The sequence below is a fragment of the Olea europaea genome, chromosome 4 (assembly GCF_002742605.1).
Source record: "Olea europaea var. sylvestris chromosome 4, O_europaea_v1, whole genome shotgun sequence".
Taxonomy (NCBI): domain Eukaryota; kingdom Viridiplantae; phylum Streptophyta; class Magnoliopsida; order Lamiales; family Oleaceae; genus Olea; species Olea europaea.
The window spans coordinates 9,652,999-9,793,779 of record NC_036240.1 but is presented as its reverse complement, the minus strand read 5'-3'; the positions used below and the strand labels follow the sequence as shown (position 1 = coordinate 9,793,779).

Sequence of the window (140,781 nt, the reverse complement as noted above, 5' to 3'; positions counted from 1 at the left end):
AGCATTGATTGAATGGCTATTCTCTGTCTAATCGTACTTTTTAAAATAAGGACGGGATTCCATTGAAATGCAATATATGTAATTTTTTAAACAAGTTAGAGTACATGTATTGTTTTTATGAATTTTTGTAAATTAAATGTTTTAATCATGTTATATTGTATGTAATTTTACAAAAATGTAAAATATACCCTATGCTATATTACGTACTATGATAAATCTTGTTTACCCCTTGCTACAATTTATGTATCTTTTGCAAATCTAAACACTTCACAAAATCACCGTCTTCCAGACTTCTATCCACAAATATTAATTATCTATAGCATCGAAATAATCCATGCAATACCATCAGTTCAGTGGCAAATCCAATAAATCGAGTGAAACGGAGAATGCAAATGAGCGCAAGCGATCGCAAAATATATGGATGGAAATTTTTTTTGACGAAGCTAGCACGGACAACTGCCATGGCTCCACCCCTGAACACCACCATGACCAGAAACAGCCTCCAACTTATTGGGAACCAAATTCTTTTGTCATCAGTTCGCAAAATCTGAAATTCCAAACACAATTGGATAAACTCAGTGTAGAATGCCTTTTAAAAATAGAATTTTGCCATAATAATCCAACTTGCTATGCCCACAAAGGTATCGAGGAAAGTCAACTACTGTCTTTGTTAGACCAAACAGCAAGGAAGACCTAACCCACCCGCAACCCATTCATATTTAGTAACTGCAGTTTAACATATTCTGAACCGGATTTTTCAAAATTTGTACAAGTTTAAATGGAAAGATTTGAAATTAATGAAGCAAACGCACTTAGTAGTCAAATTTGAAATTTACGTGTCAAATGTCAAGAAATCCAACATATGGATAACAAGTTGAATTAATATTAAGAATTAATCAACTCAATGAGTCAGTAGCTTTCATTACACACACGGTTTACTAGGATTTTGACGAGTTCTTGACCAATTTAGCTACATATTGGTCGAACATACTCACTCGAACCGATTTATAGAGTGGCCTATGTTTTTCAAGTTGAACTAGTCAATCCATTATGAATTTGAAAGCTACATACATTATTCGAGGTTCTTAACTATTACATGAGGAACTGCTTAGCCCTCGTTTGGCCCCCATTAAATTTTATTTTTCTTTATCTTATTTTCAATCATACAATCTTTCATAAAATAATATTACACATAAACCAAAAATTTTTCATTCTTTTTCAACCACTTATTTTTCAGAAAAAACACTATTCCACCCATTTTCATTTCTAAAAAATGGGGACCAAACAGGGGCTTAGATTCCAACCAACTTTCTAATGTTCCGATCTCCAACCGTCTATTTATGTAGCATTTGAATCTCTATATATGAATTTCATGTAATTTAAGCTCTCTCATTCGGACATATATGCTATTTCAAAGATGGTTGAGTAGTTCACAAAATGGAAAATTTATAAAATGCACCTTTTAATATGGTGTATTTACATTTTATATACCGTGTTTTCTAAATTTAGACTTTACATACTAAATTTTATAATATGGTAACAAAAAAAGGCCACCCTCATAAAATTCGAATGAAATTACCCTAGAAGGCTAGTTTTTATGCTATTCACAACACGATTTTTAATAACTAAATTACATTTTAATTATATTTTATGTGTCTTTTTCTCATCGCATTCTTATTCTCAAATTAACATAAATTGTTACCCATTATGGTTTCTCTCCAAAATTTCTTCAAAATAGAATTAAAAAAACTCATATGCAATGCCAAAATACGAATTTGATCCTCTTTTTAAAGCACGTTAACAATTTTTTATTTTTTTATTTTTTTTTGGATGAAAATCATCATTAAAGACATCATTTTGGAGGCAAACAATCCAACTATGTAATACGAGGTTTTCAAGGAGAATTAAGACAATGAGCAGCTATTTGAATTAATTGGGACATCATAACGACCTTATACCACTTTGTTTGCGATGCTGGTGGTGTAGACTTTGCATTGATTGTCTAACGTCGTTATTGATGGCCAACCTAGAAATATTTTTAAGACTTACTGAGTTTTGAAAAGTGAATTTCACTCATACAGTAGTGAAAGATAGGTGTTCGTTAAAATTACAAATCTTAAGAACACGAGTAACATTCAAGTAGTAAAGTGAACTATGAGTTCGAGTCAATCGCTTGAGAAATGTTTATTTTAATTTACACAATAATTAATTTAATTATAACAATGTAACAGGCAATAATATTTGATTTTGAAAATAATAAAAATAACTTAAAAGTTTACAAAAATGACAAATTTGTAATTACCAACAATTGGAAGGATAAAGTGGTTGGGAATCATGTTTGACTTAACCATCACCTAATTAATGTCTTAACAAGCAATTTAACAAAATACCCATTAAATATGTTAAACTCGATTTTCCTATTTTAACTAATAACCACTCTCAAGCGAAATTAGTCCTAATCGGTTGGTTTAACCTACTAGGAGTATATCATTATTTCCTATAAGAACCTAAAGTATTTACTACTTGGTAAAATGCACGGTATTCTTTCAAGCATTATACAGAATCACTAAACACAATCATTTATTGGCTAAATAAATAATAAGCATGAAGTACAATAATAAATACACATAAAAATATGATTTAATTTAAGGAGCAAATATTAAAATTAATCAATAAGGATTCTCAATCATCTTAACATCAAAGAACTTAGCTCATTTCTTATAAATGGTAAAACGGAGAAGATCCATAACAATATATTATACATTGGAGAAAATAACGGATGAAATACAAGATTAAAGATAAAACCCATCTTTTCCTGGATTCTTGGAGGTTGCTGAGGCTTGATCTTGATTTTTATTTGAAAATTCTCCTCCTCCTTGGAAAAGAAAAATAACTTGGTGCTTGTTTGTACCCCATTATTTGTGAATAATGTGGGTAAATGGCTCGCGCGCACTGCTGCCTTCTCTGGTGCGGTAAAAGGGAGGACACACGTCAGCTTCTGCCGCGAGCATGCGGCACTTGCTCTTTTCTTCAAATATCACACGCCAAGTCCCTCAACTTTGATCTTATGCATTTTGATTCTCATAATTTGACTTTTATTTAGATTATGCCCTTTATAATTTGGAGCCACAGACCTCCAAATTCCAACACTCTACACATTGGTCACTAAATTCATGTTTTTGTATACTTTTAGTCATATTTCTCTTCCTTTTTGCGTTGTTCTTCTTCAATTGGGGGTTTTGTCCTGTAAAAGTAATAATTACACAACTATGAGCAAAAATTCTCTCCTTTAATCCATATTAAACTTATATAGGTATCCAATAAGTGTGTAAAAACAACTTATCAAGAGGCACACAATATTGATTTTAATCATTAATAGTTATTTTCACAGTATACGTGAAACCACTTAATGTAAAAAATGTCAACTTTTCCATCATAATACACGATAAATGTGTTTTTGCAAACTTATTTAATAAAATAAAACTTAAATATTAATTAAATGAGCTAATTTTTACTTACAATCATGTAATCATTGCTTTTGTATGTTAAAATCATCCAAGAAAATAGAATAAGACAAAAAGAAGAAGAAAATGACTAAAAGTGTGCAAAATTGTAAAGTTCGAGATCAAAATGTATAATTCAAAAAGTTGGAGGAGTTGGGATGCAAATTATTAAGGGAAAAGTTGATATAATGTCAAATGTTGAGGATCAAATTGTACAAATTCAAAGTTAAGGAACCTGTCTTGCAATTATCTGAGGGACTTAGCTGCAAAATGAACCAATTTTTTATTTTAGCATAGAAGTGGCGCCATAAGCTTAGGCGCTACTTTTAAAAATGAAAGGACCATTTTAAATATTTGTTATTATTTTGGGGACCATGTCTGCAATTTCTTGACAACCCTAAGGTTTTGAAAGAGAAAAAATGTGGTCCGTGGGTATTCTTATTCTTCTTCCTCTTTTCTTTTCTTTCCTTTCCTTCCATTTTCATTTTCTTGGCATTTTGAGAGTAAAATTTAGAACACAAGAAGGATCAATCAAATGATTTGGCAAAGGTTTGGGGAAATCAAGAGTAAGCAATTTCCTGTTCAAAAATTTAACCAAAAGGAGTTTTATCCATAACCTTGTAATTTCTCCATTATTTTGTCAAACTTGTAATGTAATTTTATAAACATTCTCTTTTTTATCGTTTGTATAAAATTGGCTATTTATTTATATTGAGATTTATGGTTGAAGTTTAACCTAGCTTTAACTAATTTCAATATTTGCTATTTAATATTAAAATTATTTATATTCATGCGTTTTTACTATTGTTATTATTGTATTTTCATTTATATGCTCAATAGAAGATTGTGTTTAGTGATTTGTATATCGTTTGAGAAAAGATTGTACATTTTAAATCAAATAGTAGAAATCCTAAATTCTTGTAGAGGATAGAGATATAGTCCTAACCTATTGAGCTATTTTCACAGAGATATAATCCGGTTGTTTGGTTTTAATCGACATGAAGATATAGTAAGTTAAACCAATCAATTAAGGTTAATTTAACTCAAGAGAAGTAATTAATTAAAATTGAAAAATCGGGTCTAACAAAATGAGCAATTTGTTAATTGGTTTGTGGAGAAATTAATCAGGCGACGATACAACAAAATCATGATCCCAACTACATTTTCCTCAAAAATTTCCAAGTGATTTTATTTTCTTACTTTGTAGAATTTTAGTTATTTTCCAAAACCATAATTTTGTGTGTTTGTTTTTATTATTAGAATTAAATTAATTAAAATTGTATAATCCAAAGTAAATATTTGTCGAGGATCGACAATTCAGACTAAAAAGTCCACTTTATTACTCGAACGCGTTCCGTTTACTTATGGTTTACACTTTCATATCGAACACTTCATTAATATGATCGTTAAAAACAATTTTTATAGCATATAATGTTGTCTCGAGAAATGAAAATTGCAAAAAAAAATGCCAGTAATGATAGTAAAGAATCCATTATCATTTCAATACTACGATAAAAACAGTTGTGTCATTACGATTCAAAATGCCGGTAAAGACTTATTATTTGTCCAGTGCATATTCTGCGAAACATTGTAAAGAAACTCAATGAATGTGCTATTGAATATGACGAGCACATTCATACTCTTAAAATCGTGAAAAATAGGCAAACAATCTAGATTCATTCAATGATAGTTATATTCATGTTGTTTACAATAGTGAGACCACTTAACAAACATAATGTCATCTTTTTATTCAAACCAAATTAATGTATGATTATTAAAAATATTATTTATAGCAAATAATGTTGTCCGAGATGTGAAAAGTGCAAAACGTACAGGAGATTATCATATCAACTCTATTTCCGTTTCGACACTACAATAACCGTTTCGACACTGCAATAACTATACTCTTGTCTTTACGACTCAAAATGCTTATTAGACCAATACACATATTTGAAAAATGATTTAGAGAGACTTAGTGAGTTCAAACCCATAGAAGGATGAAAGATGGACAAATGATCTTGATTCATTCATCGATATTGTTTTCATGTTGTTTACTCTAGTAAAACTACTTGACATATATATATATATGTATTTATAAACTTTTCCATCGTACCAAATTAAAATATGATCATTAAAATGTTATTAGCATCAAATAATAGAAGTGAAAAGTACGATACACAATTAATGATAGTACTACAACAATGACAATTATATCGTTACGAGTCAAAATGCTTGCAAAATTTAATTAGACAAATTTGCATACATAGAAATGTTACTAGGGTGCATTTGATTGCGAACATGAATTTTTCATGAAAATAAAATAAATTTTCGGCAATTTAATTGCCTCGAACTTATTTGTATGAAAATTATTAATTAAATATGTTTAATTAATTTAGTTTTCAATATAAAGAATATTATCCTTGTCCATTTCTTATTAACAAGTAGATGAGAGAGAGGGGATCGATAAGAGAGAGAAATAAAGAGTGAATTATCTGAAAATAAAAATCACTCCTTCCTAAAAGACAATGTTTTCCTTGCTTTTGAGGAAAATATAGTTATATGACAAAAATTGAAAAATAGTTTTTCATAAAAAAAATTGTCAATCAAACACTCCAAAAATAAGAATTTGAGTAGGCAATGACATTTTTCATGAAAATAAAACCAATCAAACACTTTCTTAATTTAGAAGGCTTTAGTTTTCAATATAAAGAATATTATCCTTGTCCATTTCTTATTAACAAGTAGATGAGAGAGAGGGGATCGATAAGAGAGAGAAATAAAGAGTGAATTATCTGAAAATAAAAATCACTCCTTCCTAAAAGACAATGTTTTCCTTGCTTTCGAGGAAAATATGGTCATATGACAAAAATTAAAAAATATTTTTTCATAAAAAAAATTGTCAATCAAACGCTCCAAAAATAAGAATTTGAGTAGGCAAGATTACCCTTTCATGAAAATAAAACCAATCAAACACTTTCTTAATTCAGAAGGCAAGATTACCCTCAAGGAATGGGGAAAGACAGGCAAATGATCTTGATTCATTTATTGAAAGTTATTTCGACGTTGTTTGCTATAGTTAAACTACATAATGTGCACGATGTTAACTTTTCTATATATTAAATTATTTTAAGATCGTTAAAAATGTTATTTATAGAAAATAATGTTGCCTCAAGATGTAAAAATAAAAAAAGTGCATGTAATAATTGTAATGCTATCATCATCATTTCATTATTACGATAACCATACTTGCGTTGTTACAACTCAAAATTCTTCGTAGGGCTTATTGGCAGGTTTACGTACCCGAAAAATATTGTAAAGAGGCTCACATAATTCGAATTTGAGTTCACAATCCTAAAATGGTGAAAGATATGCAAACCACCTTGATCATTCATTATTTTCATGTAATTTCTTATAGATAAATCAATTAATTTATATAATAACTTCTCCACCACATCATATCAAATTAAATTATGCTCGTGAAAAAACTTCTAACTAACAAATAATTCTGTCTTGAAATGTGTAAAGTACAAAATGTGCAGATAATGTTCATAACAACTCTATTATAGTGTCAGTACTGCTGTAATACCCGTGTTGTTACGTGCTTATTTGACCCATGCACAAACCTAAGAGTATCATATAGAGACTTGTTGAGTTTGAGAAGAGAGTTCAAATGGCGAATCACTTGATGTATATAATTTCAACTTTTCCATCATAACAAATTAACTTGTGAGCATTGAAAATGATACTTATAGCAGAAAATGTTAAGAGTATGACTCAAATAGGAGTCTTTTGAATAGGGGTATTCGATTTGAACTAGGAGAATATTAACCTAGGGCTTAAAGAAACTAAGTTGAATAAAGAAACAAAATCCTGTTGAAATTGGATCTCCTAATTGTAATATATTTTCTTGCCTTTTAGTACTATTTTAGGGTTGGTCTATAAATACGAAGCTACTCTAGTCAGGTTGTAGAGAGAGAATAATATAGAAGCAGTATTACTAATCTGTATTGTATTCTCCATACTGTTGAATTAATAAATATCGTTCCCTGCGTTTACCCTTTGTGTTCTTTTTTTACAAATTCAATCTTGTGTTTTCGTGGTGTGATCTAGTATACTTCAATATTGTCATTAAATCTCGTTCTTTATAATTCGGTTTGGAATCAACACGTGTTATTGGAGCTTCCGCGCACGACAAGTGGTACCAAAGCAAGGTTGTTGATTTTCTATGGTTTAGTTGAGATTCTTTCGAGATGGCTGGGTTGAAGTATGATGTTCCACTGTTAGATCGCAATACAAAGTTTTTGTTGTGGCAAGTAAAGATGAGGACTATTTTGACGCAGTTGAATTTGGATGATACATTGCTGGGTATTGAGAGGATGCTAGCTTGTTGGACAACGGAGGAGAAATAACGAAAGGATCGGAAGGCTGTTTCATTGATTCATCTTCATCTGTTCAACAATATTCTGCAGGATGTCTTTAAGGAGAAAACAACGGCTACTTTATGGTTTAAGTTGGAGTAGTTGTGTATGACTAAGAGTCTTACAAATAAATTGGCTTTCAAGCAGAAGCTGTATTCACATCGCATGGCGGAAGGAGAGTCGTTGGAAGACCATGTTGTCGTGTTCAAGGAAATAGTTGCAGATCTGGAGACGTTGGAGGTTAAGTACGATGAAGATGATCTTGCCTTGATCCTGTTGTGTTCGCTGCCTGGATCTTATGCATCGTTTCGGGATACTATCTTGTATAGTCGAGATACTTTGACTATAGAAAATGTCTATAATGCTTTGCACCTAAAGGAGAAAATGAATCATTTGGTTGGAGCTACATCAAGGGATGAGAAAGCTCTTGCATCTCAAGGTGGTCGACAAAGAGGCAGATCGAGAGTTAGATTTAGCAATGTGACCTGTTACTACTGCAAAAGGAAGGGACCTATTTGGAAGGATTGCAATATGTTGCAAGCTAAAAGTAATTTAGTTGCAAATCGTGGGGTGCAACCTTTGAATTCAGACGAAACCAATGTAGTTGAGAATTGTTCAGATAGTGAAGATGTGATGTTGACCGTGGTATCTGATGTGGAATCTAGGCCTGACGAGGAGTGAATTCTTGATTCAGCATGTTCGCACCATATGTGTTCTACTAGGAATTTATTTCAGATATATGAGGCTATTCAATAAAGTGGAGTTGTAATGGGAAATAACCAATCTTATCGTTTTGCAGGGATCGATTGAGTCAGCTTGAGGCCGAGGGATGGAACATTTAGAACAATTGATCAGATTCGACATGTTCATGACCTGAAAATGAATCTCATTTTGCTAAGTACCCTGAATGCAAAAGGGTATAAATTTTCTGGAGGAGGTGGAATCTTGAAGGTCCAAAAGGGAGTCCGAGTTGTACTGGAGGGACGGAAAAGATCACAGTTGTACATTTTGCAGGAATTGCAGAAAACAGTTAAGAGGAGACATTTGGACAAATTTAGTACCGTGGTGGAAGTTTAGTTTGGTGCAGTACCTCTTGGGTTGGGCTCTGAGTCGGTTCAAAATACTACTATGGAAAGCGTTTGTGATCCCGCTTTGCCACCAATTTCAGCGAGTACACTGTGTTCGGTTGTTGGGGTAGGACTCATCAAGCGTAGGTGCTATGGTGTCAACAATGTCTGGGATGCTTCTATGGACGTTGAAGGCGACAATTCCAACAATGGGCCTTCTGATCAAGCATCTGGTTTGGTTATTGCTACAGGGTGTGCTTCGCCCCTGTGTGATCAACATTAATTCCTTGGTGGAATTGGGAACCCTGGGGATTGGGTTCGGATGTCGATTGTAGACGTCGGGCAAATGACGAGTATTTGGTTTATATGGAGTGGTTATTGTATTGAGGAGATTCGGCCAGTTAATTTCAATGCAAATGAATTTGAAATTTAGGAGTTTCGTTCGTGACACCAGAATTTGAGTCAAGATGGAGATGGTTAGGAATATGACTCAAATAGGAGTCTTTTGAAGAGACATATTCGACTTAGACTAGGAGAATATTAACCTATGGTTTAAGGAAACTAAGTTGAATAAGGAAATACAATCCTGTTGAAATTGAGTCTCCTAATTGTAATATATATATTTTTTTTTTGCCTTTTAAGACTCTTCTAGAGTTAACCAATAAATACGAAACTCATTTGGTTAGTTTGGAGAGAGAGAGTAACATAGAAGTATTGCTAGTCTGTCTAGTATTCTCCATATTGTTGAATTAATAAATATCGTTCATCTGCGTTTACCCTTTGTGTTCTTTCTTTACAAATTCAATCTTGTGTTTTCGTGGTGTGATCTAATATATTTCAATATTGTCATTAAATCTCTTTCTTTATGATCCAATTTGAAATCAACGTATATTATTGGAGTTTCCGCACCCAACAGAAGATATAGTCACAAGACATGAAAAGTGCAAAACATACGTGTAATGATTTTAATGACTTCTTGCAGTGCTTCGACAATGACATGAGTGCCGTTACGACTCAAAATAGACCTCCATTAACATAGTTACTATCATTAATGGCAGGTCATTAACTTCTTTTCGAAATTGAACATAATTTTGTCATTTTCATCGCCATTCAATTCATGATTGAGAAAAATATTTTAAAAGGTCCCAATATTCATTGCATTCCGCTCGACAAGATTATTTAGTAAAAAGCACTATTGTAATCAAAATTATCTCAAAAATCAATTTATTACATAATGTCATTATCCCCACTTATATAACATTAACAAGTAATTAACTGATTATCAAAATTAATACTCATTCAGTGCCTTCCAATCTTTACGGTACCATCTTGAAATTAGAATCCATTAACTCCAGATTATAGCTTTGGACAGCACAATTCAGATAATTCTTTGTTTAACTTTTCCCTACAACGTCGTCTTTAGAAAAACGTATTGACAAAACGCCAATGTAGTGAATTGAAAAATTTTAATCTATTTATCTTTTATTAATAAAGTTTATACGTTGGACATTCATTATGCTTAAGTTTAGTGGAGATTAAAATCCGATTTTTAGTAGAATTTAATAAAGTTAATAAAATGTCTAGTTCAAAAGTTGTGGATTTCATAAAATATGTGGTTAAAATTAATTGTTACTTGATTTAGATTAAAATTTAGATTTAATATGGGGACCAAATAGTGGCTATATCTATTGTGTATTAGAGTATCTACAAGAGATTCTATTCTTAAAGAGTATATTCTATTATTCAGAGAGCATCTATAAAGTTAGAGAGTTAAAATTTTAAACTACTTTGACAAATTCTTTATATTTAATACTTAATTTTATTACTCCAAAAAAATATTTATTATTTTTCTCTATTTATTTTAACTGTTTTTCTCTAAATTATTTTATTTTTTTCTATATTAAAATTGAAATATTTTTAATACATTTAATTATAGAGAGCGAATTTGGCTCTCCAAATTCCAATATCACTCTCTAAATTAAAATAATAATTTAAATACTATTTTGGAGCATGATTTTAAGGGTTGATTTTTTAAAATAAAGAGCATCTCACGTTTAAATAATTTTTTTAGAAATGCTATTAAAAGATTAAAAAAAAAATTATTGAGATTCGTGCACTTTTGATTACTATGTTATTTGAATGGGCTAATTAGACTTAATTATCTAAAAAAATTAACTATATTGCAGCCCACCAGCCCAATAATTCAGAGAATTTTATAAAACTTCAATTATTGCAAGTTTTATCAATGAAAAGATGAATACTCTTCATAAACGAACCAACACAATTTATGGATGGTTTGACATTGAAAATCTCTATCTTTCTTGGTTAAGTCGAGTTAAAGTTTTTCTATGGAATTATGAGTTTTGACTTTGATTGAGAACTTCAGTGACATTCTTCACTAGATTTCATAAAATATATTTTACTTTACTAGATTAAGAGTATTGATTTTCCTTTTATACATTGAAATTGACCATATCTGACTAAAGGTACGTTACTAAACCTTGATCAAGAACACTATTTTTCAAATTCTATTTTTTTTTGTTTGACCAGATTTTCCTTTTATACATTGAAATTGACCATATCTGACTAAAGGTACGTTACTAAACCTTGATCAAGAACACTATTTTTCAAATTCTATTTTTTTTTGTTTGACCAACACTCAACCAAGGTCAAAAATGGTTTTATACTCATCTAAGTGCAATAACTATATTGTTTATTTTTCATTTTTCACTTTATTTAAATTCTTTATTTATTTTTCGTTTAATCAAGTACAATTGTGCTTGATTAAAATTTAAAATTTAGTAAGAATATAAGTTTATATGAGACATTTGTTGCACTCTCCATTCCCTTTAATAGATATTTATATCTATCTTTAAATTTGTCAATAGCATTTAAGACTTGAGAGGTCGTATTTTCTTAACAAATAAATGTAGGCCATAAAGTTAAAAAGTTTGAAAAAACTGAAGGAAAACTAAGTTGAACTAATCAAACGTTTACTTCCACTAGGCTTGGTAGTAGATTAGATGACTTAACGTGTTCTAGATAACTTATTTCGCCCTTCTTTCAAATTTGGGATTGCTTGGTCCTTGGGACATCTTAAGTTAGAAACGTCTACAACAAATTGGCACAACGTTCATATGAATAAAAAAAAAAAAAAAAAGGGTCATGGATCAAAGTGTGAATTGATGGTATTGGTTTTCAAAATGAAATATCACTTTTCGAGTGAAATGGATGTTTTATCCAATTTTAATAATAGATCAAATAACCTGATTACAACTCGAAATAGGGATGAGAAATATGGTCCTTCCATGAATCTTATCTTTTTTTCATTCTTTAAATATCTTTAATGCCAATGTATAGATAGACTAGGGTAGGAATGCTCTTTTATCACGTATGTGAAGTACTTGATCGATTAATGATTGTACAGTTACCATCTCAAAACAACGTCAAACTTAATGTATATGTAGTAAGATTGTAACATCAAATGCTTTGGTGTCATCATGAAAGATGTCCAATGAAACCTTGGCTACTTGGCACATATGTTGTACTATAAAAATGACAACGGGCTGTGCTACTTGAACAAGGCCACGTTAGGGCATAATAATCGTAGACCATTCTTGTTGGCCAATAAAATGGTGCCTCATGTCCAATTGTTGGGTTAACCTACAATTTCAATTGGGGTAGCCAGTTTGAACACCAAACAAATTATTTGCTACCAACTTTGATAATCTAGAAATTCAGACCTTGAGAGAATTTGTAAAGTAGAAGAAAGTTTTGAATTTTTTTTTAGAGTTTCTAGTTAGTTCAAAGATCATATCATAGATTTGGGGAAAAAAATCAAATTGAAGACTTAGAATTAAGATTCAAACTTTACAGTTGTTATAAAATTACGGTAAATTCAAGAATCTCGCAAAATTGAATTTGGAAGTTTAAGATTTAAAAGCGTGACCAAAAAATTATAGACTCAAGTGCTCGTATGCCCAAATATGTGAAGATATTGAGCCGCTCAATTGGCATTTCTCTAGAAGATAACAATATTTCATATATTATGAGGTTTAAATTAACCAAAATATTATGTGGTGAATTGAAATTTCATGTTGAATCTTGATATACGTAAGTCAATCAATAAAAGCACTACAAAAGAAAAAATGAATAAAACTAACAAGGTTTATTATGGTTTATAAACAGATGTAACATGGCAAATAGAATGACGAAAAAGAACTCACATAATTGATTTTTGATTTATTGAATTTTATAAAAAAAAAGGTTTGTTCTTCATTTTAATTGTTATTGTAAAGTTTGTGGTTAAATGTATAATTTTCTCATTTCTATTATTTCAAATCATTGATTAAGAAAAAAAAAGTATATAGTAAAAGTTACCTTATCCCTCGTTCAGGCTCCCTTTTAGAAAACGTATTTTTCTCTTTTTTATTTTCGATTGCATATTTTTTTAAAAAAATAATATTACATGAAAAATAAAAAATTTCCTTATTTATTAACCACACATTTGAAAAAAAAAATCTCCTTTTTAAAATACTTTTTTTTTTTCAAAATTTATTTTAATAGAGTAGAGTTATTATTAATATTTCTTACAGGCGAGGAGTTAAAAACAGAAAAAATGGCAATTGACATCATTTATTGGATCCACATTTTACAAAGGGAAAATTTCATAACTAAGAAATTAATTATGGCACAGTTCAAAAACAAGAAAACAAGTTTCAAATTTCAAATTTCTAAAATCAGATTTTTATTAAAAATTATTTATAATTTAATTAGTTAATTAATTATTTTATTAATTAAATATATTTAGGTCACGGATCTATACAATTTGGTCACAAATTAACAATATAATTAGTTACTTATTATTTTTTGATCGCAAATCAAAAATTTTATGTCACAAATTTTTTTACAATCACAATTCAAAAATTTTGTAAGTCACAGTTTGTTTATTGGTCACAAATCCAAAAATAATTAGTCACGGACTAATTTTTAGTCACGACTTATCATATTATTGGTCACAACTTATTTTTCAGTCACAAATTAAAAATTTTATAGGTCACATATTATTTTTCAATCAAGAATAAAAAATTTTATAGGTCACAGATTAATTTTTCAATCACAGCTCAATAAATTATAAATCACAAACACAAATTTTATAAGTCACATATTATTTTTCGATCACGAATCAAAAATTTCATAGGTCATAAATTAATTTTTCGGTCACAACTCAATAAATTATAAGTCACAAACACAATTTTTATGTCATGTATTATTTATTAATTTTAGTCACGAATTAATTTTTAGTCACACTTATCAATTTATTGGTCACAAATGAAAATTTTTATAAGTCACAAATTATTTTTCGATCGCAAATGAAGATTTTTTAAGGTCACAATTCAAAAATTTTGTAGGTTACGATTTGTTTGTTGGTCACATAAGTCACAGATTACAAATATTATAAGTCACATATTATTTTTTTTAGGTCACACACTATTTTCGGTCATAATTTATCATTTTTAGTGGTCACATATTGTTTTTTGATCACAAGTTAACCAATTTAATGGTCACGATCAATCAAATAATACGTGACCACCACCAAACCACCACTCCCTTCAACAATACCATCGCCTGAACCACCAGCACCATCACCATCGACAACAACGCTATAGTCTCGAACAAAATTATCAGCGCCACAACCAACTATGACTTCATGTATCCAATTACTTCGATACAATTAACCAAACCGATATAACCACCACAACCACCGCTAATCCACCACTGTCAACACAACCCATCGCCATCGCACACACTGGTTCGTAGCCTCACGCCATCGCCGTCGCCGCCAATCTACAACCAAAACAACCACCACCCAAAATGGTCACAGACCCTACCACCCGCAGTTACCACACCACAGCCACGACCACCACTGCCATCACCACCACCTCACTGCTAGCTTTGCAATCTGTAACAAAACAGAAAACCTTTGTCACCGCCACCATAACCTTTGATTATAGTCTCTGCTGCAGATCGCGGCCAGATCCCGTCATTCACTGCCAAATCGCTGCAGCTACAGGTCGCCGTCAGATCTCGTCGTTCACAGCTAGATCACTGCCAAATTCGACACCAGAAACCCTCGCCACCAGTTCATCAACGTGCAACGGAGCAGCTCCTCTATTGGCGGATTTGCTTCGCAAATGCACTTATTTCACTGCCACATACTCGCTGTGATTCTCTGCTTCTTCTGGCCGGCGTTCCTTCTAAGGTGAAATGCATTGAGGATTGATGATGGGGTGGGCGACGACGACGGTAAGGTGAGGAGATACTGTCAATCGTTTGAGGTGATTGCTGGGTGTAGAGAGAGAGAGGGAAGGAGAGAGGCGATCGTTGTTCTGGGTGTAGAGAGAGAGAGGGACGGAGAGAGGCGATCGTTGTTGGGGAAATATGGATTGGGAACTGATTAGGTTTTCTAGTGTATAGGAGTATATATATATATATTTATTTATAAAAATTTTAAATTAAAATAGAATATCTGATTTTTGAAAGATGAAACTACCGCTCTGATTTTGGAATTCGTAATTTTAATCTTAGGGTTTTGTGTAATTACCACTTTTACAAAAGTCAATTATTCGCAATATTTACTTATAATTAGGTTGCATGCACCAGTGGCAGATTCAGGAGTTTGAGCCAGTTAGGACGGTTGGTGACCGTTGACCGACGCATTAGCGAGATCGTTTATTAATATTTAATTAAATAATATTACAAAATTAATTAATACATAAATGCATTAAAACGTGAATCACATATTAACAATCATGAAGTTTCCATTTCCAAAATCCCCGACCTTCAAAAATATTAATAGATTCCATAAGTCCACAGATACTAACAGTTTCCATTTCCAAAATGCCCAATTTTCACAAAATCGTCAATTTTCACGAATTCTTAGTCCACATATATGATATCACATATTCTCAAATTCACAAAGTCCATAATTTTCGTAAATACTATCAATAGGCTCACAACTCACCAAGTCAGACTCATAGTAAAACATAAAATCATATATTCATAATTCATAAATCATAACTAATTATTTTAACTGATAACTCATAATTTCATAAATAATAGATCAATAAATGAACTAGACAAACAAAAACCAAAATTAATAATTAAATAAATAATGAAGAGAGGCAGGAGGCTCACTGCTTACATCTCGCCATCATGAGTAGAATCAATTACCAGCAATGTGGTGGTGGTGTAGTGCTACAGCGGTCGATGACTCAACGTTGGCAACTCCACGGTAGCTCAATGTGAGTGTCGACAGTGAAGAATAGGGTTTGGAAATTGGATTGGATGGAATTGTTTGATTTTGGGTTTGAAGTGTCGAGTGCATTAATGGCTTTGTGTGTGTGATTTGTGAATTGAATTAAACCAGCAAGCCAAATAGGTTTTGTGTCTTGGATTGAGTAATTGAGCTTAATCCTTTTTTTTTTTGAAACAACAACCCCAAAAGGAAAAGGCCCACAACCTAAATTTTTTTTGGCCCAAATCACTTTTGTTCATCTTCAATATCACTCACACTTTTCCCGCTTGATTGCACCTGCGTTTCAACCTTCAAGCTTTGTCCATGGCGGCGCAATGATTGTAGGATCCAGCGGAGCCAGTACGTGCAGTCGCGCCCCCTCGTCGAGTGCTGGCTCTGTCACTAGCGTGCATGCATTGGCTTTTTATTACCACAAGATTCACAAAGATGAAGAAAGGGGTGTGTTTTGAAAATTTTCACTTTTAGTGTTGCTCTAAACTTTGTCTCTTTCAGGTAACACTTCTGGCAAAATTTTATGATGAATATAATTTAGTATATTTTGACGAATATAAATTTGTAAACTTTGCAAGGGGCGAGTAATGTCTTCATCAATTAAAATTTACGATGAAAATAAAAATAAATTTTGTAATATATAATTTTTTATGCAATTAGCAAAAGAAACAACAGTCTTTACAATTTTTATTATATTTTTAGCGAGTAAGTTAAGATATTACATTCTAAAATGGTAATGGTTAATATGTAAAAAGTAATTTTTAAAAATTTGGTATCTTTAAAGGAAATTTATCTTAGGTCCCGTTTGGTATCATTTTTTTTAAAAAGTATTTTTCTCTCTCTTCTTTTCAACCACACATTCTTTATTAAAATAATATTACATGTAAACAAAAAAAATTTCTTTATTTTTCAACCACACATTTTCCATCAATTAACTATTTCAAAATGCATTTTTACATAAAAATGGCTCACAAACACCTCCTCAGTAAATTGATGGGAAATGTGTGGTTGAAATAAGGATTTTTTTTATTTACGTGTAATATTATTTTAATATAGAATGTGTTGTTGAAAAGAAGAGGGAGAAAAATGCATTTTGAAAAAAATTGATACCAAATGGGGCCTTAGTGTGTGTTTGAGTCACATTATTCTAAAGAATATATTTTAGAATAGTAGATTGATGAACAATGTGTCGTTAAAAAATAAGAAAAAGATTAAATTGTAATATTATTTTATTAAAGAATACGTGGTTGAAATGACGTCAAATCACTATTTAATAATGTATTTTTTCAAATAATGCGTCTCAAACATGGTCAATATTCTTGCAATATAATAGTACACTTTACGAGATTTATTTTTTTGAATATGCTACTTGTACATAAAAATAATACATAAGAGATTATATAAAATGATGTGGAAGAAAAAAATTGAATAAAAAATTTGATCGTGTTTTAAATTGACAAATGATAGAAAGACATGTAGCATTATGTAACTCATTGTGTGAAGTTTGATGTACATGTAGTAAGTTTTTAATTTTTTAATTTTTTTAATTTTTTAAGTTTATACTTAATTTTGAGGGATAGCTCAATGGTCAAATTTTAAATTTGCTCCCCAAAGGTCAACGGTTTGAGTCCCCTCAAGGTTACTGAGGTGAGTCCCAATTGTAAATTTCAGAGTCCATGTGATTAGTTGAGGTGAGTGTAAGTTGACCGAACACCTATGGTCATAAAAAATAATAAAATAAAAATTAAGATTATGCTTTTCACCATGCTTGGTGTACAAGGGATCCACCTATGAGGCACACTAAAATAAAAAGAGTGAGTTAATCAGCCAAGCGTGACTTTCTCCCACAACAATCCCTGAATTGAAATGCTCGAGGAGTTATTGTATGCGAACAGGAGAGGGAAGAAGATACAAAATTTCATGTGAGTAAAATATTGTAAAAAAATAAGTGGATTTCATGCGGGTAAAATATTGAAAAATAAAAAAAATAAAATAAAGCGGCACCTCGCAACGCGGCAACGAGGTACTTTTAATTTGGGCCAAGTCAAAATGCCATTTTTCACTTTAACAAAAAAAATTTGCCGATCATAAAAAAAAAATGCTACTCAACCACATTATTTGACACAAAGGTTGACACACCTCTCACAGTTGAGGTGTGGGTCCCGCACAAATAAAATAATGTCGAACTCCCTTGTGTGTGTGATGTGTCAACCGATATGGTCATATAGCACGGCCCACCATCAAAATGGTCTTTTGATGATGAAAGGACAAAATTATCCTTAAATAGTTTATACAATTACAAATATAGAATTTTGTTTAAAAACACAAAAATATCCTTAAATTATAAATTAAAAAATCAAATACTTTTCACTTTATATTTAACTACTTTATTTAATTATCTTTTAAAACGCTTACTTCAATAAAAAAATTAATATTTGATTCAATTTCTTCTTAAAATATTCACAAAAATTAATATTTAAATACGTTATTCAATTATTTATTTAATCACTTATTTAAATAAAATTAATATTTATTTGAATTTCTTATTTAAATATTTCTTTAATTAATTGTCTTAATTAGTTACGTAGCTCCCGTTTGGTTCTCATTCTCATTCTTTTTCTCTCTTATTTTAAACCACACAATCTTCCATTAAATAATATAACACGCAAATAAAAAAAATTCATTCTTTTTCAACCACACATTTTAAAAAAAACTATTTTAACCATTAAAATTTGAAAATAACAAGGGCCAAACGGGGGCGTATGTTATTTATTTAATATTTGATTACTTTGTTTAATTATTTATTTAATCACTTAATGAAATAAAAAATAATATTTAATTTAATTATTATTTAGATATTTCATTAATTACTTATCTTAATTGGTTATGCATATTATTAGTAATTAATATTTAAATACTTCATTTTAATTACTTATTTAAATAAAAACATTATACAATAATATATGGAGAGTTGAAAAGTAATTTTTTCGATGTTCCACTCATGAAATTCTACATGTACATTTTGGACATTCTTATGAATTAGTACATGTAGAATTATTCAATATTTAATTTGATTTTTCATTTAAATATTTCTTTATTAATTACCTTAATAGATTACGTATATTTAATTACTTTATTTAATTATTTATTTTAAAGTCTTACTGAAATAAAAAAATTAATATTTAATTTATTTTTTCTTTAAATAGTTCATTAATTAATTATCTTAATTAGTTATGTATATTGTTTATTTAATATTTCATTACTTTATTTAATTATTTATTTAATCACTTATTCAAATAGAACATTAATATTTAATTTAATTTATTCTTTAAATATTTCATCAATTAATTATCTTAATTGGTTATGTATATTATTTATTTAATATTTAATTAAAACATAAATCATACGGTGCATGGAAATATCTGACAGAGATGGGAGTCGAACATTAGGTACGATCACATTTTCAAGACATGAAACATTGTTCAAGAATGTCAAAACTATATTTTCTCTATCAAATGAAGTCGAGTAGGAAGTTCCCAATTACAGTATGTTACTCTCTATCCAACGAATGTGTAATATCTATTTAAATCGTATGTACTCTTTATTTATAGTATGTTACTGATTTTCTCTATTTTTTCCTATTTATAGTTTGTTATTGATTACATGAAAATTGACTCGACGAATATGTAATATTTACTTAAATTGTATGTACTCTCTATTTATAGTATATTACTGATTTCCTTAATTTTCTTTATTTATAGTGTGTTATATATGTAATTAAAAGTAATTAGTTATTTATTATACAATTACATAAAAACTAAAGTATTATAAACGTTTTTAAAAAAATGCTTACATTTTAAATTATTACAATTACGGATCACAACGTACATAAAAGAACGCTTACATTTAAAAAAAAAATGCTTCCATTTTAATATGTATTTGGTTTATCAGCTCTATGCCACGTCTGAAGTTAAAAATTCAATGCACTTTAATACAAAGACTCCACAATCACCCCGGGTCGATTTCACGGAAGAGGTTGTGCAACGTACCGCCGACGGATGTTCTCTTCTTTGCCTCAATCATGTACGGAGAAATAATGTGTTGTGACGGCAATCTAGTCATCTTGCTAACCATCCGCTCTAGCACGTCAATAACATGTCTCCTAAACCGTGTCACTTCCATTGCTCTCTCCAGCATAATTGTCACATCATCCAAACTCGAGACCTTATTTATCAAGTTGGGGGTTCTCTCCGGCATAATTATGTATATTATTTATTTAATATTTAATTACTTTGTTTAATTATTTATTTAATTACTTAAGTAAATAAAAAAATTAATATTTAATTTAACTTCTTATTTAGATATTTCACTTATAAATTATCTTAATTGGTTGTGTATGTATTTAATATTTCATTACCTTATTTAAATAAATTTTACAATACATACAATTATTTCATAAATACAATTATTACAATTATTTTATCCCCTTTACCGGCACCTCTCCCATCCCCACTGACATCCATAACAATTCTAATGAAATATCTGTGTACATCCCCACCCCTCCACCGACCCTCTCTGTCACTGTTTGGGATCTCCATCGCTTGTCGGCTATATCTTCTCGGATATGACTCTGACCCTCCTCTTCGGTCAACGGTGTCAGCTCAGTGAACAGTTCAAGCTGACATATTAACATTTCACCAAGTTAATAACCATGCATTGAAATTTCGAAATGACTTAAAACATAAATCACAAATGAATAATACGTACTTCAGGATCATCGAGGAGAGCTAATAACTGTCACCTCTGTCTAGGAGTGTCAAAAAGACTCGGTGGCTCAGGTGGCTCGTGACTCGTAGTGATCGAGCCTAGGCTCGAGCCGAGCCTCAAAATAAGAGGTCGGCCCGAGCCCGAGCAAGCCAGTGTGGCTAGCCGAGCCACACGGGCCGGCTCGTGTCACGGGCCAAAAATGGCCCGTGACAATAATGCTCGGCTCGAGAAAATAAAAGAACAAACAAAAAAATTAAATTTTTTTTAAACTGCTGCACGGCAGTAGGTTACAGCTGCCGGCTAGGGCAGTTATAGCTGCCTTTTTTTTCGTATTGGTAATTGTATAGATTTTAAAATTCAAATTTGAAATTTAAATTTGAAAAATAACACAAGTTTTTTTTATCTATAAATACGGGATGATTTTTGAAGTTTTAAATCACTTTGCTATCGATTTTAATTCGCATTATTTCTATATTATAGATTCAGATTCAATCATTCAAGTTTCATTTTCTTCGTTCTCACTTCTCATATAACAATTAATATATTCAATTTCTTTCACGCTATAGTCTAATATTCAGTATTTTTTATTATACTAGTTATTATGGATTTTACAAGTGATGAAGTTAATCAATCTGGCGGTAGCTCGAGTACTCCATCTAACTACGATGCATGTGAAAATGTTCCAATTAATTTGGAGGATATTGAAGAGGAAGAAGTTCAAGTACTCGAGACAAAAAGGTCAAAAAAGAATCATCGGACTGTTGGCAACATATGACACGAAAAAAAATTGGTGTTCAAAATGGAGTAGATATTTGGAAAGCATGTTGCAATTACTGTGGCAAAGAACTTAGTTGGAAACCTGGCTCAAGCACAACGCATTTGAATAGACACGTATTAAGGAGTTACAAAGCTAAACCAGCCGATCTCGACTCGAAACAGACCGAACTAGTGTTTGGCGGTTCTAATTATACTCTTTCCACCTTTGTATATTCACAGGAAAGATTTCGTGAAGGAATGGCTGCATACGTGGCTGCGGCAGAGATGCTGCTTACGATGATAAACTCAATACACTTTACTCGACTCGTGCAGAAATATCTCCAACCCAGGTATTCTTCTTATTCTAGAAATACTCTTCGTTCGGATAGCATAAAATTATATAACAGAAAAAAACAAATTACTATTGAAGGTCTAAAAAGTTTTAATAGTGTTATATCGTTTACTTCTGATTTATGGACTGGTTGTAATAGAAAAGGTTATATTGCTGCTACGGCTCATTATATTGATCACCTGTGGCTTCTACATAAAAGAATTATTGCATTCAGATATGTAGAATTTCCCCATAATGCCACTAACATATACATGGTTTTAAAAGATATCATACAGGAATATGGTATACAAGATATGGTTCGAAATTTTACTTTTGATAATGCTGTAGTGAACAAAGTTGTTATTGAAAGATTTATTGCTGATCTTGACCCCGTATTTGGAAATTTATTTTTCATCAACGTTGTGTATGTCATATTATTAATTTGATTGTAAAAGCTGGATTAGAGTATATAAGTTCACCTTTAGATAAAATTAGACAAGCAATAAATTTTATTACTGTGTCACCAGCAAGAAAACAAGCATTTAATAGTTTGTGTGCAGAGTATGGATTACAGGAGAAATCATTTGCCACTGATGTAACATATAGGTGGAACTCTACACATCTTATGTTACATTCGTGTGAAAATTACGATAAAGTGATTTCATTATATTATAATGGTAGGCATACACTCGGACTCGAACATAATTTGGAAGTTTGGGAATGGACTATTGCATTTTACCTGAAAAAATTCTTACAATCTTTTTTCGATTCTACAAAGGAATGTAGCGGTGTTTATTACCCTACATCTTCTCTTGTTTTACAACATTTTTTCTACATTTCACAAACATTTCATAAATATATGAATTTGCCACTTTTTACTGATGTAGTCCGCTCTATGGAGTTAAAATTTTGTAAATATTGGGAAGAGTTGCCTTCTTTATTTCTTTTAACTTCAGTAATGGACCCTCGACTTAATTTAACTGGCACAAAAACTACTGTAAAGGGGATATTAGATTTTTTGAATATAGAATTATCACACGTACATATAGAATCTTTTTTATGTGAAATGTATAATTATTATGCTGAAAAGGAAGGTCAGCGTAGTTGTACTTCCCAAAGTTCTTTTTCAAAAAATATTTCAACAAATCCCGAAAATTTATGGAATTATTTAGATAGCAATACAAGTGCTCCTTCATTTAGTTCTAGTTCTAGCTCATCAACATCTAGAGCGATCAATATTGGTGGTACAAATCTTGAAATTCCTTCTGAATTAGCTAGGTATATGTGCGTGGATGTTCGTAGTGTGTTGCAACCGAACGAATTACAAGAATTTAGTCTTTTAAATTGGTGGAGATGTAACGAAAGACAATATCCAATTGTATCAAAAATTGCACGTGATCTACTAACACCTCCGGTGTCTACGGTAGCATCGGAGGCTGCATTCAATTTAGGTGGTCGAATTTTATCAGATGAACGATCAAAAGTAAAAGAAGATATATTGGAGGTTTTGATATGTTTGAAGGATTGGGAATGTGCAGAATTACGTGTTCAAGAACATGTTGATAGTATAATGACCGAAGAGTTGCAGCATAGCCAAACATAGGATGTTGTAAGTTTTTAAATTAATTATTTTTCTTTAATAAATGTATTTTTTTAATTTATTTGATTCAAGAAAATTGTACACGAAATATTTTATTCGTGTACAATTTTAACTCCGCCTACATTGATTGTAGCTGGTCCCAAGCCCGAAAAAAGGAGGAGGGTTGTAATTTGTAACTTTTATTTATTTTGTTATTCGTATAAATTACATAATTTTGAAAGTTGTACTTTTATTTAATTTGTAATTTGTATAAATAATAAATGATGCAATTTTTAAATTCTTTCAAAAAAAATGTCATTAAACAATTTCTTTGCTTTCTACTAAACAAATTGCACCACAACAATTAGCATGTGAAAAAATGTCATTAAAAATTGCAAAAAAAAAAAAATTTAAAAATCGAGCCGGCTCGGGCCGAGCCTTATTTTTTTGGCCGAGCTTTGGCTCGGCTCGGCTCGGGCCCAAAAAAAGCTCGCTACGATTTACTCGAGCCAAGCCCGAGCCCAAAATTTCGACTCGCGAGCCGGCTCGGCTCGTTTATATTCCTAACTCTGTCTCATGGATAGTTGTTGAATGTGTCGATATCATCAACAACCTCTAAACGAAAGACGTCGATCGATGTCTTTTTATGATGACATCTCAGTATGTTCTCCAGCATAAATACAATTCACAACTTCAACTTGCCAGACATATCGTTGCATTCTCTGAATGTGTCTCCTAACTGTGTCAGAGTTACCGTTGTAAGCAGGATCGGCATAATAGATCTCCATGCTCCTTCTCCAACAAATCTAGGACTAATGCGAAGTTGACAAAGTTATAGTTCGACGTAACTTTGTCGGAAAATCTATTTTATAGCGACGTCCAAATGGTAATCCATCCTGTAAAATTTAAAATGTTAGGACCTTCTGTAAGAAACAATGAATAAAGCATAATATTTAAAAATTAAATTTTTTATTGAATATTTAGTTGTTAATTATTTATTTAAATTGTTTATTTACTTATTTAAATTATTTTTTATTTATTTAAATTGTTCATTTAAATTATTTAATCAATATTTAAATGTGTATTTAAATTATTTATTTTAATTGTTTTATTGTTTATTTAATATTTATTTTAATTGTTAATTGAATGTTTAATTGTTTATTTTAAAAGTTAATTATTTATTTAATATTTATTTACTTATTTTTATTATTTATATTTATGGTTCATTTAAATTATTTATATAATACTTAAATGTTAATTATTTATTTAATATTTAATTACTTATTTTTTATTTTTTATATTTATTGTTCATTTAAATTATTTACTTAATATTTAAATGCTAATTATTTATTTCAATTGTTTGTTTGAATTGTTTATTTAATATTTAATTACTTATTTAAACTATTTTTTAAATATTTATATTTATTTATTATTTATGTTAGTTAATTATTTTTATTGCTTAATTAATATTTAATTTACTTGTTTATTGAATTTATTTCAGTTAGTTATTTATTATTTCAATTAATTATTTTAATTGTTTTATTAATATTTATTTAATTTATTTCAATTAGTTTACTATTTCAATTAGTTATTTATTATTTTCTTAAATAAACAATATACATAAATAATTAACATAGTTCATGAAATATTTAAATAAACAAATAAAGTATAAAATAAATATTTATATATTAAGCAAATAATATACATAAACAATTAATGTAATTACTTAAATATTTAAATAAACAATTAAATTAAATATTGATTTATGAAATTATTTATTTAATATTTAATTTAGTTTTTATTTAAATATTTCATTAATTATTTTAATTGGTTATGTATATTGATTGTTTAATATTTAGTTACTCTATTTAATTACTTATTTTAATTGTTTATTTTATATTTATTTACTTCATTTAATTATTTATGTTAATTTCTTATTTATTTTAATTGTTTATTATGTTTATTTAAATTGTTTATTTCATTATCCAAATTATTTATATTTTAAATAAAATGAAATAAAAAACAATTAATTATTTTACTTAAACAAACAAGTTGCATAATTCATGAAATATTTATAAACAATTAAATACAATATTAAAAAAAATTTAAAAATGGCTGGCACGTTGGGCCAATCCAGATGGCCCAGACTGTGACATCGTTGTTGTCTGGGTCGTCTGAAAACTCCAAATTCGACAAACTCCATCCCATTTTTTCACTTTCTTAACCAATTCAACCTCAAATTCGACTTAAACAAACAAGTTGCATAATTCATGAAATATTTATAAACAATTAAATACAATATTAAAAAAAATTTAAAAATGGCTGGCACGCTGGGCCAATCCAGACGGCCCAGACTGTGACATCGTTGTTGTCTGGGTCGTCTGAAAACTCCAAATTCGACAAACTCCATCCCATTTTTTCACTTTCTTAACCAATTCAACCTCAAATTCGACTTTTCCTTCAATTTTGACTATAAAAATTTGTATTAAACTCATAATTTAACATATTCAAATCTTAAACATTCAAAATTTTATATATTAAACTCAAACATTCAAATTTCCACATGTGTTAGACCTCAATGGTGAGTAAATTACAAAAAAACAAATCTAATATTTGAGAAATGGCGATCTTCGGCAATGGTCGAAGTGGGTCCAATATGAGCTGTCCGTAGGTGGTGTCGATGATGAGATTTTTCTTTCTCTTCTCTTTCTCTTCTCTTCTCTTTCTTGCCTCTTCTCTTCTCTTCTCTTTATCTGGGGCTATTTTCGACCCTTTGGGTATTGTTTACATTTTCAATTTTTTTTAATGAGATTTTTTCGGTCAAAAGCCATTGTGGAGAGATGGCCGGCCATCTTCCACTATTTTCTCACGAGTTAATTAAATAGCTGCTCACTAACATTTAACTTTGGTTACCACTTCCTCACCCAAAAATAAAAGGTTACTACCTGCTCACTTAATTTTACAAAAAGTTACCCATCCATCACCCGGTTGTGTTCCATCCGTCTATGTGGACAAAAAATTACACGTGTCGGATGAAAATCCTATGTGTCAACTAACTCCGTTAATTATTGCCACCTAGACGTTCAACTCACGTTTTCCCTTCATTTTCCCCTTCCATTTCTTGTTCCCAATTCTTGCCCTAACCATGAACCCATTTCTTCTCCCCAACAAATCGATTTCTATCAAATCAAGAAAAATCTCTGCTTCCAAACCCATCTTCCCAAGCAAAAAAGTAATCGAAATCGCTGGAAATCGCCCTTAAATTGAGTCTGCTGTGCTTGGGTAGAACCACCCGTGCAACCACGCTTTCGACGACCCATAATTCATCTATTCATTCTGGCCAGCCACTATGCTCGACAAATCGTGAGAAGCATCTCACTCATCAAGAGCAAGTTCGATTCCACAATTTGCTTTTATGGCCGAAGCTTCTCCCACGTGCATCTTCTGCCTTTGGTTTGCTGCGTTATGAAGCTCCAAATGAGATGGATTTTGCAAGTTTTTTTTGTTAATGGTATACAAATAAAGAATTGGAAACTGTTGGAAAAATGAATAGGTTGTTGTGGGTTTTTGAATATGTAGTTGGTATGTTGGTGGTTTTGTAAGTTGTATATTGATGGTGTAGGAATGTTTGTGGAGTTCTATTTCAGCTCAATGGTTGTAATGGTAGGTGTATTAGTGTTTATGGTTGTGAAATCATCATAGGAAACTTGATGTATTTTATAGTTTCAAATTGAATGGGTTCCTTTTTTGAATGTGTAATTGGTAGGTTGTTGTTGGTGTTTGTAAGTCTTGATCGTGTAGGAATGTAGATGGTGATGGTAGATGTTCGACTATTTGACATAATTGTGGAGTCAATGGTTGTAGTGGTAGGTGTATGTGTTGTATTGATGGTTGTGGAATCTTCAACGGAAATCAGATTTTTTTTTGCAGTTTTTAATTGAATAGGTTTCTTTTGTGTTCATGTTGGTTACATTTTATATTTGTTGTGGAAAGATCCTTTACTGGAAATTTCTGTGTTTTGTAGAGTCGCTGCTCTTATGTAAACTTAAACTCTTGTCATCCCTTAAATCCCCAATTTTCATATGATATTAACCAAAAATGTCATATGACATAATCACAATCAGTTCATGTTCAAGATTTCAAATTACAAATGGACAAAGATACATGCACAAAATGATTCCTTTACCACATATAATAAGTCTATCTTTTTGCCCAAATTTTTTCATATATTAAGTTAGCATCATTGACCTTCTGCCTAAATCCACAAAGTCTTGCCTTTTTAAAGTATAAGTAGCATCAGTATTTTTAAAGATATACAACATTAGCAACCAAAGATCAGTAGCATCAATATTTTTAAATTTTTATCTGTAAATCTGAAATTAGTATCTGTATCTGAATTTCAGCAGTAACCAGAAGCATTACTATTGAAATCTAGACTTGATTACCAGAACACCAACATGCCGTTCTTCATCCTTTAATCAACAATGCACCAAAGTAATATTTAACTTTCACACCAATATAATAACAGATACTTTTAAGAAGAAACTAAGAAGCATATTTTCATTCAACTGATATGCAAAAATAGCTATTCAAATCATGATTACATGGATCATTGTTTTGTCTCCAATACCAAAATTACACCAAATCATTGTTTCGTCTTCCTAACAAAATTTACATCCATTAAACAAAAAGAAAATACTATTGAGTTGCTGAATTTTTTCTCGGAGGCGCATATGGAACCGACCCTCGAACAATCCTTCTATTTTTTGCTATGACTGCCCTCTTCCTTTGTTTTTCTTGGTTCTCTATCTCTTGCAAGTCATCCACCATGGCTTTAAGTGGAGATTTCTCCATTGTTGAACTGGCTGGCTCATTAAGTGGAGGATCGTAGTTGGTAAATTGTGCAGCACTATATAAACCAATTCCATGTGTTGGCATGAAAAGGAAATTGGATGATTGTTCTGGTGGTTGCATTTCAAATGGAGGCATCCCCGATTGCCTCCTAGGCATGAGTTTTACCTGTAATAGTGTCATGACATCGTATATTTAGTGAAAAATTTATTTGGCCAAATTCATTTATAACATGACATTGCAATAGATGTAATTACCCTTAATCTTTCACTCCCCACTTCCCTTAAGCTTCTTTCATATGTATGATCTACAGCCCCACAAGACAAATCCTATCACAAGAATATAAACTAATGCACATTAGATCAGATCCCATGCTAAAAATTAGAAAACACAATACAGAGCACATATCTATAAACAAACCTCATGTGGTGCATTAGCCTTTTGATGATACCTCTTGTTGTGGCCTGTCCCTCCACATAAACTACAAGTAATCGCCATGGTAACCTTCTTGTTCAACTTTACTTTGGAATCCGAACGGGTTATGACATCTTCTTCTGCCTGCCTTCTTCTCTTCTTCTTTTTTCTTCCCCTTTTAGGCACAAACCATTCTGGTGGCTTGATTGGAGGCGCATCTAATTGAGGCCATGATTTTATCCCATTTATAGGGTTTATAATATTCTCATAACAGCTCATATATGTACTCACTCTATAACACTCATGCACATACTTCCATGGCTCATCCCTTCTGTCTATAATGGCAGCAACTGCATGAGCACAAGGAACCCCAGTCAAATCCCATCTCCTACATGCACATGTTTTGTTCATTAGATCAAAAACATATTCCCCACTAGAACATTTCACATATGATTGTGCCCCTCCAGACCAATCTACCTCATATAGCTCTGCTATCTCAAGGATTGACATAAGTTTCTTTTGAACTTTAGGACACAAAGGTCCTACTACTCTTCTCATCTTGTCCCTTCTTGCATGTATCCTCTCCATGAAACTTATATGCAAATCAATCAACATTGTCAATATGGATTTTTCCCTTTCTTCTAATACGACATTATTAAAGACTTAGCATAGATTATTTAAAAGAATGTCACTTTTAATCTTTGTCTGAAAATAAGCCCTACTCCATTCACTTGGATGCCTTTTCTTTAACCAGTTATGCACCGCACTACTTTCTTTCTCCATCTCTTCATTCGGGCACAGTTGTCGACTTTGTGGCCTTCCATAAGTATTCCTTAAGAATTAAACCCTTAAAATCAGTTCTAAAGAAATTGCTATACATGTGTCTAACACACAATCAGTGCTCTGCTTCGGGATACAAATGCCTATTACATTTTGTAAACCCTTTTGCCTATCCGTCATAAATGTCCATTCATTGTTATTCATTATCTTCAAATCTTCACCCAAATGTTGAATAAACCACCTCCAGGTAGTAGCATTCTCCCTCTCAACTATGGCATATGCTACTGGGTAAATACAATCATTAGCATCTAATGTCATAGCTACAAGCATCTGCCCTCCAAACGTCCCTTTGAAGAAACATCCATCCAATCCCAGAAGTTGCTTGCATCCTCCAAAAACCCCCCCTCTTACAAGCTTCTAAACATATATAAACTCCTTGAAACTTCAAATCATAAATGGTAACAATGCATGTAGACCCGGGATTGGTTCTCAATATTTCAGCAGCAAAAGACCTAAGCAATCCAAACTGGTGCTCATCTAATCCCTGTATCAGTACTCTTGCATATCTTCTAGCCCTCCATGCCGTAACCTTATTGATTGTTAACTTTATATCATCCTTTACAACCTTCATAATAAGCTTAGACTTCCAATCCGGGTCAACTTTAAAGGTATCTAAATATCGCTTCACTATATACTTTGCAGTGTAATGCCTATTTGTTCTATCCCCGATACATGTATGTTCTGGGTTTTTGGACTTTATTTGCACACAATCTTTTTTCTTGTTCCACGAAGAACAAATCATCTATGTACAAGCTAATTTACAGATGGCCTGGACTCTAAATTCATCATTAGGCTTGAATCTAAAAATACATCTAGATGCTACGCCGTGATTTCTAACTGCTTCCCTGAACTCTTCAATGTTTTAAAACTCTTTTTCTACCTCCAACTGGGGATCGAGCTTCTCTCGTTCAGCATCATAAATAGGGAAATGATAAGCTTTTTCCTCACTAGAAAAAATAGTTAGTGTATAACTCCTCTTCACTAGGACAAATGGCTTCATCTGATCCAACCTCTTTATCCCCAGTAGTCAAAAGTTCGATCGTATGGTCTGCTTTTAATCCAACCAAAACCTGTTCATTCGCATTCTTGTCATAGTGAAAATCATCATCATTAACTTCGTTGTCTGAGTCAGTCAATTGGCATTCATTAGGTATCACTTCCTCATCCTGAAATATATTATCTGCAAAGAAAATGTAGTATTATAAAGCTAATAAAATGTAAACATTTTGTAAAGTTTTTTGTGCAAAGGTGACAAAAATAAATTTGATAAGTGTACAAGAATCACTTAAAATGATAAAGTTGCCTATCCTGTGCACTGATTTTATACTGGCCAGCATGTGTTTTAATTATTATTTAGTGAAAAAAAATTTCCAGAAAACAAGTGGCAAAACATTGAAGTCTATCACCACATACAAGATTGTCATTGAGATGTAATAACAAGAGCTCTAAATTCAGAAGAAAACTGGCATAACTGAAGAAATGGAAACCCACAAAATAGATAGCATAAAGCCACGAAAATATATGAAGAAAATGTTATAATCGCTAAAATTTGAGAAAGTATTGCAATTAAAAAATGAATATTCAATGTAACCAAGTACAACACGTGATATTCCAAAAAACAAAGTGTTTGACAAAGAGGTCCAATAAAGTGTTCCTCCAAAAATATTTTAGGATATTACCTCCTTGTGGTCCCTAATATGTTGTCTCCAAGATTACTTCTTCAATAATAGTGTTGTCTGCCATTTGTGGGGCATGTAAAGAAATTTATGGGTTCATATGAATTTGGGGATTTTTCCAACGGGAGTTCAATATGCAATGGTTCCTTGATTTGGGGTGATTTGGATTTGATGCAAGGAAGAATTGAGTAATGTTGTGGAGTAGAAATTGATTTGGGGCTTCAGAAAATCGCCCAGTGTTCTAGGAAAAATGCAATGGAAAATTTGGAAGAAAAACCTATTTAAATTTAATTGATTTTGGTCCACGTTGTCAAAATATTTAACACAATTACGCCCACGTATAACTTTCATCTGCCACTTGGGTTTTTTGTCCATTTGGATGGATGGATTTTAAATGGGTGATGGATGGGTAACTTTATCTAAAAGTCGGCGAGTAATCGGTAACTTTTTATTTTTTAGTGAGTAAGTAGTAACCGAAGTGAAATGTTAGTGATTATCTATTTAAATAACTCATTTTCTCACCTTGCAACTGGGGTACTTTTTAGAATGGCCAGGTCAAAATACCAAATTTTCACATTGACCAAAAATTTTTTTGCCATTCAATAAAAGGGCCTTTTAAAGAGTAAATGTCATTTTTGCCCCTATTATGTGTTGTAATTACAAAAACATATCATTTGCCCAAAAGACAATAATACCCTCTTTAAAAAATTAATAAATCCAAACAATCCCACGTAAATGTCAAAACGAAATCACTTTCCTTATCAAAATTTTCAACACAGTTAAAAAGAAATTTCCTCTTCCATCTGCTTGAACATTGAAATCTCAAAAAATTATCAAAGACTCAACAAAAAAATGTTACTCACAATCGGCACTTGAAATTGGTAAGTATAAATACGTATGTTTAATTTTATTTTAGTTAAATTAGTACATTGTTTGAATATTTAAATTTTATTTCAACATATGATTTTAGAAAAATGAAATATTAATCTTAAATGGATGTATAATTTTTTTAGCAAAAACGAGGAAAAAATTCATCTGTTCAGTTGCAAAATGTAAAAGACAGCCGGCCAAAAACGTGTCCGTGCTGACTGTTACACGTCGTTCTTTTTTTTCCTTGTGTCATATTTATTTTCATCCTTTTATTCTTGTAATTACAATTTTTTTAATAAATGATGTTTCCTAATGCAGATATGAGATCAGCTGCTGTCTCAATTTGTTACTTTGGTGAATTTGAAAATAATGACAATGATCAATGGGTGTGGAAATGGACGAGTGAAAGACATGGTTGTACTGCAATTGTAATAACATCCAGTACATCATATGTAGAAATGTACAATGAGATACAGAACTTGTTGAAAGTCGATCACTCTGAGTACGCCATAGAATTGGGACTTCTAATGGGCGAGAATACATCCATTTCAATTCCACCTATAACGGTTACTTCTGAAGCTGAAATGAACCAGAAACATTCGATTCCTATTTGTGTAACTTTGATGAAGAAGAATGTCCCCGAGAGTAAACAAGAAGATTTCGATGAAGGGGATCGTAATGTGAATGAGTTTTGGGACACGATGGAAATAGTGCGTGATGATGTTGTAGCTGTTCCAGAGACAGTTGCTCCTCACCATGATCTCACTGTTACACACAGAATTTGCTCGGTAGTTCAAGACAATGAAAGAGGTGATGACTTTACAAATGAGAATTTGATTGCTTTATCCCATTTGTGACATGCGTTGAGTGGGAGCTCACAGGCTGGACTGAGTGCACGATCCTCTAATTGTTCGCGTATAGTCCCCGATGATGAAGATTTGTACGTCGAGCAACTGTTTGACACGAAGAAAGATTTGCAGGAAGTTGTTCACTGGATTGCTTTGAAACACAATTTTGAGTTTAAAGTGAAGAAATCAAACAAGTCGACTTACACAATTGTCTGCATTGACGACAGTTGCCTTTGGCGTTTGCGAGCAACGAAAATGGACACGAATGAGTTTTTTGTGGTTCGTAAGTATGCACGAGAACATACTTACGAAATGGGTATTCGTCGAAATGATCACAAGCAAGCCCGATCATGGTTCATTGGTCAAGAAGTAATGCACAAGTTTCAGGACATACGAACAATCTACAGACCTTCGGACATTATTAACGACGTTCGTCGAGAGTACGTTGTAGTCATGAACTATCAGAAGGCTTAGAAGGCCAAAGAATGCGTGTTGGAAGACTTGATGAGTTCGACCGAGGAGAGTTATGCTAAATTGGCCAGGTATTTCTTTGTTTAGATGTTTATTTAATAGTTATCTAATTAATTCAATCATTAATTTCAATTGTTTATTTAATTATTTATCGATTCTTTATCTAATGTGTAATTAATTATTTAATTCAATTGTTAATTTTTCAGTTTTTTAATATTGTTTATTTAATTTTTTAAATTATGATTATTGTTTATTTAATTGGTCAGATTTTGCTATAACATAGGAATAATTAAAACTGAATCGGCATTTCTTATTGAGAAGGATGGCGAGAATCGCTTCAAGTATTTCTTTATGGCCCTTGGACAATGCGTTCGAAGATTTCGAAACGCAATGCAACCCTTAATAATTATAGTCGACGGTACAACCCTCAAGGCGAGATACGGGGGCAAGTTGATTATTGCAACATGTCAAGATGTTAACATCCAAATTTACCCTCTTACATTCGGCATAGTTAACGGAGAAAATGATTTTGCAATGCGTTGGTTTTCCACGAAGTTGAGGGAAGTAATTGGGGGTGTCAAGAACCTTGCATTCGTAATCGACCAAAGGCAGTCAATAATTAACGGTATCACCGAAGTCTTCCCCGAGGCACATCATGGTTATTGTATGTACCATATACAAGGAAATCTGAAGACCAAGTATCGAGGCAAGGGCATCGTTACGTTATTTAGGAGAGCTACAGAGGCTTACAGTTTTCAAAAGTTCGAAAAGTTTATGGTTGAAATCGAAAGTAAATCCTATAATGCATGGGAGTATCTGACGGAGATGGTGATCGAACATTGGGCACGATCACATTTTTCAGGACGTTGATACAACATGATGACGTCGAATAATACGGAGTCGCTCAATGCCTTATTTAAGAAGGATCGAGAGTTACCAATTCTCGCAATGCTTGAGAACATTCGTGACAAGCTGCAACAGTGGTTTCATGATCGTCATAAGGAATCACAGAGTTGCACAAGTGTGCTAACCTCGGCTCAGGAAGATAAACTCTTCAAAACTCTAGAGGTGGCCAGAAAGGTATACGTAGAACTACTAGATCAATTTCGCTTCTCCGCAGGATGTGCACGTAATTTCGGATACATCGTCGACTTGAATAATAACACGTGTACGTGTAGACAGTTTCAATTGGAGAGTTTTCCGTTTATACATGCAGTGGCAGTGGCTATGTATAGAGGAATTCCACCACACACCTTATGCAGTGCTAATTACACAATTGGTTCTTGGAGAGCAGCATATGCCGAAACCATATTTCCTGTACCGAATGAAGCCGAGTGGGAAGTTCCTGATCACATTTTCTCATTGAATAACTTGTTGCCACCAACAGTCGACCCACGTACTCCTGAATGTACACGTACATCTAGAATATCATTGATCAAAAAATTTCCTCGGCCTCGTAAGTACGGCAGGTGCAGTGTAACAGGACATACTAGAAGATTTTGTACAAGTCAGATCCATCTGCATGACAACGTAACAGATGTATAATTGAAGTTTATGTAATATTATTTATAACATTGATATTAATTATTCACACATATTTTTAATGTTAATTATTTATGTTAATTATTAGATTTAGTTTTGTTATTTTAATATTTCATTAATTAGTTGCGTAATATTTGAAGTTAATTCTTTTTTAAAATTCAGTGCATTCTCCACAATATATCCAAATATTATAAATACGTCATGAAACATTTAAATAAACACATAAACTAAAAAATAAAAATTAAATATTAAAAAATATTATATGTTTTACAATTATTTCGTAATTACAGATGAATGAATGAATGAAATATACAATGTTTAAACGTTACAATATGTACAATTATTTTAAAGAAACACGGCTCAATATCTACGGATTACCATTAAATTCAAATAAATCATAAGCTAATTTATTTCTCCAATTTTGTATCCACACCTAGTTGATTGCGTCAACCTTCTGTGCTACACTCAAAAATTCTATGTACTTGATAGCGAATATGCCGCAATCACCCCTACAATTACAAACTATTGTATTAACTCATCACTGTCTAACTAGAACGTAAGTTATAAATTACAAAAATAAAATAATAAACACTTAAGATATTTGTTGTCTCGTCGTCATCGTGTCCCGCACGGTGGCTTGTCTGTCCTGCACAGTAATATTCGCTCGTCTAGCCAGCATGGGGACGATTACAAATACCGACTCTAGATTTTGCTCAAGCTGACCTTGTGTCAGACATGAATGATCGGGGTCATACACATACATAGTTGAGTCGTTAAATACAATCTCCACTGCAATGTAGTGATGATTGATACATACTGGAATGTACAGATGCGTACAACCCTCCCATGGCTTTCCCCTGATACTTGGCCACATCCCTACGACCCACTCCATCATATATGTAGGCATCGTGTACTCGCATCTCATAGCTTGCAATGTATGATACTCAATATCAACGGCGCGTATGAACTTAGTGTTCAATATGACCCAATCAGGAATGTTGAACGATCTTGGATGTCGTTCAGCTCGATCTCGTAGCAAATCCATGGTGAAATCAATGTGCTGCACCAATTAAAAAAGGAGTTAATTTAATTTCATAAACGTAAAATGCAAAAATATGTATACATAATAAATAACAATATTACTATTTCACTTACATCATCGGCGAGCCAATCCCCCGAAGTTATGATGTCGTGAAATCAGTTGTAAGTGTCCAAGATCGTCTTATGAGCAATCCTACGACTGACTCTGAAAAATAAGAAAAGAAATTATTAAGTAAAAATATAGATGTGTCAGCATTTGCGTAATGTACTAATTTTTAACGAATAATACAATACTTATCTGAGCATAAGTGCTCTCCACTCCGCCTCGAACGCTTTCCACTTGGCGTTGTCTACCTCCCTGAATAAATTCGAGTGCGTGTCGTCGACGAATCTCCTCCTTTTCACCTCCGTGGTAAACGGAGAAACGATGCACTGTGATGGTGCCCTCAGCCTCTTGCTGACTACCAACTCCGACACATCAACAGTACACAAAACCCTCCCAATAGCCGACATTCCCTCACCTACCATCGGGACCACCTCTTTCGTCCCTTTCGACACAAAAACTACGTTCGACAAGTCTGGCGTCTGATATGGTACCCTCTTCGCCTCGGATACCCCCTCCTCCTCCGACACCTTGACGACCTCGTCTTCCGGCATCCCCTCCTCCTCCGACACCCGGACGACCTCCACCTCCAGGACCCTCCCGATCGCCGCCTCGGGTACCCCCTTCTCCTTCGGCACCCTCCCGACCTCCGCCTCTGGTACCCCCTCCTCCTCCGACACCCTCCCGACCTCTTCCTCCGTCTCTATTGGGGTCTGATCCTCCATCTCCATCTCCATATCTATCGGGCCATCGAGATATGAAGTTAATGCATCATCCAATGCCACAACGAGTCAACATACCCTGTCTGACCTCCTCGACTCTGATAATCACCGGCCCCTCCGTCACCCCCTCCGTCCCGATAGTCCCTTGCCCCTCCGTCCCGATAGCCACCTGTCCCTCTGTCACCGCCTCCGTCCTGATAGCCGCCTGTCCCTCCGCCACCCCCTCCATCCCGATATTCGCCAGTCCCACGCAGGCCTACTACGTCGCCCCGTATCGTTACGACATCAGCATAAAGGTATGCTAAACCGACCTGTACCATCCTGACATCACGTCGTAAGTCAACTACTTCGCCTTGTAAGCCAGCTACGTCGCCTTTGATCTCCATCATAAGTCGGAACATATAATCAATGGAAGCACTCTGACTACGTGTAGCTGATCCACGTGGGAGGTGTCCGGACGCAGGAGAAGGTGATCTCATGCAGGGAGGTGACACTCTCGACGGAGGTGATCGCATGTAGGAAGGGGACACCCTCGACGGAGGCGACATCCTTGGAAAATGTGACACCCTCGACGGAGGTGATAGTCGATGACTCTCCTAAAAAAAGAAACATTACAAATCAATAACTTAATTAAAAAATTATAACGATAATCAACCTATTATATTCAATTAACAAATAGTGTCCCGATCGACGATGGACTCAGGCCTCTCTCGAGCAGCACGATCTATCAACAACTCACGGATATAAGTCTGATCCTCCTCCTCGATCGATAGTGTCAGCTCAGCGAGGACTTCAAGCTGACATATTGACATTTCACCGAATTACTGACCATGTATCCAGTTTCGAAAATGACATACAACAGAAAGCGCAAATATATAATACGTACCTAAGAATCGTCTAGGATAACTGATAGCTGTTTTGTAAGGGGCTTGTCTTGCGCTCGCCAGTGGTGCATCCGAGGGATGCATGTATCCCCTCTCCTCGCATACCGACCAGTTAGGATGGGAACAATCTTGTAGACCCATATCTGCAATAATTACGATTATTATATGTACAATTTAATAAAAAAACGGATAACGCATTATGTTAAACATTTACCTACAAAGCTAACGGCTGGCCATATACATCGTACTTACGCTCCGACATATCTCCCCTAGGCATCGAATGCCCCTCCTGAAGACATGTAAAGTATCGCAAAAGCATATTTCCTCCTACGGATAGTTGTTGAACGTATCGATGTCATCAACAACTTGCAAATGAAAAACGTCAATCGACATCTTCCTGTGATGACACCTCAATACGCTTTCTAGTATAAACAACATCCCCAACTTCAACTTGTCAGACATCTGGTCGCATCCCCTGAATGCATCTCCTAACTGCGCTAGTGTCACTGTCGTGTGCCCATTAAAATAATCATTCAGCAGCCTCTTGTCTGTCGAAATACTGGCCCTCGCTGCCTCTTTGCCCGTACATCTCAATTCAGTGATGAGGGCAAACTCGAATATAAAAAATGTAGCAACATTGCCCCCAAGATCAACGTGGAGGGCATCTCCGTCAACTGGTTTAAGCAGCCGACGCAATAATGAATCGATCAACTGTCCAGAGAACTGTACAAATCGCATTGAATACAGGGGTCATAGACAGGATCGACATAATATCTCTACGTGCTCCTTGTCCAGTGAATCCAACACTGCTGTGAAGCTGGCAAAGTTACAGTTCGATGTAACTTTGCCAGGAACCTGTCTCAAGGCTGCGTCCAAATGGTAATCCATCCTGCAAAATTTCAAATGTTACAACAATTGAAACATAATGTCACAAAATTCAACTAACCGAACAGTAAATAATATACGTACGAAATAAAAGATAATAAAGAAAATATTAAAAATTACACACAACAACTTATAAAAAAGGGAAAAACTAATTTTTATAAAATTATTTATTTCATAGTTTATTTTAATCCATGTTAGAAATTTATTTCAATTCTTTATTTAATTAAATTTGATTATTTATATTTAATTACATATAAATTATTTTGAAAATTTATATTTCTTACTTATTTAAATTGTTTATTTTTATTTAAATGTTAATTATTTATTTCAATTGTTTATCTAAATTATTTATTTCGATTGTTTAGTTGTTTATTTAACATTTATTTTAATTGTTTATTGAATGCTTAATTTTAATTATTTATTATAATTGTATATTTAACTATTTTCTTTAAATTATTTATTGAACATTTAAACGTAAATATGTAATTATATGTTATATTTTTCTTTATTTGTTTATTCAATATTTATTTTAATTATTAAGCGAATATTTAATTAATTATTTTAAATGTTAGATATTTATTTCAATTGTTTATCTACATTTTAATTACTTACTTTGATTATTTTTATCCAATTATTTTTCATTTAATTGTTTCAATTGTTCATTTAAATTATTTGATTTAATTACTTATATTGATTGATTATTTACATTATTTATTGAACAAGAGCAAACGCAAATATTTCATTATTTATTTCAAATGTTAGAAATTTATTTCAATTAAACATTAATTAATACTTTGATTATTAACATTTATTCATTTATCATTTAAATAATTATTTAATTATTATTTAAATGTTCATTATTTATTTTTGTGCGTTTCAATTAATTATTTATTCCAATTATTTTTCATTTATTTGTTTCAATTGTTTATTTAAATTATTTGATTTAATTACTTATATGAATCGATTATTTAAATTATTTATTGAACAAGCAAAGGTAAATATTTAATTATTCATTTCAAATGTTAGAAATTTATTTCAATTAAACTTTAATTAATATTTTCAATATTAACATTTATTTATTTATCATTTAAATAGTCATGGAATTATTATTTAAATGTTCATTATTTATTTTTGTGCATTTCAATTAATTATTTATTCCAATAGTTTTTCATTATTTGTTTCAATTGTTCATTTAAATTATTTGATTTAATTACTTATATGGAAAGATTATTTAAATTATTTATTGAACAAGCAAACGTAATTATTTAATTCAAATGTTAGAAATTTGTATCAATTAAATTTTAATTGCTCAATTAATAATATTTATTTATTTATCATTTAAATAATCATTTAATTATTATTTAAATGTTCATTATTTATTTTTTTGAGAAATTAATTATTTATTTCAATGATTTTTCATTTCAATTGTTCATTTAAATTATTTGATTATTTATTGAACAAGTAAATGTAAATATTTAATTATTTATTTCAAATGTTAGAAATTTCTTTCAATTAATCTGTAATTAAATTTATTAACATTTATTCATCATTTACATTATTTCTTTTGTCATTTAAATAATAATTAAATAATTATTTAAATGATAATTTAACAACATTTCAATTATTTTAATTCTTATGGGAAAAAAATTAAAATAAAAATTAATACTACAGACGGCCCAAACGGGCAGTCTGTTAACAGACGGCCACAGAATAGACGGCACAGCCGTCTTCTTCCTCTTGCAGAGGCCATCTCTTGCAGACGGCCTCTGCCCGGAGATCTCCATTTCCGGCGATCTTCGGCAACCAAACCTTAAAAAAACTTTGTTTTTAGTAATTTTACATATTCTACAAAGATTTCTACAACTATTTCCAATAAAATAAACCTTTAACATAGATTAATGGGGGAAAAATTAAGTAAAACTTACTTTCTTCGCTTCTAATGGTGGCCGGTCGGTCTCCTCCCAAGAAAAACTCGTCGGTTTCCTTATTTTTTTCTTGCCATTCTTTTTCCAGACGCTCGGGGCGATTTTGGATTTTCAATGTTTTTAAGGTTTTTAAAAATTTTTGATTTTTTTTAAACAGTAGTCAACGACCATTTTGGAAAATTGTATGTTTTTTGTGGCTATCTGCCACCATTTCCTCCCTCGCAACCCCTCCTCATCGGGTTATTTTGTTGGGAATTGATTTAAACATGCACAGCGGAATTTAACAGATTTCAATTCCCATTCAGGATTCAGCTTTGTATTTAGATCCCCCAAATTTGTGACCCTCCGAATCCAGCATGCAAAACCCTCACTTGAAGCCGAGTTTTCTGCCACAATCCTCTTCATATTTGGCAGTCGCAGACCACTAAAAGAAAATTGCTGTTACAATCCCTAAGCATTTGCCCAGCCTTTGAAAAGCATTGAACTGTGGAAAATCTCCTCAACTTCGGTTGCCGAGAAATCAGCTTGATAACATCTGAACACAAGAACCACCACCTAATCCCATTCAGGTTGTTCCATGGTTGTTTTAAGAAATTTTGTAGTTTTTCCATATACTCGGCAACCTTTTTATGGAACTAAAGTGGGGTAATATGGTATAATTTACCTCTTACTTTGAATTTCTAGGACATTTTGTTTATCTAAACTGCAATTTATTTGTACAGAGATTTATTCTTTGTATTATTTTACCATTGAAGAGTTCTGGATTAATAATATTAGAATTTATTGACTATTCTGCCTGAGCTTTATGCTGATAGTTGGGACTATTCCCTCAGGACACTATAATTGATTGATAGCTGGGATGGTTGAGATTAGTATTTGAGATATCTATTCAATTTCTTGTAAAATAGTATTCAGGAAATTAAATCATCGATTGCATTTGGGGTATATGAAACTCTATTTGGTGATCGAGCTAATATCCGACTGTTGTATGTAACTGGAGATTCATTCATCCCAGTTGGTGTTTGTATTCTATTTGATGATTGAGTTAACGTCTCAACTTTTGTCATACGTAAGCGGGGATTAATTCATCCTACCTGGAACTCTACTGAGTTAAAGATTAAAAGCTGATTAAAAACTCGTTTCTCATTCTAAGTGATCCATCAATGTCTAGGATTCCTTAATTCTCCATTATTTTCTACTGGATTATTTATTATCATTTTCTTCTTTACCGTGAGCATGCTTTTTTTTTTTTTAGCAATGGCTAATGCCGATCACAGATTAATCATACCGTTTGGCTGTAGGATACCTTCTCTGACATTTATGCAAATAGTTAACTGGAAGAAACATTTTCTATTGCTCGTTTTAGGGTTCGAGGACAAAGAATCTGAAACTGATGGTTGTATGAAGACTGATCCTTCACTTTTTACAAAGGACTCAATAGGCACCGATGTTTTATTTTTCAAGTACAAGATAGCTGCTGAACTTGGTTGTGGCAATTGATGGATATCCATTGCAATTGCTGAGAAATAGTCACCCTTACAAGGTTACTGATTACTTAAACCTCCCAAGGTACTCTTATTTAAATGTCATTTTCTTTCAACTTGTACCTACAATCTTTGAATTTGTTGAATACTGGAAACGAGGCATCTAAATGAGCCCAAATATCATTTTTCATGTTTATGGACTCGATGTTAATCCAAGAGCCGTAAAAATTTCATGGATAAATCTGTATTTAAATGCTTTGGATGACAGTGGCCAGCCAATTTACTACGGGGAGGAAAAAAACTTTACTTCACAGGGTTGAGTTTCATGAATCCGATATGTTATCTTACTGTAGAGATAATCTGTTAGGACTCCAACCAAAAAAAAGAAGCTACTGTAAAAGAACACAGAAATAGGTAACTGAACTTTTAATTGTATTGAAGAAATCAACAACATAACCAAAGGATAACAGACTTAGGGACTCTCCACTATCTCCTCTCCTCTTAATTTATGCCTACCTCTAGACTCTCATTCTACCTCTATTTATTACTTTCTCTTAACTAATTTGGCCTAACTACTTTCCCCTGCAACAGAAAGCAGTCCCCCTTTCCTGCCAGCTGGTGAGTCATGCTTCTTTACTCTTCTAGAATAAGTGAATCAGATAGGAGGCTTATCACTACCCTCAGTTTTCAAAGACACCTTGTCCTTAAGGTGGAAATCAGTGAAGTGTTGAAGAATTGATGCCCCAGGACCTGATTGAAGACTTATCACATTGCTTGCGTGTATGGCTTCCTTTCCATGTTGCTTGTACCCAATCATCAGATCAATCCCTTCATGCAAATGCACTGAAACATGCTCACTCTCTAGTGCCATCAAATGCTTATGGACGAAATCTGCTGGATTGTCAGCCCAAGGAGGAAGCTGAACTGAGTTAAGCTTTCATCCTGGTCGAGTTGTACAAAAGCCGTTTGAGTTTTCATTGGTAAAAACCTCTAGGAGATAAAATAGTTCAGAGACCAATTTCTTTACATCAATCATGTCCTCGAGAACTCCATTCCAAGTTGCAGCAATATCTGAGGACATTCTTTCAGCATGATCAAACTTGCCACCTTGAATCTGAATAGAAAGAGTAGTAAAAGGTTCGAGTCTTATGAGGTAATATAGCATTGTTCCAGCCGTTGCATAATGTGAACCGTAGTGGAACTTGGGGATGACTTGATCATCAAATTGGACTCTTTCTCTTGGAATTTTGTTCAGTCTATCAGCATTCAATGCACCAATGGGCTTTAAGAGATCTCCATGAGAAGCAGGATTATAAAGATCTAGATTTTGCAAATTGTAATCAGAAAAGAACCATGTGAATACTGGTAATATCATTATAACAACGTCTAACCAATGCATTAAGCTGCATTAAATATTCAAAATTGCGGATCTCCCACCTAGTCCCACGTACCATAAGCTGATTTCTTTTTAAAATTTGTTTAGGTCTCTGAGTAGATAATGTTCAAATGAGAAGGACGAGCTTGAGTAATATCTCGAAATGCATTTCTTCGCTCATCAGTGTCCCTAAAATCAAAATAATTCGATCTGTCAACCACGAACAATTCTAGTGCACTTCTTCTCAAAATATATCTTTTGCTATATATTTGATAAAGTGATGAAATCAACCAGCTGTGATCCTTCTTTTGAATCCTGTTTGTAGTCTTGCTGTCGAAACCATCTCCCATATCATCACTGTCATATCACCAATAATATTCAATCCTCTTCTTGTTATTTGAACTATTCTTTTGCCATGTTCTCTAGGAACATAGCCAGGGGCAACAGCTGATGCTAATAGCAAGATTATGTCATTAGTTACTGGAGGATCTCTAGACTCTCTCGTTGTTTGCAGTGGGCGCGGATTTAGATGATCTTATCTGAAATTCACCATGTTGTTTTGTGCCATTTGGGCTACCCTACAATTGGACATCATCTTCTTGCTCATCCTCTTCATTTCCTACCTCAATCAAGATAGCTTCTGGAGCTAAGATAGAAGCTTTGGATGGACTTATGAATTTATCTTTCTCAAGCTTCTGCACTACATTATCTTCATGCTCTTCAGCAGCACCAAAGTGATCAGAACTTCGGTAGTTTGTCCGCAAAACACTCCTCATTCTTGAAGAACTTTCCATAGAAACTAGCTTCCAGATAACATTTTCTGAATTGTATAAATGATCACAAAAAGGCCGAAAAAGACATTTCATCTCGATTAAGCAGTGAATTAGCTTGCGCCACTCATGAACTCCAGGGTATAACTGGCGCTGAGCTACTATATCAAATTGTGACTTCCTCTCAACCTTAGATCGGTGCATGTTTTTGTTAGGGCTCAAATTGATACCAAATTGATGATACACAATCTTGTCTGAATTATGAACTTGTAGACCATCACATTTAATGGCAAAGAGAGAATTTAATCTAGCAAATATTACGATTTTATTATTCAAGGCAACTCCATAACCAGTTGCCCCGAATACCCAATTTTTTATTCAAAAATGGGTCGAAAACCAATTTAGGGATTGAAGAGAGAGTTGCTGTTTTGCAAATTGAAAAGAAGTCTGTGTAATCTCTTTGCAAGGAGAAATCAGATTTGTATACTGAATCGGTTAGGCTTCGCCTGGGGCATAATTTAGCAACAAGTTCCCTTATATAGATTGGGCCATCTCCAAAATGAAGCGCCCCCCCCCCCCACACATATTATTATTAGTTTTTTTAAATGAAGTTCATCCCTAATGCTAGACCTTTGCCATATATTGATTGGGTTCTCTCCAAGACCGAGCCCACAGGTTTTCCCATATGAATTTGGAAAAATTTCATAAGTAAGAGGTTAAGTATGATATATTTCAAAACCCCCCCCCCCCACACACACACACACACACAGAGAGAGACACACAGACACATATTATTATTATTAGTTTTTTTTAATGAAGTTCAGCCATAATGCCAGACCTTTGCCTTATATTGACTGGGCTCTCTCCAAGACCAAGCCCACAGGTTTTCCTATATGAATTTGGGAAAATTTCATAAGTAAGAGATTAAATATGATATATTTCAAAATTAAGAAAACAAGTTTCAAACGTAAAAAATCAGATTTTTATTAAAATTTATTTATGATTTAATTAATTAATTAAATATATTTAGATCACATATTTATACAATTTGTTCACAAATTAACAATTTAATTAATTGCTTATTATTTTTTGGTTACAAATAAGAAATTTTATATCACAAATTATTTTACGATCATAATTCAAAATTTTCGTAAGTCACAATTTGTTCACCGGTTACAAATCAAAAAATTAATTAGCCAGGGATTAATTTTTAGTTACAACTTATTAAATTATTGGTCACAACTTATTTTTCGATCACAAATCAAAAATTTTATAAGTTACATATTATTTTCCGATCATGAATAAAAAAATTCATAGGTCACGAATCACAAATATTATATTTCAAAACTTATTAGACAGTCACAAATTATTAATTTTTTAGGTCACACATTATTTCTTGGTCATAATTTATCTTTTTCATTGGTCACGGATTACCCAATTCACTGGTCACAATCAACCAAATAATCTATGACCACCACCAACACTTACGACCACCACTTCAACGCTGCCTCCAACAGCACCACCACCACCATCATCGCCAAACCCACCACCACATTGACTACAACTTTCAATTCCCCAATAAAATCGTCACAAACGCCCAAACCCAAAACCGCTACCACATAAACACCATCACCGTCACCACTACCACCACCACCACCACCACCATCATCACACAACACCATCAACACACCCAATTTCATAACCTATACCAATGGCTGTGACCAACAAAATCGTCGCCCAAACCAACAACAAAATCAACACCACCTCCACAACCACCAACAAACCCTCAGATATGGCATTCTACACATCTATTTATTTAATTTTCGGCAAGGGTTTCGACAAGAATGGGGTCGACGCAGCTGTCCGATTTGGGAACGGAGATCGCAATCCCGATGTGCGAACCTCATGCAGTGGTTCCTTTCTTTCAATTGTGAATGTCTCGCCAGAACACGCAGGGGGTTTATTCTTTGCGAAGCAAAAACGACAACAATGGTTGATTGAGGAAGAAGAATTGCAGCGGCCAGAGAAAGGCAAGAATGCAGCTTCCTGTTGCAGCGCCCGGAGAATGGCAAAATGAGGCTTCTTCACAGCGGTGGCGAGAGGGCTATGTTGTCATTAGAGAAGAGAAATTGAGGGATAGAGAGAAAGAGAAAGAGGCGAGCAAAGGAGAGGTACGTGATGGGTAGTGACGGCTGGGTAGTTGGTGTAGGTTTTTTATTTTTCTGGCAATTAGTTTATTTAAATAATTAATAAAAAAATCTGATTCATGAAATATAAAACTTCCTACCTGATTTAGGAATTTTGAATACTTAAACTATGATTTTGTGTAATTTTCACTATGAGTTTTAGGCGTCATTGTCAACCCACTAACATAATTTTCTTCTCTTTTGTTAGTCAACACCTTCATCTTCTCCAACTTATTTGCTACATCAATCTCTGTTGGAAAACCTCTGGTTGAGAAGAAGTTAAAGAAGGTTATTCAATTGAGACTTTTAATAACTTTTTTGGATTTAAAAAGTTTAGAAATATTTAATTGATACTTTTTGAAATTCTCTAAAAATCATGATTTATTTAATTGAAACTTTTATAAACTTTTAAAAAATCTCTAAAAGTTACGGAGGATTCAATTAAAACTTTTTAGAAGTTTCTATAAGCCTTGAGGCACTCAAATTTTAATGACTTTTAGAGACTTTGATACTGGAGTACTAACTGATAAGCAAAAAGTACTCATATAAAATCTTAAAATTTGTCACTCATTAATCGTGAGATTTTGGGAGACTTTCACAAAAAAAAAATAAAAAATAAAAAATAAAATTCAATCTTTCATTCCTTTAACATTTCATAGACATGTATGATTAAAATTTATTTTCTTATATTGATTATATTTCATTTATCTTTCTTTCTCTTTTATTATTTATCTCTATTTTCTATGAAAAAATTAAATTGGATTCTTGTAACTTTTTTCTTTCTTTTTTTCTTTTTTTTTTGTGAAAAATATCTATTTTTTTATTAAATTATAAAATTTTATATGAAAAATTTATAATTAAATTTAAATATATTGATTTTTATTTATTTTTAAAAGTATACTATATTAATAATATTGAATCACATATATGTATAATTTTAATTATTATTTATTTAACTAAGGTCTTAAATTTTTATTTTTTCAATTTTTTATTATATGGAAAGAAAAAGAGGAAGGAAAAGGAGAATTATGAGAACTAACACTTTATTTGTACGGGAAAATTTCACACTAGATTCATGCTAATTTTATTTCAAAGAATTGTCTTCAAATATATTTTTGAATTCTATAAAAGTGTATAAAAAAATTTAAAATAAAAATTCATAAAAATCAATAAAAAACTTTCATACAAATTTATAAAAAATCCACAAAATCCACAAAAATCGTCCTTGAAAAAATGTTCATCAAATTCTTTGAAAGTCACAGTTGAATACATCCTTTTCAATGTCTCGACTTTCCAAACACGCCGCCAATAACCACCATCTCTATTCTGATCAGAGGCGACTGTAATTCCTCCGGCACTGGCCTCCCTTGCTTCTTCCAGCCATTTTCCTTTGTCTTGTGCTCGTTGATCCACCAAGGTCCCTGGTGGACACTAAGAGGCAGCTCCCCTTCCATAACACTTCCGGATCCATCTCTTTCCAGTGCCCAGTTCCTTGCTGCCTTAGGGAGAATCAAGGCAGCTATATTTTTCTAGGTTTCTTCTCCTAACTGCATCATTTTGGCCACTCTCTGATTGAGGCGCTACTCTGATTTTTCCCATCTAGGTAAGCCCTTCATCTCTGATTTCAATTCTTCAATTTCCTTTTCTCTTCCTTCCACCTTGCTTTCTATCTTCTTAGGGGCCACGAGGATCAACGTACTCTGATACCAATTTGTTTGGAACCCAACCACAAAAAGAAGTTCCTGTAAAAGAACACAGAAATAAGTAACTGAACTTTTAATTGTATTGAACAAATTGACTAATAACCGAAGGATAACAGACTTAGAGAGGGACTCTCCACTATCTCCTCTCTTCTCTCAATTTATGCCTGCCTCTAGACTCTTCTTCTACCTCTATTTATGAATTTCTCCCAACTCATTTGGCCTAACTACTTCCCCCCTACAACAGAATGCAGTTCCCTTTCGTGCCAGCTGGGGAGTCGTGCTTCTTTACTCTTCTAGGATAAGTGAATCGGATGGGAGGCTTATCATAATCACATAGAACTTGAACGAATTGTTGGATGCACACTGTAGGTGTAAAATATTTATTCCCAGTATTCAGATGTTGCTATCAAGCAAATAAAGAAAAGTTGTTTCACACTTTCACTGGTCGACAGTGAGAGCAAGAGAGATTGGTAATACTTCCTTAGTTCCCACATGCTTCATTTCATTTTTTCTTAATATAGACTTTCAACCACACGAATTGTGTCATTGAATATGTTTCTTAAAATGCACATTGAGAGTAATTGTATTAATTTCTACACCTTTGCATCCTCTTAGTGGTGATACTCCTATGTATTCACCTCAGCAAATTGCATCACTTTTCTATTTCACCAAGGAATTTAAGAATGTTTCATTTTCCTTTTTAGCAAATTATCCTTGAAGTCAATTGTCACCTATCATTTCCCATTGTATTCATAATGTTGATAGTCCATAAATAATGATAATTAGTTTATAGCGAGCCCATATAATCTATAGGATTATTCTTCTTGAACAGAATGGACACCATTATGGTGTTCATTGTGTACCCCAACCATTACTCTATTTTGTGAAGGAATAGAAGATCTTGTAGATATACATTGGCATTAGCATGTAAAGAGTGTTGACTATGTTGTGTGCTAAATGTTGGATTAGAGGTCATATGTTTAATCATCTTATGATTTCTCTTGTTTTCTGAATTTTCAACAAATTAATTGATCTAACTGTTGAAGATAAACGAGTCTGCAACAAACCTGTTGCTTCGAATCAAGGTCTGAATGACATATCATTTGCAGTTGCTTGATTGGTTGTATGAAGATTAGACATATGCCAAGCTACATAGCTAAATTTGCTTTTCCCCTATCGAACGCTCTATGTTCTTCATGTCTTAATGATCTATCCACCTACAGGTTACATGCTAATATGTCAGGTTGTGAAACTCGGAGCAGACTTGTGGCCTCAATTTGGTCATGTAGTTATTATGCTTAATTTTCTCTATTTTCATATTAATGTTCTTGTGATTGAAAGAAAAATGGTCATGGGATGTTCTACAAGTCTCTGACCAATTTTCGTTGAATTTTTTTGTAGTTTGAAGCTTGCTTCTTGACTAGAGCTGGGATTAGCACAAAAAGTGGAATTCCTTATTATAGAAGGTTACTTTTCTCACCTTAAAGGATATACTTAAGTGTAGCATGAATGCAACAGTTTCACCTTCATGATGTTGCTCTACCTTCTTTAACATGAACCTCACAAAAGTGTTATTGATTTTTGAGTGTTTATTTGTCAGTATTTTATTACACAATCATATTTGAATGTCAGCCATCTCCATTGTTTTCTAAGCATCTGTAATCCAAATATTCTGAAGAATAGAAAGTTCTTCTTCTCTTGCTTTTTGGTGTGAATCTTAAACCTACTTGTTTATTAAGGATTCTTATAGCAAAGTTGTTCCTTGCCTAACAAATGATATTAGCTTTAAAGTAGCTGTTGAGTCTTTTTCCATTGCCTAATCTATGGTAACTTACTGCTCTTGGCTAAGTTGGTTTATGCTCACTTGTTAAAATTGCATGCTCTTTCTAAGGAAAAGTCCATCCCAGTTTAGTCATACCAAATATTGAGTCAAGGATGTGATTCAGTAGAATCCAACACATGAAGACACTAATATTATCTTCAAAATGACCCAGCTTGTGCATTGCACAACAAAGGACTAGTTTTTATTAAAAGTTGATTTTAATCATACATTCATAATTATTATTCATTTATTAACTATGTATTTAGTGAATTTAATATATTTCTACTTTAAAAGTTACTAAATAATTTTATCTAAAGTATTTAGTTTGTTAAAGAAAAATTAGATATAAACTCATATTTCTAAAATCCCTTTTACATCTTCATTTACATCCGAATGAATCTGAAAGATTTAAATTCACTTTCTGTTTCTTATAAAGGTTAAAAAAAAAAAAAAGAAAAGTAAATTTGCATTTTCCTTTTCCTTTTTTCTTTTTGTGCCGAAAAATGTAAACTTCATTTCTTTTGCATGTCTCAAATTGGAGAGATTTTCGGTTACTTTAGATAACTAAATTACAATTTAGATTGTTTTATATCAGGATTGAAGATGCTCGTAATTTGCAAAGCTTTTCAATTTGTTTTTATTCTCGAATTATAGGTAATTATAGTTCTTTCACGGTTTGGTTAGGCTTATAAAACCTCTAATTAATGACCTACCCAAAACCCGTTAAATCGGTTGTTTTTGGAAAACTCATGGTTCAACCTATGTAAATGTATATTTTTTAATTTTTTTACATGCGCGCACACACACACACACATATATTTATTTATTTATATATAATTTTTGAAAATGTATATTTTTTATTTAAACATCACCCCGATTCGATTCCAGCTCGACCTTTGACTCTTTCTCTCTCTCTCTCTCTCTCTCTCTTTTTTTTTGTGGGTCGATGTTATGGTTGATTTTTAAAACATTGATTTTTTGTATGCCCATTACCCTTACTCATCCCCCATACCCTAACCCCACCCCGCTCCCAACCCAAAATTTACCCCTAATCTTGGACTTAACTTATTCTTTCTATAATATAGAATAATTCCTTGTATCTCAAAAACAATGTGCATTTCTTACATAACCCGGAAAACTTAATAAATCACATAAGCTCGTGATCTTTCACTCTTGGGTTTTTTAGTTGGTTCTTGATTTCACCTTCCATTGATTCATTTTTGGTATGTTTCATCTTTTTTTAAACTTAGATTTCTTGATGTCCCAATAGGTACATAGAGATCAGTTTTTCACTGCAAAATGGCCCAAGAAAAGGTATTACTTGCCAACTCTTGAACAGTGATTTTCTTGTTTTGGTGAACTTCTTGTTCAAGTGTAGGTGCGAGTAAAGCCTCTCAAAATATGGTTACTTGCATATATATAAATGTAAATCGTTGGGTAAATTTTATTTGATTAACATAATTTGGAGCAAGAATTTGATAGGTCAATTCCTAGTATTGAAATAGAAGATCTGTATCATAATTGCTTGTACAAAGTTGATGTGAAGCCATATGTGTTTACAAAAAAAAAAAAAAAAGAAAGAAAAAAAAAAGAAAGGGTTCAAAGTGTTTAGAGGTCCATTTGTGTAAAATTAAAGTGTTTTGGGTTCGTTCTTTTGCAAATTTGGATTTGGGCTAGAGCCTTTGGAGGGTTATTACATAGCAATTGTTTGTAAGGATATAGTTTGGTAATTGGGGATCTAAGAGCCTTTGGATGGTTATTACATAGCAATCGTTTGTAAGCAGAAGATAGCTTTGGTAACTGGGGATCTAAGAAAAGAAGCTTTAAGGAAAACTGGTCCAATTCCTCATGTATTGTCGTGTATAGCATTATGAACTTTGTTTTTCATGAATTTTATTAGGTGGGCTAATTGGGAGTTCCATTTTGCATTTGACATGCGAGCTGGTCCAAGTAATATATTTAGCATCCATCTACGAATCCCGAGAAGGATGAACGTCGTGGAGTGATGTACAGAGTGTAGTTATTAGAAATCTTTGTCATACATGGACCTAATCGAAGAACCAAAGATTGTTTAGGAAATTCACTAAAAACCATTCTTAAAAGCAAACTTGATAGAACATAAAATCAAGTTAACTAAATTCTATGTTATTTTTTTGTTTCTTGAATCTCTAATGGTTCTATGTTATTCAGTGGTCAGGCCTGGAGTTTGTTCTCCAATGGTCATCAGTTCGAGTCTCCTTAAGGACATTGAAGTGAGTTTTCGGCTGTAAATTTCAAGGTCCCGTGGGATTAGTCGAGGTGCGCGTAAACTAACCCGGACACCCATGGTTATAAAAAAAAAATAAATTCATTTTTAGATCCTGCAATTCACATGTTTATTATTAAATTTAAGAACATGTAGTTCATATTTATCCTGAATAATATATTCTACTTACCAATATCCTATTTAGTTTCCTTTTTGTCAGATGAATGTAAGAATTAGGTTTTACAAGAATGTGATGTTAATTAGAGCTCCCTAATTTTCTTGGTTATGTTTGATTGGTGATTTTTTAAAGCTGGTGTTGAAATCTGGGAAAAAAGACTCTTTGTAATTGTGTTTCTACTGCATTTTTGAATAGGTAAATCGTTTATTTGAAGACTCTGGAATGGCTGAACAAGGATATACACAAATATTGCAATTGGGATCAATATTGGTACCTCCCATTGTAGTGTAGCAATTTGGAATAACTTTCGGGTGGAGCTCTTAGCGATGATCAAGACCAGAAGTTGATGAAATAGTTTGTTAACTTTAAAGATGATAATCTCCTACGAGCGGTGTCACCAATCCACTGGCTAATGAGCACGAGTTGTTTTTTAGCGCTGTTATTTTCAACATCAGACTTCCAATTGGTATACCCGACACATGCTCCGCTGTTCATGCAAGTAAAAAATCTAATTTTTGGTGCAGACCTTAAATACTGGTACCATGTCATTTATCTTAGTGAATTACTCGTAGAGCTTATAGTATTACTTAGTGAAAAGTCATGGCTAAAATCCTGCTTAATCATCCAATGGGAAATATAGTATTAACCATACCAGTATCATTCAGCTAATTTCAAAAGAGACGAATTACAAGAGTATGTGATATGGTTGGCCTTCGTGTTCTAAGGTTGATTCCTGATCCAACTGTTGTAGCATTGCTATATGTGTAGCTTGAAAACACGGGTAGTAAAAGTGAAGAGATTGCACTTATTTTCAATATTAGTGCTAGATTTTGTGATGTAGCTTTCACGGCCATAGTAGCAGGAGTTTTTTGGATAATGAGATTGATTAGAAGTAATTTAGGAGGGGAAGACATACTACAAAACATGAATGCGTTACCTCAATGGATATATATGCTCTTGAAAAAGACCGAAAAATGGAATACGGGGTTGCTTCAAGCTGCGACTCAGGATGAGATTCATAATCTCTTAGCCTATTTTAATGCTGAAATTAAGGTCGACCTATGGGATGAAAAAAGATATATAAGGTCGTAAATAGGAAGAAATTTGTTGAAGTCGACGAGGATTTATTTTAGAAATGTGTCTCTCATCATCATAAATGGTCGAAGTTTTACCATAGACGGACATATTGTGAGGTGAATTTAATAAATTTGTTAAAATTTAAAACTTCAATAGATAATAATTGAAAAATATTAGGTATAACGTGATTTGATTGTCACGAAAAGGCTTGTCGAAAAGGCCTCCTTTGAGCCCTGAAGGTCATAGAAGGGCATGCTTTTGAATCTCTGTGTTTATCAACTCCTGATGCTTATTTGGTAGGGTCGAATACTATCAATTGTCGTGTTCAATATTTTGAACTTTGTTTTTCATGTACTTTGTTAGATGGGCTAATTTGGAGTTTAATCTAGCATTTGACATGCGAGCTAATCTAGTAATATAGTTAACATCCATCTATGATCCCGAGAAAGATGAATGTCATAGAATGATGTACATAGCGTATTTATTAGAACTCTGTCATACATGGACCGAATCGAAGGATGGTACCATTGGACATTTCTTGATGCTAGTGAATTCGGAATTGGTCTTTGTGCAAATCCTCTCATATCATTGAGAGATTGTCAGAAAATGCTGTATTTATTAGCGATTATTTCACTATGCGGGATGAAAAATGAGAAAAAATATCCAATGTGTTCTGTTTCTTTGAGTAGGCCAAGCACAACACTACCTCTAAACAAGTATAGTAAATCTTCTACATCTTAGTGTTGTATTGTTAAATTTTTAACATCTGACCAAATCGAAAGTTGAACCATAAGTTTGGGACAGTATCTCAGCATATTTACTATGGTCTCCATCAACATTTGGCATCTATACTTCCATAGGAAGAGCAGTAGAGTTATGAAGACCATAGAGGGTAGCCCTCGTTAACACTTTTAGAGCATTTGAAGCATCCATATTGATGCACACATGAGTACGTGGAATATCTCTTTGGGGATCGCAATTAACCCGGTGATCTGAAAATACCCTAGCAAATGATTTTTTTACTGTTTTTTTATTGCCCTCGTAGACGATAATTAGTGCCTCTATTTGGTAGCAGTTCATTTTTGTGAAAGACAAGCATTTTTTGCTGGTAACGTGCTATTTTTGGTTATAATAGCTACAAACCTATTGTTTGCTCGAATTCCAATGCTCATTGGAGTTATTCGAATGATTGACAGATCTAGATTCTCTGCCAGAAGCTATTGACCTTCCAGTACTACCTCGTGCACTGTACCCTTTAGCCGATTATTCCCAAGTGAAGTTGTTTTTTGTTACATAACCACAACTATTTTTTGTATTTTTGGGATATATGAGCAATCACACCCAAGGATTATTTCGTGGTCGAAGTTTCACCATAGATGGACATATCGTGAGGTGAGTTTAATAGATTTGTTGAACTCTAAAACTTTAATAGATAATAATTGAAAAATATTATGTGCAATGTGATTTGATTGTTACATATATATCGATAACTATTTTTTGTATTGTTGGGATATATGAGCATCCACAACCAAGAATTATGTCATTTAGTTTGAGAAATACAAAAAACAACTTTACTTGAGAATAAATCGGCTAGAGGGTGTAGTGCACAAAGTTGTATTGGAAGGTCAGTGGTTTCTGGCATAGAAAATATGGATCTGTCAATTATTCGGACAACTCCTATGAGCATCGGAATTTGAGCAAAAGATAGATTTGTACGTATTATATCCAAAAATAAGTTGTCAACAAGAAAATTCTCGTCCTTCATAAAAATGAACTGTTACCAAACAGAGGCACTAATTATCATATACGAGGGCAATAAGAAAGCAATTAAAAAGAATCACCTACTAGGGTATTTTAAGATCACCGGGTTAATTGCGGCCCCCCAAAAAGGTATTCTTTGTATTCATGTGTGCATCGATATAGATGCTTTGAATGCTCTGAAAGTTTTAACGAGGTTGCCTTCTATGGTCTTCTTAATTCTATGCTCTTCCTATGGAAGTATGGATGCCAAACGTTGATGGTGGCCATGGTCAATGTGCTGAGATACTGTCACAAACTTATGGTTTAACTTTAGATTTGTTCAGATGTTAAAAACAGTACAGCACTAAAATGTCGGAGATTTACTATGCTTATTGATAGGTAGTGTTGTGCTTGGCCTCCTTAAATGAGTAGAACACATCAGATATTTTTTTGGTTTTTCATCCTACATAGTAAAATACCAATCCATAAACATAACATTTTTTGGCAATCTCTTAATGGGACAAGGGGATTAGCACACAGACCAATTTTAAATTCACTAACATCAAGAAATGTCCTATGATATCAATTTTCAATTAAGTTCATATATGGCACAAATAGTTCTAATAAATATGCTCTGTATATCACTCTATGACATTCATCCTTTTAGGGATCATAGATGGATGATAACTATGTTATTGGACTAGCTCGCGCAACTCCCAATTACCCATCTAACAAAATTCATGAAAAGTAAAGTTCATAATACTATCCACGACAATTTGACAGGGTTCGACCTTATTAAATAAGCATCAAGAGTTAATGAACACTTTGGTTCTTGAGAATGCCCTTCTATGACCTTCAAGGTTTAAAGTTTTTGACAAACTTTTTCGTGACAATCAAATCATGTTACACCTAATATTTTTCAATTATTGTCTATTAAAGTTTTAGATTTTAACAAATCTATTACATTCACCTCACAATATGTCCATCTATGATGAAACTTCGACCATCTATGTTGACGAGAGATACATTTCTTGAACACATCCTAGTCGATTTCAACAAATTTCTTTCTATTAAGGACCTTATATATCTTTCTTCCATCCTATAGGTCAATCTTAACTTCAGCAGTAGAATAGGCCGAGAGATTGTAGATCTTATCCTAGATTGCAGCTCGAAGCAATATTTCATATTTTTTGGGTCTTTTTCAAGAGCATATCCATTGAGGTAACGCATCGTGTTTTGTAGTGTCTTCCCCTCCAAAGGTACTTTCGGTCAATCCAATTGCCTAGAAAACTCGTGTTGCGATAGCCGTGAAAGCTACATCACAAAATTTAGCACCAATATTGAAAATAAGTGCAATTTTTTCACTTTTACTACCCATGTTTTCAAGCTCCGCATATAACAATACTACAACAATTGGTTCAGGAATTAACCTTAGAACACGAAGGGTAGCCATATCCTAACTCTTATAATTCGTTTCTTTTGGAAGTGGCTGAATGATACTAGTATGGTCAATACTACATTTCGTATTGGATGATTAAACGAGGTTTTAGCCATGCCTTTTAGTTCACCGATTAATACTGCAAGCTCCACGTGTCATTCACTAAAGCAATCAATGGCATGACAACAGTATCTATGCACCAGAACTTGGAGGTTTTTGCTTGCATGAATAACATGGTATGTGTCATGTATACCGATTAGACGTTTGATGTTGAAAATGACGTCGTCAGAAAATAACTCGTGCTTGTTAGCCAGTGGATTGGTTACACCACTTGTAGGAAGATTCTCATCTTTAAAGGTAACAAACGATTTCATCAAAAAACTATTATGAGCTATAGTACAATGAAAGAAAATTGCAAGGACACAAAATAACTCTTCATACTCGCACAAATCATCACGAAGTGTGCCGACCATACATGATGAGCTGGAGAATTCAGTCGAATACGTAATTCGTGTTCCACCAAAAACTCTAACGGCCAATGCACCGGCAAAAAATACAGCGATATGTTGTCAGCCAGGATGCTGCAGTTGGAAGAAATCCCATTGAATAGCCTACAAAAACTCAAAGATGATTCTCCACTGAGAATCTAAAACCAGCCTAGAAAACTATCGGGATACCAAGAAGACTAGACTTGTGGAGTTTTGCTTCTCCCGCCGTGAGGGAACCCAACCAAGAAAAATTCGAAGGAACTAGCTCAACTAATCAGCCATTTACAGCTTACATATCTAAGGAAAGTAGTTAATTACAGGCATAAACATAGAATAAGACATATTTACCAATCAAGACATGTATATGACTGACAGTTTTTATGTTGTGATGCTGCAAGATGGTTATGGTGTAGTCTTCTGAAGGTAGTTTTATTTGGGTTTTCCCGATCAGCAGTCGTAATGGAGTACTTGTTGAAATGCCAATTGGCTATTGTAAAAGCAAAATGGGTTTTTTATGTGAAAGTGATGTTATTGGCTATCTCTTGAGTGATTTAGACAGAGAGAAACGTCATCATTTTCGAATGCAAATGCGAGCACTTTTATAAACATCGCATCGGACTGTCCGGTTTGAGCGGGAAACTGGACCTTGCACCAGTCCACTTACTCGACTGGACTGGTATGCAAATGAACTGGTCATGAACTGTCCAGATTGATTGATTTGTGTGAAAACTGGTGTACTGGTTCAGTTAAACAATTCGGTTCTTTCAACACTTACAAAATGGCTTTCGCATGGTTTCATTCAAGAGTCCTCGGGTGCTATGCTGAGCGAGTCAGTGCTGTAATAAATTTGATTTCATGTACAGTGTAAAATAAAACTGGTCTAACACAATCTTGAGCTTGATTAATGCTTGTTCTAATTCACGCTGACGCACGTTTGACATGAGAAGCTTTACTTGGATTGTCACATTGTTGCTCTTATAATTCCGACTAAATATTGTGGAAGTCTAAAGTAATAGCTGTTGTGTTGAATCATCAGTACATGTTATAGTGGCTAAGGGATAGCTGCTGCTGCTGCTTCTCCTCCGTTTTTTACCTGAAATGATCCCTTTCTGCTTTTTGAATTTTTTTTTCTATCTTCCATTTGCATGTTTAGACATGGATGTTTACATGTCTGTGAGTACTTGTCCAACATTTTTGGGAATTTCTGTAATATTTATCTGCTGAGAAATGTAGCATAGAACCAGTAAGAGTGTAAAAATCAGGTTGAAGATCGTGGATTTTGTTTGAATTAGCATTATATTGTTTAAAATGGTGTAGTGAAAAGAGTTGGAATTCTGGGTTTGTAGATCATTTTTCTAATTTTTTGCCTTTTCTGGGTAATTCGGCTTAGATCTATTGAGTTAAAAACTTGGTATTCTGTATTCCTATCCTTTTTGGAATTCTTAACTTGGCAAAAACTTTGGAAGAGTTAGAAAATATGTTATGGGAATGCATTTTTATCTATTTAGTTTATCTTTATTTTTTACTAGATCAATTTTGTTGGACTTCAAAGGTAACATTGATTGCTATTTTATGTTGTATTATTGTGTTAAATCTCATTATTGCCGTGTCAAGATTTAGCTCAAGGAGATATCAGATCACTGATATTTAGGTGTCTTCTTAATTATTGTTTTTCTTTTCTTTTTTGAATGAAGGTTCATATTTAATATTAAGGGGCCGTTTGAGCCCCATTATTTGTAGATTATAATGAGATTAATAGTGTTTTTTTGAAAAATGAGTGGTTGAAAAGTTTTTGATTTATGTGTAATATTTTTTTATTGAAGATTGTGTGGTTAAAAGTAGGAGAGAGAAAAATTTAATTTAATGTAATGAGAAATAATGGGGCTCAAACGGGGGCTAAGTTATGTGGATGAGTGACTTAAATTTTGCATTTTATTTATAACTTTTTGTTGATGTTGGCATCTTTAATGCATTTTTTTATAAGATATGTGCGCGCGCGCACTATTGCGCATTCATCTGCTCATACCTGAAGTGTGTGCATAAAACAGCTGCAGGCACCTTCGATCATGTTTTGTTCTGCTGTGGATAATTATTAACTTGTTTGGAATATCCACAATCAATGACTCTTAACTAAGCTCATCTGTTCATGTCAGGCCTTTGTCAAAGTTCGAAAGTCTAGGGCATATTTCAAGAGGTTTCAGGTCAAGTATAGGAGACGGAGAGGTGAAGTATAAGCTCTGTATTCTGAATTTTTATGCGCTATAGATCTTTGATGCAATATTTAATGAATTCATAGTGTATGGTTGTATTGGTGATGTTTATTTTTGTCAAAATGCAGATGGGAAAACCGATTACAGAGCATGGATTCGCCTATTCAATCAGGACAGGTACAACACTCTGAAGTACTGATTTGTCGTACGATTTGTATCCTTGTAATCTTTATCCACTAAGCCCCTGTTTGGTGGGGATTAAAATTAGTTATTTAGCAAATTTTGATTAAAGTTGATGAAATATTTGGTTGAATCAAATATGTGATTAAAGTTAATTGTTGACTTTAATTTAGTTTAAAATTTGAATTTTTATTTCTACCAAACAGGGAGTAAATAGCATTTTTTATTTATTTAAGAGGTTCTCTTACTCAGTAATAATTATTATGGATCCAAATATTTTATTTCTACTTGGGTTATTCATTACTCTTCCATCCTTGTTCTCAATGAAGAAAAAAATATCAGATATTTTTTTTTTACTTTATTTAATTTTGAGAACCTTAATGTCATTTTAGACCAATCAGGATATTATTGCCCAAATATTATCTACTAGTATAGCTGGAGATATTGTTATGGCTGCTGCATATTCCCATGAGTTGCCTCGCTATGGACTCGAAGTAGGTCTCACAAATTATGCTGCAGGTATCGCAACGATGTTGCTCCCTTCCTTGAACCCCTGAACTCTCTTCCCCCCAAAAAAGGCAACCTCTCCTATAGCCCTTTTGTTGATTTTTTAATCTGTCAGATGGGATATCAATTTCGATCCTGTGATCAGCTTACTGCATGGGGCTTCTTTTGGCTCGCCGTGTCTTAAAAATGCTTGACATGGATAACGAGTATGAACGCAATGTGGAGGTACTGCCGATGCATATTAATCTTAATATCTTCATCATTGCATTTTTTATTTATTTCTGTCTGTCTTCTTCTGAGACCTTTTGTGTTGTTAGGCAACTGGAGAGGATTACTCAGTTGAGCCAGCAGATAGCAGAAGGCCTTTTCGTGCTCTTCTTGATGTCGGACTTATTAGAACTACTACTGGAAATCGTGTTTTTGGTGCTTTGAAGGTATATTCAAAGCATTTTCTTGTGTGGTTTATATAGTATTTCTCCTGTGTTATGCTCCTTATTTACTCAATGGCACGCTTTTATCTGCACCATATCTTCTTGATGACATATTCCCTTGTCGCACCATTATTTTCATAGCTTTGGGGTAAATATATCTCTGTCTAGTCTGGCTTACTGATTATGCTAAAAAGTGGCACTTAACTTTTTACAACATAACAGAGACTTGAATGATTTCTTAATAGTGACAATGTAATCAGATTCCTAATCAGCGGTTTTATTTTACTAAACTTCACACTTGAATCTTGTTTCTCCATTTCTTAAAATTATGATAGTGTGTACTTTCATATTCTCCTAATAATTTCTAATGGATTTTCCTGTGTTATTGCTTTCTTCCCATACTCTTGGTATGCTATAAGTGTCAAGGTATTCAATTTATCCTTTTTGACTCGATAATCCTTATTGTGAGGGTTCCTTTGTATATATAGGAATAATAAGGCAAATTACATGGCTGAATGTTAGCTATCACTGTACATGAATGGAAACTGAGCAATTTTCAACCAATTACAACTATTATACAAAGCATCTCTAATTCTGGCATTAATTACTTGCTGGCCGTCAATTACTCTTTCTATCTAATTGACATCCCTCCTCAAATTGATGTTGAGTGATCAAGAAGCATCAATTTGCCCACAAGAAAGAGATGACGTTGTCGTGTCATGGCTTTGGTGAATATGTCGGCAATCTGTAGATCAGTAAAGATATGCGGAAGAGAAATAATATTTGCGTCAAAAGCCTCTCGAATTGAGTGACAATCTACTTCGATATGTTTTGTACGCTCATGAAATATTGGATTTGCAGCAATCTGAATAACACTCGTGTTGTCCGTATGAAGGGGTGTGGGATCAGACTGAGGAAAGCCAAGTTCAGCTAAAAGCCCACGGAGCCAAATAATCTCAGAACAGGCAGTGGACATGGCACGGTATTCGAATTCGGTTGAAGATTTAGACACACGTGCCTGCTTTTTACTCTTCCAGGAGATTAAAGAATTACCAAGAAACATACACCAACCTGTAACAGAACGACGAGTATCAGGGCAGTCGGCCCAATCTGCATCACTAAATGCAACAAGACGAATAAGAGACCTTGAAGGGAAAAACAATCCACGATGAGGAGTACCTTGGAGATACCGAATGATGCGACGAACTGCTACAAGATGAAGATGTCGTGGAGTTTGCATAAACTGACTGACTTGCTGGACTGCGAATGATATATTAGGCCTAGTGATGGTCAAGTAGTTAAGGCTCCCAACTAATTTACGAAAGATAGTCGGATCAGGAAGGAGCTCACACTCTTCACGTCGATATTTAACATTGACTTCCAGGGGAGTATCGACGGAAGAAGAATCTTGAAGACCAGCCAAAGTGATCAAGTCTTGGGTATATTTGTGTTGGTACAAAAATATACCTGTGGAATCAGTGTGTACTTCTAAACCCAAAAAATATGTTAGTGGACCAAGATCTTTCATGTGAAAGGAAGCTTGTAGATGCTGCTGGAGTTGAGTTATCAAACCAGAATCCGTGCCAGTGATAACAATATCATCCACATACACAAATAAAAGAACAATATTTGTAGACGTCTTACAAAGAAATAGGGAGGAGTCATACTGACTCTGGATAAAAGAAAGCTGTAACAAAGTAGATCGAAACTTCTCAAACCATGCTCGAGGAGCATGTTTCAGCCCATAAAGAGACTTCTTCAGCTTACATACTTGTGAAGAAGGGGAAAAAAAGGCCCGGAGGAGGTGTCATGTAAATATCTTCCTTGAGATCACCATGAAGAAAAGCATTTTTGACATCCATTTAGTGAAGAGGCCACCCTTGAGAGGCTGCAATAGAAAGAACAGTGCGCACTGTAGTCATCTTTGCCACTGGAGCGAATGTCTCATCATTAATCTGCCCCATATTCCTGCTTATTTCCGAGAGCAACTAGGCGAGTTTTATAACGATCCAGAGTTCCATCAGAACGAAGCTTAATAGAATATACCCACTTACAATCAATAGCCTTGACATTGGGTGAATAAGGAACAACATCCCAAGTATGATTATCCTGAAGCACTTGAAGTTCTTCATCCATAGCCTTCCACCAGCATTCATGTTTAGCTGCTTCTGAATAACTAGGAGGTATAGATGTCAATGTAGTGGCAAATGAATGAAAAGAATCATATCTATCGGGCGGGCGAGAAATACGGGTAGATCGTCGAGGACCCGGATCAGGAGGTACATCAGTATCTGATGCCAACTCAGGCTCAGAAGAGGGGGGCTGGACAAGATCAGATGTGAGGTCAACTTGAGGAAGAGGCCTATTTGGTCGACGTCTCTCATACACGAGTCCGGGCTTAAATCTTTCAGGATGAGAGGTCAAATCGTCAAAGCATGGGAGAATACTAATTTCAGGCAAATGTTGAGCATGAGTATGAAATAAAGATTGTTGCTTAAAGAAAACAACATTACGAGGAATGCGGAATCTGTTAGAACATGGATCATAGCAAACATAACCTTTGTGCGAAACATTGTAGCCCATAAAAGCACACTTAACAGATTGTGCAGAAAGCTTATGTTGTTCATGAGAAGGTAAATGAACAAAACAAATGCACCCAAAAGTACGCAAGTCATGATAAGTAGGATGTTGATTATGAAGGCGATAATATGGAGAGTCAAAGCGTAAAATTTGGGAAGGCAATCTATTGATTAAATAAACTGTAGTGGACACTGCTTCAACCCAGAATTTTGAAGGAACATGGGAATCAAGTAATAATGTACGAACAACATCCAGTATATGACAATTTTTTTGTTCTATCACCCTATTTTGTTGAGGGGTATAAGGGCATGATCGTTGAGACAAAATTCCTTTTTGTTTTAAGAAATCATGAAACTCATGGGACATATGTTCTCCACCTGAATCAGATCGTAAAATTTTAATACTGGTGGAGAATTAGGTCTCAACATATGTCACAAAGGTCTGAAAAACTGAAAGTACTTCAGATTTAAAATGGAGAAAATAGATCCATGTGTATCGGCTATAATCATCAATAAAAGTCACGAAATATTTATATTGGGCATGAGAGGTGATAGGTGAAACGCCACAAACATCACTTTGCACAATATCAAAGCTTTTTTTGGCACGACTACTGTGAGAAGGAAAAAGGAAGAGTCTTACTCTTTCCTAATTTGCATGTAGAACAATCAAAGAACAAATGATGAGAAGAATTATTTTTATTACCCAACAAACCAGAGTTTAACAAATGAGACAGGATAGTGGAGTTTGGATGTCCCAAACGTTTGTGCCAAACTTCACTTTTATTGTTAATAGTTATACAAGCCAAAGATAAGGAACTAGGAATAGAAAAATGTAATGGAAACAATCGTCCAATTTTAGGACCCTTCGCTAGTATCTTCCCCGACACCTGATCCTGCACAAGAACACCATCACGAGAAAAATGGACATCATAATTGTTATCAACTAATTGACCAACTGAAATCAGATTTGTAGATAAACCAGGAGATATAAAAATATCTCGAAAAGCAGAATTAATGTTACCAACAACATTAATAGCTAAATGACTCCCATTAGCTGTTTGAATATGAGATGAGCCTTGATATGGGCGAATATCATAAAGACCATCAGAGGAACTGGTCATATGATTTGAGGCACCGGAATCAACTGGCCAAGATTGAGATGAAGTATTATGTTTACCTTGAAGTCCCGAAGCAGCAAAAGCTGACGCAATCATTTGTTGCACCATTTCAGGAGTAAGAGCAGATTGGGTAGTAGTAGATGATGTCTCAGAAGTCGATGGCCTAGTAGTAGCCTGATATGCATTAGCCTTACGATTTTGAGGTCGAGTAGGACAGTCTTTGATAATGTGTCTCGACTTCTTGCAATAATTGCAGTACTTTTTGGTACAGTGAGTAGCAATATGCCCATAGTCCTTGCAACTGAAGCATTGAATCCTTCTCATGTCTCTCCATTTGTTGTTCCCATGAGCTACATAAGCGACGGCATCTGAGGTCATATGTTGATGTTGAAGAGTGGCCTGTGTGGTAAGACGCTGCTCTTCACGAAGTAACTCCCCAAAACAGACATCCAAAGAAGGGGACGGATCACGATTCATTAGATTTGAGCGAATTGCCTTATATTCTAGACGTAACTTCATTAGAAACTAGTCTCGCTTGCTTTGCTCGTGTACAGTTTGAACGGCATCAAGAGATTCAACTGGTACTTTAGCATAGATAATATCAGCAAATTCACCCCATAAGCTTTGAACCCTAGAGAAGTAATCCTGGATGTTGAGATTGGTCTGAGTGTAATTTGCAATTTCATACTCCAATTGAAATCGTCTGACTGTATTGTCTTGATTGTAGACCTTTTTTAAATACTCCCACATCTCTTTAGCAATCTTATAAGGTCTTAGATTTAGTACAATCATAGGATCAACAGATCCTAAAATTCATGTCATAACCTTAGCATCTTTCACTTTTCATTGGCCCAATTGAATATTTTCAGTAGGAGCTGAGTCACTTCCATCAATGTGACCCATAATTCTTTTCCGATACGAATAATCGAAATTGAAATTCCCATGTAAAATAATTTTTACCCGTGAACCGCACACCGAAAGTTTCAGACATGTTGGTTGACATGATGTACGTAGTTAATTATACTAGGGAAAAAAAGGACCCAATATAAATTCAGCAAAACCAAAGTCCAGCAAAAAGCCCAATAATACCAATATAAAATTCTGAAGAACCAAAATTGATTAAGCCCTCCAAAATCATAAACCGAGCCCAAGTAAACTCTAAGACCCCAATTAAACAATGGATTAATTAGTCCAACACACGGGGGTTAATGTCAAACCTCTAATCACGCGATCGACGGTCTCGGCCACCACAGGAGACACCGACAGCACCAAAGAAGTCCAAAACTCGGACACCACGGAAGACCCAAATGGACAGTCTTGACAAAACCCAAAGGAGGTGTAATGCCCCAATTTTACTATAAACACCGAAACGTTGCGAAAAACTCACTTTTCCTTAAATTAAATGCGGAAATAGAAAAATAGAATTCTTTAGTAAACAATAATTGCAATATTTATAAATCTAAATTTGAAAACATGAAAATCGTATCTAAACATAAACATAAACTCTTAGCAAATTCAAATAACACATTCTGAATAAATTAAACTAACTGATAAATTTTAAAAACGGCAAACTTATTTCTTTTTTCTATTCTTTATCCACTTGGCAGCTTGCATCACCAATTCGCCACTGTTTCAATTGACCCAAACTAACCTGTAAAATTAATGTAAGAGTGAGTATTTAAAAATACTCAGTAAGATATGTGCAATTTTCAGACACCATTACATAACAAATAAATTATACACTTCATACCGCTCTTCTCTTATGGAGTATATCGGTGACCAAGCGACACATCCATCTTAGGTCCTCTTAAATTCCTGTAGAAATATCATATCTCTTTCTCTAGAACCCGAAGGACCACTAGTAATACATGCATATTAATTGTATATAAGGGCATAAGGAAAATTAAAATACTTTGCACATAAATGTATCTTACCTCGTTTAAAAAATCTGAAATATGTTGAAAATCTTTCCTCCGCCTTGAAAGTACGTGATCAAAATATTTGATATTTCCAAAGCTACTCTCTCTCTCTCTCTTCCTTTTCTCTCTTTCTTTTTCTTTTTTCTCTCTTTCACGTGTGAATACTTTTGGTGTGATAAAATATGAGATCCTTGCCTATTATTTATAGTAATAAAAAGTGGTTGAGTTATTTTAGAAAACATGTACCATGAGTCAGGATAAGGTTGAGTTTAATTAGTAGAATTAGATTGAATCACTAAAGTTTAGCCTAATCATACTAAGGATTAATATTAACGATTAACATTTATCCTAATCAACTATTAAAACTAATCTAAATTACCAGCCAACCATCATAAATAACCTGATCAATTCCAGATTTATCTTTATCAAAATATAACCCATTCACCTCTACACACACGTGGTTGGATTCAAAGTCAAAGTAAATAAATCTATTTAAAATAAAACTACCTCATCTATAACAACCTACCCTTGTACTATGTCAAGAAAATTGCCCTTACATTGTACTTAATAAATCATTCAACTCTAAAAGGAAGGCTATTTCTCTTTCCATCAATCATGATAAATTAAGAAATACATCTCTCTTTCTCCAACAAATAGCTCAAGTGGGATGGAAGAATTTAAAATGAGTAATAACCTAATTAATTATAAATTTAGGCAAATCTTTCAACCTCAATAACATGGACATAATTTATTCAAAATAATTATTTCTCGAGTCCAATATGTATTATTTAATATGAGCTACATAATGAGCCCAACATCGATATACTTATACTTGCTCTATCAAAATTTAATTATTTGACTCAAAGTATAATAATTTAAAATATATTACCTCTTAGTCCCTCAACTTTTGAAACCATAAAATATTATATATAGTTATTCTAAAATTCTTGGGGCGTTACAATCTCCCCTCCTTAAAGAATTTCGTCCTTGAAATTACCTGCGTTCGGGTCCTTTGTTGTCCGTTCCTGGGCTAAAGCAAAAATTCGAGCATTTCCCTTCTTTTCTTGTTCGTTATTCTTCTTTAAGGGGTCTTCTTTGCAATTTTTGGAAATGTGACCCGTTTTGCTACATCGATAGCACACATGTTTCCCGAACAGACATTCCCCACCATGTATGCTGTTGCACTTTGAACAGGGTGAAATGACTCGTCCAAAATTTGATCCAATGTTGACTTTCTTGTTCTGTCCTCCTTTTTCTTCGTTGGACCCGTTCCATTTCCGCTTTCCTGAAGACTCGGCTCCTTGCTGGGAAGTTTGGTCAATCTCTAATCTATTTGAGATTGTCTGGACAGTTTGCAATACTCGGCTATAGGTGGTGAATTGGTGCGATGCCATTATTCCACCAATCTCAGGGCGCAATCCTAATTCAAACCTCCTTGCTTTCTTTACCTCCGTGTCTACTAGGTGTGGTGCGTACCTAGAGAGTTGCTCGAACTTTCTCTCATAATCTTCAAGTTTCATCTTTCCTTGTTTGAGTTGAAGGAATTCTGTCTCCTTGCGATCCCTCAGAGCTTGTGGGAAGTATTTTCCCATCACTTCCTCCTTAAATTGCGTCCAAGCCAGAGCACGTTGTTGTGCTTCTGTTCTAGTGCGAGATGCTGACTCCCACCAATGGCCTGCCGCGTCAACCAACATAAATTCTTCACATAACACCTTTTGAGCATTGGTGCAAGATAGATGTTTGAAGATTCGCTTCATTCCTCTTATCCATTCTTTAGCTGCTAGTGGGTCTGCCTTGCCATCGAAGGTTGGGGGTTTGTAGCAACGGAACTGTTCCACGATTGAGCTAGTGTTGTTAGCGTTTGAACCATGGAGACCACCCTGTGCTTGTTGCCTGCCCAAATCTTGTACCGCTCTTAGCAAATCCCCGATGATCGTAGCTTGGTTTTGTTGTTGTCTAGACATTTTCTTAACACAAATAAAATTTTAATTTAGGAAAAATTGGTCACACACTCTAATATTATTAATAATCTTTGTAATAACGAAGAATTTTAATATAATTTCCAAATCCTTACATATAGAAAATTTGCTCTTCAAAAAATAAAATAAATAAATGAATAATCAAACTTTTCCTAAGCAAATAAATAACACTTATCCCTAATCTAGAATCTTTTTCTTTATGCTGTTTCATCATCCAAAGTAATGCATGACTCGGGCTCGGAATCTATAACCAAATCAATGAAATTTCGTGGTTGGACTTCTTGCTCAGGGTCTTCCGGCTCTGGTTCGATCTCCTCCTCTGGGTCTTCCTTCGGCTCGAGTTCGGGTTCGGGCTCGGGCGCTGGTGCTTGTTGTCTGTAGTTCCATAAAATTATGATATCTTCACAGTATCCTTTAAAATTAATCTTATCCCAATCTTCTTCTAAATATAGATCATAATCCATGTCCCTCACGAAGTAAGCCATGTCTCTCCATTGAGGTCGCATAGTGCTTATAAGGTGATATATCGAAAGGATTGTCGCCTCATTATATCCAAACAACCTTGCTCGCTCCCACTTAGAAAGGAAATCTTCAACATGTTCAACAAAAGTTCGCTCTCATCTCACTTCATAATTTATGTAGTTCTCAATGGCCATTTCAACACGCTGGAGGTACGTTGGGCTATTTCTAGTCATCCTAATCATATGACAAGTATAATTTCAATTATGCTTAATTTTGTATCATCAATATTATTTTGTTCTCAGTGCATAAATGATATTCTGGTAAAATGACATAAACTATGCGAGGTGAACATGCTTATACATTTTATAATATTCAGCAATGTTTAAAAACATGACATTACATTTCATACCTGGGATCAATTGGAGAGTAGTCGAATGGTGAGCGCCACGTGCCAAGTATTCTTTATATTATTACATATTTAAAAATTTGCAATCACAATATAAAAATACTTAAACTTTATTTGTTTAATTTTTTTTTTCTAAAATTGGAACGTCATAAAAGTTTCTAATGATAACTATGTAAGTTCATCATTTAGAATAAATTTTACACAAACCTTTAATATTAAACAAATATAGGAAATAAAGCAAATCCCCCCCCCCCCCCCCTCGTCCTTTTTTTTATTTTTTTGAAAAAGTCTACGGGAAGGTGAAATCATGCTCTGATACCATACTGTAACGTCCCAATTTTACTATAAACAACGGAATGTTACGAAAAACTCACTTTTCCTTAAGTTAAATGCGGAAATATAAAAATAGAATTCTTTAGTAAATAATAACTGCAATATTTATAATTCTAAATTTGAAAACATGAAAATCGTATCTAAATATAAACATAAACTCTTAGTAAATTCAAATAACACATTCTGAATAGATTAAACTAACTGATAAATTTTAAAAACGGCAAATTTATTTCTTTTTTTATATTCTTTATCCACTTGGTAGCCCACATCCCCAATTCGTTACTTTTTCAATCGACCTGAACTAACCTGTAAAATTAACGTAAGAGTGAGTATTTAAAAATATTCAGTAAGATACGTGCAATTTTCATACACCATTACATAACAAATAAATTATACACTTCATACCGTTCTTCTCTTATGGAGTATATCGGTGACCAAGCGACACACCCATTTTAGATCCTCTTAAATTTTCATAGAAATATCATCTCTCTTTCTCTAGAACCCGAAGGTCCACTAATAACCCATGCATATTAATTGTATATAATAGCATAAGGAAAATTAACACACTTTGCACATAAATGTATCTTACCTCGTTTAAAAAATCTGAAACATATTGAAAATCTTTCCTCCGCCTTGAAAGTACGTGATTAAAATATTTGATATTTCCAAAACTATTCTGTCTCTCTCTCTCTCTCTTTCTTTCTTCTCTCTCTTTCACGTGTGAATACTTTTGGTGTGGTAAAATATGAGATCCTTACCTAGTATTTATAGTAATAAAAATTGGTTGAGTTATTTTAGAAAACATGTACAATGAGTCGGGATAAAGTTGAGTTTAATTAGTAGAATTAGATTGAATCATCAAAGTTTAGCCTAATCATACTAAGGATAAATATTAACGACTAACATTTATCCTAATCAACTATTAAAACTAATCTAAATTACCAGCCAACCATCATAAATAACCTGATCAATTCCAGATTTATCTTTATCAAAATATAACCCATTCATCTCTACACACGTGGTTGGATTCAAAGTCAAAGCAAATAAATCTATTTAAAATAAAAATACCTCATCTATAACAACCTACCCTTGTACTATGCCAAGAAAAGTGCCCTTACATTGTACTTAATAAATCATTCAACTCTAAAAGGAAGGCTATTTCTCTCTCCATCAAGTTATGATAAATTAAGAAATACATCTCTCTTTCTCCAACATGTAGCTCACGTGGGATGGAAGAATTTAAAATGAGTAATAACCTAATTAATTATAAATTTAGGCAAATCTTTCAACCTCAATAACATGGACATAATTTATTTAAAATAATTTTTTCTCGAGTCCAATATGCATTATTTGATATGAGCTACATAATGAGCCCAACATCGATATACTTATATTTGCTCTATCAAAATTTAATTATTTGACTCAAAGTATAAGAATTTAAAATATATTACATCTTAGTCCCTCAACTTTTGAAACCATAAAATATTATATATATTTATTCTAAAATTTTTGGAGTTTTACAGGAGGCATCACTAGTCACCACAGAAGACGCCGACAGCACCCAAGAGATCGGAAAATTTCGACACCACCGAAGACCGACTCTATTGCACAAGAAACCACAAAGAGATTCAGAATTATGGCTCTGATACCATGTCAAGGTATTCAATTTATCCTTTTTGACTTGATAATCCTTATTGTGAGGGTTCCTTTGTATATATAGGAATAATAAGGCAAATTACATGGCTGAATGTTAGTTATCACTGTACATGAATGGAAACTGAGCAATTTTCTATTACAACTATTATACAAAGCTATACAAAGCATCTCTAATTCTGGTGTTAATTACTTGCTGGCCGTCAATTACTCTTTTTATCTAATTGACAATAAGTTCCCTTGTTAATCTTGGAAATCTAGGAGTTGCTCGTCTTGTTTGCTTCTTTGCAAATCAGTCTAATATGAGAATTTCAGGTTATTAATCCTTCCAAGTTAAATTTGATTGTCTGATTGAGTATATGAAAGCTGAAATGGAGGCTAAATATCTGTCTTTGATCACCAATATACTTTATTTCGTTGAAGGATACAATTATGAATGGGAAAGAGATGTTGATTACCTAGATGTGAAGCTTATTAGATTTGTTTACATTTTAAGAAGTTGATGATTTCAAGTTGCTCAATTATGTGGCTGTCCTATTAACGTAGTGTGATGCTTAGGGATTATCTGTTTTCTAGATGTAACACGGTTCAATGGTTTCAAACTGCTCAATTATGTGGCTGTCCTATTAACGCAGTGTGATGCTTAGGGATTATCCGTTCTCTAGATGTAACAAGGTTCAACGAACTGTATGCATTTTGTTGCGTATATCCACGTTGAACGTAATGATTTTTGTTACTAATTACAGGGAGCACTTGACGGGGGATTTGATGTTCCCCACAATCACAAGAGGTTTGCTGGATTTTTGAAGGATTCTAAGCAGCTTGATGCTAAGGTTCACAGGAAATACATTTATGGCAGCCACATTGCTGCATACATGATGATGATGATGTCAAATTTCTGATTTTTCACTTAACTATAACTGGCGTGTGTGGGGATTTCCGTACGAGTAACTTGTAAGTTCTTGTCGAAGTGAAATTTTAATTTTAACCACATATTCACAACCACTGTCCACTTATTATTCATACATTTTAGGGGACCCAATTATCCTCTTGTGGTAATAGCATAATAAGTTCCTTATAATGAAACCCGAACACACTTTACAAATTACACATTTAAAGAAAGGAAATCTGACTTCCTCTATTCGTGTTAAATATTTCCAGACCTTGATAGAAGATGAGTCAGAAATGTACCAATCACACTTCAGTGAGTATATCAAGAAAGGACTTGAACCAGGTGGACTTGAGGAGCTGTACAAGAAAGTCCACGCGGCCATCCGTGCTGACCCAATGATGTGTTTGTTTCACTCATGATTTTCGCACAATTTTAGCTTGATTAAATGCTAGATCTTGTGAGTAAAGAACGTTTTTGATGTGTTTGTTAATGTTGTTTTGAAGATTAGGAGAAGCGATCTGAAAAGAAGTATTAAAGTGGACGAAGAGGCAAAAAACACGGAATAGGATTGGTAGTGTGATCAGGTAGGAGAGGCGGCTGAGGAAATGTTCGATCGGAGTAAATCGAAGCCAATACTGCATTGAGCTCATGTTGATAATGGAATTGCTCGCACAATGTATTTTGCATCAAATTCATTTGCAATTGCATGTCATGAAGCTGAGCGGCAAGGTCAGAAGTGGGGTCACTAGCTGGTGTTGGTCGGCATGAATGAGGCGGCTGGTCGCTCCAAGGAGGGGGTAGAACACTGGTGGATTCAGAGTAGCATAAGAACTTTCAAGTACGCGCTCGTGTGATAATCGATTTGGGGTGCACAACCTCCTCAGTCGGGTATGTGGTAACACCACCCGCTAAACAAAGCTCATAAATCAACAATGAGTGCCCTAAACCACCTGTCGTCGACCCTGTCAAAGTGTGTAAGATGTTATGAATAACTTTACCAACATCAATTGATAGGCGGCATTGAATGACATAATTGAGGGTAGCCCGTTCTTTTGTTACTTCACTTAAATTGCTATTGGGAATAAGTTTGCCAGAAATGAAGTGATGCCAAGCCTTACAACCCGAAGTCATACCAGAAGTAGGGAAGTTAATGACATCAATCTCCGAACGTTTCCTTGTAGTACCAGTTGTGGCCAAGACTCGAATGACCTCATCATGATCAACACCCTCGTCACGAAGTCTAGAGTACTCGTCATTTTCAATATCTTGCAAATGATAAAACCTGTTGATGGAGGTTCTATCAAACGGTATCCATTTACCCCGCACAAACACTCGGAAATCTCGATGCTCCTTCGCATTGACGTAGAACTCCCTAACAACCGGAATTAGCGCCGATCGTGGTTGCCGAGCAAACACTTCCCAGTTCCGTCGACCTATCTGCTCTGTCATATAATTGTTAAAATCACGTTCAGGGATACAGGTCTTGTGTACCACCAAGCTATTATATCGTTCAGTGGCCTCGGCACTAATGAATTTGCTCCTGTCAAATGAGCTAGAAGAGGAGGCTGCGGATTTAGATCTCTTTTTAGGCGGCATTGGACCTGTGTAAGGGTAGAACAAGCAAACCATTAGCAAAAACAGCAGTAAAGGAAGATAAGGCAGGGCTTAAAATCTAGCCATAAGAGGGAACTATGGTCGAACGTGCAATAGATGTATTATAAACTTAATTTCAATTCACGATCATCTACATGACAATGTCCACATAAGTCAATAAGCACAATAGCCAAAATAGCTCCTTTGTACCCAACTAAGTTCACCTAGGCAATCCATCAAACACTTTGAAGGCACCAAATTTCCACCAAAAATTGTCCATAATTTTGGGAGTAATTCATGCCACATTATTCGCACTATACACAAATTTCTTGACACCACACACAAAGCAAGCCCTCCTCTTAACATAATTATCAAAAATAGGCACAAAAAAGCAACTATCATGTAAGAGAGGAGAAAAAATAGGGAGCAAAAAATAGCCACACCTGGAATGGTATTGTGGAAACTAATAGGAATGGATGAGTTCACACTTAACAACAATGAAATGTTGAAAACAAGAAGAGGGATTGGGGAGGGGGGGCGAGAATATGTGTAATTGAAAGAATTGTGATGTGGGTGAGGATATAAAATAAATTTAACCAAAAACAAAACTAAATAAGAAAAGAGAGGGGAAGAGTGTACCTTGGAAGGATTGAGAAGGAGATGAAAAGGGGTAAACTTAAGGGGTTTGGGGAAGAAGATGAGAGGGAAGAGGGGTTGGGAAGTCTCGTATTGTGAGGAGGGAGAGGGGTTGAGGTTATATGCAGCGCCTGGGCGCTGCGTCTGTCGAGTTCAGCAGGGCGAAATAAAAAAGAAGTGAAAAAAAATTAAATAAAAATGTGGTGGTGGGGGGGGGGTTAAGAAATCAGCGCCCTGCTGAACTCGGCAGACGCAGCGCCCAGGCGCTGCATATAACCTCAACCCCTCTCCCTCCTCACAATACGAGATTTCCCAACCCCTCTTCCCTCTCATCTTCTTCCCTAAACCCCTTAAGTTTACCCATTTTCATCTCCTCCTCAATCCTTCCAAGGTACACTCTTCCCATCTCTTTCCTTATTTAGTTTTGTTTTTGGTTGAATTTATTTCATCACCTCAACCACATCACAATTCTTTCAATCACATATTCTCGCCCTCCCTCCCAATCCCCCTTCTTGTTTTCAACATTTCATTGTTGCTAAGTGTGAACTCATCCATTCCTATTAGTTTCCACAGCACCATTCCAGGTATGACTATTTTTTGCTCCCTATTTTTTCTCCTCTCTTACATGATAGTTGTTGCTTTTTTGTGCCTATTTTTGATAATTATGTTAAGAGGAGGGCTTGCTTTGTGTGTGGTGTCAAGAAATTTGTATATAGTGCGAATAATGTGGCATGAATTACTCCCAAAATTATGGGCAATTTTTGGTGGAAATTTGGTGCCTTCAAAGTGTTTGATGGATTGCCCAGGTGAACTTAGTTGGGTACAAAGAAGCTATTTTGGCTATCGTGCTCATTGCCATGTAGATGATCGTGAATTGAAATTGGGTTTAGAATACATCTATTGCACGTTCCACCATATTTCCCTCTTATGGCTAGATTTTAAACCCTGCCTTATCTTCCTTTATTGCTGTTTTTGCTAATGGTTTGCTTGTTCTACTCTTGCACAGGTCCAATGCCGCCTAAAAAGAGATCTAAAGCCGCAGTCTCCTCTTTTAGCTCATTTGACAGGAGCAAATTCATTAGTGCTGAGGCCGCTGAACGATATAATAGCTTGGTGTTACACAAGACCTGTATCCCTGAACGTGGTTTTGACAATTATATGACAGAGCAGATAGGTCGGCGGAACTGGGAAGTGTTTGCTCGGCAACCACGACCGGCGCTAATTCCGGCTGTTAGGGAGTTCTACGCCAATGCGAAGGAGCTTCGAGATTTTTGAGTATTTGTGCGGGGTAAATGGATACTGTTTGATAGAACCTCCATCAACAGGTTTTATCATTTGCAAGATATTGAAAATGACGAGTACTCTAGACTTCGTGACGAGAGTGTTGATCTTGATGAGGTCATTCGAGTCTTGGCCATAGCTGGTACTACATGGAAACGTTCGGAGACTGATGTCATTAACTTCCCTGCTTCTGGTATGACTTCGGGTTGTAAGGCTTGGCATCACTTCATTTCTGACAAACTTATTCCCAGTAGCAATTTAAGCGAAGTAATAAAAGAACGGGCTACCCTCAATTATGCCATTCAATGTCGCCTATCAATTGATGTTGGTAAAGTTATTCACAACAATATCTTACACACTTTGAGAGGGTCGACGACAGGTGGTCTAGGGCATCCATCGTTGATTTATGAGTTTTGTTTAGCTGGTGGTGTTGTCAAATACCGGACTGAGGAGGTTGTGCACCCCAAACCGGCTATCACACAAGCGCGTACTTGGAAGTTCTTACGTCACTCCGAATCCACCAGTGCTCTACCCCCTCCTCGGAGCGACCAGCCGCCCCGTTCACGCCGACCGACACCAGCTAGTGATCCCACTTCTGACCTTGCCGCTCAGCTTCATGACATGCAATTGCAAATGAATTTGATGCAAAATATATTGTGCGAGCAATTCCATTATCAACATGAGTTCAATGCGGTATTGGCTTCGATTTACTCCGATCGAACATTTCCTCAGCCGCCTCTCCTACCTGATCACGCTGCCAATCCACAAAAACTTCTTGTAAAATTTTATTTTGCAAGTGTACGACCCGTAACAAGTAATAGTGGACCTAAGAGTCCGAATTGTCGATCCCACAAGGACTATTTTCTAGCACTTAATTCAATTTTTCTTTAACTACTATTTGACATTAAAGATTGTAAAATCTGGGTTTTAATCTAAATTCTAGAAAATAAATGAATGTTCACACGATTGGTTGGAGAATCAAATAATGAATGGATGTTAGGGTAGAATAACTTCACCAATTGATCACATTTATATCTCAAATTAAAACTCAATTCTAATGTAGTGTTTTGTCGAATTCTCCTATTGTATTCAATTTATCCCTCTCGAGTTCTCATTGAATCTATTTAACTAATTGAATTTCATGTCTCTATACAAATTCAACTTAGTTAAACGAGTTCTATGTCCTAGGAATTCAATTATGACCGCAATAATTGGTATAGGCATCTTTACTCGTTATACCAATGTATTGAATTTTACTACATGGTCTAAATCCTAAACTCATATCTCTATTTGTAAAGAATTCACAAAAATATCAAGTTATTGATCAGATAATTTTATGCAATCAACTCATAACAAAATCAACACATGGAAGAATTAAAAACTGAAAGTCTTAATAAGAGAACGTAAAAGATCTCAATTGGTTACATTATTCCCCCTAACAATGAATTTAGCTACTTATAATACAAAAAGAAAAGTAGGAATTTGTCTTAGAATACATCACCGAGTTTGTAATAAAGATGTAGAAGAAAAAGTAGAATTCTTACACCAAAATCTCTTTCCTTTTCCAATGAATGTTTCTAATCTTCAATTGCTTGGTGTTAATCTTCTTGAATTTCTCTTTTGAATCTCCCTTCCTGTTGTCTTCTCTCAATATGTCAAGAACCCTTCAAAAGTATCAGCAAGCTGTATTTTTAGGTGCCCCCCTCGTTTTATATAGAAGTAGGGTTTTTATGGATTTAAAAACGGCCCAAAAAACGCGCCCTAGATATTCAATCGCAGCGCCTAAGCGCTATGATAGCACCTGGGTGCTACGTCTTCAGCGCCTAGGCGTTGACTTTCTGTCAAAATTTCAGCATCATGGCGCTTAGACGCTGAGAACTACTTCGGTTGCACTACATAGCCTTAAGTATTTTTATCATAATTCTTTCTATCGATATTCGAATGAGGCGATTCAAGATGCGTTGGAAAGGTAACTCAAAGGGCTACAACTTTGATTCAAATATCATTCTCCAATTCGATCGTTTGCTATGTCAAAAAATGAGTCTCAATATGAGGCTAAAAACTCGGTGCAAAACTTTTCGGTTGGAAAATGATTTATGATCATATCTTGACTAAATTTGATCCCTTTGACACCTTCCTTCATCTAATTGGCTTTTAGAACTCTCAGATTATTTCATCCAATTTCGCTAGCTTTTGCCTATTTCCTTCCTTTGACCTCTTTTAGCTATTGTTTTCTCCACTTCCATCAATTTAAAAAACAATACCAAAATCACTTGTTATCACTTCTAAAATACTCTCTAAGCTAGCAAAATCATGAAATTAATGGCATAATATAATGAGTGTAAATCAGTCATCACTCAACCCTGAAGAAATCTGAGAAACGTCCACCCAAGGAACAAAAGAGGTTTGGAAATATTTATATGCTTTAATTTAACCCATTTCTTTCAAAATTGTCTTGAATTCTTCTATCTGCAATGATTCTTATGCACAAATGTCAGTTGCCCTGTTCGTGTCTATTATTTCCTTATTGACGTATGTGAAATTATTCGTGTTTTGTTGCCCAGATACAACTTGAAGAAGCTCACCTACGTAGTGAGGAAGGCCGCCCGTTTGATTGAACGATTGAATGCTCTCAACGCTGCTGCCGGACATGAAGATGACGATGACAAGTGAAAGTTCTAGAGCATAATTTCTTTAGAGATTTTGTTTTCCACAAGTAAAACCATCGTTTTAGTTGATTCTTTCCTGTTTTACCATTTTTTTGCAGCTTTGTTGGCCTTTTTTAGTCGAAAAAAATGTAGTTGGAATTTTGACATGAAATTCTATTTACATAATTTATTAGTCATTTTTGCTGCTAATATGGTTTTTCCTAGTAGTATGCCAATTGACAAGCTTTAGTTTATTCCCTTGAGTTTTCTTCTGTCCAGTACAATGGCTTTTTATATTCTCAAATTTCCCAATTTCTTTCAACTCAATAACCCCGTTTGTTTCCCATTATTTACTCATTAAAATGAAAAATATTATCGTTATCCATCATATCAAGTCACCATATTTGATTTTCTATCTCTTGTGTGGAGTCCGTAACGGTTATATTTTTCATTCTCATTTTTACTTTAATGTGTACCAAATGGGGCCATTTGTGTTAAAATAGTTACTTTTCTTAGGTCAAAACTGTTGTATAAATAATTTATTTTGTATAAGCCAAGAATTATTTTTTTGACAAAAGTACCTCTTTTAAGTTCGACAAAATAGGCATAAGAGTAGATTCAGGACGCTGCTTATAACTATATAATGGCTTCTATGCGAATATACCAAAGTTTCTTGAAAAGCTGTGGATAAATGTTGGGATTCACATGTTTGCTATATATGGGTAGGGTCTACAAAATTGAGACCTTATCAAGAAACAGCCAATGAAATCTTCAACTTAATTCTAAAGAGGTGAACGCTATCCATATATTATGTGTTTTGGGTCACTTAAAAATGTCAATTCATTCGAAAATTAAACAATAAGAACAAGTGATATGGCAATGATGAACCATTTATTAGTCCCTGCAGTACCATCCACAGCAAAACCAGTCCCTTTGATATCGAGGAAGACGACTCCTTTGGTATGGGCATATAGTCGTGGTTTCGATGAAGTCCCAGAAGAAAAACAAGTTAGACGCAGGTAAGTTCCTTGATGATGCCCTTGTGTACACATCATTCTACAATTGAGCCATGTACATTCATACATGAACACGGGCATGAGTGTACATTGATGCCTTCACAAAAGCACATACATGCCATTTTTAGTATATTGTATATTTCATACAGTTATGTAATTCAGATAAGCACATAGATGCCATTTTTAGTATATTGTATATTCCATACAGTTAAGTAATTCAGAGTATCATTTCTTATTTGATCTCTTTGAATTTCATATAGTCTCGTACACGCATAAGCATGTGGAGTTTGTTATTTAGCTGGTTGTAATCGTGTGAAGTGTGCAATGCAGGGGCGTATTACTGGGCTTGACTGGTGTAGCTTTGGTTATGAATGGTGGTGCTAGGGATGCTAGGGGTGCAGCTAAAAGGCCACCACCACGACCCCCACAAGAGAAAAAGGACCCAAATGTTAGTGGTTTAACTGCAAAAATTTTGGCCAGCAAAAAGAGAAAGGAGGCCATGAAAGAATCCATTGCCAAGCTAAAAGAAAGTGGGAAGCCCATTAAAGAGCCCTCTGAATAAGCTATCTACTATATTAACAATTAAGATTTTGAGAAATTATTGTGTCATCTTGTGCTCACCTTTCATGTGTCACATTTCATTTTCCTTTATTTTTCTGCTGTATTATGACTTATTTGTTAGTTAAGGAGAGGCGAGGTTTGACAAAATTACAATACTCTAGTGTATACTGTATTCCATATACGCCCTCGAAGTTAGTATGGCAATAAGGATGTCATTGATATGAGATAATTGTGAGGGATCCATTGACACGATGAATGAGAACCAACTAGTTGTAACGGCTTTTGTTCGATTGAAATTATATTATCTTTATATACGACTTAGGATATGCCTCTTAAATAAGATGTCAGTAACATAGTTGAATATTGTTTACATTTCAAAAGGATATTGCATGTTAAGTAGTATTGGATCATACTATATAAGATGACAGACATTTCTACATATCAAATATGCTCTGAAACAACATAAAACAATTTAAAATGTCACGTCAGTTGATTACCTCAAGTTGATTTGGTGCTTTAAAGCTAATTATGTTTCTTTTCTACATATTCGAAACACATTCCATATTTCAATATCCAAGATTTTAAGTGTTTGAAAGGTTGCTCTTGCCGTTGATTTTCACATGCCAAAGACTTGAGCTTCGATTGCATTCAAGATGTAGAAGTAAGTCGAGCCGTCCAATCCCAGCCCAAAACTAGTCTGACTGGTTGGCCAGACACGACTTAAGCTCGAATCGTGCCTATGAACGAGAAGTATTGTTATATCAATACATTTCAAACTTGAACCAAGTGTCATTAACTACGTCCAAAAATTGAAACTTTGACAAGAAAACTTTACTTGGTTTACATGCACAATACAATTAGAGTAATGATATTTGACATCATTGATGCTACAACATCAGTCTATATAATATAATTGGCTTTCTCAATTAAAAGTGGAAAGAGACTTGAGGAGTGTCATTTATCTTCATTAGAGATGATTACTATATTATATGTCATTAAATGATAAAAACAATAAAATCGATCTCATATTTATATATTTAGCTAATTTTATCATTTCATAACATATCATTTGTCACATCACATGAGGATGATTTCCTGTTTGTACATATAACATCATTGTGCTAAATAGCATTACTGCTACAATTTTGTTAATTTAGGTACTCATTTCCATTATCATGCAGGTAAAATGAAGTGAACTCGACAACTGTTATTGAAAATAATGAATTAAAATCTCATCCATCATATTATGAATATGCCACGTCTTTATTATGAAACTGAAATGAATATTTCCTAGTACGAAATTGCCATACGTTTGCACTTTGGGCAACGACGACTGAGGAGCATCAAGAGAGAAGTATTCTAAGCACATTTGGCCTATTGTACTCCACCTTTCAATGTTCAAAAGGCTCAATTGGGACATAGGCATTTTCCTTTTATCTAAGACTAGTCTTTGTCTCGTGCGTTGTACAAGCATTGTATTTATTATGTTATTATTAGTGTGAAATATGTAGAATTTATATTATCCAAAATTTGTCAATACTGGTACAACTCTCTAACCTTGGGACAATAATCACCGGAGTGCATGATGTTGGAATTCGAAAGTCAGAACAATAATTTGATTTTGGCACTAGAATGTTCATGTTAATTTATAAATATTTTCACGATAGATCTATGATAACATTGTTCCTCACGAACTTCCAAAGGTTTACCACATTATCAATAGTATCAATGCTGTAGCATAATTTTCTACTAATCTTGAATGAAATGTGCAATAAAATTCTTCGATGAAAACTATCTGGAGTTTATTCACCACTTGTCTTATTCTTCGTTTTTAATCTTCCTCACAACCAATTATTTTGTGTTCTTCAGTTTATCTGCACAATGTACATGGTTGAGTGAGTTGCTAAAGAAGTAAAACAAGTTTGTATTTTCCTCCATATTGATTTTTTTACACGGTTCATAGATTAACGATTCATTTGATAGAATAGGACCCTGAATGAATAAAAAAAATGTGAGCTCAATAAAAACATGGAAGAAGAGTATCTCAACATATACCATATGTGAAAAAATTGTGACCGAGAATAAGTATTGTCTCATCTAAGTATTTTAGTATCAAATCAGTAAGATCTTTGAGAAGCGAGAATGTTATAGTTTCATAATTCAACAAGCCCGACAGGGCTAGCATACTTGAGAAGGTTGAGTCCATATGGTAATCCAGCCATGAAAATTAGCTATAAGCAAGACACGTGGAGAGGAAGTAGGTGACCACTTGATAAACTGAACAGAATCAAGTGTATAATTTGTCAAAACATCGATGATCACGGACCACAATCCAAAAATAAAGACTGTAAATATAAAAAATGGATTAACGAATTGTCAAATATAGTTACATCAAACTGAAGAATTTCAAGAACTTGAGTTACTAAGAAGAATTGTGACAACTATGTCAATAAACATCATGAAATTAATAGGTCAGAACCATCATTTTCTCAAACCCACGGTGAAACAGATAAAATAAAGGCACCAAAATCCAGAATTTTTCTTAAAACGTGAAGAATCATGAAGTAAAAAATGCAATAACGGACTAAACAACACTATCAAGAAGCAGCGAGACAAATTTTAAAATGTTAGCATATCAACTACAACAATATCAAATGACATAGATGACCCTGAATTAAATTTCAACAATGTAATGCGAAATATCACTCAACATATGCAATACTATAATATACATATTAATGGACTCAAGACAAGTCTTAGCATTGTCATAAAAAACTAGCATTAAGTTATAGGTCAAACCTGCTATAAGAAATCTTCATTATCTAAGATAGAATTCTTGAGCTTAAAAGAAACTATAAAAAGATGCGTTACTCTCATAATCTCATAGGCATAAATGAAAAAATGCATAAAAATACATGTCAAAAAAATATTCAGATTTCTAATTGAATTTAAATTTTACTTACCTTTGGATAAAGTATTCCAGATTCTTCACTTTTGTCACACTTACCAATTAATTTTTCTGTCTCAACTGCCTTCAAAGATTAATTCTCAACTTCACAGAAAAATAACAGGTTTAAATGGTAAATCTTGAACTTAAATATGAAATAGGAGATGAAAAGATGCACTTGTAGACACTTTGGGCATAGAAATCATGAGATGGCATGAAATTTTTCGACCATAGAAAATGAATACCAAGACAATGAGTTGCACGTATGTTTCTATAGATAAAATGCACTTGGAAGACAAAGAAATCAGCATAAACACAAATTTTTAGGCAATCAAGAAATGAATGAATACGCCGAGAGATCAAACACAATAAGTACAAGAAATGAAACCACAAGGACATAAAAATTCTAAATATTTAGCTTTAACTTCAAACAAAAATAATACAAGTCATAGAGAAAAAATTAACACATTCGAACCTTTACTCTTCATCATCAACTAATAAAAAAACAAATAATAGATTGACACTGTAAATTTTCAACAAAAAAATAGAGAAAAAAAAACCTTCAAAACCTAATTTCTAGCTCAAGAATAGAAGATTAAAAAGCATTTTCGAACTACCAACACTTCAACAACAAGAAAATGCCTTCCAAGACTAAATCTTGAGGTCACCAACAACAAAATCAGCAAAGACAATAAGTCTAAAAAATAAAGCCACAAGAACATTAAAATCCTAAACTTTCAGCTTTAACTTCAAATGGAAACAATACAGTTCACAGAGAACAAAATAACATATTCGAACACTTACTATTCATCATCAACTAATAACTAATCAAATAACAAATTAGAATAGTAAATCTTCAACAAAGAGAAAAGAAAAACCTTCAAAACCTAAATTTTCAGCTCAAATATAGAAGACCAAAAATAATTTTTGAACTTTTAACACTTTAATAATAAGAAAATATATTCGAAGAGTAAATCTTGAGGTTACCAAGAATAAAAATAACATCTTTAAAAAGTAAATTTCAAAACAAAGACAATAAGCGTAAGAAAAAAATGAAGAAGAAAAAGATAAAATGACACTGAAATCCTAAATCTTCAAATCTAACCTAGAACGAAAATAACACAAAATTACAAAAAATAAATAACATGTTGAAATCCTAGATATCCAGTCAGCTAATAGAAAACCAAAATAAATCTAAACAGTAAATGAAAAAACAAAGAATAACAGTTTGGAAGCCATATAAACCATCATTTAAAAAAATAATACAAACAAAGAACTAAAGAAGGAAATAAAGGAAACAAGCTTACCCATTGGGAAAAATCAGCTTCAAATATTGAAATCCTAAATACCAAGGAAAAAATTGAAAATAAATAAAACAAATTAGTTTATGTAGAAAATAGGAATACACAGAAAAAGAAAATATAGAAGACCAATAATAATTTTTGATATTACAGAATCAAAAGTGGCTCTAGTTTACGGCCAGATGAATGAAGCGCCTGGAGCTCGCATGAGAGTTGGTTTGACTGCCCTAACTATGGCGGAATATTTTCGAGATGTTAATGAACAAGACGTACTTCTATTTATCGACAATATCTTCCGTTTCGTCCAAGCAGGATCCGAAGTATCGGCCTTATTGGGTAGAATGCCTTCCACTGTCGGTTATCAACCTAACCTGAGTACCGAAATGGGTACTTTACAAGAAAGAATTACTTCTACCAAAGAAGGGTCCATAACTTCTATTCAAGCAGTTTATGTACCTGCAGACGATTTGACCGACCCATTGATCAGGTCATGTAGGAACAAGGTTCAAGTCTACCGGTCTGTTAGAATGCCTCAGCTGCATACATCACTGCACTTCCACTTGACACCTATCGTAATGATAAACGGCTCGTCTCGTCGTGACCTTCTCTTGAATTCTCAAAACTTCTGTCGCTCCATCCCCGCAGGGGCAGAGAACCCGTCGCTGTCTCGGCTGTGCTACCGGAAGCTCTGGGGAAGTCGGAATAGGAGAGCACTCATCTTGGGGTGGGCTTACTACTTAGATGCTTTCAGTAGTTATCCGCTCCGCACTTAACAGTAAGAAAACACATTCGAAAAGTAAATCTTGAGGTTACCAACAACAAAGATAACATCTTTAAAAATTAAATTTCAAAACAAAGATAATAAGCATAAAAAAAATGATGAAGAAGAAGAAGAAGACAAAAGGACACAAATCCTAAATCTTCAGATCTAACCTAGAACGAAAATAACACAAAATTACAAACAACAAACAACACGTTGAAACCCTAGAAATCCAGTCAACTAATAGAAAAACCAAAATAGATCTAAGCTGTAAATAAAAAAACAAAGAAGAACAGTTTGGAAGCCACATAAATCATCATTTAAAAAAATAATACAAACAAAGAATTAAAGAAGGAAAAAAAGGAAGCAAACTTACCCGTTGGGAAAAATCAGCTTCAAATATTGAAGTTCTAAATATCAAGGAAAAAATTGAAAAAAAAAAGTTTATACGAAAAATAGGAATATACAGAAAAAGAAAATGAAAGGTTGAAGAATCTAACCATGGATTACCTGAAATTCAAATTGACTCAAAATAAGAATTTTTTTAAGGGTCAAGCATAATAGAGACCAAGTATTTGAGGAGAAAGGAGAGAGTGGGAAGTGTGTGTGGATAAGAAGAAGCAAAAATGGTGGATTTGAAAAGGCATGATCGATAGCGTATAAAAATGGAGAAAATGTACCATGTCAGATTCTTGTGGAGTAAAATGTCTTCGTTTTGCCATAAGTTAAGACAAAACGACGTCGTTTTCTCCACAGCAGGAGGAAAAAAAATTAAAAATGAAATTCATACGTAAAAGTAAAAACAAAAAAAAAAAAAAACTTGAAAGTAGATCAAGGAAAAAAAGGCCACATGGAGTGAAAATGGCTCGTTGCTATAGTGACTTCCCATTCACTTTTTTATATGGTAGGGAAAAAATTGAAAAATTAAATTTTATTATAAAAAGAAAAGAATTAAAAAGAATTTTAAATTAAAAAAATATTTATATATATATTCTCTCCGTGCACGGAGACTTTGCATGGATACAATGTCTCCATGCACAGAGACATTTTTCTGTGCCTGGAGACATTGAGTCTCCGTGCACGAAAAGACTTTTTTTAATATATATATTTGTGTTTTTTACGTTATAAATATATATTTTTTTCAATTTGAAATTCTTCTCTTCAATTTTTTACTTATAGGTAACTTCTTACATTTTATAGAAATATTTTGTCTTATTATTCGTATTTTTATTTTTTAATAATTCCAAACAATATTTAATTTTATAGTAACCTTTTTATTAATATTTAATTTAAAAAATTAAATATAGCTAAATATTACTTTAAATTTTAAGCTAACTTGGTGGGAGGTGTGGAAAGTTGCTACACTATATAATAAGATATTACAAAGAGAAAAGAATTAAAAAGAATCTTAAATTAAAAAAAATTATAATGTAAAAAAAATAATAAATAAATGAAAAAAATTGTCTCCACATGGAGACGTGCATGGAGACACAGTCCGTGCACGGAGATTTACTTCTTCTTTTTTTCGTTTTTGTTTACATTATAAATAAATTTTTTTTCAACTTAAAATTCTTTTTAATAACTTTCTCTTTAATTTTTTTTACTCACAAGTAACTTTTTACTAAGAAATATTTTCTATCTTATATTATTAGTATTTTTATTATTTAATAATTCCAAACGATATTTAATTTTATAGTAATCTTTTTATTAATATCTAATTTTTTAAATTAAATATATCTAAATATTACTTAAAATTTTTGGTGATAGGTATGAAAAGTTGTGTGTTGCAGTAAATTTAGATTGTATTTTCTTATTGTATAACAAAATTTATATCAAGTAAGGCAAATGGCGTCGTTTTTGCTCCCCCACTTATAAATAAAAAAAAAAGTTAAAAATACTACAGTAAGACAAAATGAATTAACTCACTGTTTACTTTTACAATAACTTCACATTCTCCTTTTTATATAGTAGGGACACGGCAATGAAAGATAAATACACACAAAAAATTGCTTACAAATTCTGATCTAATATAAACAATCATGATGTAAAATAATTAAATTATAGGTTTAAATTTCAAATAAATAGTTATTAAACTCAAATCTGTTCTGACGATTCGATCGAAAACCCAACAAATCAGACTTAACATCAGCTGATCATTAAACCAAAGACCTGATCAACGACCACTTGAACCGATCGACAACCCAACAACCAGGACGGATTTAGATTAAAATTTTAATAATTATATCTTATTTTAAATGTTTGGATAATTTATCAATGTGACTCAAATGCAATTTGGACCAACTTATGGCAGAATTTTTAGATTCCTTATTTCTTTTATTTATTTATTTTTAAACGGTCGTATTGGATTTCAAATCGTAGTTAAAAAATAAAACCAATGTACAACAATTTGCTTGATTTAAAACTGTTTCTTAAGAAGGGTACACATGAAACCTGAATTAAACCATATTTAAACTCTTAGGGTGTTTGGTAACTATTTTTATGTAAAAATGTATTTTGAAATAGTAAATTGATGAAAAATGTGTAATTAAAAAAGAAGAAATTTTTTTTTATTTACGTCTAATGTTGTTTTATTGAAGAATATGTGGTTGAAAAAAAAAAGAGAGAAAAATACATTTTAAAAAAATGGGTACCAAACGATTCTATTTGATCTCCATTATTTTCTTATTAAAATGAAAAATATGACCGTTATCCATTACATCAAGCAATCATATTTGACTTCTTATTTCTTGTGTGAGGCCCATAACGACTATATTTTTCATTCTCATTTTTAGAATAATGTGGCTCAAACGAAGGCTTAGATTAAACCATTTTCTCGCATTATTTTGAGACTAACCAATATTTGAATAACTAGAAAATTTTCTAGTTCTATATTCTAAATATACAAAATGGAGCATACCTTGATGTGTCAAGGACAAGAGCCCCCATATATCAGAACTATAAAGAACAAGAACAATATCGAACACACCATATCACATGGCCCGTCACACGATGGAGGTACAAAAGACGTCGAAAATTTAAAAGAACATATAAAAACAGACTGTTCTCGAGTTTCCACAGTGAGCCTCCAATAGGTGTAAGTAACACAGCCACGCTATATCGGTAGGAGTGTCGTGCTTAATAGCTTATCCTTTTGAATTTCTACAGAGCATTTAGAAAATTCACTACATAGCAATGAGATGAATGTCACATCATAATTCAAAATAGTATACATAAAGGAGCCTTCAAAAATTTCCCAGAGAGCAAAACACAAAAATAAAAACCTCGGAGTCGAAGAGATGAAGAAAAAATCTACCTCAGATGCTGATGCAGAGAAAGATCGCTAATACAGGACGAGCGAAACATAATCAGCTTTTCAAGTTTTCCCAAAAAATCTAGAAAGGGGTAAAGGCCCATCATGCTCTTCATTATCACTCTTTGCCCGCTTCGATTTTGAGAGGTGCTTTTTTCCTTTCCTCCTCTTAGATTTCGATCTCCTAGATCCTCTCTCTTCATCATCACTGCTCGAAGTTTCTGACATTGAACTTGAAGAGCCAGAATCGGAAGATTTCCTTGAACGCTAAAATTAAGTACCAAAATATAGTTTAGACTCGTCATAAGATAATGTAAACAATGAATGAAATATTACTACTACTGGAGAGCTATTGCAACAACATAAAAAGTGTCATTATCTATCCTAAAGAACTTGATCAAAAATACAACGGCTGCTATGTATTTTCCCCTGCAATTTTTTGTATATTAAGACTACTAGAGTTTGCTGGCATCTAAATCAACAGACCCAACTGTTTAAAATGTAACCATTCCAATTGTTAATGAATAACTTGTAATGAATTTCACATGGACAGAAATTTTAAGTAACCAGCGTATGTCAGAAATAAGATTAAAATCATATTTTGAATTGAATCTCTTCTCTTTGCTATATTGATCTACAAAATTCTCTATGAGTGATTATAAAATTATCTGAAGTTGGTCATCGTGTACATAAAACAACCAGGATGGTTCAATTTAGACAACATACAAACATCTCATGAGATGAAGAATAATCCACTTTGGTTCGAGCCCATATTTTGATGTTGCTAAAGCTATTCCTTTAAGGTGCAGAAGAAATACTTATCTTGATTTTAACAATTTATCGTCAAGGAGTCAGCCATGCAATAGACGTATTACCTATCAATAATATTGTAGTTTAATAATTTTCGAATAATCTGAACAATCAATATGCATTTAATGAAACAACGAGAAGTATGCAACAATGACCAAAATCCTAAAGTAAATTTAGCAATTAGATTAAACGTGTATTCTGATGGTTAGACTTGAAAAGAAATCGATAAAAGTTAGAAAGTGCCATTGGGGCATCAGAGAAGAAACTAGGAAAGAGTATTTAGTAAGATTATGATACGCCTCCTATTAGATATACCTATTCTAGCAGGATCAAGAAGACAGGAGAACCAACTGGCAGGAAGCAGCAAGTGGCTGCAACCAATTTTGGTAGATGAACTGAACTCATTTAACAGAATAAGTTGCTAGAGGTTTATAAAAGGGAATAGGAGGAATCAAGGGGGAGAGGGGGGGCAGAGTTTGAGTGGAGAGATTAGCCCTCTCGAACGGCTATGTGTTTTCTTCACATCACTGTCATTTCCCTTAATCAACAAAGAGTATTCCACATTCCTAATTATTTCAGCTAGCATTCAGTGGTTTATTTACTGCACCTCATTAATCTTCCACAATTCCCTATTCTAACTGCTTGAATCCTAAAAGATTACTACCTAATGATGTCATAAACAGATACCCCCGCCCCTCCCATCCTTAGAATAGATGTAACTCACTACCCATCCTCCTAATGGAATGATTCTATCTCCATCCAGAACCCCTAGCCTGCAACAATAATTCATTGCCGTATACCCAACTGATTAAAGTAACAATGAATCAATGAATTGAACTTAACTACTGATAAAATCAACTGATACAAATGTAAAATCTTGATCATATATCTTAAATTATTCGATTAAGAAGAACATGAGTAGCACTTATACAGAAGAGAAAACTGAGTGTACCTTTCGCTTCTTGCTGCTGTGTTTTCTTGAATCCTTTTCCTTCTTATCTGCAAGAACACATAAGATAGTATGTCATTGGAGTTACAATAAAAAATTTTGACTCTGAAAGAATTCAACGCATTACCCTTTTTGCGAGTAGATTTACTACTCGAGTAGTTTCTTCCTTGGGCAAGCTTACGTGCCCTTTCAGCATCTAGCTGAGCCCTATATTCTCTCATCATTTTATCTTTATCTGCTTCCAACTCCCCCTTTCTCATTTCTTCTTCCTAGCAATTAAGCACATTAGAGTTGGACATATACACACCCCAAAAAATGAAAAAGCTTTGTCAAACATCTCAAACTAAAGAATCTGTCAAATATGGGATAAAAATCATAACACATAAATTCCGATGAGCTGCCAAGGTAGTGGTAGATTTTTCAGTTAAATTCGCTAATGCAGCACATGACGAAGATATTTTTAAAATTTTCCCAGTAAGCCGTTTGGAATGAAAGGCTCCCTCAAAATTTAAGAATTATGAGCACATAATGTCCCAATTATCGTGCCAAGAACTGTAGATTCTTTGACTAAGCATGGTAAGCAACATGAAAGAACATAAACCAAATGAAGGGATGAGAAATTGCAACTCTCGCCTTATGTTGACCATACAGTGGACATCAGGGAATAGCAGAAATTCACAAGAGTAGAGGTCCAGAATATAAAATATTATTTTTTTGTAGAAGACACTTCTTTTGGGCAGATAATGCTCCTGGCAAATCTTTAGGAGTCATTTATAAAGTTCTTAGAGTTTACGGTTAGCATAACATGCTTCCAGACTTGCCTCGTACATACAAAACATGTAAATAGTTTAGAATTAATAAGGCAGATTCAATTGTTTAGAATCATATATCTTAGTTGTCCAACGGACAAAAAAAACTCATCTAAGTCACATTTCCAAGATAAGAGCTTCATTTGACAAAAGTTCCACTCATGTTTCCTATATTAGCACAACAATATTAGTCTTGCTAATTCTATGCCAAAAATGAATGTCATTGTCTTTTCACTAAATGATTATCTAGCAATAAATGATAGACAAAGTTGAAGACATGAACCAATGCGTTTTCTGGCATAAAGAAGCGGTGCCAAAAAAGGCTCTTTTGCAAGGTGGAGGGAGTTACTTTCAGTCTTATGAATATTATCAACAGGCAAATGGTTCACTTTGACACTCTTACAAATACACGATGAGCCAAAATAAAAGCTAATTCAGGGGAAGGTATAGCTTGAAGATATCATAGAACGTGTTTAGAGGAGCATATATGCCGGAACAAGCAGTGACCAAATCATTTTTGATTGTTGGTTGGCAATGGGTTATCGCTACATTCATGATAAGCATCGTTCAAGCTTTAGTAGCAAGGTAAGGATTATAATTAAACATAAAACCAACAACTTGAACACTTGGAGAGTTGGTCACTTAATGATAAATGTTTTGTATCTAATTTCTTACTTAACAACTATTAAAAATATAACTTGAATTACTCACATCAAAGAGCACTTTCTACATCCAGGACCACTCTTCATTAGATGCAATTTGTAATTATCCAAACTTCCATATTGAGGACCCCTTTAAAGTTTTGTGAGGAAAAATTGAAGCAGCAATACCCTCCAAGGTAAGGTGATACTACTACCTAATAAAATAGGACAACACTGTTATCTTTCAATTCTAATTTCCTGTCACTCTAATAATATTTGTGCTAACCTGTTCGTTCCCCATAAAATTGCAGTAATGCTTCAATATGTCAACATTGTTAAGGTGACAAAATTAAGGAGTAAATAAGATCATTTCAGGGAATCCCTCAAATGATTTTCTGGAAGGCAACAAATAATATAGAGTCGCATAAATCACCTTTTGCTTCCTTTTGTACTCCTCCCAAGTAACCGTATGGGATGTTTTGAGACTTGCCAAACGAGCAGCATGCCATTCTGGTGAATGAAATGAACTGTCCACCTGCGACTGTCCTCATCAGAAGAAGTACAGCAAAAGAATACACATCCTCCCTATTCTAAAAGTTATCAAAGACTAAATGGAATTCAACATCAAGTGCCAAGATAAGTTCAGTGTCATACTTCTATGTAAAAAATGCTGATACATATAAAAATCTACAATAAAACTCGTCCTTTCAGTCAAAGGTATCATATAGAAAAGAAACTCTAACCAAAGAGCCCGGTAACCCCAAAACGATGAGGTATATTGTTAATGGTAAATGAAAGTCAAAAATTGGCTTTTTGGACCTTATAAGAAATAATAGAAGGGTTCATCTCATTTATGTCTTCTCCTTGTAAGACAACAATCACTTCTGAAACAGTAATAGTCAGAAAGCAGAACAACCTTAACTGATGAAATAAACCCAGTTTCTACAATGTTCATAAAAGTCATAAATTTTACGGAGTTTTTCCACATAGTTGAAATTCATATTAAAATCTAAGAGATCCATAAATTTTTAATTCAAAATGTTACAAACGTATACATAACTATTGTCAGCACCCTAACAATGTTCCCTTTATAATTGTTGTAAAAGTCCAAAGTTTCCACTGGTGGCACCAGAATTTCAATTTCCTAGGATGCAACAATTAATAAATATATACAGTTCTTTTCACATAACTCCCTTGTTACAGAAATTCCAAATACAGACTGAAGAGTGAGCAAAGATGCCCAAACTAAAATTGAGCCATAAGTCAATTCTCATTTGAAGTTTTCATTAATCCTTGATTTGAACAATTTTTAATCCTATAAAATCAAATGAGGCCTTAATTCAAGCTCCCTATTGACAGTAATTAAAAAGATTACTCTATTTATTCGTATTTTAGTTAACTTTCAGTAAATTATGAAACTACTAATCATTTCCATCTACTCCCCGCCCTTTTCGAATAAAAATCTAGTCTTACAAAATTACCCAAAAAATTCGCAAACCCCAATACGAATTATAATACAAATATTTGCAGAAACAATATTATGAAAGGGTACGAACCATGCCATCTTCGACATCTTCAGGGCCAGCAGAGCTGGAGCCAAGCCGAGCTCTCTGCATCGCTTTGTAAGCTTGATTTTTCCCCATTTTTATCTATTTCCTATCACAAAATTTAGTTTTACTAAAAAAGGAAGGCAAATATCATATAAGAAAGAAAAAGGTCAAGAACTATAGTGGAAGAAAGTGAAGGAAACAGAATTTATGAACTACTGCAATAATTTAATTTGAAAAACATTCAAAGATTTGGGAATCGCGAGTGCCGTGAGCGTTTGAGAGACCTAGGGTCGACTTTGGGGCCGCAAGGAAGAATTATTACTATTAATGTGGTTAATAAATAGTAGATAATGTACACCCGAATCCCAGTGGTCACAGTATTCATGTATCTGAAATTTTCGATCTCAAGTTTTGACGATTAAAATTATCAAAACTTCAATATTAGTTACTACCTTAACGTTCGGAATATTAATATATATGTGGCGTTTCATCACTCCATTAATAAATTGTTATGTCTTCGATTGTTCATCAAATTTTGAAAAATGTTTTCGATTGTTTATTAAACTTTGAAAAAGGTCTGTGGTTGCTCATCGAACTTTGAGATAATCGAATTTTGACTACTAAATTTATAAAAATGACTTTAACCTATTGTTCGTTAAAAGCTATACAACGCAATTATACAAGTCGCATAAAAGTAATAAAGTTTATCAACAAATTTGAATTGTCGATTCCACAAAAAATGATAACTCAATTACATAACAGTTAAATTTAATAAAAATATATTTGTAGAATTTAAAGATACTTTTATAATTTGAAAAATTCAAATGTATTATTATTTCATTATTAGAATTAAATTAATATTTGAATTTTGCAATGAAACACAATAAATTTAATTAAATGGATTTCACAACTAAAACATACAATAAATTTAATTAAAATTTGGATCTTCAAGCTCACCAAAAGTGAATGAAATTAATTTATTTAAATTGATTGTATTTTTGTTTGCAAAGGCTAAATGTTAATATAATTTTAGCAACGAAAAACATACAATCAATTTGAATATTTTAAATGATAAAAATAATTTTAAATCTACAAAAAATATTAAAATTAAATTTAACTGTTGTGTAATTTAGTAATCATTTCTCCTGAGATTGACACCTTGAACTCGTTTGTCCACTTTATTAATTACTTTTACGCGATCAGTATGATTGCGCTACATATTTTTTAACGAACTATAAGTTGATATCATTTTTATAAGTTTAATGGCCAAAATTCGTTGCTTCAAAGTTCAACGAGCAATCGAATACGTTTTTCAAACTTTATTGAGCAATCTAATACGTTTTTCAAAATTTAGTGAGCTTGAAGATATTTTTCAAAGTTTGGTGAGCAATCGAAGACGTGATAATTTGTTAATGGCGTGACGAGGCGCCACATGTATATTCCATTAGCCATGTCACTAATTCCATTTAAAAGGTGGAAATGATGTTAACGTAGTGAGTAACGTCCAACTTTTTCATAAGTTTAGTAATCAAAATTCGATATCTTAAATTTCAATGAGCAATTAAAGATATAAACATAAGTTCAGTGATCATTGGGACAATTAACTATAGATACTCAAATAATAAGCCCTTAGCAAGGAAGAAAAATTAATAAGACTTATTAGCACAAAACGTCCATTTGTTTGACTTTTAGTGTGCAAAACGTTCCTATGTTTCAAATTTTTTTTTGCATTTTCACCATTATTTCAACGTTTCATTATGGGAAATGTCCTTATGTCCATCTGCTATGAGTTCCACCATTAAATGTACATCTGGACTCACTTTTAATTTGAAATTTGAACATTAAAATGGTCAGGCCAGTTCAAAAACCTCTTTTTCCCGTCATAAATAAGTTATTCTCAGAAAAGAAAAAAAAATTAATCAAACAAAATGGCTGAAATATGCTTTTCATCATCATTGTCACCATGGCTGCTGCATCTTTGAAAGTCTATTGGTCATCATCACTATGGCCGACTCATTTTGGCTTCCATACCTGCTCTCATCCCTCATTATTATCTGCAGCAAACGATATCCAAAATCACAAATCTCAATCCCAGAATTCTGCATCAAAAGCTGAAGCTGTTAATCTGTTTTTCCCCAATTTGAACACGTGCAAAACGTCCCTACGTTAAACAATGTTTTACATATAACATCCCAACGTTCAAACTATGTTTGCATAAAACATCCTAACGCTTCAAAGTCTCTTACATAAAACATCTTTACGTTTTGACAATTTTTGTGTATAACATCCCTGTGTTTTAGATTTCTATGAAAACTATCCCTGTCATATCCTGTAAGTATTCCTTTCATTCAGAGTAACAGAATCACCTTAATCAACCATAGCAACTCAAGACCCATATCACCCACATTTTGATCTTCTTTATAATGGTATTGAAGGGTTTCTTTGTAATGTAACCACAACTCTTCAGCATTCTTATGAAAAAATTGATCTGACCAATCAATTTCGGGCTCTCCACCCTTGTTTTCTTTTACAGAAGGTACGTAACAACCTTCAAATTTTTGTAGTTCATCGTATTGTGGATCAACATTTGAGATCGATGCATGCAATGGCAATGCATGTAATTGCAATGGGGCTACAATATATATCTACACCACTGGATTACCATCTCTATCCCAAAGTATTTCTTTAGTATCTTCCTCTCTCTCCAATCTAGTCAACCTTTTCCCTAAACTCTTATTATTATTATTATTATTTTTTTTTTTGTAGTACAACTCTAACATCATATCATTACCAACCACATTAAGAACTTCGTCAAATTACCTTTCGCAACAATGAGGCATGAAAGAAATTGAAGAAAAGCACAAATCCATGTTCGTATACTAGATTGTTTGGCTTAGCATAGAACTGGCCTCTGTGATAAAATTTAACAGTGAAGTAGCCTGAATTTGCACCTGCATGCAAAAGAATATGGAGATGAGGGAATGAACAATGAAAAGAGTGGTATTGACATGAAGAAATGCACACTGATCAACTCAGGCAATAATGAACTACACATCATATAGTGCTTAAAACCTAATCAAAACCACAGAAATTTCATCTCCCAACAAATGTCACGTAATTTCAGAGAAATACCTACAAATCCTCGAAAATTTCTTTAACAATTTTGAAGGTATTTTCCCATTCCAATCAAGTTTCAATCTTTAATTCCAAAAACCAACAAAATTAATGAAAGAAAAAAGTAATCATGAATGGATAGCGTTTATACCATATGTGAGTGTCTCGTCGCCAAGCTCTATAACAAACAGAAGAAGTATTGTGATTCGACACCAAATCCTGTGGAAAACAACAATAAATTCTTAAAAGAATAACAAGGAAGCCTCGATCACTCAAAGCTTGAAATTTTGGACAGTAAAATAAAAAAAATAATGGAGCCACAACGAAATAATACATTCTCTCAGTTTGCCTTCCACTGCGTGCAAAGAATAGCCTACTATGAGAGGAGAAATTTTAGATGAAAGGAGAAGGGGACAAAGTAAATGGGTGTATGCGGGACGTGAATAGTAGAGAAGATAGAAGATAAACCATGCGTAAGTTATGGGGAAGAAAATATTTTTGAAGTGCCTGACCATTCTATCCTTTGAGTTCAAACTAAAAGTGAGTCCAACTGTATTTAACGGTGGAAATCACAGCGGATGGAAAAAGACGTTTTCCACAATGAAACGTCGAAATAAGGGTGAAAATGCAAAAAAATTGAAAAATAAGGACATTTTGCACATTAAAGATCAAATGTAGGGACGTTTTGTGCAAATAAGCCAATTATACTACTTCTATCACATAAAGATATACTTAATTTTCTTTTTCATCAGTTCCTAATTATAGGCCATTTTTCTCATTGAAATTTGAAAGTACAGATATTTTTAGTTTTCTAATATACCCTTATTCAATATACATTGTTTAACAACAAATATAAATTAATCTTTTTAAACATTTTTTAAATGTAGGGATATATTAGGAAAAATATAAGAAAATTTTATGTTTTCAACTACACTAAGGGTGTATTTGATTGTAAGAATGGAATTTGAGTGGAAAGAAAATGAATTTTAGGGAATTGAATTGTCTAGAATTTGTTGTACTGGGAATTTTCAATTAAACGTGTTTGATTGGTATAATTACTCACCTGAATATCGNTTTTGCAACAATCCTAACCGCCATGGAATTGATAAATCTTTCTCGGATTTAAAAAGGAACTTTTCACTAATCAAAGTTAAAAAGCATCTTCACCTCTAACATTTCTTCGTTTAAAAGGTAACATGAAATATCCAATATACCAGCATTAAAATATATTCTTCTCTAATTCATTGTCTTCTTCACCCCAATCCAAACATCAAAAAATAAGATTACACTTCTATGACCTCTCAACATCCATACGTTCAATAACTCGCCGTCCTTCCTCATCTATAGGGGGAACTTGTTCCACCTTGTGAAATTGTTAAGAACACAAATATCCGTAAGTAACATTTGAAATCTCAAAAAAGTAAAGAAAAAGGAGAAGTTGTTACATAAGAATGAAATTCTATGATTTTCATAAAGAACTGTCATTACATGACAAATAAAATATTGTTATAAACCTTAATCCTTATCACCGAGAGCAATAATAATCAAAAAAGAAACCAGAAGATGAACAAAGAATACAAATTCTGAGAGCTTATCTACTCAGAACTACAATTTTTCAATATAAAGCAAAAGATTATAGGATTTTTTTTTTTTATTTATTTTTTTAACTCTTTCAAACTAGATTCACTTCTACCTTCGTAGGCCATCTCTTAAAAACTTCAATTACATGAAAAAGGCAACCTTTGATCTGTATATTTTTCTTTTGAGTGGGCTAAAGTTATACAACGCAGAGGAATAGTAGATGGCCAAAATTGATATGTTGTTAAAGTGAACATACATGAGCTTGGAATTGCCTAATAACACATCCATTACCATGTATTGAATACTGTATATACACATGATCTTGAAAAATTAATCTAGACAAAAGGGTTTAAACATGAATTTGAATAATGAATTTTAACCCTCTGTGTGTGTGTGTGTGTGTGTTTTGAATTATCTTGAACATAAATAAGTGTACATGAACTTAAAAAATTAATTGACACCTAAATTAACTGAATAATCTTGAAAATACATATAAAGTGTACACGGACTTGAAGAATTGAATGTGATTTAATTAGGAACTTCAAATATAATTAAGCACTATAGAATAACATCACAATTTTTTTTCCCATAGTTTTGTACATAGTTAAATAAAGGCATTCATGGTGTTTTCATTCTAAATAGTTAAATAAAGGCATTCATGGTGTTTTCATTCTAAAAACCTGAATTTGCATAGTGTTTGCTTTCACAAACTTCAAATATTGTTAACCGGATTTACATGAAACTTTAAAGGGGATCTCATTCGCATATTATTTTTGGACCATTCTAGAAGTACAAAATAAAAAACAAAATTGTTTACAAAATCCACAAGTGGCGCCCCCCTATTGAAGGGGCGGCTGGCCCCACTGCCGCCTTTCCAATAAGGGGCGCCACTTGCAGATTTTGTAAACCATTTTGTACATGATTTTGTACAAGAAGATTAATCCATTATATGCCTTTCCAATAAGGGGCGCCACTTGCAGATTTTGTAAACCATTTTGTACAAGAAGATTAATCCATTATATTTTTCTTACGAAACAATAAATATGATTCAAGAGCTATTAACATCATGTCAGAGCATTATTTACACAAAACATGAAAGGGACTTGCTCAATGATTCTATTAGTGCAGTAATCATATGTTTCATGAAAGAAGAATTCCAGATACTGAGAGAATCAAGCAATCACCTCATGTGTCTAGTCATCTCATTTTAGGATTATGATTGTGGTTTACTATTCAAAATTGACAAGTTAAAATAGATGAACTCCAAATAATAACAATATTTCACTTTATACCGAATATAGATGAACTCCAAATAATAACAAGATCTCACTTTATACAGAATCACAATATATAAATACACTCACTATACAATTACATATAAGCCTATGACTTTTTATTCAATTTAGATATAAAATCATTAATATTTGTATCAGAAGTACCACCTTCACAAACTGCCTCCATAGCCAAATCCCTCCATTTACTAGAAAATTTCTTCATTTCATTTCCCCTTTCCCCCACCATTACCTCCTTTAAACAACCCTCAATTTCTTCTCTCCCAACAATCCCATTTGCATCAGTTTTTACCCTTAAACCCATCTTCCAAACATCCTCCACAAGCTTAGCATTCATTGTTTGATCTGTCCATTGCGGCATAACCACCATTGGCACCCCTAAGCTCAATGCTTCAATCGTCGAATTCCATCCCACGTGCGAAAAGAAACACCCCAAGGCCTTGTTTGACAGTACTTTTAGCTGTGGACACCATGTAATAAACAGGCCCTTATCATCAGAAGTGTCTTGCATAAATTTTTGTAGGAGGTTTTCTTGCTCAGAAGCCTTTATCACCCACAAGAAGTGGAAATTGCTGTTTTTTAAGCCCATCGCAAGTTCTTCAACTTGCTTTTCTGGAAGTGAAACCATGCTACCGAAGGCTACATAAACGACAGATCCAGCCGGCTTATTGTTAAGCCAATTAATGCAGTTTGTCGAATCATATTGGAATAGGTTGATTTCATAGTTGTTGTCATTTTCAACACGTTTGTCCAAATAGAAAGATGGAATTGTTGGCCCTACCGTTAACATGGGACGCATTTTTGTCATTTCATCAATTACCTGTCACAACGTACCGTGATAATTAGATGGGTTAATATAAGTAACAGAAGAAAGGACTTCTGGGCACGTTTGATACGCTAGACTGGTTAAGATTGGAACACATAGCTAATTACTTACCTCTTTTTCCTGGCACATTCAATGTAGTGGAGTTCATAAGTTTGGATTCTTAATAATGTCGAGTCAAGTTTCATACTTTATAATCTCTTGTGTAATGCCCTTTTTTCTTTATAAAATCCTAAAAAAAAAAAAAAAAGGCAAGTAGTTGAGATTTCATTAATTTCAAGAAATTCTCTCCAGACTCTTACTATGGTGTTTGAATGGTACTTTTTTATTTTTCAAAAAATTCGAAACTAAAGAGAGAGGCGAAAAACTATGCTTCTTGTTCCTCTTGGTGGGAATCCTCAGATAAACATAAGAATCACAGGATGACAAGTGAATTATGTTCCGAACATAGTACTATATGGGATTGTACAGTATGCAATATTTTAGCCTCTTTTTCTTTTGTGTTACATTCCACCAAACAAACAACAGAAGATCAATTAATAATTTAATATAATAATATCATGAAAATAACTTACTGTTTCCTCTAACTTGTAATATGTATTTATGAACATAAAATCAGCCTTCTCAACATTTGGAAACTGATTGAGCACCATCTGGAAGTAAGCAGGGTAGGATCCATGTACAGATATGTACGAGGGCATGTCCGACAGATCAAGTGGAGGCAATCCAGGAATCTCGACAGGCAGTGTAGAAACTGGCAGTTTCAACAGCTCATGATGCACATAATAGTACACACAATTAACAGCACAAGCCTGTGTGAAAAAACAGGCTCCAAGAATGCCAAAATTTTTTGCCACATCCAAAGCCCAAGGCAAAAATGAATCATAAACAATACAATCAATGGGATGGTTTGTTTCCTGGTACTTTCGAATAAGTTCTGCCACGGTTTTCGAGCCTTCTTTTTTCATACGCGCCAGATATTCGTCGATATCACCAGCGTCCGCAAAACCACCTTCGTCGTAACCATCGGAAAACGTATCGATCAAGACCGTGTCGGGTTTCAGGCTGGTGGATTTGGAAATATAACTGGTGATTGCTAAGGTGGCTTTCGTTCCTTTGGAGACTAATCTCTTGCAGAATTGGCACATGGGATTTATATGGCCTTGGCTTGGATAAGGAAGAGCCAAAATATGAGCTCCATTGGCCTTCTTTTGATTTTCCATTGCACTGTTGCAAGCTTTGAGCTCTTTCAAGAGGCTGGTATGTGTGTTTATACAAATTGTTGACAATTATTTTATTATTACAATGTAATGCTCGATTATTTTTTGAGTTTTTGATAAGAAACATATGCAATGTGACTATAGGCCTTCGAATTATGAGCACTACGTTGTCTCTATTTCACAAGGATAAACACTACACGTATGTAGGCTTTTCACATGGTGCACAGTAATTGTTTTGATTTATTCAAAATCAGATATATTATTTTATTTTAGTTTTTTTGACTGTTTATATGGGATAACTTTTTTTAATAATTAATGGTGTGATTATTACATAATATTTTCTATTTTCTATTTGGAGTCAGGTTGAGGGTTTTGCCTCTTTTCTTGTGCAGACAAGGAGTAAAGTTGAATAACTAATGTAAAACTTTGCTAAAAGTTCGTGACCAACATTGTCATTGTTGGAAATTATATTAAGTTTCAACATTCAAAATTATTACATTTTTAATTTTTAATTTTGGTTTAATTAAAACCTTTATTTATAATATAACATACACTCAAACATTTGAATAGAGGTTATGAATTAATCAACTTTATATTAGTGGGAGTTGGGTTTTCCCTATAAAAGGGATAGTAATTTCATTGTTAGATGTGTTATAAAAAGATACAACTTGAAAATATAAAAATACTCTAATTATATTTCATACTATATTTTTATAATTTTGACAACTCGATGAGAAGCTTGTTTTTTATCTCCTTAGTGTCGTGTCCATAGAAGGAGAACAAGTTGTTATACATATAGGTTTTGTCTTGGAGTCATGCAATGTCGAAAGTAACCGCACACGAAGGGAAGGCAACACGACTTTGGGATCCCGTCGTTACTCCCAAAAGCTTGCATTCTAATTGCTTGTTTGTACCCCATTATTTGTGAGTAATGTATTGTAAAATAGTGATTGATGTTGAAATGTGTGATTAAAAATGAATGAAAAGTTTTTGATTTACTTATAATATTATTTTAATGAAAAATGTGTGATTGAAAATGAGTACTGTCGAAAAAATAATGTGATAGAATGTTAAAAAAATGGTAGAAAAACAAAACCTTAATCTCTTCTCAACTTTATGTTATATCATTGTTGAATTGTATTTATTATTTTATTATGTTAAATGATAAAAATAAATACAAATGACCCTTTTTTCAACAGTTATTTACGAGTTTTTTACACGAACAACAACTCGAAACTCCAATTAAGCCCAAGCTGCCCGACTCAAAGATAAATTGTGCAATAATTTGTTAGAAAAATAATTAGTTACAGTAATGTGCAAAACAGTAAAATGTAGAAATAAAACTTATCAACTGAATAATACTTATCGACTGATTGAGTTTCATAACAGCATGATATCCTAAAGTGAAATTGTCCGTCGATAACTGCTGCGACCTCTGTGGATAATCACTCTTAGGATACAACGATCACAAACTAATTGTGCAGCAATCACGAATAATTTTCCAGAACTATGAAGCGTACTCTAGAAAAATAATTATAAAATTCGATTATAAAATTACAGGGTGTGAGAAATTATAATATCATTTTTCATGATTTTGTTTTTGATGTGTATTTTTGGCAAATGAGATGGATGTATATATAGGTAGAATGGATCCAACCACTTCTACCATGATCTAGAAATATTTGCAAAATCTACTGGCTAGTTGATAATGGGCTGTTAATTAGTAGTGGGCAAAAATCGACCCAAACCGCTCGAACCGACCGACCCGAGCGATTTGGATCGATTTTTTCAATAAAATGGGTTGGGTTCGGGTCATTAATTGCATTTTTCTGTCGGGTTAACAGCCTTCAATGGTTATACAGGTATCCAAAGTACGAACGAGATGGATGTTTAGCCTTATTAGACCGTACATCTTTCTTGGTATATCCAAATAATAGGTAGAAGCATAAACTGAAACATTCTGGAGCTACAAAGATAGTTATTAAATCGTTAGCGCTGCATAAAAATATTCCTCCTAGAGTAGCTGTTAATACGAATAAGAGAAACTCTGTTATAGCCATTTTTGTACATTCAATGTACTCTATGGATAGAGGAATACATAGAGTTGAACATAGTAAAATAAGAAATTGAAAGATTTCGTTGAAATTGTTCGTTTGGAAATTTCCAGAAAATAGTAAATTAATAATATAAAAAAATCTTGAAAACTGAAAAAAGCGTATCAAATTTCTCAGGCTCTGCTACAGGTAAGTTAAATCAATAGTTGTCCTCTTTCTTACATCAATAGCAATTTTCTTCTCACTTCTTCCTCCCATTTCCGTTTCCCCTAAAAAGAAAACCCTATCCTCCTCCAAGTTCAATCCATTTTGAAGCCCAAAGGCAGCGAGTCTACACGGTACAGGAAATTCGATCGATTCAGTTGCTCAAATGAACAGCGCCAATCCTCCGTTCAGTAAAGGGCGACGACAGCTCGTCCAAGTTCACCCATTCCAACCATAGGTACACTTGTGTTCTGTACAACTCTAGGTTTTTTTATCCTTTTTTTTAATTTAAAATATCTTGTTGGTTTTTGTTTGTGTTGTATATGTATAGACTTATAGTGAATGTGGTTGTGACCGTTTGTTGGTTATTGTTCAAGACTGCATTTTTGTTTTTAATGAGGAATAATGAATTAATTTTTCTTCTGACTTTTTTGCCCCTTAATCTGATGGGATTAGTTTTAAGAAGTATAATACCAATACACAAGGAGGCCAATCAGTGGCAAGAAGCCCAAATGCAAGCCCTCATTATCTGGTTTTCTTGTTTGGAGTACATGATAGGTTGAATATAGAGGAAAGCTAGAAAATAATATGAAGTTGGATTCTGGTAAATTGACGGAGTTAGTTCTTGTATAGTAAAGCAACATTCAGAGAAAAAAAAATTGTTCTTGTTTGGTAAAGCAAAATTCGACCAACATAGTTAAATAAATCTTGTTTGATAAAGAAATCGACCAACCCAACCCAAACCGATCGAAACTTGGTGGGTTGGGTTTAAATACATAATTGGGTTAGGTTGGGTTGATTTTAAATCAAATCGATTGTGTTGGGTTGGGTTATGGTTGTGCAAAAAATAGACCCAACCCACGCCCACCCCTACTATTAATAGTGGGTTGTTAAAAAAATGGTCATATAATACTGACTAGTTTGACTCATTAAATAGTTTCAAAAATGGATAAAGTAAATTTTAAAAAATTCATTTTAGTCAAGGAAGCCCAACAGCCAAGGCCCCAATCAAAGACTTTTTAATTATTGCGTGGAAAGTGACCCGAACTCCCGATGTCCCACACAAATGCCACATTTTTCACTACTTGGACACTTCATCTAAATTGAGTATTTCTTTCACATTTTATATTTATAGTATAAATATCTAATAATCCCCCACATGAAAGAAATAAGTTAAAAGTATTACTCTGGAATACAGTAGAAATCACGCAAGATTAGATGTCTATCGACTTGAACCTTGACTTTGTATATTCTACCGAACTTGCTAACTGTAGAGTGAACTATGTATTAAACTCTACAATTATAATTGCAAACTGAGACAACAAAACATGCACATGACTTCTAAAACAATCATAGAGTTCTCACGGTTGTGTTCATTTTGGCTATGAATTTTCTCGAATTCTTTGAGTGCTCTAGAGAATTAGCCTCAATTCTCATAGGAAGCGGCCCCACTTCCACACTCAAACAAGTGCAACTATCAAGAGTGCACTGTATCTAAACACACCACTAAATATCAGCTATAGCAAGCATTAAAAGCATTAGCTCATCCTCTAATCAATACAGTTGGTACTACGCATCACAGAGAATGGTTTGGAATAAACCCAATTTAGTACCCCCACAGATCACTCCAATAACTTTGTTGTCCCATTGAACCTTGACCATGGGATCTCCAATTACAAGGTTGGGTTTCCGTTATAGGTGATCTAGTTTGTAATAGGCTTTAACCCCATTCTCCTCGATGTTTTCTGAACTAACTTTCTAGCTAATCCTTTAATTAATGGGTCAGCAATAATATCACTTAACTTCACATAGTCAATAGCTATAACCCCATCCTTAAGCAGCTGACGCACAGTATTGTGTCTCATACATATATGTCTAAACTTTTCCGTTATAGGATGAATTTTGAGATTTTCAAATAGATGCTTGATTGTCACAATGGACATAAATAGTTGGAAATGGTTTAGACCACAAAGGAACATGTATAAGAAAATTCCTTAACCATTCAGCCTCATCACCTCCCTTATCCAAAGCTATGAACTTAGATTCTATAGTAGATCTCGCAATGCAGGTTTGCTTATTAGATTTTCAGGATGCGGCACCGCCTACCAATGTAAATACATATTCACTTGTAGATTTACTTTCATTAGTATCGAAAATCCAATTAGCCTCATAATATCTCTCAAATATAGCAGGAAATTTGGTAAAATGTATTTCCCAGTCTAGAGTATATCTCAAATACCTCAATACACGAATGAGAGCGTTCCAATGTTCACTGTTAGGATTACTAGCATATTTGCTAAGTCTACCGACCACATATGCTATATCAAGTCTTATACAGTTCATGAGATATATAAGACTACCGATCACTCTAGCATATTCTAAAGCAGAAACACTAGGACTTGAATGTTTTCTCAAATGACGACTTGCATCATAAGGTGTTTTAGCAGGAATACAGTTGTATTGGCTAAACTTCTTAAGCACTTCTACATAATGTGATTGGATTAAAATAATTCAATCAGAATGTTTTACTATTTTAATTCCTAGGATAACATCAGCAACACCCAAATTTAAATTAACCACATCTAAATTAGTTCTCATTATTAGCATATTATCAATATATAAGCAAATTATCACACCGCAATTATTTTCAAATTTTCTATATATGCATTTATCTGCTTCATTTATCACATAAGCACTTGATGTCAAAACTGTATCAATTTTTTCATGTCATTGCTTAGGAGCTTGTTTAAGTTTACATACTTTATCCTCAAGGCCTTCTATAACAAATCCCTCAAGTTGGTCCATATAAATCTCCTCTTCTAAGTCTCCATTTAAAAATGCAGTTTTGACATCCATTTGATGTATAATAAGATCATAAAATGAAGCAATTCCAATTAACATCCTAATAGAGGTAATCCTAATAACGGGTAAATAAGTAACAAAGAAATCAACTCCTTCTTTTTGTTTATAGCCTTTGGCTATAAATCTTACTTTAAACTTATCAATCGAACCATCAGGTTTAAGTTTTTCTTAAACAATCATCTACACTCAATTGTCTTATATCCTTGAGGTAAGTCTCCCAAGTATTATTGGAAATAATAGAATTATATTCACTATTTACAACTTCCTTCCAAAATATAGAATTTGGTGAAGACATAGTTTCACCAAAAGTACTAGAATCATCCTCTACTAAGTATGTTAGAAAGTCTGGACCAATTCAGTTTCTTCTAATTCAGACGGTTCCTCTCTAGCATTGGGTGGAATACTAAAAGAATTATTTGGTCCTTCAGACCTTTCTTTAAAAGGAAATCTATTTTCGAAAAATTCAGCATCTCTAGTTTAAAAAATTGTGTTCTTTTTGATCAAATTTTTTTAGAGTCAATAATTAAAAATCTGTAGGCATTACAGTGAAGAGCATAGCTTATAAAAACATAATCAACAGTTTTTTAACCAAGTTTAGTTCTCTTAGGTGCTGGAATAGAAGCTCTAGCTAAACACCCCCAAACTTTAAGATATTTATAAGAAGGTGTTCTGTCCTTTCACATTTCATAAGGGAACTTATTATCTTTCTTACTAGGAATTCTGTTAAGAATATAACATTCGAAAAAAAGGGCTTCCCCCCTCATTTTAAAAGGTAATCTAGAAGAGTTTAGCATTGATATGAAAATATCCTTAAAAGTTCTATTTTTCCTTTCAGCGACATCATTAGATTGGGAATAATAAGATGAAGTAGTCTCATGAATAATACCATTTTCAACACATAATTTTTCAAAAATCTCCAGTATATTCTCCTCCCCTATCAGATCTTAAAATTTTAATAGTTTTGTCTAACTGATTTTCTACTTCAGTTTATATGAAATAAATTTTGAATAACTTTCATCCTTACTTTTAAGTAGATAAATGTAATAATATCGAGAATAATCAACAATGAATGTTTAAAAATATTTATTTCCACCACGAGTAACACATCTTTTTAAATCACATAAATCAAAATTATCAAACTTAAAATTGAAGTAGTTCTATCAACACGAAGAAATGATTTTCTAGTATACTTAGATTCAACACAAGTTTCACATTTTGAATTTGGAAAATTATCAATTTTGGGAATGTTTCCCAAACTCACTAATTTTTTATACAAGTTTTATTAAGGTGTCCAAGTCTAGCATGCCACAAATCATAAAAATCCAACAAGTAAACAGAAGAGGTAGATACTTTTTTATTAATCACAGAAACATTGAGTTTAAACAGACTCTCATCTGCATTCCCTTTCCCAACAATAGAACTACCCGTAGACAGTATAACTTGACCTCTCTCAAATACAATCTTAAATCCCTTTTTGACTAGCATAAGTCCAGACACTAGATTTTTCCTAATATCAGGTACATAAATGACATTCTTCAAATTAAGGATATTTCATAAGTAAATCTTAGTGTTACAATTCATTTTCCTTCGATTTTGGAGAAAGAAGTATTTATAATGAACAGACATTCTTCATCATTAGTAGGAATGAACAAAGAAAATGCATCTCTCGTACAGCAAATGTGTTTGGTATCTCCAGAATCTATCCATCATTCTGTCATGTTGCTTATTAGATTCACTTCTGTCACCATAGCAGAGAAATTCTCATCCTCTACCACATGTGTCTGGTTCTTCACAGCTTTTCCTTTCTATTTTTGCAATCCTTTGCAAAGCGACCTGGTTTACCACAAATAAAACAGTCACAAATAATTTTATTTTTAAATTGGAATTTAGATCGATTGTTTTTTCCTACAAATTTCTTTCCCTTGTTTCTGCCTTTAAAGTTCTGACCCTTTGTAAAATTTCCAATTGGTTTCTTACTACCAAAACTTCATTCAGTAAGATTAGCCTTGCTATCCAAATCTGGTCTTTTCCTATGTTCTGTCATTCTATTGTCCTCCTCAATTCTAATCCTGATAATTAGATTCTCTAAAGACATTTCTTCTCTCTTATACTTCAAACCGTTTTTATACTCTTTCCATAAAGGTCGTAATATTTCAATTATAGCATACACTTAAAAACCCGCACAGATTTTATATCCCTCAACAATAATTTCGTGAATTATAATCTGTAATTATTCAACTTGATTGACCACAGTTCTAATGTCATCCATTTTAAAATCTAGAAATTTTTTCACAACAAATTTCTTAGTTTCAGCATCTTTTATAGCATATTTCTCTTCTAAGAAATTTCATAATTCTTTAGTGGATTTACACGACTAATAAATACCATATAAATCTAGCATCAAATAATTCAGAATACAATTCTTGCACATATAATCGTTACGTTCCCAATTAGCTAAATCCTATGTTTTCTTATCAATAGGCTTATCAGCAATTGCAAAAAGCGAGTTTATCAAATTCAATAGCATCAATGACTTTAAGGGTTGTCAATTAGAATCGTAGTTTCATTTGCTATCTCTTAAAATTCTTTCCATCAAACAATTCAAGTTTTTCAGAATACTTAAGAACATATATATCTACGACAAACATGTCAATTAATTATAAACGAAATTTCACTTTCGATTGTTGAAAAAATAATTAGTTGCAATAACGTGCAAAACAGTAAAATACAGAAATAAAACTTAGCCACTGAATAAAACTTCTCGATTGATCAAGTCTCGTGACAGTACGATATTTTGAAGTGAAATTGCTCGTCGATAACTGTTGCGACTTCTGTAGACAATCATTCTTAGGATACAACGATCACAAACCACTTGTCCAGAAATCACGAATGGTTTCCCAGAACTCTCAAGTGTATTACAGAAAAATAATTAAAAAAAAATCGAGTATAAAATTTCAGAATATGAGAAACCATAATATCGTTTCTGATAATTTTGTTTTTTATATATATTTTTGGCAAACGAGATGGATGTTTATATAGGCAGAATAGATCCAACCACTTCTACCATAATCCAACAGTATTTGCAAAATCTACTAGCTAGTGGATAATGGATTGTTAAAAAAAGGTCATATAATATTCGCTAATTTAATCAATTAAATAAACCTGAACTCTCGATGTCTCACACAAATGTCACATTTTTCACCACTTGGATATTTCATCTAAATTGATTATTTGTTTCTCATTTCCCATACAAAGGGCACATTTTAGAATGATGGCGATTGACTTACAATGATGACTATTGACGAAATGGGGCCAGCAAACACGCTTTTTGTGGACATGCTTCAACATCTATCTTCCATTTTCAATTGATTGGTTAAACATGTGAATCCAACTGTGTAGTAAAGGCTAATTACTCTCTACAGATTAATAGATTATATAACAACTCTGAATTTGAAAGCACGCCGTCAAATGCTTTAATTATATGATAATCATGTCCGGTTTTGTTTTTCATCAAGAAAATCCATGGCTATTCTCAAATTTTTTTCTTCTTTTTCCCTTGTTTTTGTTCACTGTTTTCTTGATCAGAATGTGGTTCAACCCCTCAAAAACCCCTTTAAATCACCCACCATCTCCACCAAAACTCCCAATAATTGGAAATCTGCATCAAATTGGGTTGAATCCCCATAGAACTCTTCAATCCTTGGCCCAAAAACATGGCCCTCTGATGCTTCTTCATCTGGGTAATGTCCCCCTTCTTGTTGTCTCATCGGCCTATGCAGCTCGAGAAATTATGAAAACCCATGATCCCATTTTCTCAAATAGGCCTAAAGCAAGTGTAGCAAGTGGGATTTATGAATGCAAAGATATAGCATTTTCTCCCTATGGTGAATACTGGAGGCAGGTAAAGAGTATTTGTGTTCATAAGCTTTTAAGCAATAGAAAAGTTCAGTCTTTTCGAAATGTTAGAGAGGAAGAAATTGCACTTATGGTGGAAAAGATTAAAGGATTGGTTTTTGCTAATGCGAGGATTAATTTGGGTGAAATATTTGCATCACTTACAAATGATGTAATTTGTAGAGTGGCATTAGGCAGGAAATACAACGATGGAGAAGGTGGGAGGAAATTTAAAGAGGTTTTGGAGACTTTGGGGGAATTATTGGGTGCTTTTGATGTAGGAGAATTCATTCCATGGCTTGTTTGGATGAAATATATCAATGGTATGGATTCAAAAGTGAAGAAAGTTGCTAAAGATCTTGACGAGTTTCTTGAAAGTGTAGTTCAAATGCACATTGACGAGAAGAGAATAAAGGGGAATAATGGTGAGAAAATGCAAGATTTTGTGGATGTTTTGCTTGAAATTCAGAAGAAAAATGAGACTGGATTTGTTCTTGATGGAATCTCTGTTAAAGCTCTCATCTTGGTAACATGTTCTCTTAACGTGCTTAATTGTCTTTTCTTTTCATAAATAATTAAGTAATAATGTATCCGTGATAATCTCATTTATTTCGATGGCGAGAGGGTTCACCTTCTTATATTTCTGCGTCTTGCCTGTGATGCCAATCTTGGCTTGAGATGGGCCTTCGATTAAAGTTATGTGCTATAGTTGAAATACAAGAAAATTTCGAGCATCGTCTCAGGCCGAGGCTGGTCTCCATTTGAAAGTCAACGAACTATTAGTTGAAATACCGGTATTTTTTTTTCCAAAAAACCCTTCTTTAGTGATCAAGATTAAACATAGCTTTGATTTGAGTTTATTTTTATATTATAATAGTTGTTTCTATACTTAAAAGTTTGTGAAATTATTCAGTCAGTTGTGGATCTTATCACTTCATTCCTCAACTCGGGGAAATGAAGTGGGCCGCACTTTGACGTCTTCAGTTACTTTCTCATGCTGTGCTAGGTTATGGATTGATAGCTGTCCTAGATTTATCTAATCGTTCTTGATTTAATGAAGTATTTGCTTCCAAAAAAAAAAAAAAAATCGTCGAAATATTTCTATTTCTTGATCATCTCAAGTTTAGCATCGACTCGATGCTTAAGAAGGGGCAACTTGTTGCAGGACATGTTTGCAGCTGGGACTGATACAACATTCACACTTCTTGAGTGGACAATGTCTGAACTCCTAAGACACAAACATATTATGAAGAAATTGAAGAATGAAGTGAGAAATATTGCAGGAGTCAAATCACATATAACAGAAGATGACTTGGACAAACTGCAATACTTGAAAGCAGTTATAAAAGAGACTCTAAGACTGCACCCTCCACTCCCATTGCTCGTTCCCAGAGAATCGACCCAAGATGTTAAACTGTTAGGCTATGACATTGCAGCCGGGACACGAGTGATCGTCAATGTTTGGGCTATAGGTCGAGATCCATCTTTATGGGAAGATCCTGACAAATTTTGGCCGGACAGGTTCTTGAACAGCCCTATAGATTTCAAAGGGCAACATTTCGAATTAATCCCGTTTGGCGGTGGACGAAGAAGCTGTCCTGGTGCTGCATTTGCCATGGGAATAGTTGAGCTTGCACTGGCAAATCTAGTTGTCAACTTTGAATTTTTATTGCCTGGTGGAGTAGATGGGGAGGATTTGGATATGACTGAAGGAGATGGTATTACCGTGCATAAAAAATTCCCTTTAACTGTTTTGGCAAGTTTTAACTCTCTGTGAAATTTGCAATATGTAATGAGATTGAACTATTGGTTGATCAACTTTTATGAAGAATAGGAGGAATATGTAATGATTTATCCTAGAAGAACTCAATGGTATTCCCTTCTTTGTTTATTCGATTCGAGGAGAATAGCTCTTCAATAAGCATTTGAAGTGATTTAACGAAGAGTCTATATTAGGGGAGTACAAATTCCGCTCCCTCATTTTGACTAAGCTCGAAAAAATTAGTCTAGTTAAATTGGAGTACTTTTTCTGTTTCTAAACATGTTTGAATAACATTTTGCTATTTTCAAAAATACTAATTTGAAACCAATTAAATCAATCATCATGTGGTTGTATAAGCTCCAGTCACATGGTTAAGTGAGTTCCTTATGATGTCACTTCTTCATTTTGACAGAAAAGTAAGTATTAGTGTCGAGAAAAACTTATTTATCCTAAGCGTGAATAGATTTTCTCAACCAGTTTGGTTCATCAAATGACCTCGACTCAATATTTAGGATCACTGAGTTTTAGTAATGACAATACACGATGGATGTATTGAACAACATAATAATTGCACATCTATGACTACAAGGATGTGCATTAAGGCGAATGAAATTGAAATTGCCACCAAAGAAAGGAAAAAATCCATTTGATTATTCAAGAATTAGCCGCGATTATAACAACCTACAAACCTGACTTTGATACCACTTGTCATGAACCTTGTTTCATCTAAGTTCATGCAATTTATTATTTATTAACATTTTCTTTTGGTCAATTGTTTACTTAAGAGCATGGCAATACATTTATATAAAACTTCTACCTCCGTTCTCTTAACTCAGCCCAGTCTTTTACCACAAGTCACATCTAAGAGTTGAAGCTTCTAGAATGAGAGAATTTACTATGCTATCAAGAAGATATCATTCTTGAATCATGAAGCACTTTTTGTGAGTATTAAGCATCAAACCTTTGACCAAAGAAACTAATTATGCTTGCACTAGGTGGCATGCTCACAGCATAATTTAAACAAATAAAATCGTCCCATCTAATTAAAATTTTAGACGAAATAGTTCAATGTGGAACATGAAAAAGTCCTAGCTTATTTACAAAGATTGCGCACGTATCAAGTATTTCATTAAAAGGAAAAAGAATCTCACATGCATACGAGTGCATTTTGAAAACACAATTTATATAAATTAGTCATCTCGCTAACACTTAAGATTCAGATAAAAGGGCTCAATAAACTAGAATGACATGAATGGGTAGGATCTAAACAAAGAAGGCAGTCGCTGATGGAGGAAGCTTATACAAAATGTAACAGAAACCATACTATTCAAATTATCAATTTGTAAATGCCCACTAGATGCTACATTGAAAGTAAAATAATCACAATCAACAACTAGTAGATAGCAGTTAAGCAACAGGCAGTATAAATTAAGATAGTCGGAATTTATGCGTCTTATTGAATATCGCTCCATCAAGATGCATTAACACAAATCAAGAACTAATAAAAATTGGATATAGATGCTTCTGTTTTTCTATTGGCATAATATATACACGACTAGTAAGCCAATCTCATTTATCAGATGGCAATTTGTGCCTAAAGATATCTCTCACATTTAACTACAATGGTAAAATCCCATTAATGCAAAGCAAAATCGTCTACATCTTCCCAGAAGCATCGGTACATCCATCTTCAACTCGACTGCCCAACCTCACTATGTCTTCAACAAGGATCTTTCCATCTGAAGCAAAAACATAAAATAACAAAAGAAGCCAAATGTGTGTTGTATCATTAACATTGTATACATCTCAGGAATGAGAAAGTCGAGATTATATCTACCGAAAGCTCCCATATAGCAAGATTAGGACATTAGTTGGCCATGAATTTTAAAAAGGACACGACTATTAACAATTCATTTCTTCTAATTCATCTTAATTGACGGAAGCCGGGGTAACTTCTCAAACTTGAGAAATTATTTTCTTTTAGCATTGCACTGCAGTGGTTCCTTCCAAATTGAGAATATTATGCTGAAAAAGATATGCTTTAAACAATAAAGAAATTATATCTGGTGTATTAAATATCTAGGAAACAATAGATGAAGCAGAGCATTTCAAGTTTCGCCAGCACAACTGACTAGATAATGTTGGCGATCCACAAAACATGAAAGGGGGTCCACTTAAAAGTAAGTAAAGGTTTACTAGTCCAAACACATTTGAGAAAAAAAATTACTTAAAAAATAACTTTTACTTATTTCAAGCTTTATAAATATGCTATAAACCTAGACGGTATGTCAAAATGGAAATCACATGCATATAAAGAGTCGAGAATAACTTACCTGAGTCTTTGGAAAGGTTGTTGATTAGTTCTTGAACCCCATCCTTGCCTAAAGTGTCTTTCAAGTACATAGCTGCAGCAGCCACCTCCTCAGGAGTCACTTTACCATCATAATCTCTATACATGTACAACAATGACGATGTTTTAGAATTTCGACCAAGTATGAACTTCTGTAAACCGACTTTCAAGTAGTTAGTTTTCTACTTAAATTAGACTTTATAAGAATTTCCAACAATATTTCCCTGATAAAAAATGCATGTGGTGAAGCAATAGTGATGGTTGACCCGAAAACAATAGCCATGTTTTTTAGCTATTAACCTTAACAGCACTGACAAAATTTAGTTACATCACTCCTCACACCCACAGAAGAATATGCAGCCTCAGAAAGTTAGAAACATTCAATTGTTTCTTCCCCAGACTTAAGTAGTTCAATAAACCATAATGGCCATTTTCTTTAATAACCATCATGCAAGTTCTTTTAGTGCCGAAGGACAAGAAATTAGAGATCATAATCCATGAAGCAATATTGAATCCAACTCCTAAGCAGGACACCAAGAATAAAGGATTAAAACAGTTAAGAATAAAAATAGACAATCCTTAATTTACCTGTCAAGTACTCGCCAGTGATCACCAATCTTTATATCCACATCATCAATTTCTTTCTCGAGCCTTTGAAGCATAGTATCAACCTGGACAAAAGCAACCAATTAAATAACTTAGTTTTTAATACATCCATGCAAGATATTCTAAACATCACCTATATCCTCTTCACACTGGCTTTTCCTTTTCTGTTTTCATCCACGTTAAAACCCTCCTCCCCCCGTGCTTCATAAGACTCTTTCCTCGGCAGCCAGAGAGGGAGAGGAGACATTACTTATAATCCAGGTTACGAAATGTTAGGGACAAAAAATCTCACCTTATCTGTGAGAGCAGATGAAACCTTGTCATGCTCAGGAATTTCATCATCGCCATCACAAGCAGCTTTATATGCCTTCATTGCCTCTACTTTACCATCTATACCATCTCCATCCACCATGCTATTATAAAGTTCAATCTGGAAAGATCAAGAGAAATTTACCATGACCAACTGACATCACTGACTTAAGAAATACATCATCTACACGCAAAAGCACAATGGTGAGTATCAATATCAGATGTCAATCTCATGTTGGATTTAATTATATTTTGAAAATTCTTATCTTCATCCAGCAAAGAAAAATTAGGTCTGATTTTTCTTATCCCATTATGACATGTTAATTTGTCACATGATAGATGATTAAGAAAATGATCAACCCTGAGGGGGAATACTCGCTCTTGGGCAAGATTAGGAGTCTTCAACGTGTTTTTCTATTCTGCATTGAAAGTAACTAGTGACAAACAATAATCAAAACTGAAGTACTTCTCATGGTCAATACAAAGTAAAACTCCATTTGAGTTCTCCCATGATTGCTACTTTTTCTACTTACATTTTACTATTAAGAGGTCTACATCAAATCAAGAAATACCTCTTTATTGACAAGCCTTAGGAATTCTTCACGCTCCCTGCTCACTGACTGTATATTATAAACCAATGGATAAATTCAAACAATAGTGATGAGAACAAAGAGAATATAGACTCAGTAGAAACTCAAACATCACAAAGTTCGTGAACTCCTTACAGAAGCAGAAGCTAAGACAGCTAATGCACGGCTAAGTTCACAAAGCTGCTCGCACTTGTCCAGGGCTCTTGCTCTAGCTTGCTCTCGTGCTTCTCTCGCAGTTGGAGTGGTCATCTCCTTCAAAGCAACATCATCTTCACTATCAGCAGATTTTTTCTTTGCAGCTCGCTCTTCTTCATTTTTCACTTCCTCCTCCTAGAGCCAATTGAACACAACAATGGTATCACCTTCTCAATAAAGCAATAAGTTGCCTTACATCTATAAGATAGCATATTGAACCTGAAGTCAACAACTCAAATTCGAGTAGGGAACATAGAACTTCAGGAATTAGGAAACTCTCAGCCCTCTTATTTATTGTTGGTGTGCATAGAATAGAAGAGTATAGGAAAACAATTCTATAACAAAATAGACTCCAGGAACATATACACAATTTCATTAACCTTGATAAGTTCCTCTTGCATTTCAAGGAAATCCAATTTCCTTCTCCTTTCTGCAACAGAATCTTCAGATGACAACTTTTCCATGCCAACAGTATCCACAACCTCATCTGGGAGAGAAGAGAGTGTAGCTCCAACGGCTTCCTCTGGCCTCAACTTTCCTGATACTGTGAAGGCTCTGTCAACAGCAAGAGAACATAAACATTCAGATATTGTCCAAGAATTAACTGAAAAAAATAAATAAATTATCCTGAATAGGGAAGAAGAAAATGGAAGGAAAGTGCTTCCTTTAAATGAACCTGGAAAGAATCAAAAGTGATGATGGAACAGAGTGATTCAGTGATAAATCTAGCCAATCACGCAGCTGCAAGGAAAAATGATAAATTAATTTTTGCAGCAAATAATTCCATTATGCTAGGTATGTTTTTATGATGATCTCATGTTTGTGCAACGTGATACAAACTTCTCAGGTTTCTGCTAGAATTTCTTTATTGCTATAAATGCAAACCATAACATATTAGAAGAATCTGAAGGGAAGTTCAATTTCTCCTAATAAAAGGGAAAAATGTCTATTGATGGCAACCAACAAGCCCATTGCTCCACAAGACTTTCATTAAGATTCAAAAATAATATAAAGAATTTCAAACTTCAAAAAGATTTTTAAATGATTTGTCTCTAGTTAGAAAAACTAAAGAAAATTCAATTACATCCAGAAAATTAAAATTATGATATTTGCAACGGTGGGGTTATTTTATTATCTATGATAAAGACACTGATATAGTGACAGCAAAGTGCTGCCATCATAATGACGATCTAAATCAGGCCCTTTTCTGCATTTATTATTGACTAAATTCTCCCATGTATAAGAATAATGTAACATCAACCAACTCTCAAACCAATAGATGTACCTAATGTTTTGTACCAAATATATAACGAAGAGTTCAAACAATTCTCAACCAAAAGATGACTTACATATGCAATCTGAAATATAATACTTTGATTTCTGTTTATATTTAATCAGTGCTTATTTTTGAATTTAAGAACCTGTTGACGCATTTCTTCTACTGAAAGTAGTCCAAGCATTCCTCGCTCTCTACATTCTTCACGAAGCTCAGCTTCTGACAGAGACTCCAAGCCCTCTGATTGAATTAATATGTCATCATTCATAATCCTAAGGGGGAGAAATAAAAAACTTAGAATGCCTAAAACAAAAGATCATGTTCAAATATTTAATGAAGTCATACAAGTAAAAGAAATGTGCTAGCAAATAAAAGAAAACATGAGTTCTTTTAAGAGTCAACCTACTTCGTACTTTGAAGGAGAAAAAGAAGGGACAGCTGATAGAAGCTCAATATATTTAATGTGAAGAGGAAGTAATAATATATTGAAGACTTCAGAACATTTACAACTCTTCAATAGAAACTTCTTGATATCATAATGCCAAACGGATAACAACAACTCAAGCTTGAATTACTTTTCCAGCCAAATCCTAAAAATAAGCTCTCAGCCATTGGTCATCTATGCATACAAATCAGAATATGTGCTAGAGACCGTAAGTCGTTACAGAAACCTTAGACAGAAAGGAAATGGGCATACCTTTGCAATCTCTTTCTAAGCATATAGCGCAAGTAAGCATCTGTTCCTATAGAACTAATTCCCATATACTTGCACATATTGACTAACCGAGGCCTATTAGCAACAAAGATTTGAGCATCATAATACACTCTAAATAACCAAAAATATGATATTCATGTATAAAGCAACAGATATTAGAGATTTTAATTGCAAATAAGCTAACCTGCTGATATTATCTAGTGTGAGTGCATCATTGAACAACTTAGCAAAACCCAAGATTTCATCATTTGAGACACCAGCACCTGTTCTAACCTTTATCAAACACATCAAACATATATTAAGATTGGTAGAAAATTTGTAGATAGGATCTGGAAAGGGAAGGTAAATACAACAGCAGACTCATCATCAACTGTATACTAACCCGGTCGAGAAATTCATCGAGGTCCTCAGCAGTTTTCTTAATCTCCCCTTTTCGTGAATTTTGAACTTCCTTTGCCATTTCTTTGACTGTGTCTTGAAGAAACTTTGCATACTCAATTCTGGCAATTAGCTGCCTTTTCAATGCTTCCTACAAGTTTGTTCTTGTAAATCCAATTTTCATTTGAAGAGGACAGAATAAAGGGTAAGTAAACAAATATCTATGTTTCATCCGAATGAAACTGCATATGTTGGCCAGTGTTATGTTTTCCGACCTAAAATACAAGGCAATGGAGTAGATCTACACAAGCCAATAATGGCATGCCGTAGAGAACAACTAGCCAGGAAAAATAGGCCATAGAATCTCAGTTTTCACGAGTGGAAAATAAGTGTCTTTACACAGAAGTGCTTATAAAGCAAGAGTACAGATTGATCATGATGCAGAACCTCATATCTAAAAATAAAATGAATCAAATGACTAATCTATCCATTAACTACATCAAACTTTGTAAAATTTAAGCCCACGTCTCTGAAATGCAAGAATGGTACTATATTTTTTTCGACTTTTCACTACGTCATGAAGTTACGAGCACACCTGTCCACAAAATGATAAAAAATCTATTTGCAGGTTTCTACCACAAATCTTTATAACTGGGCAATTCGAGGACATTTCTAATGTCAATGTGATGCACCAAGAAAATGTTTTGAGAAAAGAACGGCGTAAATATACAATATCTCAGAAAAACAAAAGACATGCAGTTGCAACAATTACATGAATGAGCAACCTTTTAGACGGGCAGAGGACTCTCTTTAAAAATTATTATTTGAAATGAATATTGAAGTATTGAACTGAGAGAAGAAGATATTAGCACAAAAGATATAATATGAGATTGTTGGACATTAAAGGATATATAGTGGCTTAGGTAAAGAATAATATGGAATAGAATAAAGATGGTGTCAATCAGAAAAATGACAATAGGAAAACATGAAACAATTCCAAGCATATTAAGGGAAAACATTATTATATCTTCTTAAACAAACTTGATTCCCCAAACAAGTCCTTGTACTTCGACAAATATTAAAGTGAATAGAAAGGAGTCTCAACAAAAGAGTGTCACGAATTGGATGTCAATTATGCACAAAATCACTGATAGATGTCGACTTTAATTACAATTTCAATGAGGGACAATAAATTTCAAGCACCAAGCAATGACGATTTTTTCCATGCCTTCACGTGATCCTGGTCTATAGATGTCAACTAGTGCGTATTAGAAAAAGCTTCAGAGTGAAGTTCACGCTACTATCATAATTTGGTCTAAAAAGTCGGTCCAGAAGCATGCTGAAGCAGAATACTACCGCTGAATCTATATCACGGAATACCATTCACAGTAGTATTAACTGAGTCTTTCTTCATAAACACAGATTATACGGGAAGAGGGCAGGGAGAAAAAATGATTTAAAAGCATAAAATAGACTATGGAACAGAATTAAAAATCAGAAAAATTAAAAGACGGTATCAATTAAAATTTCAATCAATACCTCTTCTTTCATCTTGTCTTGGAAGGTTGATGGTAACATGTTAGGAAAAAGCTTCAGAAAGACAGGCAACAAGAATTCCATGAATGGGACTATGATAAAAACAGCAAATGGAACTAGCCTAAAAATATCAGCAGTCGTTCGGGTAAGCTGTTGCCTCTCCCTTCTAGAGAGACTCTTTCCACCAGCAAGTTTCAGCAACAATCTTGAACTTATTCTCACATCAGCCCATAGAAGCTTACAGCCCAACCAGTAATGCTGCAGCGTCGATACAGACTCATTTTTCCAGTGCAAAATTTTTTTAGCCCAGTCTTCCCTGAAAGGAAAGATAATGCATGAAAAAAGGACATGAGATAATAACCAGATTGTTTGGTCCAAAAATAAAAAATCATAACACTGGAGAACAATCCAACCTGCTCATTGAAATGACAGCTCTAAAAGCTGGACCGATTCCCAGAAGCCTAGCCCACAGCCTCCACAAAATGGATTTTGCAACCTTCTGAGGTTCTTCTAGCTGTTTAGCTTTTGCTTTGGCCTTTGCAGTGCTTAGACCTACAACAGCTTGATCACATTCCTCTGGAGATGCTTCCTTTCTCTTTTTGGTAACCAATATCTCATCATCTTCATTATCACTTCCAAAATCAGGCTGATTTGCAGTTGCTGTAGAGGCATATCGTACAGGTTGTAACATTAACCTGACCCCTACATGGGATTTAAAATCTATCCTTCCATTTCCATAATGGCGAAATGTAATTCCATAAGCTTTATTCCTAAAAAAGCCTAATGTTGAAAGATTCAACAATTGCCTGAAAACTGAAGCTTCAGTATTAGATTCTGAATTATCTGAACCTCGAGAGAAGTGGTTTGCAACAGATCTGAAACCACAAGAATCTGAAAGCTGACTAGATTGCTCCAGACCCAAAGTTCGGTAACTTTGAATTGATCGAACAGGAATATTCTTTCTCCTCCTCAATATTGCCCTAGAAGCCATCATCGAGTTTTCCTCTCTTTGAGAAAGAAAACTGAAGTCACATTCCCAGCACCCTACTAGTTAAGCTTGGGATAAAAATAGAAATCGCCATTCAAATTCTTCATTTCATGATAAGAACATAGATTGCTTGCAAAAATAATACTGCCAGTCATGCACCACAAAATGGTTCCACATAAAATAAATTTACAAATGAAACTTCTTGTCGACTCTAAGATAAACGGAAATTCCTTACAATAATGGTGTTTTTCATAATTGAATTAAAAAAATAAATAAAAATCAATCAAAATTCTCATAAATGTGATAGACTAGAAAAAATGTAATGAAGGGCCTATACATATGTCATCTCTGCACATATTGGTATTGTAAGTTTTTGAATGGAAATTTTTATCTCTCTACTTAAAAGGCAGTATGATGTCCAATTTCCAGCATTTCTGGAGAACATATTAATGGCCGTAGTCAACTATTTGGACTGCAATTTAATGCTAAGATCATAATTTTCTCAATCCGAATGCCAGAACTCTAAGTTGCAATAGTAAGGTGCTGAATGAAATATATAGTTTTCAAATTCAACTTTCCCAAACTTTCAAGAAATCAAATACTTGGACAGAAACAATAACTCATCTGTCTGTTTATAAACGAACCCGTTGCACAAGAAACGGGCGTAAAACAAAAAAAAAAATGAGATTTTTCTTGAAGATATTCCCGAATCAATAATAAAAATTAGAAAACACGCAAATAATAATAATAATTTCAAACACATCAAAATTGTTGCTCAGAGAGCAGCGTGACTTACAGTTTGGAAATGAAACTGATCAACAGAAGTGAAGAATTCTAGCCTTGTAATATATATGTTATTATATGAGGGTATATATATATATATCTGTGTGTGAGACTATGAGATGGAGGGGTTTTAGAGAAATTGGAAATAACAGCGCTGAGGTTTTAGAACGGTAAGCAGACAAGGAGTTATCACTTATCAGTATTGCTCGACAATCAAACCATCAAATTGCAAAATCGAATCGAAACTCCGTTAACATTTTATTTTTGAGCGGAAGCAAGGTTCAATTTTTGCAAACTGTTTTAAACCATTTACCAAAAAAATAAAAATTGAAAAATTGAAAATAAATTAGCCTAAGCCCCCATTTTGTGGTAATGAAAATTTGTGGAATAATTTTTTTTTTTTTAAATAAGTGGTTAAAAAGAAAGAAAATTTTTCGATTTACTTATAATATTAGTTATGAAAAATTGTGTGGTTCAAAATAGAAGAGAAATAAATGAAATTTAATGGAATAGAATTTAATGGGGGTCAAATGGTGGCTAAATTTTATTTAACCCAATGAAAACTTAACACATTCCAGTTAAAAAGATATTAGACATAATTCAATTAAACCTAGTTTAATAATTATACGTCCCAATTAATTAATTAAATTATATCCAAACCCATTAATCATCATTGTGGGTGTAAAACTCTCAAATCGGGTGCAGTGATGAACAATGCTATTAAATCATATTCATCGAACAATGCTATTAAATCATATTCATCGATCCTTCATTACAATTGGGCAAATAATTAAATTTAGGTTTTAATTCAAACTTGTACATTTCATTTTCTTCTACTAATAATTATTCTCAAATTTTGCCTAAATTCAAGTTAGATTATTTGATTTTTTTTTATTTTTTTGGTAAATTTTTCTGTGTTTTTATTGATAGATACGTTGTTTTGTTCTAATAATTGTCGGGCTCTTTTAAAGTAGTTCGTTAATATTTGGATGAAGTAGAAGCATTGGATGATCCACAAAAAGTTATAATAGCTAGACATTATTATATTTGAATTTTTTTTATTCATTTTCTTTTATTAGCTATTTTATATCATTTAATTATAAGCAATGAATTCAAGTATTATATTTTTATATTTATGAAGAGAATGAATCGTCTATTATAATTACAGATAGGCGTTATTAGTATCGACTAAGAGTTTAAAATATTTACAATGAAAATTGGTGGAATGGATATCAGACATAATTCAATTAAACCTAGTTTAATAATTATAAATCCCAATTAATTACTTAAATTATATCCAAATACTCATTAATCATCACGATTGTGGATGTAAAACTCTCAAATCCGGTGAAGTGATGAACGATGCTATTTAATCATATTCATCAACCTTCATTACATTGGGCAAACAATTAAATTTAGGTTTTAATTCAAACTTGTACATTTCATTTCCTTCTACTAATAAGTTTTCTCAAATTTTGCCTAAATTCAAGTCAGATTATTCAAAAAATATATATATTTTTTGGTAAATTTTTCTATGTTTTTATTGATAGAGATGTTGTTTTGTTCTAATAATTATCGGGCTCTCTTAAAATAATTCGTTAATATTTGGATGAAGTAGAAGCATTGAATGATTCACAAAAAGTTATAGTAGCTAGGCATTATTATATTTGAATTTTTTTATTCATTTTCTTTTATTAGTTATTTTATATCATTTAACTATAATCAATGAATTCAAGTATCATATTTTTATATTTATGAAAAGAATGAATCATGTATTATTATTACAGATGGGTGCCATTAGTATCGACTAAGAGTTTAAAATATTTATATCATATTGTTGCATTATAATAATCATAATTATATAAATTTGATTTGTAATTTTTTTAATAATAGAATTTATGTTTTAACGTGAAATTTTAGGCTTATGATTTAACTTATTTGATATATATTAATTTTTTTCATTGTTAAACGTGGTTTTAAATCGAACCAAATTGAAAAAAAATTAATTTTGATTGATTTGATTTAAAAATTGAAGTGATTTGATTTGATTTGATTTAGAAAAAATTTCAAAACGTTTGGTCTCACTCAAATCGAACCATGTTCGCATCAGGTGTGGCTCTCTTATAGAACTCGGGTACACCCTGAAAATATGGACCATCGACTCTGTCAATCTCAGATTGGTCCACCATCCTTTCTCTTTTTCGTGGTCCAATCTCGTGATGGCAAAATTTTATGTTCCGTCTGACGCTCCATCTCAAATGACCGTCCTGAATTTTCTAAACTCGTCTCAAATATTTTTATTTTATTTATCTAATATTTTAGATTTAAATGTAAAAATAAAAAGTAAACAATTAATTTGTTAAACGCAATGGTAAATTGGATTTTTAATCCACGCTCCACTTTTCGAAAATTTCTGATCATCTTTATATTTTTCATGTTCGTGAATATGGCCTGTTTGATTCACATTCTTTAAAAAATATATATTTTTAAACAGTAATTTGATATCATTTTAACTACACATTCTTCAATAAAATAATATTGTATGCAAACCCAATTTTTTCCTTATTTTAACCACACATTTCCTTTCGATACACTATTAAAAAATGCATTCTTATGAAAATAATGTAGCTCAAACAAGAGCTATATTGCCCCCCACGGACTATAGTTATCGATTTATTTTTTTATTTTTGGTTGCACTATTTTCTAACATTAAAGATCTTTAATGTTTATTTGTTTTAAATATTTTATTAATTATAATACATGTGATTTCTAATGAATGATTTATGTTACAAATATAACATTGGCAAAAGATTATCGATAGTCATTTTTCAGGGCGGTTCTGTGATTGTCAAGGCTCGAGACAAATCCTATAAATTAGATCCCCTTTTGAAATCAACGTAAATGCAACGATGTATTAAGCAACATATTGCTAACTTAAAACTTAATATTAAAATAACAAACAAACTAAATTAATTCAAATTAGTATGTTGGTTGTAGAAAGCCGAAAACTGGAATTATTTTTTCTTTAGTTCATTGACATAATTCTCACAATTTACCTATCAAACTAAGTTATTGAAATTAACTATAAACTATTTTACATATTACTAGAGATTTGGGAGTTCTTCATGTCAAACTTGTACAACAAATTATATATTAATCAATAATGATTGATTCATTAAACATCTTTGTAGCATTTTCAGGTCCTCGACTCAACGGCTCCATCCTAGATAACACATTAACATTTAACAGTAACACAAGCTTCTGCTCTTTGACTTTGAGCTCTCTCCAATCAAGATACGGTATATTCATAGCCCACATAAAAAAAAAAAGAGCATTTATCAATTAAAATCAAGTAATCAAAATTGTAATAAGTAAAACATAAAAGTCATAAATGAATAGTTGAATACTTAGTGTAAATGAAATCAAATAACTTAAACAGAATGAATAATCTAATATACTAAACTAACAACCAACTACCAAGTTGCCAACAGGGGCGAACTGCGGTCTGCGGAACCAGTGTGACGGTGTTCGTAACTCCGGCGAAGAGGAAATCTGAAAGCTGGAAGGAGAAGTCAAGAAGAGAGACGGAGGCGACGCTGCGATTTGGAATTAATGGGATTTTGATTTCGGATTAGGGAATTTTTTGTGTAAATGGATACTGGGTCATGGATATATAAGTTGGGTAAATTAATTAAAGCTAAGGGCATTGTATTGGATTTTGGCTTCAAGTTGTGGACTGCTCTTCTGCATCACTGGGTTTGGTTCAACTAAAAAAGAGCCCCCCCTCCCCCCTCCCCCCGGATTTTGGGCCTGAGGCGTAGGCCTCAGTTGCCTAGCCTCAGGATTGGCCCTATCGTTTACCTGAAATACACATTACGGTTTATTATTTGATGCATGGGGCAATAAAAAAAACTACGAAATTAATGTATTAAATAACAAGCAGTCATGTGTATGTCACGTAATACTAGGGATGTAAGCTGTCCGATTTTTCACCAAACTATTTAAACCGGTTTGAGAAAAATTCAAACCTAAATCAAACCGTTTTGAACGGCAAAAAAAAAAAACTCAAACCTAAACCTAGCGGTTTGGTCCGATTTTAAACCGTCGATTTCATCTTATATTTTTTTATCTGTCTACTTTTATGATATTAATTTATTGAATTCAATATATATTTATATCTTACTAGCAATAAATATAAAACAATCTAAGCCCTTAATTGAACCAAATTTTTGGGACAAAAAAATGAAAATTTGAACCATTATCCCACAAGTCCAACCGTATTTGTTAACCTGTTGTTTCATGCGTGGGACCCAGCCTCATCTCCAACGGTCAATTTTTTCATTATGGTAACATGGTAAATATGGCTCGAACAGGGGGCTAAATATATATACTAAATCAAAGTGAAATCATAATAAACTAAAACATAATTTTTCTTATTTTTGTTCACCTTTTTTAAGCTAATGACGTTATGATAACGTTACAATACAAGTCTACTAAACGATATATAAGGCCCAAACAAATAATGATATCCAACAAGACCTCGTGATCATCATATCTTAAAAAATATTACTAATTAGATAAAGAGAATAACCAACCACAATAATATAGCTGTTGTTTATAATATCTAAACAAACAATTACACAAACTTACGTTTGTATGTTGTTACGAAACACATTTAATTTCAAGATTCTTGCCTTAGTTTGCTCAAAAAAATTATTGATTTGAAACTTTATTTGTAGAAATTATTATCACCGAAGGCCTAGGATTTCTTTGTCTCCGATTTGGTGTAATGAACTACAATTCATCTTTGAAGAGGCATAAAAAATCTGAAGAAGAAGCGTGTGTGGTGCCCATGGCTCAAGACCGTGTCGAGTGTCAGTTGGAGTTCATCTAAATTCTGAAGAGGAAAAGAGCTTTTGATAGATTATGTTAGTTTTGAAATTATTAGATATAAATTAAAATTATTAGGTAATAATAATATATATGTATTAAAAAATTAGAAATTGACAAAAATGCCTACAAATGACAAAACTATTGAATTTTACATATTTTGATGAATTTTCAAAAAATTTCATTTTTTCATTTTTGTATATTTTTTGCCGGTCCGATTTGATTTTAAACTACAATTAAAATTTTCAAACCTACACCAAACTATTTTGACCGATTTGATTTGGTTCAAAATCATTTCGTTGACCGGGTCCACATGGCACCAAACCGACAGTTTATAAAATGCAATTTCATTTCGATTTTCCAATTTTGGAATTTTTTGCTTACAGCCCTACGTAAAACAATACCGATGGCCTTCACTATAAATAGTATTACATAAATAATTGGCTTTAAAAAGACGAGGAAGCATAAAAGAAAATATCCTTTGACAAGTTGTTTTAGCGCTAACACCAAATCATTTATACGGTTTTTCTTTTTCTTTTATACAAATTTTCTTGTATTAAAACGTTCAGGACGAATTTATAGATCATTCGGGAATTATTTATAAATAGTTCAATTTATAAATAGCTAAAAGCTATGAATAAGTAGATGGTATTTAGGAGTCCCTAAAATATGTTGTTGAAATCCTATCAGAAACGTATCGAACTTCCTTATCCACGTGGCACAACAAAATTACAAATAGCTGATTATGACATAAATTATCTGAAGTGCACGGAAGATGTCATCATATGCTGGAATGATCAAAAACTTTATACGCAGAGTATCATGTGTTTCCTATACTTATTAATAAGCTTTCTGACTCGTGTGAAAGGGAGCCTGCCTCGAGGGCCGATCGGATCGTCCATCGCGCTTACTATGAAATTTGATTATTTATAAATAATTTATAAATTTCGTCAAAAATAGACTCAATAGCATGGGTGAGCCCAAGCAAGGTCCTAGGGGGTCATGACTTTTGATTTTGATTTTTTGTTTTTTTGTTTTTGTGTGTAGATAAGTCATATTTGGTATCGATTTTAATCTAAATCAAAATTAATAATTAATTTTAATAACATATTTCATAGAATCATTAACTTTTCAACTTTTATCAAAATCTATTAAAAATCTGATTTTAAACCTCCACCAAACAGGGCCAAAATCAAAATAAATTTGAATTTTTTCTCTTTTCTCTTACTCTATCTTATACTTTCCTTCACACATTTTATCAAAACATTAATCCTTCTAATTTTTTTTAAAAATTATCACATCTATTACAAATTTTCACTTTCCAATCAAATTTTCAATTGATTATAACCTAAATTTACATTTTCTCCTATCTTATTTGTGCACATATAATATGTCTGAACTGATTATATACAATTTAATTTATATTTAATGAATTGTATTTATTTGATTGAATATTGGTTATATGTTTTTTTCTTTTCAATCACTTAAATTGATTATTTATATTAAATACATTATAAATTTTTTAAACATAAATATGCATTTTCTTGTGAAGAGCAAAATATTAATAAAATGACTGTTCGAAATTAAATGAATGAAAATAATGAACAAAATATTAATGAAGAAATATTTTTTAAATGTAAATCTGCATTTTCTCAAATCAAATATAAATCATTCAAAAATCAAGAACAAAGTATTCGATTCGTACTTAGTTTGATTGTGCCCTCCTAACTAAAAATTTCTGTGTCCGCTCCTGCTCAATAACCTAACAGAAATACTTTAAATTTCATTGTCGTAAATTGTTCACATGTTAAATTCTTCATATAAATAATCTTCTTATTAATCGAATATAAAATTATTTCTCTGTTATTGCTTTTAAGTGCTTATTATAAATAGTAGGTCCTATACAATATGTAGATAATGAATAAATATCAAGTTGTGTGTCTTGTAAAATGTATGGAAAAAAAAATACGTTAAATTATAAATTAAGAACGTCCAAAAATGATACAATCAACTTTTTGAACAGTAATAAAAAATTTATCAAATAATATTTAACTTAGGAATAAGAAAAAAAAAGGTAAATAATTCAAAATAATCCAATATCACAGAGTTCCATGACAACATCACAAGAAGATATGTTTATGGTACATTCTCATATTCTAAGGCAACTATCTTACAAAACAACCTTCTCATATAGCAAGCATATTTTGAGCAATGCAAAACAACAAAAATTATTTCAAGCTATCATACATTTATTCGTCTCGCGATCTTCCATATTACAGATTATCACCGAAGTACAAATTTGAAGCTCCCAATAAACAGTCCTGAGATCCATCCATCATTATTTGATTCACAATAAGAGCACAGAACAACCAACTTTTAAGTCGATAGGTATCGTATAATGACGACTTTTTCCTGTTCATTAAATTGCATGCATCGCTTATTTCCTGCACAAAGATCAACAAGTCAGGTATTTGGAGACGCTAAACCTTCATAGATCAGCAGTTAGAACGCTAAAAACTTTCACGTTTGGTGCATATTGGTCTGGACGGGATAGAGATTGCCAGTTTTTCCGTCAAGTATTCAAATGTTTTGAATCTGATGACTTATATCTTGGGGGTATTTCATCTAATCCACTGGATTTCCCTCAAAAACAGTTGAAATGAGAGGTGATTTTAGGAAAACTGAGTCGATTGATGAAAATAACCTTTGAATCAATCAAATACAAAGCACGTGATTGATTGACAAAAAAAGCTGACGTTTTTATCCGACTGGGACCAATGCCAACCAGAAATGTAACTATGAAACCTGAAGGCCAGATAAAATGAATTGGGTACCCATGCGTCCCCGCTGTAAAAATTTCACTATATTCTATTCACTTTTGTTCAACCCGTCGCAGACTACTCTGGTACGTTTTTTAACCACAGATTAGATAGCTTGTTGACATGCAAATGAAAAATACGTGTAATTTTATAGTCCACGATTTCAATACAAGTAATACTAGGAAGCTATACTTTTCATCACATAAGAGCCTCAAAATATTGACACTAGGCTGCCAACAAATAATCTGGCCAGGGATAGTGAACTTAACTCAATTCTTGAAGAATAGAGAAAGAGAAGCAAGGAAGATTAAAGAGTAGCAAGAGGATACCAAGGGAGTTTGAAAGTGTCTTTCCACCATCCATGTTTAGAGCCATTCGTAATAATTTTATCCAGTTGCAAAATGATATCAGAGAACATCGGCCGCATGGCACAATCTGGATGCCAACATTGTTCAATCAACCTGATTAAATAGCAAAATTACTTAGAAAAGTGAAAATCACAGTACTTGAACTCTACATTTATGAAGCAACTTCAAACCATAAGAAAAACCTCCCGGGAGATTTATCTTGACGCCAAGCTTGACCAAAAAGGCCAAACAAAAAATTTCATAAGTAAATTACCAAGGAACCATGGATGAAGATGATCTTCATACTTAAATAGTGATTCTTATGTTCCTTTGTTTCTTTTCTTCTCTATGTAGAAATTAACTTTTGCATGAACATGAGAATTACATTGTTCAAGCGACCGACATGCCAAGGAGTCTGACCTGCTTGATAGATAACTGGACTGTTTCAAGGCTAGAAGCTCATAAGATCACCCATTATTCTATTTTCTAGGGTGAATTTTTGGATAAAAGTGAAGGTGAATTCTATTCATGATTGTGCTTTTCTTGAGAATCTACTTTCTGGTAGAGTTGCCTTAAGATTTCTTATCTTGTCATGTTCCCTCAGCGCATCACCATGAACGTACACTTACAATAGTACTACATATTACCAAAATCTGAATGGAGAGAGCAAAACCATTTCCTTAAAGAGAGACAGACTAGTCAGTAAAGCTGGTCCTCCACACCCTCAACAAACCCCAAAAAAGAAGTAATAGGCAAGAGAATTAAGAAGTTAATCTCCAGCTGTCTTCTACTGCAGAATTCATGGAAGAAACTGACAGTTCCAATTCAATAAGAAGTAAAACCTAGAAGAGGGAGGTTTTAAGGCATCAATGCACCCAAACTGTGACTACCTATAGAAATGCATACGCAAATAACTGAAAGCAAAAGAAAGACAAATAAAAGAGAAAAGAAACGAATGACTCACTCTTTTAGATCTGAAGGATATTTAGACTTTGACTTGAAAGCTGGTCTTTCTCCTTCTAGGCACATCAACTTTGCAGCTTCCTCGGGAGTCTTGGAAGAAAATGGTGGAGCACCCTCAATCATCTAAATCCACAGTCAGAAAAGTTGGTAAAACAGAAAGTTAATCATTCATATCACAGAATCTGTAAAATGGATGGCAGCATGATATTTTAATATGTTGCAGTGGCAAATCGGATGAAGAGTCATTAATCAGATACTAAAGTTTATTATCATCTTAGAGAATATTGTAGTCCATAATATTTAAAAGAAAAATATTTTTTCAAACTAGATAGGAGGAAAAACAAAGAAATAGGATTATTGGAAAAAGAATAATCATCTCGAAAAGATCTAGCCCCTGTTTGATCCTCATTTTCTCAAAACTTATTTTTCCTTCAACTCATTTTCAAACACACATTTTATGGGACCCACAACTTTTCAATCATACATGTCATCAAACTTCTATCAAAATTTACTAAAAATCTGGTTTTTAGCTAAACCAAATAGGGGCATAGCTGTATCTGGTGGAAATGCTAACCTCGGAGACCAACTACCAAATAGTGATATAATAATTTCCTTACAGATAGTCCCAAGTATTAAACCCAAATTGCTACTTTTCAGGTCTGCTTTTGCAAAAAAGAATCAGGTTTCAAACACTTGTTTGGATCAAAGGGTCAGAGTGATTCAACTGCTCTACAGTCTTTTGAGCAAGCAATACGATCAGTGACCAGGTGATAGGTTTCACCAATGCAACCTCGAAGCAGATATTAGAACTAGAGGTGGCAGCATGAAATTGCTTTCACGTTATGCCTTTCAACATTTAAATAAAAAAACATGGAGAAAAAGCAAAAGCAAAAGCAAGAAAACATCAAATACCTCATAAAGCATAATACCAAAAGAGTGCACATCCACACTTCTGTCAAATATTTCATCTTTATAAATTTCAGGTGCCACGTAAAAACCTACATATAACAAGGAAAAGAATGTTGGGATCGGAAAGTAGTTGATGGCCAAAGCTTTGCCTCCTTCACGGATAGAAACATGTAGATCATTCCTACAATTCTACCAAATTTCTTACTAGAAAAGCCTAAAATGGACCGAGTAATAATCAAAAGTAAAGATGTAAAGCATAACCGTATAACTTGGGATGACTCACTTGAACGATCTATGGCCTCAGGTTGCAGTAATTTTGCTTTGTCAGGGGAAATTGTTGATAACCTAATGACACCGAATCCTGCTACCTTCAGCTGCCCTCCACTATCCAGCCAAATATTTCTGGCACCTTACCAAAATTTCAAATACTAAAAAAAGGTTGCATAAAGTCACTATACACATGTCAATAAAAAAGAAACAACTTAAGCATTTAGTTGCCTTACTTTGGCTTTAAATCACAATGAATTATTGGGTCCGGTTTGCTTTCGTGAAGACAATTCATGCCCCTGTCAAAGAAACAACTCTTGATGTGTCAAAAACAAACAGGGACTGGATTTGACAGTCACCCCTTCCCTCAACACATTGAATTATGCACTTTGCCTCCTTATTCCCTGGATTGTACATTGTCATTCATCCATCCTTATTACTCTGGAGGTTATATCATGGACATATGCCAAACTATGACCCACTTCACCAAAGAACAATATGTCCCAGAATGGTGTAAGTAGGATCATTGATGTCCAAGTAACAGTATATCATGAACAACATATGTGCTATGCCAATGTCTTGACTAAATTTTAACTGGCAGGTCTTGCTCCCATGAACTTTATATACAGGGGGGAAAAAGAATAAAAAAGAAACTCAATAAAAAAGGGAAGGAAAAAACTAAACAGCAGGATTGAAGAGGATTCACATCCAAACAACCAAAAGCAGAATATGGTGGCTGGGTTTGACCTGCTCACTCTCCCAAGATTCTATACTTTCTAGTACAGACAATCACTTGATGAACCCAGTGATTTATGTTTCATGCTCTTAAATATAATCTTATATGAACCTAATCCATATGGAAAATTTGATAAACAACTAATTATTATGCAAAGGCCAGGGGCATTTTGAATGGTTAAGTGACTAGAACAAATATTTATTTAGGTTATAGAGAACTTCCACCCCCACCCACTCAACCCCACAATGCTAAAACGTTTACTCCTCCATTGCAGACAATATAATGCAGGATATGTTGAAGAGCAATAATAGAAATTACTAACGTTCAAGTGAACTTCCAAAGCAGATTAATGACACAAGGAAGATAATAATTGATTCAGACTACATATTTCTTATGCAAATGGTAGAAGAACTCAAATTACCTGGCAATTTCAATGGCAAATCTTAACGCTTTTGATGGAGATAGACGTCCTTTCTTTTGAAGATAGCCACTAAGATCACCCTGAAAATTTCAGTGCAAAAATGAGCTTATATCGAGCATGCTACTGTAAGAAGGTATATACAGATTTCTCTGCTTAATCACCAACTTCGAACGTAGAGCAAATTAAATTAGCCAAAGAATAAATTAAATTTCAGAAATCAACGCAATTCGACTTCCACTTGTGAAGTTAAATGACAAGCAAATTTAAGGTCGTGAACTCCAAAACTAATGCAAATAAATAAACAGAATGGAAATTGAATTCCACATAATCATGAATGGATGCCATAAATTGACACAATGTTCAAGAATACACGTCATGAACACAATAATGTGAACTCATATGCACACACTCATGCCCACATGAACACGTGACAAACACAAAGTCAAGCGTACACACAATGATGTACATGTATGGATAGAGAAATAGAGAGAGATGAGTACTCTTGAATGATACTCCAAAACGATCATCATAGGGACATTTTGGGTGACAGCACCAACAAACTGAACCACATTAGGATGCCGGACCTTCTCTAACAAGGTCAACTCATACTTAAAAGCATTTCTGCAGTGTAACACACATAAAATTAGTACAGTTAAAAATTGAAAACAACTCAACAAGAAGTAACCCGCATATTTGTGAGCAGGACAATTTCCAACAAAACAGAAATGACGAACAAGATAGCTGCATAACTTATAGAAGGAAAGCATGCATTATTGGTCAAGCATTGTATTTGTAGGACTTCTGATACCCAAGATAGCTGCATAACTCTATATAAGAAAAGCATGAGTTATTGGTCAAGCATTGTATCCGTAGGACTTCTGATACCTAAGATAGATGCATAACTTATCCCAGAAAAGCATGCATTATTGGTCAAGCATTGTATTCGTAGGGCTTCTGATACCCATACTCCAGTAAGAGTATTTTCTCATTGAAAATATACTCACATATTAAACACATGCTGATCAATAACAATATCAGTGTCTCACATGCTAGATACTAATTTGTCCTTTAGGCATTGGAGAGAAGAGATGATCAGGGGTTTTAACATTTAATATTGTCATGAGTAGGGATTATGGCCAAAGGAAGCATATAATGTAGTGATTCTACCATATTAACATTTGAAAATCTGATTTTATTTATTTATTTATTTAATGCATTAGGGCAAGAATGAACAGATGATGCATTTTATATATTATCTACCATGATTACTATCAAAAATTTTTAGGGACTTTTTCATACAGACACATTTGTGAAAAATAAACAATCAAATTCAAGACAAATTGCCTTGATACATGCTATTCAAAAGTAATCAGCTTGCCATCAGTGTTAGACTTGCTCTTTTTGCACACATACAGACAGAACATTCAAGTATTCTGAAAGAATATCAAATAAGAAGCATGATTAGTTCTCCTGATATAAATAACTCTGAAGGTGCATAATTATGCAGTCTATTTAAACCTTAAGAGATTATATTAATGGAAATAATTCCAAGTTCTTATCATGTAGGCCACACTGTTGATGAGGATATTATAACAGTTTGCCAAAAGGATGATTCTTGTTTTCATATTCCATATATAGAACTTCCAACAGAGCGAAAAACAACTAAAGTCCCTCCAGAATTCACTCATGTAAATATTTTTTTACCCAACAGTTAGACAAAGACAATTACATTTATGCCTAGCTTGCAAGAAATATAATATAATTCGAACACTGCAGTACAGAAATAGGAGTCAAAAAAGTAATTGCATGCCATTGGTGAAAACGTGCATATGAAGCTATATCATATAAGAAGTGATGTGATCAGAGTACTCTCGCGATCTGAAAACATGTATTTGGATAGTAACATGTAGTTTGAAGGCATAATTAGCTTGCATAAGTGATAAGAGAATACATGTAACAGAATTTTCAGTAAACAAAAAGCTGAGAGAAAGGAGGCATGTACATGCATTCAGGGTCTGAATGGCTATCCTTGTGAAGTATCTTGACAGAAACTTTTGTGCCGTTCCACTTAGCAACTTGATAGGATCCCTGTCCAAAGTTATCAGAAAACAATAATCACACGACACAATCGAGTGAATTAAAAATATTTGTAAGAGAAGGAAGAAAATATTTGGATATTACAACAAGAAAAAGAAACTAAGCCTTTCTAAAATAAATTTAGGGGGTCAGCCATATGAATCATTTTCTACAACTCCACTGGTTCATAGCTAGATCCACGAAGAAGATTAAGCGCAACTAGATTTTTAGCAACCACAACAAACAATTTCCCTCCATTTTTTTCATGTTCTACCAAAATCAAGTCACTCTCATGAACGGGAGCCTCTTTATGCCTACACAAAGAAGTCCAAACCGCCTAAGTTATCCCCCCTTAAATTATCCTCAATCAGCTCCACCTCCACTTATCGGCATATATTCTTATTTCTCATCTTATCTATTTTATTATGACCACACACTCATCTAAGTATTCTCATTTCCAATACATTCATCTTATAGTTATTTTGTCCTCTAATGAACCAACACTAAATACCTGAGTAATCGTATCAGATAACCGACAACTGAAAGCATAAAGAGATGGAGATGCTGTGGCTTTCAAAATATTAACCATCAAAAACACTAATTTTTGAAGAACAAACAATTGTCCTAATTTTTGCAGAAGAAGCTATTGTCTCATTGGCCTTATATCTCTATGTAGATACTTATGTTATTGCAGATTTCAAGAAAATAGACCTCACCTTTGCGATACCATCGCTCTTCCTAATTTGGATGTCTAGTGGGTTGAGCTCATATTCTGGAACTTCCCGTGGATTTGCAACAGTCATTGGCGTCTTTCTGGTTTTCTATGATTATGACATGCACGTCTATGAGTGTCACGTAGAAAGAAAAAAATTCCCAACCTTAATTAGGAACATTCTCGCACTTACTGGAATTTTGGCCCCCCGGGCCTTCAAAATATTATAAACTTCAATATTTCCGTAATACTTGGCATCAACAGCAGCCTGTCAAATTGAAAATCTTTAATTAAATGCACCTGGAAATAGAAGATAAGCAAGAAATCCACAAGGGTATGGACTGGCATTCATGCAATGTATAACCATCATTAATCTTATGATAAGGTTTGAGAACACTAGATATTAGAGTTAGAGACATTAAACTGTAGACCATGTACTACATATATGGCTTATTTACTTGAGGCCACTAGCAAAGGCCATTAAATCAATTTTTTTCACTACTCACCGGAAAATGTAAGGAGCAACTAATTCTTCAGTTACTTCGATTTTTACAGTGGAAATTTCGTTAATAAATATGTTTGTGTATACATATATATTAAACATTCACTCATTACATGAACTTGTAAGTGTTCAAAAACAATTTTATGCAGTCCACATAATACATCTGACATTCACCACTTCGGTATGCAGTAACTCAGTTACAGCATCCATACCTGGTATATAACAAATATAGTTTGATTATACAAACTTGCATCACATTTTCCAAATTTTGTGTTAGTAAGCAAATATATGTACAATCTTCCAACTTTCAACTCATTGAGAATGAAATAGAAAAAACTGTGACGAGAAAGTAACCCTTTAGACAAAAGCAGCCTCAAAAGATTGCTTACAAGCTCCCACTTTCCCATCACTATCTCATTATAATTATTACAACCTTTTTTTGAAATTCAATGAGGTCAATATCTTGCAATACCAACCATTTCCATATAAAATATTAGTCTAAAAACTGAAAACCAAGTAACAAAAATCAACTCACCTAACATAAAATGCCAGAGAAATGCAGGAACCAAATGATCCAAAACAATTTAACTTAACCTGATGATTTACCATTTTTGGCCAGCTTTAATTGGAACGGGACACACATATACCAAACAAAATGCGCGAGCCATATTAAACAAAACAAAAGTGGCAATTAACAGCAAGAAAAATATACCGTGCTACCCCATCGATCGCGAGCATCGATGTTTGCCCTCCTACTTAGCAAAAGATTAACAACCCCCACATGCCCCTCACAGGCTGCAATGTGCAAAGCAGTCCTCCCATCCAAATCAATGCTATTTACATCAATCCCGTCATCCAGCAAATCCTGCACTCCCTTCACGTCCCCTTTACTCGCCATGAATAGCAGCTGCATTGTGGAGTCCAAATTCTCCGGCACCGTCAGCCCATCATCCTCCACCGAGCTCCGCCTTATGGGGTCCAATGAAGACTGCCTCCCAAAGCTGAACCGGAAATTGTTCCGTTTTGGGTCCACCGAGTTCTGCCTCCGGAAACTGTATTTCCCACTCCTTCTCAACGACCCAGTTGAGAATTGGCGTGATATTCCGCGTTTTAATAGCGAGGCAATGTCCATCCCAACAAACTTATTACAATAAAAAAAAAAAAATGACGCTGTTCTCGTCCTTCCTTTTCAGAATAACACCATTCACACTTTCTTCTCAATCAATTCGAATTCATCCAAAGTATTTCCATCAAACCCACAAAATTATCAACGAAAACTTAGCCTTATCTTGTACAATGAATTCGAAATATTAATGGAGTGAAAATGGTTGAATTTGGTGGGCTCTAACTCGTTTTTCAAGAGCTGGAACGAAGCTCTCGAAGAGGAGAAGAGCAAAGGGAAATTGAATGGATCTGAGAATGAGAGATTGAGGAAAGTAGAGAAAGAGCGATGAAAATGGAGTAAAAAAGTCGATGAGAGAAGAAGAATTTGATAGTATTTTATTCCACAAAACGGCACCGAAAAAGACGCTACCGCGAGACGTGTACCGACAATATGAGATTTGCATGCGTGTGAGAAGTTTTATGGGATTGGCTTCAAATGATCGTAACTACAAGACAAACATGTTCTATCGTGCCCAATTTTGGCCTACTACCTTGGATTAGGTCAAGCTTGGAGGTGAGCAGAGGCGTCAAACGAGTCATTGTTACTACTTTGTCTGAAGAATCATGGGGATGAAATTGGTTCACGGATAAAGTGATACAATGAATGTTAACAAAACGTGATTGGATGAAAAAGTTGATTATATTTAAAACAGTTTAATGATGAAATATCATGTAATATTATATCAATTATTATGTCAATGATTATTTCACTTTAGCATAATTGAAAAATTATAACTCGTTATGGAGGAAAATATGGGTATTACTTTATGTAGGTCGAGTCATTCGGCTCGTGCTTTGAAGGCGAACCATCTCGCTCAAACAAAGTGTGCTCGACTTACATCTTGGTGGGATTCGTCACTCTTGGCTTGCCAATGTTTTTATTGAAATTGTAATTTTCACTATTTATGATGAGCAGGCTTAGGGGTGGGCGCGGGTCGGTTAGGTTCTCTTTAAAATCAAACTGAACCAAAATTTTCGGGTATCTAATAAATGGAACCGTCGGGTCCAAATATAATTATGGAATCGTTCGGGTTCGGTTCCATTCGGTTCGGTTTCGTTCGGTTCTGTACTATAATTAAATTTTTTAACATTTATAACAACGTTATATAAGTACGACTAATGATACATTCAATGGTTTTGGAATATCAGATATTAGTAAACTACCTTGTTCAAATGATCGCTACGATCAAAGTTTCGGTCGATGAAAGTCACGGTTTCGATCGGAGGTCAGAGTGTCGGCCGATAATTGTATAGGTTTTGAAATATTAGCGAGGCTGCGAGAGTGAGTGCGAGAGTCGAGACAACGTTATGCACTTTATTGTAGGTCTTTAGGGTTATTTAGTGGATTTGATCTTGTTTAGCTAAGAAATGAAACAATAAAATGAGTAATTGAGCCAAAAATTAAAAAATTAGAAATGAAAAAAATTATTGGGCCAAAAATTTGAATTTATAAATCATTAATTTGTTAATTTGTTTAGAAAAATTAAAATAATTTGATTTATTCAATATAAAAAAAATTAGAAAGATTCAGTTCTTATTCGGTTCTTGGACTAGAACCGAAAATCGAACCGTACCCGTCGTTCTCAATTCAGATACCCGTTCGGGTATTTAATTTGACAAGAACTGTCGGGTTTGGATCGGTTCGATTCGGATTCGATTCGATCAGTTCGGTTCGGAAGATTTGCCCAGCCCTAAGCAGGCTCATGCACTGAATTCACGACTTGCTCGACTAAACACAATTAGGCACCACATATCACCCCAGTGACCCCACCAAATCCAAAAATTCATCTCAACCTCACTCCTTTTGGGTTCAATCACGCTCTTCCAGTAATATTGTTCGTTTAGAGGCATTACATCTACCAAAGAAATGAGGCTTGACACAAGTGTGTAGAACCATATATACTTACATGGTTGAAATGTTAATGAATTAATTGTGGTTACGAATGAAATGTTACTCGAATTCAGAGCTAACTGTTACTAGTTATTATCAATAATAACAATCACTCTACGAATATGCATACGTTCTTGGTAACCAAAAAACTCGTTTAGATTAAAGTAAAAGTTTTTAAAGGACTTAGTTTTAAAAGGAAGAAAGTTAGAGTTGGGTTATCATGTCTTTAAGTTAATGTGATTTTGGGTTTGATTATTAAATGTAAGATTACTTGTCTTCAATTTATTTAAATATATAAATTTGAATCTCACGTGATTGATCAATACTTAAAATCGAATGTCAACAATGTCAAATCACGTAACATCTAATTTTAAGTTTCCATCAATTAAAAAAACACCAAAGAGGTAATGATTTGTACATAACTTTGTATAGCTTTTCTCTAATACAAATATGGGCAATATTTGAAAAAGATGAGGACTAGGGGGACATGATCTCTATGTCTTTGTCACGTGACGCGGGTAGTTTTTTCGGGAATGATACGCGGCATTTATGATTTTATCAAACTGCAAATGGCCCAACTGGCCCTCAATAATGATAAGCGCACTCTGACCATTTCAAACTCTATTTTTTTCCATTTTTTCACTACATCTTGTAATTATTTATTATTATTTTTTATTTTTTATTTTTTATTTTTCACCAAATTGATAGAAGAGAGACAGAAAAAGGAGGAAATACCCAAAAATGACCCTTACACTATAGCAAATATTGACATTGGCCTTTGACCAATTAAATGAATTAAAAAAAAAACAAATTAAGTTAAAAAGAAAACTTTACAGTATTTTCCCATTTTACCCTTCAGACTGTTTGATAATTCTCTCACCGACCGAACCGACCGACCAGTGGAGAAAACCAACCGACCGACCACCGGAGAAAACCGACCGTCGCAATCAACGATCATCATCTACAGTGGAAGTAAAAGAACCGGTTAGTTTTCTGATACAAACTCCAGTTCGAATGCTTTTTTTCATAGTTAGCATCCTTAGTAATTTTGGCTGAAATTAGATCCATGGGCATGAGTAGGTAGATTGTGGACATGCTGGAATGTGAAAAATGAGATTTGTTGCCATTTTTTGGAGCTCAGTGGCCGGGAATGACGGTTTCCGGCCGATTCCCGGCCACCGCGCGTTTTTAGCCGTAACCCGACTGTTAACAGTCTGGGCCGACTGTTTAACAGTCGGCCCAGACTGTTAACAGTCGGAAACCCGACTGTTAACAGTCGGTAACCCGACTAAAAACGCGCGGTGGCCGGGAATCGGCCGGAAACCGCCATTCCCGGCCACTGAGCTCCAAAAAATGGCAACAAATCTCATTTTTCACATTCCAGCATGCCCACAATCTACCTACTCATGCCCATGGATCTAATTTCAGCCAAAATTACTAAGGATGCTAACTATGAAAAAAAGCATTCGAACTGGAGTTTTGATTAGAAAACTAACCGGTTCTTTTACTTCCACTGTAGATGATGATCGTTGATTGCGACGTTGGTGTAACTCCGGTGGTCGGTCGGTCGGATTTCTCCACTGGTCGGTCGGTCGATCGGTTCGGTCGGTGAGAGAATTATCAAACAGTCTGAAGGGTAAAATGGGAAAATACTGTAAAGTTTTCTTTTTAACTTAATTTGTTTTTTTTTTAATTCATTTAATTGGTCAAAGGCCAATGTCAATATTTGCTACAGTGTAAGGGTCATTTTTGGGTATTTCCTC

The 140,781-nt window shown here is 33.5% G+C and overlaps 7 protein-coding genes and 1 pseudogene across 12 annotated transcripts; 4 read left to right on the top strand and 4 right to left on the bottom strand.

The window, feature by feature from the left end:
- The first annotated feature begins 48,352 nt into the window (after positions 1-48,352).
- LOC111393577 lies at positions 48,353-78,445 on the top strand (annotated as a pseudogene).
- A 526-nt stretch (positions 78,446-78,971) lies between these two features.
- Positions 78,972-79,988, top strand: LOC111393576. Its single transcript, XM_023019176.1, has 2 exons — positions 78,972-79,154; positions 79,482-79,988. The coding sequence occupies exons 1-2, from the start codon at positions 79,009-79,011 to the stop codon at positions 79,711-79,713; spliced, it is 378 nt and encodes a 125-aa protein (XP_022874944.1). The 5' UTR covers positions 78,972-79,008; the 3' UTR covers positions 79,714-79,988.
- Positions 79,989-80,887: 899 nt separating this feature from the next.
- LOC111393010 (ATP synthase subunit beta, chloroplastic-like) lies at positions 80,888-84,733 on the top strand. Its single transcript, XM_023018410.1, has 2 exons — positions 80,888-80,893; positions 84,053-84,733. Exons 1-2 carry the CDS (start codon positions 80,888-80,890, stop codon positions 84,731-84,733), a joined length of 687 nt encoding a protein of 228 aa, XP_022874178.1.
- Positions 84,734-87,747: 3,014 nt separating this feature from the next.
- Positions 87,748-93,166, bottom strand: LOC111393575 (protein FAM133B). 3 transcript variants are annotated; one of them, XM_023019174.1, is made up of 6 exons: positions 93,074-93,166; positions 92,796-92,895; positions 91,673-91,774; positions 89,917-90,058; positions 89,793-89,839; positions 87,748-88,297 (listed from the first exon to the last, which is right to left on the bottom strand). In XM_023019174.1, exons 2-6 carry the CDS (start codon positions 92,880-92,882, stop codon positions 88,094-88,096), a joined length of 582 nt encoding a protein of 193 aa, XP_022874942.1. In that variant the 5' UTR covers positions 92,883-92,895; positions 93,074-93,166; the 3' UTR covers positions 87,748-88,093. The 3 variants fall into 3 exon arrangements, with proteins under 3 accessions (XP_022874942.1, XP_022874941.1, XP_022874943.1); XM_023019173.1 differs by having other exon boundaries at positions 92,796-93,120; XM_023019175.1 differs by lacking the exon at positions 87,748-88,297 and adding an exon at positions 88,304-88,905 and having other exon boundaries at positions 92,796-93,124.
- Positions 93,167-98,752: 5,586 nt separating this feature from the next.
- On the bottom strand, positions 98,753-100,909 carry LOC111394067 (UDP-glycosyltransferase 74F2-like). Its single transcript, XM_023019846.1, has 2 exons — positions 100,175-100,909; positions 98,753-99,596 (listed from the first exon to the last, which is right to left on the bottom strand). Exons 1-2 carry the CDS (start codon positions 100,820-100,822, stop codon positions 98,868-98,870), a joined length of 1,377 nt encoding a protein of 458 aa, XP_022875614.1. The 5' UTR covers positions 100,823-100,909; the 3' UTR covers positions 98,753-98,867.
- Positions 100,910-109,313: 8,404 nt separating this feature from the next.
- LOC111393574 (cytochrome P450 71A4-like) lies at positions 109,314-111,731 on the top strand. Its single transcript, XM_023019172.1, has 2 exons — positions 109,314-110,359; positions 110,999-111,731. The coding sequence occupies exons 1-2, from the start codon at positions 109,421-109,423 to the stop codon at positions 111,608-111,610; spliced, it is 1,551 nt and encodes a 516-aa protein (XP_022874940.1). The 5' UTR covers positions 109,314-109,420; the 3' UTR covers positions 111,611-111,731.
- Positions 111,732-113,019: 1,288 nt separating this feature from the next.
- Positions 113,020-121,565, bottom strand: LOC111393573 (mitochondrial proton/calcium exchanger protein-like). Of its 3 annotated transcripts, none has more exons than XM_023019168.1 (15): positions 121,335-121,565; positions 119,964-120,606; positions 119,554-119,866; positions 118,019-118,165; positions 117,821-117,909; positions 117,619-117,711; positions 117,067-117,193; positions 116,322-116,386; positions 116,026-116,200; positions 115,586-115,780; positions 115,433-115,480; positions 114,844-114,981; positions 114,534-114,616; positions 113,929-114,044; positions 113,020-113,334 (listed from the first exon to the last, which is right to left on the bottom strand). In XM_023019168.1, exons 2-15 carry the CDS (start codon positions 120,542-120,544, stop codon positions 113,252-113,254), a joined length of 2,253 nt encoding a protein of 750 aa, XP_022874936.1. In that variant the 5' UTR covers positions 120,545-120,606; positions 121,335-121,565; the 3' UTR covers positions 113,020-113,251. The 3 variants fall into 3 exon arrangements, with proteins under 3 accessions (XP_022874936.1, XP_022874938.1, XP_022874939.1); XM_023019170.1 differs by having other exon boundaries at positions 119,964-120,601; XM_023019171.1 differs by having other exon boundaries at positions 119,964-120,572.
- Positions 121,566-128,286: 6,721 nt separating this feature from the next.
- LOC111393572 (integrin-linked protein kinase 1-like) lies at positions 128,287-137,505 on the bottom strand. Of its 2 annotated transcripts, XM_023019166.1 has the most exons (12): positions 136,676-137,504; positions 135,655-135,729; positions 135,466-135,570; positions 134,676-134,761; positions 133,174-133,294; positions 132,674-132,753; positions 131,753-131,815; positions 131,533-131,651; positions 131,253-131,338; positions 130,342-130,463; positions 129,360-129,491; positions 128,287-128,655 (listed from the first exon to the last, which is right to left on the bottom strand). In XM_023019166.1, the coding sequence occupies exons 1-12, from the start codon at positions 137,093-137,095 to the stop codon at positions 128,649-128,651; spliced, it is 1,416 nt and encodes a 471-aa protein (XP_022874934.1). In that variant the 5' UTR covers positions 137,096-137,504; the 3' UTR covers positions 128,287-128,648. The 2 variants fall into 2 exon arrangements, with proteins under 2 accessions (XP_022874934.1, XP_022874935.1); XM_023019167.1 differs by lacking the exon at positions 131,753-131,815 and having other exon boundaries at positions 136,676-137,505.
- Between the last annotated feature and the right edge of the window lie 3,276 nt (positions 137,506-140,781).

Bases quoted from the DNA above. Each gene is read 5' to 3' on its own strand.
- LOC111393576 (XM_023019176.1), top strand. From the start codon at position 79,009: ATGGCAATGATGAACCATTTATTAGTCCCTGCAGTACCATCCACAGCA. The intron at 79,155-79,481 runs GTAAGTTCCTTG...TGTGCAATGCAG, and splicing joins GAAAAACAAGTTAGACGCAG to GGGCGTATTACTGGGCTTGA.
- LOC111393575 (XM_023019174.1), bottom strand. From the start codon at position 92,882: ATGGGGAAAAATCAAGCTTACAAAGCGATGCAGAGAGCTCGGCTTGGC. The intron at 89,840-89,916 runs GTAATGCGTTGA...GTGTTCTTGCAG, and splicing joins TAAATCTACTCGCAAAAAGG to ATAAGAAGGAAAAGGATTCA. The intron at 88,298-89,792 runs GTACACTCAGTT...ACTTAATTTTAG, and splicing joins ACAGCAGCAAGAAGCGAAAG to CGTTCAAGGAAATCTTCCGA.
- LOC111394067 (XM_023019846.1), bottom strand. From the start codon at position 100,822: ATGGAAAATCAAAAGAAGGCCAATGGAGCTCATATTTTGGCTCTTCCT. The intron at 99,597-100,174 runs GTAAGTTATTTT...ACGTTGTGACAG, and splicing joins ATTACAAGTTAGAGGAAACA to GTAATTGATGAAATGACAAA.
- LOC111393574 (XM_023019172.1), top strand. From the start codon at position 109,421: ATGATAATCATGTCCGGTTTTGTTTTTCATCAAGAAAATCCATGGCTA. The intron at 110,360-110,998 runs GTAACATGTTCT...AACTTGTTGCAG, and splicing joins CTGTTAAAGCTCTCATCTTG to GACATGTTTGCAGCTGGGAC.
- LOC111393573 (XM_023019168.1), bottom strand. From the start codon at position 120,544: ATGATGGCTTCTAGGGCAATATTGAGGAGGAGAAAGAATATTCCTGTT. The intron at 119,867-119,963 runs GTTGGATTGTTC...CTTTCCTTTCAG, and splicing joins GCTGTCATTTCAATGAGCAG to GGAAGACTGGGCTAAAAAAA. The intron at 115,481-115,585 runs GTAAGGAGTTCA...TATAATATACAG, and splicing joins CTGTCTTAGCTTCTGCTTCT to TCAGTGAGCAGGGAGCGTGA.
- LOC111393572 (XM_023019166.1), bottom strand. From the start codon at position 137,095: ATGGACATTGCCTCGCTATTAAAACGCGGAATATCACGCCAATTCTCA. The intron at 131,339-131,532 runs GTGAGTCATCCC...TGTTATATGTAG, and splicing joins TGAGGCCATAGATCGTTCAA to GTTTTTACGTGGCACCTGAA. The intron at 130,464-131,252 runs GTATTTGATGTT...CTGTGGATTTAG, and splicing joins TTGGTATTATGCTTTATGAG to ATGATTGAGGGTGCTCCACC.